This window comes from Suncus etruscus, chromosome 16 (genome assembly GCF_024139225.1).
Source record: "Suncus etruscus isolate mSunEtr1 chromosome 16, mSunEtr1.pri.cur, whole genome shotgun sequence".
Lineage (NCBI taxonomy): Eukaryota > Metazoa > Chordata > Mammalia > Eulipotyphla > Soricidae > Suncus > Suncus etruscus.
Genome location: NC_064863.1, coordinates 82,898,901 through 83,020,792, shown reverse-complemented (window position 1 = coordinate 83,020,792; position 121,892 = coordinate 82,898,901). Strand labels below are relative to the sequence as shown.

The following is a 121,892-nucleotide window of genomic DNA, read 5'->3' as shown; positions in this document are numbered from 1 at the left end:
CTTCAGTCAACACACATACACTTCAGTTCAACAACACTTATCTCCATGGTGTGTTAAGTAAAAGAAGTCATAGAAAGGACACACTTGACTACTATCTTTTTAGTCTACAAATTACCAATAATGATTCAGTCTAATGATCAATCTGATCAGTTCTTTCTAAGTCTGTACCTGGCCACTACATATCTGTTACTCACAGACAGAAAAGTGTTTAACACTGTCTGCTTTCTTATAATGGTACTTCAAGATTTTCAAAAGAGCTCCTAATACACATGACTAAAGATACTGACAGTAACACAATACTGGTGGGCGTCTTTTTTTTGCCCTTTATTCATATTTAATTGATATGCACATAATTCCAATACCACATCCTCCCTCTTTAACTCTCTTCTATCACAATAGATACATCAAAATTGGAAAAACTCAAGAAGGAATCACTGTGGTGTGGACCACAAGAGGTGTGGACCAACCAATAGAACAGTGGGAGGGCATTTGCCTTGAAAGCAGCTGACCCCGGTTTGATCCCCACATCCTCTATACTACCCTGAGCACTGTCAGGAGTGATTCCTGTGTGCACAGGAGGAGTAACCTGCTGGATGTGATCCCAACACAAAATAAAAAGATGTGCCTAGAAAATATATAGATAAGTAAATGATTGATAGATAGATATACAGATATATCTCCCTTTATCTCCCTCTCCATCAAAGTTGAGTAAACAACATTGAACCTTCTCCATGATAGGCTTCATGCTGGGTTACAAAACATATCTCCATAAAATCACTTAACTATAAATAATAGCAACTACCATCTCAGATTACAAGCTTTGAAACTGATATTACTTAAAAATAAAAAAAAAGTCTTGGAAATTAAACAACTCACCACTGAGCGAACATTGGAGCAAATAAAAAAAATTCCAGGAAGCAAAGACATGAGTTACAAGAACATATAAGACACAATAAAAGCAGTATTTAGGGTGGAAATGCAAAACTATTAGCAATGCAAGTGTTCAATAAGAACCAGGAAACGGCACAAATGGATAGAAGCAGAGCTTAAATAGCAAGGAAAAGACCAGCAAAAGAGCCCAAAGCAAGTAAAAAAAGAAAGAAAATTGAAAAGAAAATTAGAAATTAGGAAAAAATAAATCGGAAATAAAAGATAAAAAAAATAAAATAATAAAATAAAGATAAAAAAAATCAAAGATCAAGAAGTTCTGGGGCCACTCTCCACATGGCCAACCTAATTAAATTTCCAGCACCACAAATGATTCCCTTAGCCTGCCAGGAGGAATGCTTGAGAGCAGAGTCATGAATAAGCCAAGAGTACCACTGGGTGTGGCCTGAACACCAGAGAATGAAACTGTCTTCACTGCGCTAGGAACAACACTACCAATGCCCCAAGCAAGAAATATCTAAAGCCACTAATGTCTTCAGTCAGCAATCCTGCCACAACCCCTCATCTACTGAAAATGCAAGCCTGTCCCAAATTTTTCTCCACTTGCTTCTTGGTCTGGAGCGCAGCAAAGTGCTGAGCTGTCTTCTGTGGTGCCAAAATGAGCAGACACAAACAGTGAAATGTCTCAGCAGCCTTAGTCAGGCTCCATGCCCTGTGAACTTGCTTGATCTGAGCAGCAGCTTCCAAAGCAGTGAATGTTTCGAGAGGCATTCAGAGTATCAAAGCTCATTGGAGTTGGCTGCCACACTGCAAGAGGCTGGTTCTTGAGCAGAAATTGTGACTCTGAAAGGCCTCAATATCAATTATGCCAAGAATCTTTTCCTGAAGCAATAGCTCTGTTCTCAGGTCAACCTGGGTCTTGTCCTCTTAGTGGCCATACGGCCTTTGCCTTATGGTGGCCTTCTTCACTTCCTCACCATTTGAAGAGCCTAGCTCTGCCCCCCATAGCTATTTCTCCTGTGTCTGATGTGTTCTATGTTCACCTACCTGAATTTCCCCAGGCAGCCTGGGTAAAATGGGTGGCTCAGAGTTTGACATAGGCAAGAAAAGAGAATGTGAGAAAAATTAAAATAGCCACAGATGAGGAGGAAATATCTGAGACACACAGATAAAGGGATATTATACAAAATATATAAAAAAATACAAATGTTAAAAATAAAATTAATGCCATGATTAAAAAATGGACAAAAAGCCAGAACCCACTCAAAGACATATGGATGGCAAATAAGCATAAAAATGCTCAACATAGCAGTAGAGAATTTTAACTGAAAATGATAACACTGCATACTTATCGAAACAGCAAAATCACAACAAATGTTTCCAAGAATGTGATTAATGGGAACCTCCCTTCTTTGATTCTGGAAATGTGAAATGGTCTAACCACCTTGGTTAAGAGTTTTCCACTTTCTCACAAACCAAAATGTACAATCCAGCAATCAATCACACTTCTGTTATTTACTAAGAGCTAAAATCTTACTCCTGTAATGTTTGTGGCAGTTTTTCTAGAAACTTTCAAAATTTGGAAGGAAGCAACCAAGATACCTCAGTAGTTGAGGGTGTAAGTAAACTGTGGCAATCCAGGCAAGAAAATATTACTCAGAACTAAAATGAAAGAACTAGGCTCCAACAGAAGCAGAGGCCATTACTGATTTTCAAGTAAGATACAAAACTGTTAACAGCAAAGCAAACAATGAGCTGTGTTGTTGTGGTAGATGGTGCCCTTGGTGAGACATGTCACTTGATATTCTACACAACAAATTTCTATGTATGTACCAATTGTGTTTGAACCACCTATGTTTTTGACAACTGTGTGATTACTGTAATGATTGGAAAGCCATATTTTCTTGGACTTTTTGATACTGTAAAGCACTAGGATGATGAGAGATGTACTTCTAGTCTGCTTTTTCAGTGGTCTCTGTTCTCACTTAAAAAAAGTGGGTGCCTAATATAACTAATTCACCACTGTCCAAAGAAACCTTTCTTGCGTGATGGGACCCACAATTGTCCCAAAGATGTCTCTTACTCTTGCCAGGAACAAACAGAACTCTGTAACACTCTAGAGACTTCTGAAAAGCTGGCTGTCAAATATGTAGCATGTTCTGTCCTCACACAGCTTGAAAGAGGGGGCTGGAGAGAAAGTACAGTGGGTAAAGAACTTTCTTTGCACATAGCTGACCCAGGTTAGATCCCTGGCACCACATATAGTCTTTGGAGTCCCTCAAGGAGTGGTCCCGGTGAGGCTGGAGTGATGGCGCAGTGGTGGGGCATTTTCTTTACACGTAGCTGACCCAGGACATACCATGATTTGATCCCCCGGTGTCCCATACGGTCCCCCAAGCCACGAGCAATTTCTGGTGCATAATTAGGAGTAACCCCTGAGCATCACTGGGCGTGGCCCAAAAATTAAAAAAAAAAAAAAAAAAGGAGCGGTCCCTGAATGCAGAGCCAGGAGTAAGATTCAAACAGAGCTGGGGTGGCCTTCTAAAAGCAACACCGCCCCCCCCCCCAAAAAAAAAAAAACCAAATCCAAAACTGGATGAATATATCTGGTGGCATAATACCTGCTGCCCTAGAACCTCCAAAACTGAAGCAGAGAGACCGGCACAAGCCACTCTTGTAGCTGCTCTTCTCAGGTGTACATGTGACAAGGACACTCAAAAGATTTGTCCCCTATTTGATCCTACAACCACCCCCAAAGTTAAGTTCTTTTTGTTTTGTTGTCTTTGGATTACCAGTTCAGCTCAGAAATCACATCTGGCAGGCTCAGGGGACCATATGAGGTGCTGGAGATCAAGCATGGCAAGTGGCCTACCTTGTTTACTCTCCTTTCATGAATAGATATTAATTTCTAATTTCAGGAATAAATGGAAAGTATTGTACCTTTTGAATGATCAAATGAATTTAATACTTTAGAAAAACACTTTAACTTGTCATTGTCTCATGTATAAGCAGTTTCCTAGTAAATGATATGGTATGCTGAGAACATAGCTGAAGACCTGACATGTAAAAGAAATATGAGAAGTGGTGTTAAAAGACAGCTTTGCAATGATTCATATCCTCTTTTTACTTAAGAGGATGGAGACCTGTTTCATGATCAAGCTAGGAATGAATGTGTGTGGGAAATGGGGGATAGACTAAGGTGGGAAAACTCAGCAGCATTGGAAATGCCAGGGGAATCACTTTATTCTGTTCTGTATATGACAAACCCTAGAGCAGCCAACTGAAATGTTCTAACTTAACAAAATAGGAAGAGTCCAGAAATAAGAACAGGAAGAGTCTTGGGGGGAGGACAGTACAGCTTATTTCCATTCTACATTTTTTATTTTGTCCCTTCCCATCCCCCACCCCCCGTGAGATGCTGGGCATCAAACCCGAGTCAGCTGCATGCAAAGCAAGTGTCTTACCTGCTGTACTATCATTCCAACTCCTCCACTTTAAATTTAATTTCCTTCTTTCTGCTTACTTTGGGTTCCATATTTTTATAATGAACCTTTTAAAATGTGCTAATTAAAGTGATAAAGACAACTGGACAATCAAATATTGCACAATTCCAACTTGTAGTAATTTGTATGCAAAAAAAAATGCCTGTACAGGGCCAGAACAGTAGCACAGTGGGTAGGATGTTTGCTTGCACACAGCCATCCAAAGACCAATCTGGGACCAATCCTGTTTTGATCCGTGGCATCCTAGAATGTCCCATGAGCTTTCCAGGAATGATTTCTGAGTGCAGAGCCAAGAATAACTCCTGAGTGCTGCCAGGTATGGCCCCAAAACAAAAACAAAACAATCAAAAAAGAAGTGCCTGTATAAACAAGTTATTTAAGTAAGTCTTCCAAATAAATTCAGATGACCCCTAACCCATTTTAAACTACATTTGTACAATCAAAACCTCAATGTATATATATATATTATGTATTATCTAATTTTAGGACATATATTATAAAAGGAAATAGATAACGTTATACTTATTCAGGGCAGAACACAGTTGAGAACCAAACACCAAAACCATAGAGAAATTATGGAAAGAAAAATGCAGGTATGGGGCCCGGAGAGATAGCACAGCGGTGTTTGCCTTGCAAGCAGCCCATCCAGGACCAAAGGTAGTTGGTTCGAATCCCGGTGTCCCATATGGTCCCCCGTGCCTGCCAGGAGCTATTTCTGAGCAGACAGCCAGGAGTAACTCCTGAGCACAGCCGGGTGTGACCCAAAAACCAAAAAAAAAAAAAAAAAAAAAAAAAAAAAAAAAAAAAAAAAAAGAAAAATGCAGGTATGATCTTTTGCCTTTTTTAAAAAGTATTTTAAAATTTTTAATTTTAATTATTTTTTCTTATTGTTTATATATCTTTAAGCACCATGATTACAAACATGTTTTTAGTTAGGCCTCAGTCATAGCAAGAACACCTCCCCTTCACCAGTGAAAATTCCAACACCATTGCCTCCCTTCTTCCTCTTTCCCCACCCCTTCTGTATTTGAGACAAGCATTCTACTTCTTTCACTCATAAACATTGTCATGTTAGTTTTTAGTGTGATTATTTCTCTATCTGTATTTACCACTCTTTGTGGTGAGTTTCATATTGTGAGATGGTCCTTTGGCCCTCATCTCTATTACCTATGGGCATAATTATGTCTTTTATTCCTCCCCCTCCCCCATTTCTTCCAGGATCTCATGTTTTTCGAAGTAGTCTCTGATTACCCTTTGGATCTCTGTATTATCTGTAGTGATCTCCCCCTTTTCACTACTAATTCGGTTTATTAAATTTCTCTCTCTCCCTTTCTTTGTGAGTTTTCCTAGTGGGTTATAATTATTGTTTATTTTTTCAAATAACAAACTTTTGCTTTCATTGATCTTTCGAAATTTTTTTGGGGGGGGTTTCCACTTCATTGATTTCTGTCCTACACTTTGTTATTTCCTCCTGCCTACTTATTTTGTGTTCATTATGTTGATGGTTTTCTAATTTTATTTTTCATTAAGCTATTTATGTAGGCACTTTCTTCCTTCCTGATTTGTACTTGCAGCTTTGAATTTGAGTCTGTGTTTGTTCTACTATTCAGATGTGTTTCTTGTAGGCAGCAAATCCATCATTCTGATCTATTTTGCTACTCTGTCTCTGGTACATTTGGCCCATTGACGTTGAGAGATAATTGCCATGGGATTTAGAGCCATCTTTGTGTAGCAGTTTGGTGTGTCTTTAGGACAATCTTGTCTTCAAGTAGAGCTTTCAGTTTATCTTTTTAAGGCTGATTGTGAGTCTGTAAAGTTTCTGAGCTGTTGTTTATCTGTGAAGCCATATTACTTCTTTCAAACCTGAAAGTGAGTTTGGCTTGATGCAGTATTCTCAGCAAAGCATTCATTTCATTGAGTTTTGTCACTATATCCCACCACTGCCTTCTGGCCTTGACAGGTCTGCTGTAAATCTTAAGGATGCTCCTTTGTAAATAATTTCCCTTTTTGATCTTGCTTTGCTTTCAGTATTTTATCCCTATCAGTGGGATTTGTCATTGTGACTAGGATGTGTCTTGGGGTGCTTTTCAGTCTCTTTTAGCTAGTACTTTATGGACATGCAGGATTTGATTGCATGAAGTCTTTAACTCTGGGAGTTTCTCTGCAATGATGTCCTCAACTGTTGATTCTTCCTAGGGATTATCTTCCTGAGTCTCTGGAACCCAATGATTCTTTTATTATTTCTGCTGAGTTTATCAAAAACTTCTATCTTCATCTGTTCACATTCTTAGAGAATTTTTCCATTGTCTATCATTTGCTTTAAAGTTCTTTTCCAGGGCCCGGAGAGATAGAACAGCGGTGTTTGCCTTGCAAGCAGCCGATCCAGGACCAAAGGTGGTTGGTTCGAATCCCTGTGTCCCATAGGGTCCCCGGTGCCTGCCAGGAGCTATTTCTGAGCAGACAGCCAGGAGTAACCCCTGAGCAAAGCCGGGTGTGGCCCCCCCCCAAAAAAAAATAAAGTTCTTTTCCAAACTCTTCTGCTATATGGAGTTGTTCTTCATCTCATCTTCTAGCTCACTGATTCTATCAACTCTGTTGGAGAAGCTTTCCATTGAGGCTTCCATTTCATCTACCGTTTTTCAATCCTGTTATTTCAGTTTGAAGTTTTCTGATTTCTATCTTAGTGGTCTGTTCAGCTTGATCTAAGATTTCTTTGAATTCTCTGAACATTCTCCATATTTCTACTCTAAACTCTTTATCTGAGGGGCTAACAAGGTCATTGTTACTATCAGGCCATCAGAGCTGCCATCTTCATTCTCTATGCAAGGTGTTGACCTGTGTTGTTTTTCCATTGCCATGTTTATTGTGTGGTTTTTACATTTTGTGGTGGGGTTCATGGGTAGGAGTGATAGTACAGTGATTGTACAGATAGGGAGTCTGCTTGCCTGGTACAAAGCTGACCGCAATTCCTGCCAAACCCAGATTGTCTCTGGAGCCTGACAGGAGTGATTTCTTAGTACAGAGCCAGAAATAATGCCTAAGCACTGCATGCTGTAACTGAAAAACAAGCAAAAAAATCAATATCCTATGAGCACCAGGAATTGACAAGCAATTACAAGAAACATGAAAAGTAAAGCATGAAGTACTTTACTTTAAAACATATGAAATACTTTAATATTAAGAATTAGATATATGGGGGACTGGAGAGAAAGCATGGAGGTAAGATGTTTGCCTTATTGCAGAATGGTGGTTCGAATCCTGGCATCCCATAGGTCCCCCAAGCCTGCCAGGAGCGATTGCTGAGTGTAGAGCCAGGAGTAACTCCTGAGTGCTGCCATGTGTGACCCCCAAACAAAATAATAATAAAGAGAAAGAATTAGATATATGGGGGGCTGGAATGGTGGTGCAGCAGTAGGGCATTTGCCTTGCAAGCGATTAACCTAGGACAGACCACAGTTCGATCCCCTGGTGTCCTGTGTGTCCCGCCCCAAAAAAGAATTACATATATGGGCCAGAGAGTATAACAGGTACATGCAGCTGACCCGGGTTTGACCCCGGCACCCTCGTAGCCAATTATCACTCCCTGAGCCTCCAGGAGTGATTCCTGAGCCAAAGGCAAGAGTAACCACTGAGCTAAGCACTGCTGGATGTGACACACCCCAACCCCCCCCCCCCACCAAACAAGAATGACATATAAAAAAGTGCCTTCCTACTTTGAATCACTGGCTTTTTAATCAGTAGACTTAATGTCAATCAATTTATCACAAGTATCAATGCTCTCTATCAAGGCACATAGTTATTCAACTAAATGGGGCCTGGAGAAAGTTCATGTCAGGTGTGTCCCAAATCAAAATAGAAAAAATTACAAATTCAAAATATAAGACCCATTTAAGACACAGCCACAAGAAGTTCTTAAGGAAGTATTTGGGCCAGAGAGATAGCATGGAGGTAGGGTGTTTGCCTTGCATGCAGGAGGGTGGTTTGAATCCTGGCATCCCACATGGCCCCCCGAACCTGCCAGGAGTGACCTCTGAGTGTAGAGCCAGGAGTAACCCGAGTGCTGCCAGATGTGTCCCCCTCCCCAAAAAAGGGAAATAATTCATCTCAATCATTACATCCTTTTACAGTATCAAGGTAGAAAGTACCTACTAGAGGCCAGAAAGCAAGTATAGGAGGCAAAGAATTTGCTTTGCATGCCACTAACTTCAATTAACTTTTCAAGCAGTGAATACTGTCCTCAATCACTATCATGAATGACCTCTAACAGAGCCTAGACACTACCATAACAGAGAAAATATATTATGTGACTCAAATTATTATTTTTTAATGAAAACAAATTTGCTAAGGTGGTGGGATGAGAGGGAATTGCCCTTAAGTTTTGTAAATAACAGTGGCTAATAAAAATACATTTTTAAAAAAGAACCCATTTGTGCTTGCTTCGGCAGCACATATACTAAAATTGGAACTATACAGAGATTAGCATGGCCCCTGCGTAAAGATGACACACAAATTCGTGAAGCATTCCATATTTTAAAAAACAAAAGAACCCATTTCTTAATATTTGATCCCTTTCAATGCTTTGCTTCAGACACATAAAGTCCAATGATTTTCCAGGTCAGATGAGGCTCAGTAAGAGTACATGCGTCACACATCACATAAAAGAGGAGGTACTGTGTTCAAATTTTAATATTAACTAAGGGGTAAAAATGGTGGTAGTGGATATAATTCAATGCATAGAGCATGTACGCTGCATATGCATGGCTCTAGGTTTGCTTCCCAGCCCCACCCAACACTTCTGAGAGGTGATAGACCCATTCCCTATGACTGGAAATGGCCCGAGAAAATATTGTAATATATCTCACAAGTATAGAGTAACACCCAATAATCTGGTATTTGTTAATGTTAGGATATATAGTTGCCCTTAGTATAGGAGAACTTTCAATCTTTAGAATTTAGCAAGCTGAAGATGACAAAAAGACATTGTGGTTAGTTTACGAGTTAGATTACATGAACATTTACACTCTTCTAGATATTACTATTGCTTAAGTACATTTAAATGGCATCAAACTTGATACGCTAAGTAACCTAGACAGAAGCTTCACTAGAAGATACATAGAATACATGCCATTTGATGTGAGGAGCAACAGTGAGGGCCTTAATCTAATTTTGTTTTTGGAATTTGGGAATGGTCATGAAAACAAGTATGGCGTATCTGTTCTTCCCGTGACTTCCACTGAAAAGAGGTGGTCAGGGTACTTTGACTTTCCAACAGTGCAAAAGCATTCAGACACTGGGTTTCCTCTAAAGCACTTAAATAAAAAGGTTTTTTAAGAAAACAGGGAGGGCTCTATCTGTTATTTGCTGAGAATGTGCTACTTACAGATTCTGACTCAATGAGTATTCTATACAATGAAAATACATTGTATGTAATAAATTCCAGTTTATTGAAATGAAGAAATAAGTACAGATGATGATCTATTTGTATAAAATATTGCATTTTTTCCCAGATAATGGGAGGGTTAGCAAGTATTAAAATGGGTATAAAAGTACAACTTACGATCACAAATATTTTTATTAAAACCAAGAGTAAAAATATCACAGAGCAAACTCAACTACATTTTAGTAAAACTGAAATAATATGAATTTAATAAGATTAACAGTAAAAGAATTACCTAGATGAATATACAGCAATACAGAAAACAATGAGAACTTTATTGAGATTATTAAAGATAATCCAAGAGAAACAATCTAAGAGAAATGGGTACTGTATAGGTGGAGGTAGTGATATTTGCAGATTCCTTTTATTCCTACTATATTAATATTGACTATATTCAACATACCTTCAAAACTGAAAGTCTATGAATCATGAATTTTCAGAATTTGTAAATCCAGAGAATCATGGTACAAATTTGATCTATTTTCTAAGTTCAGAGGATGAAAGAATCTGGCATCTCAGCTAATCAAGATGCTTTTGAAAGTTTGATTGCCAATAATTAACAAAACCTTGATTTATAAATAAGTTTATTTATAGTGATATTTACACAATGAAAACAGAACACATGAAACTCACAAGTTATACAAAGAAAAAAGTGTATAACAAAAACAGCAAATAGTCTGACAGGCAAAAATGTAAAGAAATACTTAGTAATAAAAAGTTATATATCAAATAGACACTTTACTTCTAAATTTCACTTTGTCACCCACACTGAACTGGAACTGAACAATGGCTCTCTCTTTAAGAAGTTCAGTACTGCAAATGCTGGGAATGGGTCAATTATATTTTGATTAGAGTTAAAGACGAATATAACCCATTTCCATGCAGTACCCAATGCTGCCCTAATCTGAAGTCACATTCAATCTGCTTTAAAGTGAATTAGCCTGCTTTCTGTTCTGCCAGGCTACTAAAATGTCACTGCTATGCTGACATGGAGATGTGGCAGAAACGAATTACTTAAAAGTAGGGAGGACTGGAGCAGTGACTGCGAGAGCTTCAAGAGAAAGAAGCAAAAGCCAGGAGAGCGAAAGCAATGAAAGCATGCACAAGAACAGACAGAGCTTTAAGAAGCACCATCAGTATATCTGGAAAATGAATGGAAGGAAATTATTCATGGATCAAGGGCTGCTTCATTTACTATCCACTGGAAAACAACTTAGTGCCTAGTCAAACAAATGTGTTTTAACTAAAGTACTTGGAAGGACCTGGGGGTGTTAGCATATGGTACGCCACCTTTAAATTCATGTTGAGTTCTTGTTGACAGTGGTGAGCATCTGCTTCAAACAGCAGTAAAATGAAAGGGATGATCTATACATTTGCATTCTTCAAACTAATAAACAGGAACTTCAAATGAGACAAGCAAAATCAAGACATAAGCATTGTCAAATAAGGCACATGTAAAAATCTACACACATTATCCAGTGAAAGACAATATATATATATATTTGGAGGTAGAAATAATTACAAAAATACTGACATTTCTAAAGCATTAGCATATTTGTTACAAACAACCACCAACTAATCCCCATTCAGAAAACTGTTTGCAAAATGATTATTCAACATCTTCAGTACTACGTAATTCTGGGTTTTGTTTCTTTTTTCCCCCAAATTCTTAGTGAGCACTTGGAGAATTCAGTTAGTGGCAAAAAAGTTGTCCGTACTATGAGAAATGCAATATGTAAACTATAAAAGTTATAAATGCTCATTAACCCCGTGGTCGTAATGCAGATGTCCTTGAATGCACCAAGTTGATCATTTCCTTAATTAGGAATCGCTTGCTCTTCAGAGGCCCATTGATGTTTTGAGTAACGTGGCTATATCTGCTGGCATACTCCCTTCATCACCTGTGATTGAGAAAGAGCAGAGATGCTGAATAAAATAGTGTGCGTGAAATAGATTCAACATTGTTAAATTCTTTTGTGTGTGTGTGTGTGTGTGTGTGTGTGTGTGTGTGTGTGTGTGTGTGTGTGTGTGTGTGTGTGTGTTTTGGGTCACACCCGGCAGCGGTCAGGGGCTACTCCTGGCTCTACACTCAGAAACTGCCTCCAGCAGGCTCAGGGGATTATATGGGACGTTGGGGTTCGAACCACCATCCTTCTGCAAGCAAGGCAAACACTCTACCGCTGTGCTAAATCTACGGCCCCATTGGTGAATTCTTAAATATCTTTCTCAACTCAATGTTTCAGTGCCAAGGTTTGCAAAGCTTCCCTGAATTCTATCTACACATAGGTACATACAAATATAAGGGTTATTTCATATGAGATTAGCTGCTAATATCGAGTCCATGCTCATATTGCATATATGAATGTATGCAGACATTCTAGAGCATCTTTTTCACGCAGGACACATGACATGAATGCCTCATATTTGCTGAAGAGAAACATTTATGTAACAAATTAAGTGTTGAAAACAAAACCACCAACAAATCTCTCTCATACCACTACTAACCCTACTAGCCAGTAACCTGTTTTCAGTTCAAAGACATAGTAATCAATTGAGATTTAATCTACAAATCAAAACTTCTAAGGACATTGTTACCATTGAGGATTAAAGTATCTAGGTCCAAGTTACTTTTACCCAGCACTTACCCCAAATTTCAATAAGATGGACTTCTATTTTAAAGACAAATGCCTTATACCAAGTGGAAATAAAATCTGGTCATCCTTGATCAATTCAACCACTGAATTATTTAAAAATAAACTGACTGAATAATTTACTATTGACAATAGCACAAATGACAGTTCATAAAGAACTGCAGAATCACTCTGGCTTCTGAAACTTTTCATTTATTTGATTTGGGTTTTTCAATTACCCAGCAATGCTGAGGGCTTACTTCTAGCTCTGCACTCCGGAATTACTCTTGATATTGTTCTGAGGACCTTGTGGGATGTGAAGGATTGACCCAGATCAGTTTCATGAACAGCCCTACCTGCTATTCTCTCTCTCCAACTCCACCAAACCTTTAATAGGATTAAGGTACTGGGGGTGGAAAAGTGTGGGGGGGGGGGTAGATGGATGAAAAGCTGGAAATTATAAGCAATACTTGGAAGTAATTCTCATGGATGAAATATGGTAGTATGGCAATTTAGAAAATTATGCTGAAATAGTACAAAAGATTATGCTTACAATATGCTTTGAGATGGTTAATCAAGGAAAAAAGAAAAATGAAGCAAGCACTAAATCACATTCATGTTTAAAAAAATTTTTTTGCATGAAGATTTCTGTGATGGATCAGAGAAATAATACAGGGCATAAACCACTTGCCTTGCGCTATTAATCCCTAGCACTTCATACTGTCTCCTGAGTACCACAAGGCGTCACTACTGAATAGAACTAGTAATAGGCCTAAGTACCACCATATGGGTGACACACCCTTCATTAAACCTGACCCTCAAAGTTTTATAAAACTGGGGGGGGGAGGGTCCAAAGCTCAAGGGTGGTAGGGAGGGAACAGGGTGCATGGGAACGATAACTGTCAATTACAAAGAGAATGGGTGGGGAAGAAGGAGATAATAAGGTACTCTTGGACTCTTCAGTGGTCAGAGTGGCAGTAACTGTAGACATCAATACTATAAACTTGAACACTATTATAATCCTATAATCTGAACTACAATTAAAAAAGTAAAATAGGGGTCAGAGTGATAGCACACTGAGTATGATATCGTTTGCCTTGCACAGGGCCAACCCAGGTTCAATCCCCAGCACCCCATATGATCACCCAAGCCTACCAGGAGTAATTTCTGAGTACAGAGCCAAAAGTAACCCCTGAGCACGACCAGGTGTGACCCAAAACCACTACAATATAAAAAGAATGGGGCGGGGAGGGGGTGCACAATTTAAAAAAAAAAAAAAGGAAGAACAGGATAAAAAGACAACACGAGGAGAGCTCTCAACAAATTTTGGTAGAAAGCAGAGGAAGGAAAAGAAGAAACTAACTCCTTATAGGACAAGGTAGAATACAAGTGTTTAAAATTTAAGATCAAACTTAGTGGTTCAATCTCAAATTAAAAAATGTGTTCCGGGGCCGGGCGGTGGCGCTGGAGGTAAGGTGCCTGCCTTGCCTGCGCTAGCCTAGGACGGACCGCAGTTTGATCCCCCTGCGTCCCATATGGTCCCCCAAGAAGCCAGGAGCAACTTCTGAGCGCATAGCCAGGAGTAACCCCTGAGCGTCACAGGGTGTGGCCCAAAAACCAAAAACCAAAAAAAAAAAAAAAAAAATGTGTTCCAGGTGCTCAAGCAATAGTACAGCGGTAGGGCATTTGCCTTGCACTCAGCCAAAACAGGTCTGATCCCAGCATCCTATATGTCCCTCAGGAGTGATTCCTGAGTGCAGAGCCAGAAGTAAATAAAACCAAGCACTGCCAAGTATAACCCCACCAAATGCGTTCTATCATACACTAGAGTAAATTTGCTACCAACATGAAATAAACGTGCAGAGTATAGCAGCAGTCAATACATCTATTTCTGGACTCAAAAACATCACTCGTGCATTAAGCAAATCATAAGATAATGAATAAAATGACAAATTCCAATTTTTTTTTCCAGGATATTTTCTTTTTTTTTTTTTTTTTGGTTTTTGGTTTTTGGGCCACACCCGGTGACGCTCAGGGGTTACTCCTGGCTATGCGCTCAGAAGTCGCTCCTGGCTTGGGGGACCATATGGGACGCCGGGGGATCGAACCGCGGTCCGTCTCCTAGGCTAGCGCAGGTAAGGCTTACCTTACCTCCAGCGCCACCGCCCGGCCCCTGAGGATATTTTCAATGTTAGAAATATCTGATGAAAAAGAGAACTGTATAAAATCAAAATGTTTCTATAAAATTTGGCAAAACTGCATCTTAAAATACTTTGAGACGAGTATGTTTCATCTGTTCCTTAATTAAAGACTCAAGTTATCTTTATAATTGCCTCGGCTGTTGATTTGACACTTATTTTTATTTTTACTGGTTTTTGGATCACATCTGGCAAGCGCTCAGGAACCACTCCTGGCAAGCTTTGGAGATGACATGGGATGTCAGGGATCAAACGCAAGTCAGCCACGTGCAAGGTAAATACCCTCCCTACCCACTGTGTTCTGGCCCCAATTTGACATCTTTACACACAAATCAATGTTGAAATATCTGCATAGAAATAACTTACCTTCATCAACAGTAGTCATATCTTGTTCTAGTTTCAACTTTTGCTGGTTAATTTTTAGCATGGATTCTTCAATTGTCCCTTGGCTTATTAATTTTATAACTAGTACTTCTCTAAAGAAAAGGCCAGAAAGGTCCACAGGTTATGCAACATACTGCTGAACAGATATAAACTTCATCATTATCATATTACACTAAGAATAATTAGAAAATTCTATAGCAAGATATCTATGCATAAATTAAGTTGTCTTTATTCAAATAAGATTGACATTTCCTGAGATGCTAGTCTGAGTATCTTTTCCTATTATTCCAAAAAAAGATATCCGCATTTGCTTCTAGAGGTGGGTCTGTGCCCAGAGAGGTGCTTAAGCTTCAGGTGGCCATGGCAGTGCTTGGGATCAAACCTCCACTAGCTCACTTAATCCCTGAACTACCTCTCTGGCCTGCTACTTGCATTTTTTTTTTTTTTTTTTTTTTTGTGTTTTGGGCCACACCCGGTGACGCTCAGGGGTTACTCCTGGCTATGTGCTCAGAAGTCGCTCCTGGCTTGGGGGACCATATGGGATACCAGGGGATCGAACCGCGGTCCGTCCAAGGCTAGCTCAGGCAAGGCAGGCACCTTACCTCTAGCGCCACTGCCCGGCCCCGCTACTTGCATTTTTAAAGCACTGGCAAAACTTCAGTACAAACAGTTCTGGGCTTTGACAACAATGCTACTTTATAAAACTTGCTTTTCTATACATTTTCTATATTTGCTATCTTGGAAACACATGATTATTTGCAAGTTGCTAATTTTTGTTCAAATATTCCCACAAGTCTGTAATAAATGCCTTATATTCATGATTGAGAAAATTAACATAAAAGGTACTATTTTTTTTTTGGTCACACCCAGCTGTGCTTAGGGGTCACATCTGGTAGTGTTCAGGAGTTACTCCTGGCTCAGCACTTGGGGATTACTTCTGGCAGTACTTGGGGTCAGCCACATGCATAGCAGTCTCCTGCATCTTATATGGTGGCCAAGCACTGCCAGGAATAATTCCTCAATACAAAACCAGGAGTAAACACTGAACATCAATGGCTATGGCCCCTAAACAGAAAAAACAAAAATAAATATCCAGTGTAATCTTTGTACTTTTTTTTTTTATCTTTGTACTTTTAACACATTATTTACTAAATTGGTTCATGGAACCTGTGAAAGGCATGTTTCTTTTATTATACATTTTTCATTCATTTCAATCTCTTCATGTTCCTATGATCAATGTCAAAATATCTATGACTTAGGGGGCTGGAGAGATAGAGTGACTTGACTTGCCAGTGGCTTACATGGGTTTAATCTCCAGTATCCCATATGGTGCCCTGAGAACCACCAGGAGTGGTCCCTGAGTGCCCAGCCAGGACTAAGCAGCGAGCAGAGGGGAACATGGCCCCAAACCCAAAACAAAATAATCCCATACCATATTCAAAGGGCTGAACACTGATAAATCTTACCTTTTTTTTAACCTATAAAAATATTTGAAGTGGTGATAGGGGTTAATTATTAAAAAATGAACAAAGATAATGAAGTTCATCATATTCAGTACTGCTGCTTATACTGTCAACAGTCACATTTTGCCAGAAATATACAAAAACAAGGCAGGACCCCTAACAGACAATACTTGCTATTCTAAAACAAAACAAAACAAAACAAAGTTGGTATTTAATTAAAAATAAATTTAAACTGAAAACTTACTTTGTCTGGCCAACTCTATGGCATCTGTCTTCTGCTTGTTTGTCATTGTAAGGATTACAATCAATATCGTGAAGTATAACGACATTAGCTGAAGTCAGGTTTATTCCTAGGCCACCAGCTTTTGTTGACAGCAGAAACACAAATATATCCATATCGGTGTTAAACTCATCAATTAGATGAATTCTAGAATATAAATATATTTGGTTAAATCTCACTAATGGTATGTAGTTATCTTACTAAAATTAATAACATCACATAGAAAATAAATGTGAAGATATAATGACATGCTCTTGGTATTGGCTATTTTTGTGGCTCTTTTTATCAAAAGTCCTTCCCTACTCATGCTTTTCAGTATATTTCTGATAATTTATTCAGTTATCCAATTTAATGAATTTCCCAGAGTAATTCGTTAATTAACTAATGACTTTCACCCTTACATCTTTTTTTTCTTGGTTTTTGGAACACAACCAGCAGTGCTCTGGGGTTACTTCTGGCTCTGTACTCAGAAATCGCTCCTGGCAAGCTCAAGGGACCAGATGGGATACTGGATATCAAAACTGGGTCTGCCCCAAGTTGTGTGCAAGGAAAATGCCCTATGGTTGTGCCATTGCTCTGGCCCTTGCCCTTACATCTTTAACCTTCTCTAAAGCCTATTGCATTTTGACAGTATAGCTGATGTTAGGAATCAAAAATACCAATAGCAAACTAAATGTTTAATGTGACTTTTATGCTTACTCTAGTAGAGTAGGAAAAAAAATCTCCCTCTGGCTGGTAACAAAAACCCCAAAGATATTGCATCTCAACACACCAAAAATAAAAAATAATTTTTTTCTAAGGTTGGGTATTAAAAAAAACTTTTCAGGGCTGGAGAGATAGCATGGAGGTAAGGCATTTGCCCTGCATGCAGAAGGACAATAGCTCGAAATCTGGCATCCCATATGGTTCCCCAAGCCTGCCAGGAGTGACTTCTGAGCACAGAACCAGGAGGAACCTCTGAGCACTGCCAGGTGTGACCCAAAAACCAAAATAACAACAACAACAAAAAAAAACTTCAGTTATTCTTGGAACTAATAACAAGCCACAATCTTGGCTTGAAGAAATTCAAAAGGGGAACCTGAGTAGAATATAAACATAACAACTGTTTAAAAATGTATTTGTGGAGTCGGGCCAGTGAGGTGGTGCTAGAGGTAAGGTGCCTCCCTTGCAAGCGCTAGCCAAAAAAGCGCTAGCCACCGTCCGATCCCCCAGCGTCCCATATGGTACACCCAAGCCAGGGGCAATTTCTGAGCTCTTAGCCAGGAGTAATCCCTGAGCATCAAACAGGTGTGGCCCAAAGAAACAAAAACAAACAAACAAACAAACAATATATATATATATAAAATATTTGTTAGCCAGAGAGACAGTATGGTGGGCAGGGCACTTGCCTTGCATAGAGCTAACCTGGTTATATCTCCGGCCACCCATGCGGTCTCCAAAGCCCCACCAAGAGAGCTCCTGAGTGCAGAGCTAGAAGCCCTGAGCACTGCCAGTTGAGGCCCTCAAAGTATTTTATATATGTTTATATATGTGTAATATCATATGTAATATTAGTCATATTAAATTATTAATAAATAATATAATATTGCATGTATTATCATATATATGATACACATATTTAGTTTGGGGGCTAAATATATATGTATATATGTGTGTATGGTGTGTGTGTATGACTTCAAAAAGAAAAACTTATCTAAATACTAAATAGTAAATTCACAGCAAAACAACTGTATCAACAACTCTAAACATTTCGAATGCTACGGATTTTTTATTGTGGTAAGATTCAAGCAGATTATTTGAAAGTAAATCAAGAGAAAAACACCAACCTTTCTGATATCTGGGTCTTCCCATCTAATCGGAGATACCTGTGCTGATGGTGTTTTAGAAGAACCTCTAATATATCCAGCATCATGGTAAATTGGCTAAATAATACCACTCGATCACCCTGTGAAAATATAAAGAATTAGATGTATGAAACACCAAAATGGTACCTGTATCTATTGATCAGCTATGTCTATTATAATTATAGCCATATTTTAGATTATAATAGGTAAAAAATGTAGATGAATACATAAAGTTTAAGTTTAATTTTTATTTTTTTTTTGGTTTTTGGGCCACACCCGGTAACGCTCAGGGGTTACTCCTGGCTATGCGCTCAGAAGTTGCTCCTGGCTTGGGGGACCATATGGGACACCGGGGGATCGAACCGCGGTCCGTCCAAGGCTAGCGCAAGCAAGGCAGGCACCTTACCTTTAGCGCCACCGCCCGGCCCCTTAATTTTTATTTTTAAGGTCACTTGAGAATTTTTTTGTGGGGAACATTTAACAATATTGTCAGCAAATGGGATTACTACATGAGTACTATCTAGATCAGTGGTCCTCAAACTATGGCCCGTGGGCCACATATTGTATTTGTATCTGTTTTGTTTCTTCATTGCAAAATAAGATATATGCAGTGTGCATAAGAATTCGTTCATGGGGGCCGGGCGGTGGCACTAAAGGTAAGGTGCCTGCCTTGCCTGCGCTAGCCTTGGACGGACCGCGGTTCGATCCCCCGGTGTCCCATATGGTCCCCCAAGCCAGGAGCAACTTCTGAGCGCATAGCCAGGAGTAACCCCTGAGCGTTACCGGGTGTGGCCCAAAAACCAAAAAAAAAAAAAAAAAAAAAAAAAGAATTCGTTCATAAGTTTTGTTTTTACTATAGTCAGACCCTCTGATAGTCTGAGGGACAGTGAACTGGCCCCCTGTTTAAAAAGTTTGAGGACCCCTGATCTAGATTTTTGGCTTTAGAAGTGTAAGCTATTTCACATAATAAGCTAACATAGTTACTTCAACATACAAATTTTGAAACAATCAGACTGGCCGTCATCTATGATACAATGGAAATAAAAAAAATATCTTTTTTTGTTTTGTTTTGTGCCACACCCATTTGATGCTCAGGGGTTACTCCTGGCTAAGCGCTCAGAAATTACCCCTGGCATGTGGAGACCGTATAGGATGCCAGGGGATTGAACCGCGGTCCTTCCTTAGCTAGCGCTTGCAAGGCAGACACCTTAACTCTAGCGCCACCTCGCTGGCCCCGAAAAAAAAATCTTAAAGCATCTCTCCATATAAGTAAAAGATCTATAGAGGCACATGTGCTCCTTGGGCCCATGAATATGGTTCTCGCTTGCACATGTAGCCGTATGTTTCCTCTTGAAATGTATTTTCCTATTTTCAGCGGGGTTGTGTACTGGGGTTCCCTCCACCTTTGGAGACCCGTATTCTTTCTTGAGCATGTTACTCTCTCCCTTTCTTATCCTCTCCCTCCCCTTCCTCAACATTTCCAAATAAGAACCTATTTTTCCTTTAAAAAAGAGATACATATATTTAGAGAGAGAGAGACGAAGAGAAAAACAACTTTTGTTACTCTTTCTTAGATGGTGAAGAAAATAAAGAAAAACAAATGCTCAAATATATACCTCAAATATGCATAACACTAGGTTCTAAAAAATTAAGTATAAAGGTAAAATAAAGCTTCAAGAAAATCACATCATTCCAGAATCATGTTAAAGAGACAAAAACTGGAAAAATACGAAAGGAGTACCATTCTTCTTCAATACCTTCTGTTTCAATTCGGACAAGATGCATCCTAAAACTTGAAATTTTCCAGAATCTAAAATCAAATCCATGTCTAACTGGAAGTTATTAATGTGTCGATACTGTTTACAAAGAACATTTAATTCAAAGTCTGTCATAACCTCCATATCTTCAAAAATCAGGTCAGGGTTAGCCTCACAATGTGTAGGTTCCTCAAAACAAAACAAAATACACATTTCAAAATAAAGATAATTCATAATATGATCTGGATAATCTGTCAAAATGCTCACATCCAATAGGATTTAAATGATAGTACATTTTACTTCAACAGATTCACAAACTTACATTCATTTCTAGGTATTTTAAAAATAACATACTAAATTATGTTCACATAAAATAATGTCTGGAATTTGTTTCACATAATCCTAGAGAAGGATCTAGTTAAGAGTAGTCATTTCAGATTAAAATAGAGAAAATGTGTGAAGTATGAACAAACTATTTCATTCCATGATTCTATTTATTGGAAATTCTCTCAAGATCCATTAAATTTTGGTGAGGTTTTTGAGCCCTACCCAAAGAAACTCTGGGAATGCTACTCCTGGATTTATGCTTCCAAGTAACCCCTGGTGGTCACAAGACTATATGCAGTGCTGGGGATTGAACTGAGAAAGATACAATCAATTTTAAATAAACAAATGGTTCCTTCAATACAGAGAAAACAGGAGGAAAAAGGGTTGATGATAATGGACAATGATGCAGAAATGAAGTCATAAAACTACAGATATACAAGATACCATATAAAGAAAAGAGATTAAGAAGACCCTAAAAGCATACAGTCCGAGAAGTTTTTTGGTAAATAAAGTACATGACTAGAGTAAGAGTTCACAAACTCTTCCTATAAAGGGCCATAAATTCCAGGCTCTGTGGTCCAGAAAAGCAGTATTGCTTAAAGAAAAATGAAAAATGAAAGACATTCTTGCAATAATTTTCAGACACAAAAGAGAGAAGGGCTGGAAGTTACAGCTCACCTCATGAAGATCACCACAAACAGGGATGAGCTTAGTTAGAGAAATAGCTACATTTTGAACTATCCTAATAATGAGAATGTATGAGGGAAATAAAAAGCCTGTCTCGAGTACAGGTGGTGGTGGGGTGGGGAGGAGGGAGATTTGGGACATTGGCGATGGGAATGTTGCACTGGTGATGGGTGGTGTTCTTTACATGACTGAAACCCAAACACAATCATGTATGTAATCAAGGTGTTTAAATAAAATATATATATTTTAAAAAAAAGAAAATCAGTGTTGCAGTTGTTCAACAGTCTCTGTATTGAAAATACAGTAACAGTAAACAAACAAATGTAGTGTTCAAACAACGTTTGGCTTTAAGTTCATAACTTGCTAATACTTGATATACATTGCCTAATGAGATTATGTATCCCCAAATTATTTGATGTTTAAAGATCATTTTCCTGAAACCAGGCAGAAAGATTAAAGGGATAGGGTGCATGTTTCAAATCCAGAGCACGTCAGAAACTTAGAGCAACCCTTAAATGAACCATCATCAGATATGGCCCAAAGGTATTGTTTTCCCTTACTATATTGTTACGTGATGTAAACACTTATTAGATAGAAATTTTAGTATCACAACTCAATCTCACATTCAACAGTGTTAATATAATATGAACTATTTTACCTTTAGCATAAGCTGGGACATTTCTCTGAGTTTTTCAGGTGTGTAATACTGGCGATGTAATAAAGGGTGATTGGCCATTTTTCTCAACTGCATCATGACATTGCACATTTCTGTGTTTTTTTCTGTGATTAAGAAAATGCATTAAAGATCAAGATGACAGTCCTACTGATTTATATATATCAACTTAAAAAGGTTAAAAATGCTTATTTTTTTAAATAACTAAACCTCACTATTTTACGAAATGCAGATTCAATGCGGTACTGTTTTTCACATAAAATATCAAAATCAGAACTATACCCAGGTTATTGATGGACGTTTTCATTCTGTTGAAAAGACCCAGATAAAGCTGTTCTTGCTTTTCTGACATTGGACACAACTCAATTCGATCTTTCTTGGGAGGCAGTTGTTTGAGAACCTAGGAAAAAAGAAACTACGTTAAAAATATCATGCCTTTTTTTTTTTTTTTTATTAAAGAATATCATGTTTCTTAAAATGATAAGAAAAATTGCTTTTTGGAGGCTGGAGTGATAGCACAGTGGGTAGGGTGCTTGCCTTGCATGTGGTTGATGCGGATTAGATCCCAGGCATCCCATATGGTCCCCTGAGCCTACCAGGAGTGATTTCTGAGCACATAACCAGGAGTAAACCCTGAGCGGAGCCAAGTATAGTCCCCAAACCCAAACCCAAAACAAACATACAAAAAAAAAAAAAAAAAAGGCATGTCTTACCTCTTCTTTTACTCTTCTGAGAATAAATGGTTTTATAATTTGTTTTGCATGTGCTATCCTCTCTTTTTCATATATACTTTGTTCATCTGCAGACTTCTAAGTAAAATAAGTATATACTTTTAGTTTTCATTTAAATAATCCTAGCAGTATTACATGCCACAAAAACCTTACCGCTAGAATCTGAGTTTTCTCTACATTAACTTACTTCATCCTACAACTCATCCATTTCAACCCTAGGCAGTAATTCACTTTATAAGCTTCATACAAACTTGAGGTTAGGACATGGATGCAATTATGTATCCTACAGTAATGCACTGATTCTGTACTAGGTTAGTATAAAGCAGTCATTAACAGATTATCTGTGTTTTAGTAAAAGAGCTGGAAGAGTGAGACAGACAGACAGACAGAAAAAGTTCTATTTGAGGAAAATTTGGCTTTGAAAATGATAATTTTGGAAAACTATACTATTATAAATTGAAAACTGTACTAGTGATATTTCGATCACTATAGAAATGTGAATGACTCTCAAGTGCCTAAATCTAAGACTTTTCAAAAATGCACATTGTAATACTTGAGATGTTAAAGAAACAGCAAATTTCCGATGTAAGAAAACTATGAAAGTTATTGCAAAATACGTGCTGTTTGGGAAAGAACCAGTAATTTACTTAAGCACTGATGTACTGAAAAACTGGGGAGTTCGAAACTATATTTCTGACATAGGATTCATTTGTGTGTATAGAAACGAAAACTTTTCTCTTTATAGATTTTAATTTCAAATATATATTCCTCTGATCTAGAGGAATAAGTACAAGTAAGGTGCTTGCCTTGTATGCAGCTGACCTGGGTTTGATTCCTGCCACCCAATATGGTCCCTTAGCCCAAGCTGGAAGCGATCCTTGGGCATCGAGACAGGAGTCAGCCTTGAGAAGTATTTATTTCTCATTATGAATATTTTATAGATAGTCTAGGTTCACCCTAGTCCTACAGTGTACTCATAAAGAAATAGTACTTATTTACCGAGCAGTTTAAAAAACAATTATGGGGCAGGAGCAACAGCACAGCGAGTAAGGCACTTGCTTTGCATGGGAGCGACCCAGGTTTAATCCCCTGTATGTTATGCATGAAGTGGTAATTTTCCAGAAAATCAGGGTATTACAAAAACTTCTGAGCACTAATCTATTTTCCCTTGTATTCTGGCTACATCCCAACTCATCCAGATATAATAATACCAACTAGCAAATATGAAAACAGTATGAAAACAAATCAGAAATGTGGGCCATATAAAAGCAAAGGAACATATATGGGAGAAGATATAAAACGATTCTTACTGTTTTAGAAGAAAACATTCTTCGTATTTCACTGGTACTGCTACTGAACATGTGTGGCATAACAAAATTCAAGAGTGACATAAGTTCTAATAGATTATTCTGCACTGGTGTACCTGTGAGCAGTAAACGGTTACTTGCCTGTGGATAAAAATAAAACTCAGTTTTTGTTTTTGCTTTAACCCAGAGTCACTACATTTTAGTCTGCTTTCCACAGTATGGGAGGAAAATAAAATGACTAATGACAAAAGATGAAGATTTCTTACAACTGGTATCTGTGGTTCTTTAAGGTACCATGTGAGTAAAACTAGTTTCACACTGGGCCAGAGATGGCATGGGGTTAAGGCGTTTGCCTTGCATGCAGAAGGATGGTGGTTCAAATCCCGGCATCCCAAATGGTTCCCCAAGGCTCCCAGGAAGAATCAACAGTCAAGGACATCAATGGAGAGAAACTACCAGAGAAAAAGACTGCATACAACCAAATCTTGCGAGCCCGAAGAGTACCAGCTAAGAAACCCAAAGAAAAGAGCCCCAAATCTCCCACCTTGAAAATATGTCACATGGACCGAACTTAGACCCCACGTGATTAGACACCAACCGTCCAGCCTTGAAACCTGGACCCCAGATATAGAAACGGCACAGTTCTTCACAACAGCTACAGAAAACAAATCCCATCCGGGACATCCTTAATAATGATCGGACACCAACAAGTGACAGCTCTGATATGATATCCTGACAACGAGGAAATTGGGAACAACTTGACCTAAGAGCAGATTATCCTACCTCACTAGCTAACGATAAGACAAAATCAGAAGACTTGTCACCCTTCGGTCTGTGCAAAAGCCAAGACTGTGATCTACAGATGACTGGCTGATAGAACCAGGACTGGGCAGTACGTATCCTGGGACAATTAAAAAAAAAAAAAAAGCCCTAGTCTAGGGTTTGATCTACGACCTGCACAACAACCATGATCTCTAATTCCAGAGGTCTGACTGAGACAATAGTAACTGAATGGGTCTTCTGATAACATGAGAGAGGCTACCCCAGGCTCCATCCTAAAATCAACGCAAAGACAAAGATCACCAACCACGAAAGACAGATTAAAATGACACTGAGGGAACAGAACTTCTAGAACCACAAAGGTTCTAGAAAGGTTCATCATAAGTTCCACTCCTTGACCTGTGCAGATACCGAGATCTCTAGATACAGAGGTCTGACTTTATCACCCAGGACGGAGCAGAAATCTCCCATACACCAAAAAGGAACCAAGGGGAGAGTAAATGAACCTGAAAGGAGTCTATAGTTAATCCCATGATAATATACTTCAAGGGTAGAGAAGTCCTGAATCTCTTAGGCCAAGGGAATTCCTTTACAAATGACCCCAAAATTTACTGTGCCTGTGCAGAAGGGAAAAAAAAGGCAAAAAGCACAAAACATTTTTTATTTTATTATAATTTTTTATATATTTTTATCTAGTTTTTGTTGGTTTCTTTGTTTTGGTGTGGATATTGAAGCTGTTGTCTCCATTTTTATTTATTTATTTATTTATTTATTTATTTATTTATTTATTTATTTATTTTCTTTTTTCTCTTCTTCCTTTATGCGCTCTGCCATGTTTTTCATCTCAAGACCATGGCTTTTATGTGGTGCTTATCTTTATTGTTGGAGTACTCACTGGATATTTTATTTGACATTTCTTTTTTGTACTGTTGTGGTGTTTTACCTTCTTTTTCCCCTTTGTCTCTCAAACTGAGGATGAGAGCCTCTAGAAGGACTCCGCCCATTTTTGATTTTTACCCAGTTTATCACTTTTCCTTTCTCCAAACAAAACTACATAACTTAAACTATCTAGTCCCGCCTTCCAATTAGAGGGGGAAATACCAAGACCAAACAGGTATAAGATCACTAAGTAGTAAGCTAGGCACACTCAGGACCATTCAGGCTAGCAGTCCCGGGGGTGAGGGAGGAGGTTATGGGAGGCAAGACGGGAACGATGGTTGAGGGAGGACAATTTGGTGACAGGACTTCCCCTGATTTTATGTTAATATGTACCTAAAATATTATTGTCAATGATATGTAAGCCACTATGTTTAAAATAAAAATATATTATTTAAAAACAAAAAGAAAAGAGCCCCAAGACACAACATCCTAGTCAAAGTGACGAATCCCACAGATAGGGATAGAATACTGAAAGCAGCAAGATCAAAAAGGGAAATTATATTCAAAGGAGCATTCCTAAGATTTATAGCAGACTCGTCACCAGAAACCCTCAAGGCCAGAGGCAGTAGTGGGATATAGTGACAAAACTCAATGAAATGAATGCTTCACTAGAATACTGCACCCAGCCAGGCTCACTTTCAGGTTTGAAGGAACTATACATAGCTTTAAGGATAAACAACATGGGGCCGGTGAGGTGGCGCTAGAAGTAAGGTGTCTGCCTTGCAAGCGCTAGCCAAGGACCGTGGTTCGATTCCCCGGCGTCCGATATGGTCCCCCCAAGCCAGGGGCAATTTCTGAGCGCTTAGCCAGAAGTAACCCCTGAGCATCAAATGGGTGTGGCCCAAAAAAAAAAACAAAAAGAAAAAACAAACAAGGATAAACAACAGCTCAGAAACAGACTCAAAACCAGCCTTAAAAAAAAACTGAGGGGCCGGGCGGTGGCGCTCGAGGTAAGGTGCCTGCCTTACCTGCGCTAGCCTAGGAGACGGACCGCGGTTCGATCCCCCGGCGTCCCATATGGTCCCCCAAGCCAGGAGCGACTTCTGAGCGCATAGCCAGGAGTAACCCCTGAGCGTCACCGGGTGTGGCCCAAAAACCAAAAAAAAAAAAGAAAACTGAAAGATGTACTTTAAAACATTTTATATATTTTATGTATAAAATGCTAAAAAAGGTGTACTTTAAAAGGCCTTATATATATAAAATGCTAAACAAAAATAAAATTCAAATATGAATAAAAAAATTAAATTAAAACATACCAACAGACACACCAAACTTCTAAACAAGGATGACACTAAATCCAATGGCAATTATCTCTCTCAACATCAATAGACTAAATACACAAGAGTCACAGAGTAGCAAAATGGATCAAAAAGCTTAATCCAACATTCTGCTACCAAAAGAAACAAATCTGAATAGTCTGAACAAACACAGACTCAAAATCAAAGGCTGAAGGAAAATCATCCAAGCAAAAGACACCCTTAAAAAAGCTATAGAGGCCATAATAATATCAAATGACACAAACTTTAGACTCAGAAAAGTTATAAGGGACAAGATGGACATTTCAGAATAATCAAGGGACATACAACAGGGAGAAATCACACTTCTAAACATATATGCACCCAATGAGGGATCAGCAAAACATTGAATGTAATTGTTGACAAATTTAAAAGAAAACAGCAATAGCAACACAATAAAAGTGGGATTCCTCGACACTGTCCTGTTATCCCTTGACAGGTCAACCAGGCTGAAACCCAACATGAATATATTAGCTCTGAAAAGAGAAATGGAAGAAAGTGGACTAGTAGATATATAGAGAGCACTCATCTTCAGAAAAATGGATACACATTCTTCTCCATTGCACATGGGTCATTCCCAGGATAGACCACATGCTGGCCCATAAAACATATCTCCATAAAATCAAGAGGATAGAAATCGTATAGAACAGTGATGGCTAACCTTTTGAGCACGAGTGCCCAAACTGCCGCACAAACCAAAGTATTTCCTCAAAGTGCCAGCATGTCAATTAAACCTTAAAACAAGATTTTTATATCTAAAAACTATAAATTTTATAAATTTATTAATTGCGGACATTCCTGCATAGCAGATGAAAGGCCTTCATGTGCCACAGCTGGCATGCATGCCATAGGTTCACCGTGGCGGGTATAGACTATCTTCTTTTATCACAAAGCACTAGAATCAGAAATGAACTACAAAGGGACACAGAAGAAAAACTTTAACACCTGGAAATTAAACAGCTCACTAGTGAACAACTAGTGAAATCAAAGAGGAAATCACAACATTCCTTGAAATAAATGCTAATAAAATCACAAATCATCAAATTTATGGGAAACAGCAAAAGTGGCAAAAGGGGAAATTTTAGCTTTGCAACCACATATCAGAAAGGAAGAAGGGGTGTACATAAACAACTTAATGACACGGCTTATGAATTAGAAACTGATCAAAAAATGAATTAAAAAATGAATAAAAAGTAGGGAGGCAGAAGAAAATAAAAAGGCTTAGAGCAGAAATCAATGAAATGGAAATCCAAAAAAAAAATTACCAAAAGATCAACAAAAGCAAAAGTTGATTCTTTGAAAAAAATAAACAACATTGATAAATCATTGAAAAAACTCACAAAGAAAGGGAGAGAGAAACTTGATAAACTGGATCAGAAATGAAAAGGGGGAGAGCACTACAGATAATGCATAGTCAAAGGCTAATCAGAGACTACTTAAAAAAAAACTCTATGCCACAAAACAAGAGGACATGGAAGAAATGGAAAAATTCTTGGACTTATAATCTTCCACAGTTAAACCAGGGTGATCTAGCATATCAAAACAGACCCATCATTACCGAGAAAATTAAAATGGTAATCTAAAGTATTCCCAAAAGCAAAAGCCCAGGCCCAGATGAATTCACTAATGAATTCTTTCAAACTTTTCAAGAGGTACTACCACCAATCCTTTTCAGGCTCTTTCATGAATTGGAAGAAATAGGAACACTCTCAAATAGTTTTTATGCAGCTATCATCACCCTGATACCAAAACCTGACAGAGATGCCGCCAAAAATGAAAAATACAGACCAACATCCCTGATGAAAACAGATGCATAGATCCTCAACAAAACGCTGGCAAATAGGATCCAATGCTTCATCAATGTCATACATCATGGCCAAGTAGGTTTCAGTTCAGGAGTGCAAGGTGGAGTAACATACATAAATCAATCAACACCATATCAACAACAACAAAAAATAAAAACTATATGAGAAAATATTATTCTCAATGCAGGTGAACTCAAAGCCTTTCCTCTAAAATCTGGTAAAAGACGTGGCTGCCCTCTCTCCCCACTCCTATTCAAAGTTGTGCTAAAAGTTCTTGCCATAGAGATAAGGCAAGAAAAAGATATCAAGGGCAACCAGACAGGAAAGAAGTCAAGCTCTCACTGTTTGCAGGTGACATGATACTATATTTAGAAAACCCTAAAGACTACCAAAAAAAAAGCTTCTGGAAAAAATAGATTCATATAGCAAAGTGGCAGGCTACAAAATTAACACATAAAAATTAGTGGCCTTCTTATACACCAATAATGACAGAGAAGAAACAGACATTAAAAAGAATATCCCCCCCAGGGCCCAGAGAGATAGCACAGCAGCGTTTGCCTTGCAAGCAGCCGATCCAGGACCAAAGGTAATTGGTTCGAATCCCGGTGTCCCATATGGTCCCCCGTGCCTGCCAGGAGCTATTCCTGAGCAGGCAGCCAGGAGTGACCCCTGAGCAACACCGGGTGTAACCCAAAAACCGAAAAAAAAAAAAAAAAGAGAGAATATCTCATTCACATTAGTGTCACACAAACTCATATACCTTAGAGTCAACTAAACAGGTGAAGGATCTATACAAAGAAAACTATAAAAACCTTTTTCAAGAAATAAAAGAGGGGGCTGGGCCTGCCTTTCCTGCGCTAGCCTTGGACGGACCGCGGTTGGATCCCCTGGTGTCCCATATGGTCCCCCAAGCCAGGAGCAACTTCTGAGTGCATAGCCAGGAGTAACCCCTGAGCGTTACTGGGTGTGGCCCAAAAAACAAAAAAAAAAACAAAAAAAAAGAAAGAAATAAAAGAGGACACAAAGAAATGGGAGACACATACCCTGCTCATGCATTGGGAGGAATAACATCATAAAAACGTCAATACTCGGGCCCGGAGAGATAGCACAGCGGTGTTTGCCTTGCAAGCAGCCTATCCAGGACCAAAGGTGGTTGGTTCGAATCCCGGTGTCCCATATGGTCCCCCGTGCCTGCCAGGAGCTAGTTCTGAGCAGACAGCCAGGAGTAACCCCTGAGCAACATTGGGTGTGGCCCAAAAACCAAAAAAAAAAAAAAAAAAAGTCAATACTCGCCCAAAATACTGTACAAACAATGCAGTCCCTCTAAGGTCACCCATGACATTATTCATAGAAGTGGATCAAAGACTCCTGAAATTCATTTGGAACAATAAACACCCAGGAATATCTCTAGGTATTACCCTTAGGAAAAAGAATATGGGAGTCATCACTTTTCCCAACTTTAAATTGTATTACAAAGTAAAAGTCATTAAAACAGCGTGATATTGGAATAAAGACAGACCCTCAGATTAATGGAATAGACTTCAGTTCAGAGAATTAATCTTTGATAAAGGGGCAATATATGTAAAATAAAGCAAGAAAAGCCTTTCAGCAAGTGGTGTTGGGACAACTAGTAAACCATATGTAAAAAAGGGAGTCAGACCTCCATCTAACACCACGCACAAAGGTCAAATCCAAATGGATTAAAGACCTTGATATCATACCCAAAACCATAGGTATATAGAACAACACGTAAGTAAATTACTCCCTGATAGAGACTAAAGGCATCTTCAAGGAGGAAACAGCATTCTCCAAACAAGTGAAAATAAAGACAGATGGGACTATATTAAGCTGAGAAGCTTCTACATTTCAAAGGAAACAGTGCCTAGGATACAAAAGCCACCCACAGGATGGGAGAAACTATTCATTCACACAATACCCGTCTGATAAGGAGCTAATATCTAAGATATACAAAGGACTGACAGATCTTTACAAGAAAAAAAATCTAACCCCATTCAAAAATGGGAAGAAGAAATGGACACTGTCAAAGAAGAAATACAAATGACCACAAGGCACATGAAAAATGTTACACATCATTAATCATCAGGGAGATGCAAATCAATATAACAATGAGATAGGTCCTATCTCATGCTACAAGGACCTGCCCACATCACAAAGAACAAGATCAATCAGTGCTGGCAGGTATGTGGAAAGAAAGGAAATCTCAGTCACTGCTGGTGGGAATGCCTTCTAATCTAGCTTTATGGAAAACAATATGGAGATTCCTCAAAAAAAAACTGGAAATTGAGCTCCCATATGATCTAGAAATACCATTCCTAAGGAATACAAAAGCACATTACAAAAATGTCTTCTGTACACCTATATTCATTGCAGTACGATTAACAATAGCCAGGATCTGGAAATAACCCAGATGCCCTTCAACAGATGAATAGTTAAAGAAACCACGGTATACACACACAATGAAATATGCAATCATCAGGAGAGATGAAGTCATGAAATTTTCCTATACATGGGTGCACAATGTAAACTATTATGCTAAGATTGATAGACACAGAATAGTATCACTCATCTATGTGTTTTAAGAAAAATAACAGACATTTTTGCAATAATGCCCAGAGACAACTGAGATGAGAACCAGAAGGACCAGATCACAATATGAAGCTCATTACGAAGAGTGGTGAGTGCAGTTAGATATAACCACATTAATAACTATCAATGATAATGTTAATAAATAAGAGATATAGAATGACTGTCTCAAATAATATGCAGGGGTTGGGGAAGAAAGGGATGGGGAGCATTGGTGGTGGGAATATTGTACTGGTGAAGGGGAGGTGTTCTTTTTATGACCGAAACCCAACTACAATATGTTTGTCATAATGGTGTTTAAATATATATTTAAAAATAAACAAACAATAAAGAAAAGAAAGAACAAAGCGGCATTTCTTGAATATCACAAAATGCCATTATCAGAAGCATTATCTGAAGAAGTGGGCTGATATTTAATATTAGAAATAGCAAAATAATTTAAAATTTTATCATAATTATAAGAATTCACAAAATACTCTTACATTAATTGTCATAAGATGCTGGTAGCGGATGGAACCCATATTTTTCAGCATATGACCCTCATCAAATATTGCATAATTAAGTTTTAGCCGTCGAAACAGACTGCGGTCATCGGAACTGCTGATTGCACAATTATACCTGTTACCAAAAACAAAACCAAAAAATGTCTATGTTTACATGCATACCTTTAGCAGAATAGAGACTTATGTTTTGTGAAATTATTGTTTTGTTTTGGGACTGTGATCAAGGGCTACTCTTTACCTTGCTCTCAGAAATCACTCCTGGCAGGCTTGAATGCCTATATAGAAATGTCAGGAATTGAATCTGGGTTTGCTAAATGTAAGCCAAGTGCCCTCCCAGCTGTGATATCACTGTGGCCCCTATTTTTACCCCAAATATACCACTATACAAGTTTGTGGTTAAACAATAATTTGTATCCAGTAATTACTGATAAAACTGATATATAGGTAATCATGAAAGTTAGTCTATGTGGGCCAGAGAGATCCTTGCATTCAGAGGGTTGGTGGTTCAAATCCCGGCATCCCATAGGCCCCCTGAGCCTGCCAGGAGAGATTTCTGAGTATAGAGCCAGGAGTAACCTCTGAGCGCTGCTGGGTGTGACCCAAAAACCAAAAAAAGAAAAAAAAAGAAAATTAGGGGCCGGAGAGATAGCATGGAGGTAAGGCGTTTGCCTTTCATGCAGGAGGTCATCAGTTCGAATCCCGGCGTCCCATATGGTCCCCTGTGCCTGCCAGGAGCAATTTCTGAGCGTGAAGCCAGGAATAACCCCTGAGCACTGCCGGGTGTGACCCAAAAACCAAAAAAAAAAAAAAAAAAAAAAAAAAAAAAAAGAAAATTAGTATATGTACCTAATGTAAAATGTAAATGTCCTGTTAGACAATTCTATAAACCCAGGAAGAAAACGATAAGATTATCCTGCAACTGTTACATTTCATTTTTGCTCCTTTTATTTTAGCCAAGTACTAGGCAAGTGCCCTACCTAATGTACTGTTTTTCATGGTCAATCAATAGTCAATAGAGAGAAATTAGGACCAAATGCTGACAGTTATTGTAAAGTGTGAAATAAAATTGTATAATAAACATGACACAGCAGAAAAACACTTCTCTAGTAGAGGGCCAGAGTGATGGTACAACAGGTAGAGGTGTTTGCCTTGCATGAGGCCAACATAGGTTTTTTTTCTTTGAATTCGAACCACCATCCTTCTGCATGCTAGGCAAATGCCTTGCCTCCATGTTATCTCTCCAGCCCCGAGGCCAACATAGGTTTGATCCCTGACACCCAATATAATCCACTTGAGCATCCCTAGGAGTAATTCCTGAGTGCAGAGCCAGGAGTAAGCTCTGAGCTTTGTCATCATGGCCAAATTAAACCAAAAATCTCCTCTGAGAGAAGATGCTAAATATGCCAAAATGTTAATGCCAAGTATCAATGAACATTTCCAAAACTAACATGTAAGTGAAAAAACACCCTTGCCCCAGAAAGAAGATGCAGCCACTGCTCCTGCTGACTCATTCTATGTGGCACTTTTTCTTCCACCTCCTTCAATGTGGACTGTTGCCTGCTACCAGATTAAGCTCCAAAGGGATCCACTTCGAGGACACTACCTGACGCCTTACTGCTGTAAACCATTTCTAAGATGCCATAAGACCATGGTGCGGGAGGAAAATGTGCCCAAGATCTCCCCCCCACCTCAAAATACCGCAAACAACAACAAGAGTTCTCATTATAATGAATACATTACTTATAGGCTAGAATTATAAATCATCTAGTAATATATTTTAATTTTTACTTCAGCTTAACTAAGAAGTTATATGTGTTCAGCCATCTGTATTATTTTGGTGTGTGTGTGTGTGTGTGTGGTGTGTGTGTGTGTGTGGTGTGTGTGTGTGTGTGTGTGTGTGTGTGTGTGTGTGTGTGTGTGTGTGTGTGTGTGTGTGTGTGTGTGTGTGTGTGTGTGTGTGTGTGTGTGTGTGTGTGTGTGTGCTATCCTACCTAACAGCGTTCAGGGCATTCAGAGTCCCTGCTAGGGCTCAAGGGACCATATGGGATAATAGAAAATGAATCTTGGTTAGCTACATGCAAGGTAAGCAACCTGCTCTAACCTCAGCCATCTGATATATTAGACAAAACTATTTTGAAGTTACATATCAAACTGGAAAATGCCTGGATCCATAACATGTTACTTTTGTTATATACTTCATAAAATAAACTTTCTGTCATGAGTATTTATATAATTTTAATTTGGAGGCTGTACACATTATTTTAAATATTTTTCTAGAGAAGAGAATAATGTCCGCCAACATTTCCCATGTAGTCTAGTCCAGACTGCTACCTTTATGGCCTTCTCAGAAACGAGGGGCAGACTCCCTTTTTTGCATGAACTACAGTAATCAAACACTCTCAGACAAAAAAGGGCTCAACCCCACAAATTGGCCTTGTCAAACAAACTTCCAAGCCATCCAATTTTAATTTTTCTTTACAGATGTATAAATACTGGATTTGTAGTGTCAGCCCCTTAGGATCATAGGAAATCTGATAGGGAAGTTACATAGTAACCTACCTGCCTCTAAGAGCCTAACCAGTGATACAGAAGGCTTAGGAGCAACAAATCACAGTCCAGTAAATCTTTAGACACTGACTTTAGTAATAGCGGGGAAAGATACAATCATTTTAAATGGACTTGTGTTGACCCAAGATTTGATAATTCCAGTTGCCTTCATGTTATAACATGCAATGTGAAGTAACTTTGTGTCTGTATGGAGATAGGCTATGGCAGTGTTGGTGTTTAAACATTTAATGCCTAAAATGACTGTACTGTGAACAATTTGGTAAATCATGGTATTATAATAAAAATTAGAAAAAATTAAAAATATTTTTCTTTCCAGTACTTACGTGGTCACAATCACATTGTACTCTTCATATTTACTATGTATGTTATATCTAATTTGCTTACGTTCTTCTTGAGAACCTAAAATTTAAAAATAAATACACACATTGACTGTACTCATAGCATTTAATTTTTCTGAAATATAAATTTCTGAAGATGTTAAATGAAAGTAACATCCTTACCATAGTAACAGAGCACCTTTAAAGTGGGGCACCATAAATTAACTTCACGTAACCAGTTATCTAAAAGCAAAAGAAAAAAACTCTCCTGTAATATCATATGCATTGTATACAGCAAATAAATAATAAGGTTTGACTAACTTTACTCAGAAATTACTATTGTATAGGAAGAATAAGATGTTTAATTTTTAGAACCATAAATTTCACAATTTTACTCCAGTTGGTTAAAATTAAAAAATTTAAGACAGCATAAAATTGAAGTGCAGGGGGCCGGAGAGATAGCATGGAGGTAAGGCGTTTGTTTGCCTAGCATGCACATCAGTGGTTCGAACCCCGGCATCCCATCTGGTCCCCAGAGCCTGCCAGGAGTGATTTCTGAGCATAGAGCCAGGAGTGACCCCTGAGCGCTGCCGGGTGTGACCCAAAAGCCAAAAACCGAAAAAAACAAAAACAAAAAACAAAAAAGAAGAGCAGAGGGGCTGGAGCGATAGGGCATTTATTTGACTTGCACGCAGCAGACCCGGATGGACCTGATGTCTGTCATCTCCATACAATCTCCCAGATGGTCCCCGGAGCTAGGAGAGTAATCAGAGTCAACCGAGTTTGGTCCAAAATTTAAAAAAAAAAAAAAAAAAAAAAGGAAGAGGCGAGGACAAATCATTATGTTATTATAGGAAGATACCACCTTCAAATTTAAAAGTATTTTTTTTAATGCCACTAACAGTATGCTTAGGGGCAATTACTGGTTCTTTTCTCAGGAAAGACCCCTGGCAGTGCTCAGGGAACTTTATACAGTGCATGGGACTGAAAAGGGCCAGCCAGGTGAAAAGCCAAAGCCCCTGTCACCCCAGTACTCTCTCTCTGAACTTAAGAGGTTTTAGTTCAGGTTCCATTCATAAGCAAATAGTTGTTAGTTTACAAAGAAAAAGTAGACCAGCATTGTTCAGTAAAGATGGATTGTTTCTAACTTAAAAAGTTTAATCATACATTTAAAAGTACTTTTTCTTAAACTACTTATTAAAATTTACAAAATTTAATTAAAAAATAACTGTAATTTACTACAGAGAAATAGCACAGCAGTTAAAGTGTTTGCCTTGCACGCAGCCAATCCAGAACAAGATGGTGGTTCAAATCCTGCCATCCCATAGGGTCCCCAGAGCCTGCCAGGAGCAATTACTGAGCGCAGAGCCAGGAAAAACCCCTGACCGAAGCCGGGTGTGACCCAAAAACAAAACAAAACAAACAAAACACCCTGTAATTTAATTAAAATTAAACTACTTATTATAATTTAAGTGCTGTGAAACAAATGTTCTTAACAAAACAGTCCTTCAATCTATAATAACTTTAAAGGTAAAAAAAAAACTAGTAGTTATGGGGCCGGAGAGATAGCATGGAGGTAAGGTGCTTGTCTTTCATGCACAAGGATGGTGGTTCGAATCCCGGTATTCCACATGATCCCCTGTGCTGCACGGGGCGATTTCTGAGCATAGAGCCAGGAGTAACCCTTAAGCGCTGCAGGGTGTGACCCAAAAAAACAGAACAAAACAAAAAAACTAAAAACTAGTAGTTAAGAACTGACAATACAATTAAACACAGGGATAAAGAGGAAACATACAAGAATAAATATTCACCTCTGAAAAGCGTGTTCTCTCTCTCTCTCTCTCACACACACACACACACACACAACTTTTCTTACAAAAAACACTAGTCAACTATAATTCAACATTTATTTACAAACCTATAGTTGAGGCTGGAACAACAATCAAATGAGGACCTTTATTCCCCTCTTGATACAGGTATGCCAAGAATGCAATAGCTTGTATAGTTTTTCCTAGGCCCTAGAATTAAACATTTAAAAGAATATATATAAAACTTTAAACTTAAAAATTAGAAATATAAATTGAAGTTTTATTATTTTCTGCAAGTAATGAGAATTTCTATTAGAATAATTATATCTACAAAGGCATATTAAAACTTGTTCACAATCTTCAAATTATATGATTTAATGGGGGTATCTTTCTAATTAATATCTTACAGTAGCATGCAAGAACTCTGCATTGCAAAGAAAAGACTAAATTTTGATAACCTTCTGTAGGCAAATATTTACTACATACTAAATGAACTAAGGACAATATTCTAACGGCAAATTTGTCTGAACACACACCTGTCACATTACCTAGTAAGTCTATTCCTAAGAATATATTCAAGAAATTGTGCATTTGTGCCCCCAAGAAGGACAGGTAAGAATGTTCACAGCTCAAGGTTAGAGAGATAGGCACAGCAGTAGTCCTTTGCAAGCAGAAGACCCATGATCAATGGCGGTTCAAATCCCAGTATCCCATATGGTCCCCCTTGCCTGTCAGGAGGGATTTCTGAGTCAGGAGTAACACCCGAGAGCCCCGGGTGTGGCCCAAATAACAACAAAAAAAAAGTGTTCAGAACTCATTTATTATTATAATAACCAATAATCATTATACATAATAGGCTACTTAGATAACCAAAAATCCCATCAGCAGAAAAATACACAGCTTTATATAACCAAATTTATACTATGGATTTGAATAAAAAGAAACATACTGCCTACATGTAATACTTCCTATTGCACCAAAAAACAGAAACAAATACATGCACTAAAGCTAAAGTCTAAAAGACTGAGGAGTGAGGCATCAAGCCTGGTGACTGAGTAAAGAGGACACAAGGAAACTTCCCTAGGAACTGAATCGTGGGTCTGGACAGTACTCACTGAAAAGTGCCTGCCTGCACCTTCCATGCACTCAGCTGAAACTGCGTGCACTCCAAGTAAATTATATATTTCAACATATATATATATAATATATATATATATCAACATATATGGGTCCTATCTTACATGTCCAAGCTTAACTACATACAATGTCACTCTATTTGGAAAGAGGAAGATAACCAAGTTAAAATAATGTCCCAGGGTGGAACATTTATTTAAAACAAGATGTACAGTACTGTTCATGCACAGAGAGAAAACACCTGCAAACCAGGAAGAAGGGAGTAGGTGGAGAACAAGTGCATCAACAACTCCAATGTGTTTAAATGTGAAAAAACATTTTCAACTGTCTGAATATCTTTGATATTTTGTTCTCACTCCTCATAGATGAAAACATTTATTTGTCATCAACATGCATCTTTACATAATATAAAAGAATCTCACACATAAAATGATTTATGATATAGAAATTAGCTTTATTTGAGCTCAGGAATCGTTCCTGGCAGGCCCAGGAGACCATAATGGAAGCCAGGAGTAACCCTGGAGTGCCGCTGGGTATGACCCCCCCCCCCAATAAAACCCCCCAAAAGAAAAACAAAATAGTATTTGTCTTAAGATGGTAGCATTTTGAAGATTTTTTAAACTTAATTAAAAAAAATAAACTGCTGATTGGGGGCCACATCCAGTGATCTCAGGGTTTACTCCCAGATATGCACTTAGGAATCAATCCTGGGAATTGAACCGATGTCAGCAAAGTGCAAGGTATTTTAACTTATTGATGCCTATGACAAACCAATTTTCATAGTTTATGAAGAAGTAAAAAAGTTAGAATTTAAGAAAAGAAATGTATTATTATTGAGAAAAATGATGAGATACTGAATTGAAAGCAGGAAACAAAGTTTAATGGAAAATTTCACTTTTTTATGAGAGAATAATACTGTCTTCTTTTATGACAAGTTCTAAAAACTTGTCTGTCATATTGCTTCAGCTTACTATTAGTATTAATAGTGTTACTATTACTCCTTACTGCTGCTGGTGCTGCAGGTGCTACTGCTACTGTTACTGTTACTACTTACCATTTCATCTGCCAAAATGCCGTTAAGTCCATGCTTATGTACCAGTGCCAACCAGTTTAAACCAACCTTCTGGTAGGGTTTGAGTGACAGACTGGTAAAGAAAGAATTACCAAAAATTACAGATTTATACATCTATTAAGTTTCTCCATTAGTTTCATGACAGGTTAACAATGCACAATACACACAAAAACTGTAATACTCTATATCTAGTCTTACCTTTAACTTCTTGTTAAAAGCAATTAATACTCAAAACAGCAAAAAACATCAGATTTTTACAACCTTTCAAATTTTATTGACTTTTTTTCTTGCAGTAAGAATTACAAAAATTTTTCCATATTCAACCATAATGTAATGCCAGCGATTTTCCTGCATTTTTTTTGGCAGCGGCGGGAGGGGGAGAGAGAGTGACACCTGATGAAGCTCAGGGACACCTCACTCTGCAATCAGGAATCACTCAGACACTATTTGAGGGTCTGTCTGTGGTGCCAGGTATGATACATAGGTGAGTCAGTGTAAGGCAAGCACCTTTCCCACTTGTCTTATCTCTATGGCTCCCAAATTAATCCCTCCCCCCATACTTTTCCTCTTTAATTTTTCAGCATCAGCAATTTTATTTAAAACGGAAGAAACCAATGGGCCTTAGACTCAGAAACTCTGTGTAGGAGCAGAGATCAGAGGGGCTAGTGGTGCTCAGGGCTGCATTTCAGTGAATCAAGACCTCAGTTTCGCTTCCCAACATCAAAGACAGTATAGTGAGCTAAAGTTCCCATGGCTCTGGATTAGGAATCTCATATATGACCATGCAATTTTTCATCCAATTTTGGTCCTAATTTTTAAAAAAAAAAAAAATCACAAAGATCACCTATAGCATTACTAATCTTGTGTTTATACTAGAAAACTTTTATATCAGGGCTGAAGAGAGAGTACACAGAGTAAGGCACCTAACTTGCACACAACTGACCCAGGTTGTTGTTTTGTTTTGTTTGTTTTTTTGGTTTTTGGGCCACACCCAGTGACGCTCTGGGGGTTACTCCTGGCTATGCACTCAGAAGTCGCTCCTGGCTTGGGGGACCCTATGGGACGCCGGGGGATAGAACCGTGGTCCATCCTAGGCTAGCGCAGGCAAGGCAGGCACCTTAGCTCTAGCGCCACCGCCTGGCCCCAACTGACCCAAGTTTGATCCCTGGCATTCCATATGGTCCTCAGAGCCCACCAGGAACGATTCTTGTGTGCAAAGCCAAAAATAACCCACAAGCAATGCCAGATGTGCCCCACAAACAAAGAAAAATATATTCTATCCATCTGATGTATGTGATATTAGGACAAAAAGCAAGAATAATTCCCTAATTGTCAGGCTGACTCAATAAGTCTATTCTGAATAACGTGCTTAAATGTTGTTTGTAATGAGGCGATGTTAATGTTCATCACCTCCAATGGTACTGGTGCTCAGAGACTAGTCCTGGCTCTGCACTCAGAAATTACTCCTGGCAGTTCACAGGGGAACAGATCTGATACAAGAGGTTGAACCTAGGCCAGCTGTGTGCAAGGCAACTGCCCTACTTGTTCTCCTATCTCCTTTTTACCCAAATATTTTTGAGTTCCTTCCTCACACTTGTTTTGGGAAATGAGATGTTAGACCTCTTCATTCTAGAAACTTCAGAAAGGGATAAGGACATTTTGAGAAACATTTATCCATAACTCAGAATAGTTTTTTTGATTTTTGTTTTAGAACCACACTCAAGCAGTGCTCAGGATTTACTGATAGTGATGTTCGGAAGACTATATAGAGTGATGCAGAGGACTTTTTTATTTTCATTTAAGACTAATTTACAAATAACTTGTGGTAACTGTTTAGGACTTTAATTAAAATACTTGTTTCAAAAATTTAAGACAGTCATTGCTCTTTTGCTAAATTTCAAGTAACTGTCTATTAGTTTCACAACAGTGCTGCTTTTCTCTAAAACATAAAAAGATTGATGGAGATGCAGTTCTAATTAAGTTTTTTTTTTTTTTGGGGGGGTGCTGGTTTTTGGGCCACACCTAGTGACACTCAAGGGCTACTCCTGTCTATACACTCAGAAATTGCTCCTGACTCTGGGGATCATATGGGATACCGGGGATTGAACACACATCCAACCTGAGTCAGCCACGTGCAAGGTAAAAGCCCTACCTTTGTGCTATTACTCCAGACCCCTGATTAAGTTCTTTTAAATGCAACTTGTTAAGAAATTTTTTGTCTTCTGACATGTGTATCATTTGTTAAGCCACACTTTGTTTATTAACAGAGCAGTAATATATTTTCCTCTTAGTTTTAAATGGTTGCTATATTGTTATGTATTTATGAATTCAATTATTTTTATTTTATATAGTCATTGTGAAATAACAAAACTATTCATGATTGAGTTTCAGACACACAATGTTTCAATGCCAATCCTATTACTTTGATATTGAGACTTATAAAATTTTTCTTATGTCTAACTACCAACTGTCATTTTACAGATAACAACGCAGTGATGTGCTCAGTGTTAACCAAAACCACAACCTGAACTTCTGGATTTTTTTTCCTTTGTTTTTGGGTCACACCTGGTGATGCTCATGGGCTACTCCTGGCTATGCGCTCAAAATCACTCCTGGCTTGGGGGACCATATGGGACGCTGGGGGATCAAAATGCAGTTCGTTCTAGGCTAGCGCAAGGTTATGGCCTGTGCCCCTAAACTTCTAAATTTCTTTCTTCAACAGAACACTGCAAAAAAAAGCTATAAACTAAAGTTTTTCTCTGAGTGGCGAGATAGCTCAGAGTCCTGGAGAACATACCTGGGGAAGAATGCTGTTTGGGATCATGGAACTGTGTGGTTCCCTAAACATCACCAGCATGGAACATGGTATGAACATGTTCCCAGCTCTACCTGAGTCACCCCCCCAAAAAAACCAACCACTACCACCAACAATAAAATCACCCCAGTCTTCCTATCTTCCAATAAAGGGGGGGGGGGGGAATTAGTATTTCAAGGTTTCAAGAAAAAATGAGCTATAGTTTTCTTTTTGTGTTTCTGAACCAAGGAGGGGTCCCTTCTAACAGTGCTTAGAAACCAACGAGGTTCCAGGGATCAAACCAGGGGCTCCAAGATGCGAAGCATATACTTCAGCCCTAGTTTTGTCAGAGGGTATAGTATCCTCTCATACAGCATTACTATATCTTCTTTTTAGAGTGAAATAAACTTAAGCTTAAATCTGCTTTTAAAAACTTCATTTTGAAAGGTGAGAAAAGGTGAATTCAAAACAGGAACAAAACAATGAATGTTAAAAAGGAAAATACAAAGCTAAGGACTTGTTTAAAGATCTCCAAAAAAAGCACATTAGGGATGTGAACAGACCAAAAGTTCTAGTCTCTTCCCTGTGACAAAGCTCCAGGAAAATGCTGAAATATTTAGGGCAGTTTATCAGCAAGTCATTCTCTATCTACACTCTGTCACAGGAGTGATGTATTCATACCACTGCCAAATGCTCCTACAGACTCTGCTGAAGGAGAGGGTAGAGAATAGAAAGAGCAGAAGATGCTGGATAGATCTAGCCCAGAAAAGCCCCCAAACCAAGACATTTTTATAGTGATGGGTGTCCAAACTTTACATTTTTAACAGTTTATTTTTGAATGGGGGGGCATACCTAGCAGGGGTTTACTCCTGACTTTATGCTCAGAAATTATTCCTGGCATTCACAGGGGACATTATGGGGTGCTGGAAATAGTACCCGGGTAAAAGGTAAAGATAAAAATGCTCTACCTTCTGGGTATCACTCTGGCCCTACTAGTTTAATTCTGATTATCTTTTAGATGGCCAAGCCTGAGACGATTACATCTTCTCTTTGCGCTCATTGCATTTTAAGTTTTAGTTTTGAGATTTCTAAATAATAGTTATGAATGGTTATAAGATTTGATATTTTCCCACGCAAAGAGTCTATTTGTTTTTATTTGTTTATTTATTTTTTTGCTTTTTGGGCCACACCTGGTGATGCTCTGTCGTTACTCCTGGCTATATGCTCAGAAATAATTCCTGGCTTGGGGGACCATATGGGACGCCGGGGTATCAAACCTCGGTCCCTCCTAGGCTAGCATGTGTGAGGCAGATGCCCTACAGCTTGTGCCACCGCTTTGGACCCCAAAGAGTCTATTTTAAACAGGAAAGTGTGCTATCTAATAGTTTTATCTCTAAATAGCTTTCTCTTCTATTAATATTAAATATTAAAACTCATTTGCAATAGTAAAACAAATTTATGTTAACAGGATTATGTTTTAAAATTAGTACGATTTATTCTGTGAGCATATAAACGCAACATGATGTTAAATTATTAAATAAACATTAAGCTATTTTTTCCTTCTGTGGTAGTCAATTCTTCCCCCAAAAGAAAGTAGGCTGAGTGTCTATTTGAGACAGCCAGCATGACAGGCTTTAACACCAAGTAAAACTGCAAACTTTAGCAAAAAAACAAAACCAACACAACCAATTTCATCCCATTAAAATACATATAAATAGACCTGAAGAGATTACATTGGTTTCTGAGTTTTACTTTGAACTAGATCTAACACTCGGGTTGGGGACACAATTATGTTTTTGTTGTATAGTAAATATCTCATTTTAAAAATACCCTCAGTTTAATGGAAGTTAGTTTAGTATATGATCATACTATTTACCAGTAATAGAACTTTGTGAATGGGGTTTAAAAGATCGTTTTATGTGATGCAATAAAGCATTTGATTTAAAAAAATCCAAATTACGATAAAGTAGACTCAACTGGGTAAGTCCTGTAGAGTGAAGAACTTCCCATTTCCAATGGTGTAGAACAAGAAGAAACAGCTCCAATTATATTTTTAGGACTTGAGTTTGCTGACATTGTCATAGTTCTTTCTATGCAACAGAAAAGAGCTTCTTTGTGGGAACTGCATCATGAGTCCCTATATCACAAAGCACCCTAGAAGGGCACAGAAAAAAATTGTAGCTTACTATTCAAGATCAGGAATCACAACTTGACTTTTCAGTACTTCTAAGTTGATCAGCAAATCTTATGTGATCAACTTAGGAAAATATCAATAGCAGAAAAAAACCAGAAGCTATGGTAATTAATTAGTAAGATGCTCATGTTAATCTCATTAAACACCTCTCAAAAATATTCTGAACAATGCAATTTAGTTTCAGGATGAAGAACAATGCAGTGTATAGATAAGTCATAATTCATTCTAAGTGCTCTCTTATTTTAGGAGTTATTTCATGTTTTTGCCACTATATGTATTGCAGTTAACAATTTGATGCAGTCTGTTTCAGTTTTGGACTTGCACTCGACAATTCTTAGCTTCTATTCTTAACTTAAACTATATGGTCTTGGGATTGGACCTGGGTCTTCTACAAGCAAAGCATGTAATCCAGACCTTTGAGCTATCCCATACCCTAGATTCTTTACAGAGACTTTAAAGTCCTATTTTGAGTTCTCAAACCACTAGAGGTATAAAGAAAGCACAAAATAATCCCCCACTTTCCGGGATCCCAATCTCATGCAAAAGGGGAAGTCACAATTATAAAATGCCACTTTGCTTTCTTATCTTTGATACATTTTAAATTAAAATTGTTTTGTCTAGGACCAGAGTGAGAGTATAGAAGATAAGATGATTGATTGCCTGACACCTGGCTAACCAGAGTTTAATCCTTGACACCCAATATAGTCCCCCCGAACCTCTCCACGAGTAATCCTGACTACAGAGCCAGAAGTATGCCTTAAGCACAGCTGCACGTGGCCCTAAAGCAATCCCAAAATAAATAAAATTGTCCAGTGTTTTTTTATAAAGTTGCAATTTTGGGGAATATTCTTCAAACAAATTTATGTGTGGATATATCTTTCCTCGTAGAAATAAGCTTTATATGTGTGAATTTGTCTTAATTTAGGAGGCCACCTCCAGTAGTGCAAAGGGATTACTGCTGGCAATGCTCCAGAAACTACATGCCAAATTTCAAACTGGGGTCAGATATACGCAAGGCAAGCACCTTAACTCTCTGTATCTCTCCAGTACATCTTTATTTTTTTTTCTGTTTATACCAAAAGACTAAATTTTTTGGCTTTGAAAAGTGCATTAAATCACAGACATAGGATATTGGATTATAAAGAAAGTTGGCTAAGACAGAAATTTCTACTGTGGGGACAAAGCAATAGTAAAGTGGGTAGAAAAACTGACTTCTAAAGACCCTACCAAGGTTCAATCCCAGGCATCCTATGTGATCCCCAAAGCACAGGCAGGAATGATTCTTTTTGTTGTTTTTGTGTCACAACCAGCGGCGCTCAGGGGTTACTTCTGGCTCTACGCTCAGAAATCGCTCCTGGCAGGCTTGGGATGCCAGGATCCAAAACACTGTCCTTCTGCATGTAAGGCAAACATGCTACCTCCACACTATTTCCCCGGTCCAGGAATGATTCTTGAGGGCAGAGCCAAGAGGAACCCCTGCACATCACTGGTTATAGCCCCAAAACAAAATAAAGGAAAGGAAATTTCTGCTTTGAAATGATTAAGCAGTTGGCATTTTTGAAACAAGAAATGTTCTGTAGGGGGTGCTCAGATTTAAGTTTTTATCTATATCTGTGAAACGCTTTGAATCATCAGAAGTCTAGGGTTTTTCTTACAGCACTAGTTTTTATGTAACTTAGACATAACAGAAAAAAGCACAGAATTTTCATGCATGATAAAATTAATAATACCTTTGATTAAGAATGGAAGGTTGTTCTATGTTCCATCCACCTCCATTTCCAGTAAGCATGGTAACTTGTTTTGTCAATTTATTTGAAATGTCTTCACATTTATTCATAAGTCTTATAACCACATCCCTTTCTTGGATCAGTGTTTTACAGTGCCATATCAAGTCTTCTGATAAGCCATTCGTCTTAGACATCTTTGTGAACTATGACATAAAAAGAAAATAATAAACATAAAAAAATTTAGCATTTCACATCTAATAAACAAAAGGCAATTTCATTATCTCCTAACTAAGGAAATAAGTTATGTTTTTGCTTATGAGCACTACTTATCAAATGTTAGAAGACCCCAATTCTCCATGCTACATGTGTATTGCCATGTTTTGCTTTATATCCTATTCTTCTTACCTTAACTCATAGAAAAAGATAAGCTTTTTCTCCCTCACATGCACAATCCTAAATAGCTTGATCGTGGCATCTATTAACTTTCTTTTTTTTTTTTTTTTTTTTTTTTTTTTTTTTTTTTTTTTTTTTTTGGTTTTTGGGCCACACCCGTTTGACGCTCAGGGGTTACTCCTGGCTATGTGCTCAGAAATCGCCCCTGGCTTGGGGGGGACCATATGGGACGCCGGGGGATCGAACCGCGGTCCTTCCTTGGCTAGCGCTTGCAAGGCAGACACCTTACCTCCAGCGCCACCTACCCGGCCCCATCTATTAACTTTCTTTTAGAAAGTATCAAGTAATTATTAATGCCATCTCAAGTTACCTTCAAAAATCTTGTATTAACCTTTACTACCAAAGTGTATACTGCCATATAGAGTAACTCTACACCTGACCTCATATCCTTTCCTATCACTTCTCATAACTGTGACCATTTTCTAATACTCCTGAAAGGTCTCGATTTTTGTCAAAGGAGAAATCCTTACATTTTTTTTTAAGACTTTAATAAATGTCACTTGACATTTTTCTGAGGACATTAGTTGGGAAAATAACACATAAATCAGGCTGTGACTAATTCCACAATTTCAAAAAGAAAAAATGAATGTTTCCAGTGCCAGTCCTTGGAGTCCTCTGGCCAGTGGCTCCCAAGCACACACCTAGCAGTAGTACCTTAGCAGCATGGGTAGAAACCCCTAACCAAATGAAAAGGAAAGGAGGATCTGTGTGGAAGCCCAAAGAAGCTCTTTAAAAACATACTTTTAGTTGTCGTTTGAGTGATGTAAAAGTTATAAAAGAATTAGAGGCCAGAGCTGTAGTATAGTGGCAGGGTTCCGAACAATTCTTTTTTTTTTTTTTTTTTTTTTTTTTTTTTTTTTTTTGTTTTTTTTGGGCCACACCCATTTGACGCTCAGGGGTTACTCCTGGCTATGCGCTCAGAAGTCGCTCCTGGCTTGGGGGACCATATGGGACGCCGGGGGATCGAACCGCGGTCCGTCCTAGGCTAGCGCAGGCAAGGCAGGCACCTTACCTTTAGCGCCACCGCCGGGCCCCATCGAACAATTCTTAAGTAATCCCCATGATCATACGATATCTAAGGCCACAGTGTACCTTAGGCAACGGGAATCCAGCTTTACAGAGCATGTTAGTTAAGTTCACGGAAATTCCAGCTTATAAGAGTTTATGTTGAATAAGCTGAAATAAATGTTCTGACCTATCCCAAGCTATAGAATTAAAGAACTAAAATATAATGTAAAGCATTAGGAGTACTTCACAAAATAATACAGTGAAAGTTATCTGCATACTTGACACTTTGGGAATGACTATCACTACTAAAACGTGACCGGTTTTGTGCCTTCTAAAAAAATATCCATGCACTAATGGTGAGAGATAAGAATTGGGCGAGAGAAACTGTGAGTGCTGCCTGTGTGTGTTTGTCTCCTGTCCTGTCTCCTAAACCTCTTTACATGACTGAAATCCAAACACAATCATGTATGTAATCAGGTGTTTAAATCAAATAATAAAAAAAAAGAATTGGGCCAGAGAGAGTACGAGTTGCATGTTTGCCTTTCATGTGGCCAACCCCGGTTTGATGACCGGCATCCTGTGTGGTTCCCCAAACCCTCCAGGAGTGATTCCTGAGTGCAAACCCAGGAGTAATATCTGAGCACTGCTGGGCATGGTCCAAAAAGAATATGAGAGAGAGAGGAGACAGACGAGAGGAGAAGAGAGAGAGAGAGAGAGAGAGAGAGAGAGAGAGAGAGAGAGAGAGAGAGAGAGAGAGAGAGAGAGAGAGAGAGGAGAGAGAGAGGGAGAGAGAGAGGGAGAGAGAGATTATTGCTTTTTGTTTATCACAAATTTCAAAAAAATAAAGAGGTCATTACTTTTTGTTTACCACAAATTCCAAAAAATGGAAACCCTAAAATTACAAGTGACAAAACCAATCTTATGCAGTGTGAGATGAGAGGGAAAAACGAACAATGGTGAGGGGGAGAGCCAGAGAATAAAGCTCAGCAGGCTCAGCACTTTCTTTTGCATACGTGAAGCTTGTACTTAATGCCTAGTATTGCATGGTCCCTGTCAGTCCAGCCCTCAACTTGTCCAAGTTGAAAGTAACCCCTGAGCACTACCAGTGATATGGTCCATCTCCTTCAGATCTCTCCCAGCACCCTGCCCAGAAAAAAACAGAGTCAGACCTGTATGTAAAAGAAGTTAAAATGGGGCACAGCGGCTTTGGCCTTGCAAGCAGCCGACCCAGTAACTAAGGTGGTTGGTTCGAATCCCGGTGTCCCATAGGGTCCCCTGTGCCTGCCAGGAGCTATTTCTCAGCAGACAGCCAGGAGTAACCCCTGAGCACTGCCAGGTATGGCCCAAAACAAACAAACAAAAAGAAGTTAAGAAATTCAGTTTAGGGGCCTCAGGTATCATGGAGTCCAAAGCCCAAAGCAGGCTCAGGACTCTCGCCCAATGATACATGGTACTGTTTGGGCTAGCACTGCTACAGGTCACCCGGGCAGGACTGGGGATGGTCATGGAGTCATAAGGTACTGGATCAACTTCACAGTCCTGTGTGCTAGCCAAGGCGTGAGCTCCATCTCTTAGAGCTATCTCCCTGGTCTATATCATTAGACATCTTCTCCCTACTAGCTCATTAAATTCTTACAATTACAAGAGCATTTCATCAATTTGGTATGAATAAACTAAGCTTCAATTGTGACAAAGTAGGGTAAGATATTCCAAGGCCCTAGTTCCTTTTGTTTTACTGTAACTAAATTTAAAAATAAATTCAAAATCTTAAAAGTAACCTAAGCTCTTTCTAGTAAGCACCAATTCATTATGGATTTTTTGTTTGTTTTGTTTTTTGTTTTTTTTTAGGGGGCCACATCCAGTGACACTCAAGAGGTGGTTACTCCTGGCTATGCACTCAGAAACCGCTCCTGGCTTGGGGAACTATATGGGACGCTTGGGGGTCAAACCGAGGTCCATCCTAGGTAAGCACGTGCAAGGCTAACACTTTACCACCACTTGTGCCACTGCTCCAGCTTTTTAACAAAGACACTCTTGACTCCCCATAGTCAAATGGTCCAAAGTCACTGGAAAAGACTAAGTGGAGGTGAGTGGGGGTGAATTATTTTATTAATAATTTTAATATTATAAAAGGAATATTACAAAAGTACCCAATTACAGAAACTTTTCTTTTTTTTTTATACTTTTATTTATTTATTTTTGGTTTTGGGGTCACACCCCGCAGCACTCAGGGGCTACTCTTGGCTCCATGCTCAGAAATTGCCCCTGGCAGGCTCGGGGGACCATATAAAATGCCAGATTCAAACCACCGTCCTTCTTCAGGCAAGGTAAAGGCCTTACCTCCATGCTATCTCTCCTGTCAGCCGACACTTTTCATAGTCTAGAGCAGTGGTTGGCAACCTGCAGCTCGCGAGCCACATGTGGCTCTTTACACTTTTAATTTGGCTCTTCTGTGTGCCAGGCTGCCGCTCCAGGATTCAGGACTCTGCTCCTAGCCTCTGTCACTGCACGCCCTGTGTGGCTCTCAAAATAAATTTCAATCGTGGTTTTTGGCGAAATTTCGCTCAGTTAAAAAAAAAAAAAGACCACTGGTCTAGAGTAAATATAAAAGTCCTGTCATAACAATAAAGCTAAAAGAAAAAACTTCTTTAACCCAAACAATAAAGCTAAAGAACAGTTTATCTCAAAAACTGATTCAATATGACAGAATTTAGAGAACTGAGAGGTAAAGTAGCATTATTCCACCAGGGTCCCCGCCAAAAAACAACCAACCAGTTATTAATGTCTCCTGGCAAGAGATGACTATTTAAGAGTCATGCTGGGAACATTTCATCTTTTAAGTTAAATTTAATAGAAAGGACTAGTCTGCTGATAACAGGTCTAACTACACTAGGAAGAAATAATCAGAAAGGCCCAGCGTTCTGTAAAGACGGAGGGGAAAAAAAACCCTCCAAGACTACTGCTGGGGAGTGAGGGAATGGTGCTAAATAAGAAACCAGGTATATTAAATATGAGCTAAAAGACCCATTCAGCAACTGTTTCAGCATATGAATCTTAGCTGACTCAATCCAAAATACAAAACTGTAAGCATATCTATCAATATTTGTCACTGGTGAGAAACAGCAGTGCTTGGTAATGAGTAAGCTGGGTGCCCTCTATGAGAATTTGTGGGGGATAGTAAGCAGTGCTCAAGTTTATGCCTCTCACAAATGGAATCTTATATGTACTTTCTGACCCTAGCAGGCCCTTTAGTGCTACCAAATGTGACCCCTGGGCATACAGCAGCATATAGCATGTGAGCAATGCAGGTCCCCAAAACATGAGAATTTTATTTTAATGTTTGGAATTCAATATTTTAATTATAATCTAATTGCTAACTTTTCTGTTTAAAATTCCTTGGTAAAGGGGCCGGGTAGGTGGCGCTGGAGGTAAGGTGTCTGCCTTGCAAGCGCTAGCCAAGGAAGGACCTCGGTTCGATCCCCCGGTGTCCCATATGGTCCACCCAAGCCAGGGGCGATTTCTGAGCACATAGCCAGGAGTAACCCCTGAGCGTCAAACGGGTGTGGCCCAAAAACCAAAAAAAAAAAAAAAAAAAAAAAAAAATTCCTTGGTAAAATATCAGCAATATTTCTTTATGTTTGGGGCTGCAGAGAAAGATAATATAGTGGGTAGGGAACTTGCTTTTGCACAAGGTCAACTTAGGTTTTATCCCCCGCATCCCATATGGCCCCTTAAACACTGCCAGGAGTGATTCCTGACTACAAAGCCAGATATACTTCCTGAGCAGTGCTGAGAATGAGGCCCACCGCACCCCCCTTCAAAAAAAAAAAAAAAAAAAAAAAAACTTTCTTCTTTATTTTTGAAGAAATTATTTCAATTTTAGAGAAAATTTTTCAAATAAGTGATAAAGCTATTTTCCCCCAGGGGAACAGAAGCTGCTGCTTATATTCAAATAGGAAAAGGGAGAGGAGTTTCAGTAAAAGAATTCTGCATAATGAAAAATTCAAGCTGTCACTCAAAGATCTGTTTGCTCTTTTTATTTTAAAGTTATAAACTGAAGTACCAGTTTCTTGCCACAGTGTGTCACTCTTGGAATATAAGTAGCTTCTACTTTTCAAAGAATGGGAAAATTATTTCAAAGATCTAATTTCCTTCCAAAATCTTTATAAAGATGACTTTTAACCTGACTCCATTAATGTAAAAAATTAGTAACGACCTTAAAAAACTCAGAACGCACTACATTTTTTTTGGTGGGGAGCTCATGCCCAAACCCTGGTGGTGCTCAGGGGTTACTTGTTCAGGTGCTGAGATCGAACCTGGGTCAGCACGTGCAAGGCAAACACCCTCTCTGCTGTGCTATCACTATGGCCCAACATTAATGGTTTTTATAAGTGCCTATCAAAATTATGGAGCATTTAAAGGTCGATGTAATCTTATGAGCAAATTTATACTTGAAAATCACCCTACGAGAAGGAAACGTATAAGGCTTTAAAGCAAAGAATTTAGACAATTGTTTTTTAGTTACCCTCAGAACATAAAGCAAAAAGAGAAAGCATCTGTTCTAAGTCAGCATTCTTCAAACTTGTTAGTGGGGGGGAGGAGAGAGGAGAGAATCAGGCCTGTTTTACATCCTAATCCAAAAAGCCCACAATTCCTTCCAAAGCAGTAGGCCGGGTGGTGGCTTCCGATCTTTTTTCCTACTGCAGACCACTGGTATTCTGGTGACTGAAGAATGATGATTTAATTTACTAGTAGAGTACAACAGTGAACAAAGTATTTAAAGAGAGACGAAAGCCCTGAATTACGTACACTTACTCTAATTCAGATGTTAGGCAGCTTTTATGCTGTTCAATCCATGCATAAATTACTCGTGTTACATTGGTCAGTATACACTGCTATTTATGGTTGAAGGGTGAAGACTGGGGCTGGAGCAAGTATGGCCGACTCTGGTTCGGTCCCCAGCATCACAGACAGTTAGTTCCCTGAATCTGCCAGCAGTAACCCCTGAGCGTGATCCACGTGTCTGGCCCCAAAACAAAACAAAACAAAAACTGTCTGGAATAATTGAAAATAAATTGTAGTTATAAACTGAAATTAATTGTACATTGTAAGTTGCTTTTTTGTTTTGTTTTGTTGTTTAGGTCACACCCGGCAGCGCTTAGGGGTTCCTGGCTCTTTGCTCAGAAGTTGCTCCTGGCAGGCGGGGGAGGGTGGGGGCAGGGACGGGGACCATATTGGATACAGGGATCATTTGCATGCAAAGCAAACACCCTACCACTGTGCTATCTCTCCGGCCCATAACTTGCCGATTTTAACTTCACATTTCCACCAAAAGTCATCATTTCTTTGATCAGAACAAACACCTCTATATTCACCGAAAAAGTTTCCCTTTGAAATACTATAAAAAAATAATAACGTTTAGAGACGAATGTCTAGTAAGAAAACAATTAAAAAAAAAAAAACCTTTTCTTCAGTGATTAGTTTCTAAAGGGGGCAAAATGCTACAGGAATTTTAAGGAAAGAATACACAACCTACAAATTCATGTCAAAACTAATTTAAACTGTGCCAATTAATTAACAGGAGATATATGCTTTCTACTTGTTAAGTTGCTGATATTTGAAAAAGCATCTGGCACATAGAACTCTGATATAATTTACTTTTACCCGAATTTATTTGGGCAAGTAGTTACAGTAACTAAATACAGTATAAGAGATAATTGCATTCTTTATAAAATAAATTAAAATTCCAACAAGCCTGAGCAACCCAACTATAACAGCAGTGGATACCATTAAAGATTAAAAGAAAGAAAAAAAGAAAAAAGAAGAACAAGAAAGCCCTTCAGCAAATACTTTAAGACATAATCACTCGGGCAAAGCCGAACAAGTTCTGAAAGAGAGAGCCTGCTTTGACAGATGCAATCTGGGGGAAAAAGGCTTCAGGGAAAACAAATGGCTTTACTTTCTAAAGCTACAAAATATTGATAATTTTACTTTTATAATTTCCAAATACTTTAATTTCTTAGAAAATTTGTATAGACCTTATTCAAGGACCCTGCCATGCCGCTACTTCAGACACGTATCAAGGGGAGCTAACATTCACAAAGAGACTGTGTCACGATTACAGAACTAATGCCTACGCTGGGGCACAAAACTCTGAAAATTTGTAAGGAGCATGAGTTACTTCATCTTCAAAAACAATAAAAAAAAATTATCCCCATTATGCCTTCAAAGCAAGGCCCATATACAACGTATGCCGTAAACCATTTGCTCACAAAAGTTGAAGCAAAATGTAAAAGACCCATCTCTTCCATTTCTCTGAACAAATAAGATTCGCTGACTATTAACATTTAGATAATTCAAAATACAGGTATTTTGGATAAAACCGTTTACAGGAAACTAAATACCAGAAAACAATCACGCAACGTGTACTTACCAGCACTTATGCTTCCTTTCACCTAATGCTTGATTTCTAAGCTTCCACACACAGCTCTAGCTTTCCAATTAAAAAGGCTGCAGCCTGTTGTTACACTCCATAAAATGGCCACATTGCTTAACCAAGAAAAACATGTTAAGAGATTGAGCTGTCATTTTTAAAAATAAAAATAAGTAATTGCTTCTTTTGTGGTGAAGCTTGAACCACCTAGGCTGGCATTTTCAATCATGGAGCTCCTCTGGTTGTTGCTAGTGCTCTTAAAGTTGTCGTAGTAAAATTTCTGTCACATTCTTGCATTCTGTAAAGTGTCTGAGCAGTAACAGATCAGAACAGGCTAGCATACGACTCCTTCCTAAATGTAAGCTCTAATTTCTTCTTCTGCAATGAAATGAACCAAGTTTCTATGCAAGAGAGTGAGTGACAGTATGCCCAGCCAATCAGCTTGGGTATTTTCAGGAAAATCACCCCTTAATTCATTCAAAATTAGGTCATATGACACTATTTGAAATACTATTGGCTTACAATGAAAGCAATGTTTGACTTTACAGAGTAAGACCAGCTATTTAGGCTTCCCTGGGCTGAAGGTACCTTGAGTATACAAACAGTACTGTGAATTATACATACACAAGCACACACGAGCACACACACACAGGGGAAAAAGAAAGAATGCAGCCTTACCAGGGCTTCCCAACTATTAAAGGGCCGGAGTTCTGTTATCTTCTGAGCTTTTTTCTGAGAACACTGAGGAATCAGAGTAAGCTCACCCATCGATGCATCTTGAAGGAAGTGTAGGATTTTGCCTTTATAGCCATCTTCCATCACCTCCTCACTACTACTGTAGTCCCCATCTAGTGAACTGCCGACATCGGAACCTGACTCATATTCAGAGTCTTCATTAACTTTCTTATGATTAATTATATTTTTCCTACGTTTCTTATTAAAGCCATTCTGTGGCTTCATAGAACACTTCTGTTTCAGTTTCTTAGGTGCATTTTTAGGGAAATTTTCACTTTTTGAAGATACTCCTTTTCCATTTGGAAACTCTTTCCGTGAATACTGTGGATCTGTGAACAAAGACAAAATAATTAAATAAAAAGATAAAATCAAAGATGACTGCAAGTTGTATGTGTATTTTGCTCTTGCATACAGAATGTAAAATGTTGGTACATTTTAGAGAAATATTAAAATAGAAACTGAAATTACACAGTAAGATGAAATAATAGTTTGAAAGAAAACCAGAGTACTTTTCAAGATATGCTGAGCAAAAATCTCCATTTTATTTCTGACACAGGTCCTTAAAACATATATAATGGCAGCTACATATCCATATGTTCCTGAGCAAGCCATTCTGATAAATGCAATCCTCGTACTAAATTAAATCGCGATTTTTACATTCAAATCCGCCATGTTTTTCTATCACTATGCATGGTCTTTAAGCTCATCATTATATATATCCATGCTAAATGCAGTACCTTTTATCAGTGATCATCATATTCCACAGACTGCTAAGATGTCTTAAATCTACCTCATATGTCAATTAAGAAAATCAAATCTGAGGACATGCACATAGATAACCAAGCATTCGTGCTGTGTAATATACAAAACTATGAGCAAAATAAAGTCCTCCGAATTTTTCACATTCATAAAAAGCTATCATTCTATGAGTCATTTAATCAGAATTGGTGATGATGTCTCTTTTTCTGAATCATGAAGACATTCATAGTTAAGCATTTCTTACAAGAATTCATTAAAAACAAAATAAAGATCTTCAAGCCATTGTGCTAAGCTTTTAAACTGATTTTAAAATAATGGAAGGAGCTAAAGGTAGCACTGATGTTTTTCTTAAAGATATTATCAACATGTGCTACTGTTCCCTGCAACTACTCTATATTCTCGTAAGTGATCAGTGTTCTACTGTGGGTTAAGAGACTTTTATTGTTTTCTGGTTTTTTTTTGTTGTTGTTGTTGTTGTTGTTGTTGTTGTTGAGCCACACCTAGTGGTACTCAGAAAATACTCTGGACAGGCTCAGGGGACCATATGAAATGTTGGTGATTCAATCCAGGTTGGCTGCAGGCATACATGCAGAGCTGTGCTGTATCGCTTTGGCTTCTCATGGTATTTCTTTACAGCCTCTGATACATATCTTTTAAGTTTTTAACAGTACTTCTAATATTCCTACAAAGGAAGGCTAAGACATTTACATTATAGTAATTCTTTTTTTTAAAACTTTATTGATTAAATGATTGATTTTTGAGCCACATCTAGCAATGCTCAGGAGTTACTCCTACATCAGAAATCGCCCCTGGCAGGCAGGGGGACCATATGGGATGCTGGGAATCAAACTAGGTCCCTCCTGGGTTGGCCACATACAAGACAAACGCCCTATCACTGTGCTACCTCTGACCCCAGCATTATAGTAATTCTAAGACAACTCGATGAGAACTTACTATATATAAAATATATATATATATATTCTTTAATAATCACTACATGAGTTTAAAGTTAATCTTGACAACTGAAAAAAAGTGGGCCAAAATATCTTTTTTTTTTTCATACTGCCAAAAATAGGCCAAAATTTTATGATCATTTAAAAAATTCATCATTACTGAATCCTCTTCTGCCATCCTATTTTGACTATTAGCTGGTGGCTTTTCCATTTTTTTTTTTAACGGGACACATGTATTTTCTACATAACATAGCATAGATAATTACCTTGATCTTCTGCGAACACTTTTAAAGATTCTAAAGCTTCTGTGTACATCCATTCATGTTCCTTGAGTACGTCTCTTAGTTCCTAGGAATAAGTTGTTCATCTTTTTGTTAAAATCTATGATCAGCAACTCGAAGAAAACTTCTATGTTCTTTTCAAAATAAGCAGTTGGATAACAGAATTTATATTTCAGTACTTTCCAGTTTTTTTGGTTTTGTTTCTGGGGAGCTGGGAACTGAATATAGAGCATTAATATTTGAAGCACATGCTCTCCTTAGATACTTAGTTTCCTAGTTCTCCCACAGTTCTGTTTTTAATGATGTTTTACAGATGATTCTATGTGAATACCTGATACTATGGATATGATGTTCCAAAGCCTAGAGATGCTTTGTTTTTCTTACATGTGCAGTCAGTTAGCTAAAAAATATTATTTCAGATAGTAAGCACAAAAAGAGATTAATAATGTAACAGTAATAGTTTTTACATATATGTGATCTTTTTCAAAATTTTAGTCTATATATTAGGACCACAGTTCAATAATTCTTCAAAAGTAAGGATATTTGACTTGTTCTGTCTTTCTACCCTTCCAATGAAGTATTCTGGATACAACAGTAGTCCCCTTAAAATCTGCTAAATTAAAACAAAATTTCAAGATGCATTAGGATTTTATAAAATGCCCCTTTCAAAACATGCAGTTTATACATATATATAAATAAAACCCTGTTAGAGCAATAGGATTTTGCATTCATCAAATTTGAAAGGTGCACCCTCTGTGTATATTCTTCTGGACTACATCAATGCAAGTATCAAACATTCATTGTTACACAAGTAATATGCTTCTATCTACAGTTGTGATTAAACATGTTCTTTAAGCACTAATACATTTAAAATGGCTTTCACATGGGGGCAATCATTAAATATCAACAAGCTAAAAGGCATATAATGCTTTAAAATACTTTAAAAATATAAAGGCTGAAAATATAAAAAAAGCTTAATTGAGTTGTCATAAATGTTTTCAGATATCTATTTTTTTTTTTTTTTTGGTTTTTGGGCCACACCCGGTAACGCTCAGGGGTTACTCCTGGCTATGCGCTCAGAAGTCGCTCCTGGCTTGGGGGACCATATGGGACGCCGGGGGATCGAACCGCGGTCCGTCTCCTAGGCTAGCGCAGGTAAGGCAGGCACCTTACCTCCAGCGCCACCGCCCGGCCCCCAGATATCTATTTTTGAATACTTTTCATAACAATGATGACTATTTTATTTGCTGTGAGAAGTTGAACACTGATTCTAAAGTTAGCAAATTAAATGATGTATAAAGGTCACAATGTAAAACGCAAGATGTGCAAGTAAAGAGGTGAAAAATATAAAACTCAGTCCGAGCTTTTATGTAGTTGACCAATAAGCACTACTATTGAATTTCTGTACCTGACTACTCACCTTTTTATCTAAATGGGGAAATTCCTTTTGCAATTTCAATACAATACTTTCCTGCTTTTCCCAGTTACTACTAGACTCTGCAGACTCACTGGATTCGTCTCCCTGAAGAAGGGATTGGGGGAGAAAGAGAACCAATTTAAGATATCAACGATAATAATAGTTTTAAACTACATTTGAATTTGCTTTATTTTAAAATTACAATTTCAATCAGAGGAACCCTAAATTATTTTTACTGGTAGACATAACTTTTTGTTTGTTTGTTTGTTTTTTCGGTCACACCCGGCAGCATTCAGGGGTTACTCCTGGCTCTATGCTCAGAAAACGCTCCTAGCAGGCTGGGAGGACCTTAAGGGGTGCCGGGATTTGAACCACCATTCTTCTGCATGTAACGCAAACGCCTTACCTCCATGCTATCTCTCCGACTCTGATAGACATGACTTTAAGAAAAAAAAACTTCTTTGATATTTAAAAAAATCTGATTTCAAGGACAAAAGCAATAGTAGAGTGGGCCCCCAAATCAAACAGGAGAGATTCATGAGTAAGAAGTTAAAAAAAAAAGGTGAACACTACTAAATGATTCGTTTTTAAATGGTTAATTTTGTCATATAAATGTCGTCTAATTTTACAAAGTCAAAATATTTGGAGAACTATCATTATCTTTTGGAGAATATGCATAATAACATAAGTTAAGCCTTCAGTATATGTTGCACTTATTATTTGCTATTTACTCTTCAGCCCCATGCTTCTGCTAGCTCTACTAACCCTTGTGACTAAAATTTCTACATGAGCAATGTAGTTACACTGGAGCTTCAGAGAAGTCGATAGATCTTGTCTTCTTGGGCTACTTGGGATATTGAATCAATAAGCTGGTACAGACTTACTTGGTTGGCACTGACAGAAATCCTACACAGCTTTCTGAAACATGAGAATATGCCAAATCAAAGTTTCTCAAAGAGTCAGTAAAGGACAAAGAGGAAGTGAAGGAAATGAAAGGAGGATGGAAGAGGAAACGCAGTAGCATTAACATTCCATCCTAATATACCTCCTTTTGGGTTATACAAAAAGTAGTTGTGTCTTGGTAGAATATTTAGGACATCCTAGAAAACTAGATACCCACTGCTATTATCAGGGTGGAGTTCTTACCAGAGCAAATTAAAATAAACTCAAGTGACCAATCTGGCAGATGATTTTGCTCTGTTATTCCAAGGAGAAGCATAGACTATTTGCTTTCATTTGGGAGCGTCCTTGATCAAATTCCATGCACCTGCAATGTCTATGGACCTATACTGCCTCTACTTCCTTCAAAGTATAGCGCAAAAACTCTTAAGATTACCATGCTTTTTATTGTGGTTGTGTCACACCTTGTGATGCTCAGGAATTACTCCTGGCTCTGCAATCAAAAACTAATCCTGGCAGACTATATGGAATAATGAGGGAGTAGAGGTGGGGGATGCCGAGGATCAAATCCAGTCTACACATGCATGGCATATGCCCCCCTTCTATACTACCTCTCAATCCCCCAAAACTCTTCTTGTTTTGGGGACACACCCAGTGGCACTTAGAGGTTACTCCTAGCTCTGCACTCAGAAACTGCTGCTGGCATACTCAATCAATCCCCAACTCTTAAAATAATTTTAAACAAGATGCAGATACATGCATTGGCTGGACTTGGTATAGTGAGTAGACAAAGACTATTTAAAATACATGCATGAACAATTAGAAACAACACACTTTCAATTTCCAAATCCATCACTTTTGTGAATTTTATGGGGGTCAAGACTGGAGCAAATTCAAGTTTCGTGCTTAGAAGACAAACAAAAGCTGGTGAGGTGGCGCTAGAGGTAAAGTGTCTGCCTTGCAAGCGCTAGCCAAGGAAGGACCATGGTTCAATCCCCCAGCGTCCCACATGGTCCCCCAAGCCAGGGGCAATTTCTGAGCGCTTAGCCAGGAGTAACCCCTGAGCATCAAATGGGTGTGGGCGAAAAAAAAAGACAAACAAAGAATAAGTGGGCTGGGGTTTTGTTTGCTCATACATATGTATTACATGCATTAGATTCTGGAACTGATCCCCGGTAATCAGAGCAGTCAAAAAAGTGGCTGCATTTAAATAACTCTCTGAGGCTTAAGTTTCCTGGGATACCGGCAGCAAGACACTTGGTGTGAGTATGTGCTGCCTTGCATTTATAAAATAGTTCCAAAAACTGTGTAGTATGAATGGAGCCAGCATTCAATAGAAGGCTCGACAAACGCACAGGATCTCAGGATCAGCAAACATATGCAGAGATTCTTGCAGAATACAACATGAAATATCTGGGAAAGACCTAAGAGAAAATCATGATAGAGACTTCTATGGTTTCAAAGAAGGACATATTATCTAATATCAGTAGTTCACTCTGCCCTGTTTCCATAAAAACATCACACAGCACACAAAATCATAAAAAAACTAAAGTATCTGATAAAACATGTCAGAAGTACAGTATTAAAAAAAAAAGTCCTATAAAGTACCATGCTTCCGGTGTATAAGATGACTTTTTAACCCATGAAAAATTTCTTACAAGTCAGGGGTCGTCTTAGACGTCAGTATACAGCGTGCTGAAACTTACTCCAGTTTCAGGGATGAGTGGTCCGACCCCCTCTTACCACTGCACCCCATCCAGCTACCAGGCATCATCATTCAGTCCTCTACTTGTCCTGATTCATCTTTCAGGGCACACAGAGGAGCTGAGTTACCGAGTGCCACATGTCATTCCGCCTCCAGGTGTGCTCAGTCCTTTGTTCAGATTTTATGGAACACAGAGGAGGCGCTCTGTCTCCCTCTAGCTGATCTACTAATCACTACGCTCTAGCCAGCTGCTCTTGGTGGAGCCCCCTCTCCCTGCTCTCAATAGAGATCACAATTAAAAAAAGTCACTCCCAACAAATGACAAGTGTAAAATGATTGTTGACATTCCAAAGTCTAGCTTTATTAAACATAGACTGTTAACCTTTGAGGTTTCTACTCTTTTTCTCCTATGTTTTTTAATTTCCATTTGGTGTGCATTAAGAGAGCTAGTCTTATACAGGTACTCCTCACTTACCAAGTTCCGTTTCAAACACTTGGTCGTTAAGTGAGGAACTGCATGTACTGTACACAGTAGTACAGTATATTGCAATGGTCCTCAAACTACGGTCCGCGGGCCACATATTATATTTATTCCCATTTTGTTTCTTCTCTTTTTTTTTTTTTTTTTTGGTTTTTGGGCCACACCTGGCGGTGCTCAGTGGTGACTCCTGGCTGTCTGCTCAGAAATAGCTCCTGGCTGGCACGGGGGACCATATGGGACACCGGGATTCGAACCAACCACCTTTGGTCCTGGATCGGCTGCTTGCAAGGCAAACGCCACTGTGCTATCTCTCCGGCCCCCTGTTTCTTCACTTCTAAATAAGATATATGCAGTGTGCATAGAAATTTGTTCATAATTTTTGTTTTTACTATAATCTGGCCCTCCAACAGTCTGAAGGACAGTGAACTGGCCCCCTGTTTAAAAAGTTTGAGGACCCTTGGTATATTGCATAGTACTTGACAATAACAGTATTCTGAATAAGTAAAATAATGAGAAAGATCAAACTGAAAACTTCCACTTGTTTTAATTTGCATAGGTTGTGGAATTTACAAACAGTACTGCCATGTATTACAGAACATAAAGTTAGTAAAGTAGGTACATTAAAGCACCAAAAACCACAGTGCTGTACTATAGAGTGTACAAGATGGAAAAAGGATATTTAAAATAAACAAAAAAAAATTCAGGCTCTCATTTTAGTCAACGAATCCTTCAAAATCTACATCAGAGCTATTATCAGGAGCAGCTGAAGGCCCAGGTAAGGGACGCAATGGAGTAAAGTTGAAGCATTGGTAGTGCTTGGTGTAACTTTCCAAAAGTGTGCACTTAGAGTGGTCTGCTTTGTCATTTTCTTTTTTTCTTCATATATTTCACGATAGCACTGTAAAACTTTACTTATTTGTCTTTCCACCTTTGCGAATCGTTTAACGTTCGGATCCATACTCTCTCTAGTTCCAACATAGTTGCATTCACTTTTGAGAACACACCAGCTAATCCCTTCATAGTAACCTTCTTTGGTACTTCTTCCATGTTTTCATTTTCTTCCTCCGCCAGGTTCTGCTGTGCTACCAACTCTATTAAATCTTCAGTGGTTAGCTCTCCCTCCCTGTATTGCACTAATTCCTCAATATCTTCCACCTCAACTTCTAAAGTTAGTACTTTAGCAAGTTCCATAGCTGTTTCACTTACGGCATCAACATGTTCATCTTTCTCAAAAACTGCAACATTGTTCACAAAACGTTTTAGGCATTTTTTCCATATGCCTTGCATACACTTTTCTGTCACTCCCTTCCAAGCGGATTCGATGTTGTTTATGCAGTCTAAAATATTGTAAGATCTCCAGAAATCATGGAGAGTTACTTCATCATTTTCGGTTGCTGTTACAGCTTTGGAAAAAGTTGTGTGTGAACAGTATGCTTTAAATGTGACTATGGGGCCCGGAGAGATAGCACAGCGGCGTTTGCCTTGCAAGCAGCCGATCCAGGACCAAAAGTGTGGCTGGTTTCGAATCCCGGTATCCCATATGGGTCCCCAGTGCCTGCCAGGAGCTATTTCTGAGCAGACAGCCAGGAGTAAACCCCTGAGCACCGCCGGGTGTGACACCAAAAACCAAATAAATAAATAAATAAATAAATAAATAAATAAATAAATAAATAAATAAATAAATGAATGAATGAATGAATGAATGAATGAATGAATAAATAAATAAATGTCACTATGGCCCCCTGGTCCATTGGCTAAAGGATTGAAGTTGTGTTTTTAGGTAGATATACTATTTTTACATCTGGGTTTAGGTCATCAAGATACTGAGAATGGCCTGGAGCATTATCAAGCAGGAGGATAATTTTAAAAGGAATGCTCTTTTCTTGACAATAGTGCTTCTCTGAGGGTATGAAGCAGTGGGTGCACCAACCCTCAAATAAAGCTTGAGTCATCCATGCCTTGTTCTTTGCTTGGTAGTAAACAGGCAGTGTGTTCTTTCTAACTCTGCTCAATGCACGTGGGTTTTCAGAGCGGTAGATAAGCAAAGGCTTCAACTTAAACCCAGGAACATTTCCTCCCAACAATGGGACCCTGTCCTTAAATGCTTTAAAGCCAGGCATTGTCTTAGCTTCTTTGTGTATAGTATAGGATCTTTCAGGCATTTTCTTCCAAAAGCCCAGTTTCATCCACACTTAAGATCTGTTCTGGACGGTAGCCACCTTGCTCTATGATTTTATCAAACTGGTCAACAAATTTTTCTGCTGCTTCTACATCTGCACTTGCTGCCTCACCACCGACACTGCGATTATGCAGCTTGACTCTTCGAGAAAACTGTTGAAACCATCCATTACTTGCTGTAAACGTTTCGGTAGATACTTCACCGCTGCGTGCTTGCAAAGTCTCAAAGATACTGAGTGCCTTGGCTTGAATTATTGAATGGTATTCTTTTTTGAATCTGGTCATCAAACCAGATAGCCAGTAACTTCTCCATATCATGAACTAGGCCTTTCCGCTGTCTAGTTATTATGGCTTTAAAGCCTGTTGATGCTTTCACTGCCTCTTTTACTCATTCTTCATCCTTAAGGATTGTTGAAATGGTTGAATGTGCCAGCTGCAAGTCATGTGCTATCTCACGGACTTTTTTGCCACCTTCATAATCCTTTATGATCTTCATTTTCTTCTCAAGATCAATAGCCTTCCTTTGTTCCTTGGCATTTTCTGGTGAAGCCTTGCTTTTTCTTTTTGGAGACATCTGGGGTAAAGTACAATACAGAATAAGGTATCCAGATCACACACAACTTGTATGCTTGAAGAAAAAGCTCTACACTTAACTACTGTACATACTGTAATGTACTATATCTGTACTGTACATTGTTACATTACTGTGTGGCCCTAGAGAGATATGGACTGTGTACAGTATAATTGTACTGTATGTACAGTACAGTATAGCTGTTTATAAAAAAAATTTACTGCTGAAATGTGAATACTGACCAGAAAAACGCAGTACCGGACCTCAGAATAGCGTACATCTGCCATGAACGACGTTGAGATGCGGGCTGCTACCGCGTCCTAGCACGTACCGTCAGTGAGGTAGGTCGTAAGTGCGAGCAGTTGCTAAACAGGTAGGTCGTTAAGCGAGGAGTATCTCTATGGTGAATATAGCACAAACCCCTAGGCCAGAACCAAAGTCTAACTCCAAGGCTTGCAGAGGGCCTGCAGTCAATGGTACTGGTGCTAACATATATAATGATTCCATTATTTCTTTAGTTTGAGCCTGGGAATACCTGCTGCCCTGTAAAGCAAGGAATTTCCAAGCTGCCACAGCAGAGTCTGTAAGTATCACAAAGCAAAGCAGTGTAACACTGGGCCAGCACCCAGGAACCATGGCACTCTAGAATGTGGACAAACTGTAAAGGAGAGGTCACCCAGCGAAGTCAGGCACTGTGGCCAACAGGTGACCCTGTCATCTAAATTTTGAACCCCTCCCCAAAAAGACCAACTTTAGTCAGGCATAGCGTCCAACCTTGGTCACTGCAAAGACAACAAAGTGTGCAGTATGAAGAAAAAAACACTATAGTACTGAACTTTAGGAACTGGAGTGGAGTATAGCATATAGGGCATTTACTTTGGAGACAGCCAAACCAAGTTTGATCTCAGGCATCCCTCTGGTTCCACAAGAATCACCAGGAATTACTCCTAGATGCAGAGCCTGAGTACTGCTGGGAGTGGCCCAACATAAACAATTCATGGCTTTAGAGAATTAAAAAGATTCGACTTTAAAAAAAAATTACCCTGGGAAGATAGCTTGAGTGGGAGAGCTCACACCTAGTATGTATGTGTCCTAATCTGACTGTGGACAACACATGGTCTAGAACAAACCTGGTTCTGAAAGCCATGCTAGTCTAGGAGAGTGGCCTATAAGAAAGGAGCCCATAAGGACTTTCATTAAACAGTTAGAAATACACAAGTAGTGGGGCCCAAGTGATAGCACAGCGGGTAGGTTATTTGCCTTGAATGCAGCAGACCTGAGTTTGATCCCTTGTATCCTGTATGGTCCCCTGGAGCCTGCCAGGAGTGATTTTTGAGCCCAGATAAACTCAAGCACTGCGGATGTGCCCAAAAATGAAACAAAACAAAGCAAAACACACAAGTATTATAATAAACATCAGCTGTACTGAAGGATAGGGCTCACTGTCCTATGTTATTTCTGTAGTACTGGATAAAGGCAAATAAATGAATAAGTGAAATACATGTATTTTAGTTTCTTTACTATCTTCTACAAAGCTATATTTTGTGGTTCTAAACTAATCTGCTGTCACACAATACTATCACTACTGTTAAAATACCGTATATACTCGAGTATAAGCCGAGCTTTTTTAATGCTGAAAAACCTGAAATTGGCTTATACTCAGGTCATACAGATGATGTGATTCAGTGTGTGCAAAGCGAATCCAATGCACAGTCTCTAGTCATCTTCTGCCATCTGCTGAGGGGGTGTGATTCAGCTCAGTCCACAAGTCCTGGCTGAGCGGAAGAGGTAGGTGGCTGAACTGAAACTGGATGCCACTGAACTTTTTAACCCACAATATTTTGCACTTTATCAGACAACAGCTGGGATGATATCTGCGAACTCAATGATGATGACAATGTCTATGCTGATACTCTCACATCAGATACAGCTGATGCTCTGTTTGGACATACAGATGAGGAGGAATCCAGTTTGGAAGGATTTCAACCTTTGTGATTTAGCTTGATTACCTGTTAGGCTACGCTTTTCTACACTTTATTTACAGTTTTAAAGTTATTGCTGCTAGTTTACAGTATTTCTTTAGCAATAAATATTGAAAAACATTTAACCTACTGATTCCTCAATTACTGTAATTGTCTTAGGTATATATTATATATATTTTTTGGGGGGGTGGTGGTTTTTGGGTCACACCCGGCAGTGCTCAGGGGAAACTCCTGGCTCCATGCTCAGAAATTGCTCCTGGGGCCGGTGAGGTGGCGCTAGAGGTAAGGTGTCTGCCTTGCAAGCGCTACCCAAGGAAAGGACCACGGTTCGATCCCCCGGCGTCCCATATGGTCCCCCTCAAGCCAGGGGCAATTTCTGAGCGTGTAGCAGGAGTAACCCCTGAGCATCAAACGGGTGTGGCCCGAAAAACAAACAAAAAAAAAAACAAAGAAATTGCTCCTGCAGGCACAGGGGACCATATGGGAAACCGTGATTCAAACGGATGACCTTCAGCATGAAAGGCGAAACACCTTACCATCCATGCTATCTCTCCGGCCCCCATATATTTTTATTTTTGAAGTTTACGAATGGCTACTGCATTTTCCACCTCGGCCTAAGCTTTTCCAGTTTTTAGGGTAAAATTAGGGGGGTCAGCTTATACTCAGGTCGGCTTAGATTCAAGTTTATGGCACATAACTCTACTACCACACCCTAAAATCCTTTACCCATGGGAGAAATACAAGTACTTGCCTTGCTTGTTGACAAACGTTAGTTCACTTTCATAGCACTGCAGCAATATGGACTTCTGACCCAACAGAGCAAGGTAGGTACTGAGTACCGTAGCTATGGCCCAAATCCCTCCATTTACTCCCCCTACAAATCATCATCTTTAGGCTCAGCTGAAAAGCCTGAGGGTTCAGGCACACAAACAAGAACAGCTTATGGGAGGCAAGAATGATAGCACAGAGGGTAGGGCATTTGCTTTGCAATGGAGATCCTGCCTGAGGGATTAATTTCTGAGCACAGAGCCAAAAGTAACCCCTAACAGCTGCTGGGTATGCCCCCCAAACAAAAACAAAAAAACAAAGGAGTGGATTAAAGATTCAAAGAATCAGAAAGAATTTACAGAATCTGCAAACTAGAATAACTATATATAGAACTATTTCAAATTCACATTTTAATCACTGAAATTTGACACTAGTTTTTAATCATAATAGTCTTAGATTTTCACCATCTTTATCAACTCGTCAGCCATTTCATAATGACCATCGACAGTAAATTACTGCCAAAGTACCCTGTGGTTAGATAATCAGTTTCTAGGAATAAAACTTGAAAAATCTCTTCATCATTTATTTTCTACAATTTACATCAAACTTAATTTCCCTAAACCAATTAGCTTCTTCTGAACTCAATAAATGGGAACTTTCAAATCAAGCCAAAGAGAATTTTCATATAATGCATTAAATATCCTTTTGTTCTCACTCGGGCTTCTAAAATGGTAGAAATGACCATTTCACTCCTAACTCTACCACAGTTCATATCTGTTTTCTCACTGTTCATAATGTGAGTGACCCTGGCGCCCCCCTGGGCCTTAAGACTAGAGTGGTAGAGGCCCCCAAGCCCCAGAAGACCATTTTTGCTGCAGGTCAAAGTCAGAGTCCCTGGCTCACAATTTTTCCACTCTACCACTTCCCTATAGGCAGGGTAAGTCAGCTCAGAAATGAAACCAGAATGTACCCTCTAAAGGTCAGGACCCTCGTTCTGTTGAGATGCAAGAAAATAGGCAGTATCTGAATATTCCACCACATTTGCTCCCCTTGACAATACAAAGATAAGTCAGGATGAGTTGGGAAAACTGTTCTAAAAAATGGTATTTTGTGTGCAAATAAAAATGGGCCAATCATGTATGTTAAGAAGGATGAACTGTTTGTATCAACCAACAAAATGTTTGAATTGTTCAAGCTTGTAAACCCTATATAAACTACTTGGACGTGATTTGGACCTTGGCTAGCCCTTCTGCACCTTGCATTTTCGGAGGTGGTCTTTGACTCTCTCAGCGCCAACTTGGGTGGTCAACTTGGACCCTAACAATAGCAATTAGCATCTATTTTTTTTGTTTGTTTTTGGGCCACACCCGGTAATGCTCAGGGGTTATTCCGGGCTATGCGCTCAGAAATTGCTCTGAGCTTGGGGGACCATATGGGACGCTGGGGATAGAACCCAGGTCTGTCCTGGGTCAGCAGTGTGCAAGGCAAAAGCCCTATCACTGCACTATCGCACTGGCCCCCAGAAGTAGTAAAATCGAAAAAGTAAAATCGAAAAAGAATTTGGGTTGGGGCCGGGCGATGGCGCTGGAGGTAAGGTGCCTGCCTTACTTGTGCTAGCCTTGGAAGGACCGCGGTTCGCTCCCCCGGCATCCCATATGGTCCCCCAAGCCAGGAGTGACTTCTGAGCGCATAGCCAGGAGTAACCCCTGAGTATCACCGGGTGTGGCCCAAAAAAAAAAAAAAAAAAAAAAAAGAATTTGGGTTAAGTACAATTTTAGACCAGGATGAGCTTGATGCATTTTAAGAATTACAGAAGCTAAGGGTTTTTTCTCATTTTGTGGCTTGCTTTGGTGTGGCTTTTTTCTTTTTTTAAGTGGCAATACCAATGCAAATTTAGATAGCCCACCCATTCATATTCATACTGGTGAAAGCCAATATGGAATTTGTTTAAAAAAAATTTCAGTTTCCTGGGCCTAAGGGATAATATGGTGGACAGGGCAATTGTCTTACAACTAGACAGCCCAGGTTCAATCCCTGGCATCCCATATGGTTCTCTATGCACGCACCATCAGGAGTAATTCCTGAGTGCGGAGTCAAGAGTAGCACATGAGTACTACAGAGTATGACCTAAACAAAATTCTGCCCAGTTTCCTGAGTGACAGGACTGCTAAACTAACATCAGTTCCAAGTTTCTACCGGCACTGGTACCAAAAACAGTAAAGCTACCTTTTGTTTGTGGTGCCAGTACAAATTCTAGATCTTTACACACAGGAGAAAGACTCTCGGCCACTGAGTCACATGCTATCTTTTAAAGCCTTAAATCTGAAAGTATGTTACTTATTTCTCAAATTTTTCTCCTTTGGCACATGCATTCATAACAGGCATGTCTCATTAAAATAAACAATTTAATGCAGAGCTACCTTCTTCAGTTGTATCATTGTTGAAAAATTCTTTTGCAGTTTTCCCATCTGCATTCATTGATCTGTATGAGTTGATGACTTAGGAATTTGTAGCATTGTTTGAAATCTCTAAAGCAACCACGACTGGCATTTAAAGGAGCTAAGTCTGAAGGATACAATAGTTTGGTTTAAGGTCTTTATACAAGTTATCCCACTATCTCTGAAAATAGCTGTCTTGAACTTTTCACTCTTAGGTCTTTATTCCAAATGCTCAATAATATTTTCCTTTTCTATTTCTTTTTTTTTATATATTTTTTATAATTATCTTTATTTAAACACTGTAATTACAAATATGATTATAGTTGTATGATTACAGTCATGTAAAGAACACCCCCCTTCACCAGTGCAACATTCCCACTACCAATTTCCCAGGTCTCCCTCCTCCCCAACCCCCCACATCTGTACTCAAGACAGGCTTTCTACTTCCCTCATTCATTCACATTGTTATGATAGTTTTCAGTGTAGTCATCTAAAAATGTCTTTCATTTTTCTATTTCTTTGATAGCTCTAATGACTTCATAGTATTTAAAGAAAGTGTGATCGTGTATTTGTCACACTGTTTCCGATGATCCACAATATGAATTCCTCTTGCTCAGGTATCATGTCTTTCTAAATGTTTGTACCCAACCTGGTGGGAAGGGAGTCTGAGAAAACCACAACCGGCAATGCTCATGGGTTACTACTAGCTCTGCACTCCTGGCAGCACTTGGGAGACCATAGGAGATGTCAGAAATCGAACCCAGGTCCACCTCATGCAAGGCAAATGCCTTACCCAAAGTACTGTCATTTAGGTCCCCAATTTTTTTTTTTTGTATTCACTACTTGGAATTTAAGTCACAATACTTAGATATGTTCAGGATGGAGTCTTCCCTTTCCATAGTAGAAAATCTCAAAGAAGACTAGCAAAATACAACCCTGAGGAATAATAAACATACTGAAACAAAGATAGTCAGATGTTTAAGGTGTGTGCATTTCTTATATGTTCTAGTTCACATGGGTTCGTTCAGCTTTGCATGTTCGTCTAATATTTTTCATTTACAAAATGGGACATAAACAATGTAAAATTTAGACTATGTTCAAACTGTTTTCCTATATTTATATAAAAATTTATGTATATATATATATATACATTATATATAAGGGCCAGAGCAGTGACACTAGCAGTAAGGTGTCTGCCTTGCTCACACTAGCCTAGGATGGACCATGGTTCAATCCCCCAGCGTCCCATATGATCCCCCTCGCAAGCCAGGAGCAAAAAAAAAAAAGAAAGAAAAAAGAAAAGTTTGAATATATATATATATATATGTGGCCCTAGAATAAATATATATATATTTTTTGTTATGGGGCCACACCCGGTGGCGCCTCAGGGACTACTCCTGGGCTCTGACCAGAGATTGCTCCTGGCAGGCTCAGAGGGACCATATGGGTTGCTGGAAACCAAGCACAGGTTCATCCCCGAGTCGTTGCTTGCAAGGCAAATACCCTGCTGCTGTGCTATCACTCTGGCCCCTAAATTTATATCTTAAAAAGAGCTGATCTCAGGGTCAATGATATTGGTTTAGCTCTTGTTTTGCACAAGGCTGACTAGTTAAAATTCCCGGAATTACATATGATCTCCTGACCCCTGCCAGAAGTGATCCCTGAGTGCAGAAAAAGGAAGCTTGCGCCGGGGATTGAAGAGAGAGAGAAAGAAAAAGTAAGAGATAAAAAGGGAAAGAAAGAGAGAGGGTGGAGGAAAGTGAGAGAAAGACAATGGGGCATATGGGGTGAAAATTGGGTTCCAGAACAACAGACAACGGGCAGTGAGCTTGTCTTCCACACAGCTGGCCAGTATTCAATCCCATATGGTCTTAAGTGCCACCATAGTGATCTCTAAGTACAGAGCTAGGAAAAAGCCCCAGAACCACCAGGTTTAATCCAAAACCAAACAATAGAAAAAAAATACCTTTTTTTTCCTGGGGGGTGGGGCTAGGAAAATGCTAATTAGACTGGGCAAGAGGTACTGATAAAAACAGAAGGGTTGTTCATGGACTACCAAGTGATTACTAGATTTGAGCTGTGATGTACACACCATCACATGATGTCATCTATTTGAAACCACTAAAGCAGGTGAAGGAGGCACAGAGACAAAAGAAAATGCCTAGCTTTCCCATGGTACCTATTTTTCACTTTCCTTTATCTTTCAATCATTACACATTACATAATGGAGAAGTTTTTACAATAAGAAAAAAAAGGAGGGAGGGGCCAGAGCCATCAGGGCATTTGTGTCTGACCCAGGACGGACCCCTGAGTGTCATCGGGTATGGCCCAAAACCTAAAAAAAAAGGGGGGGGGGCTAAGAAGCTTGAACCTGGTTCATTAAAAAATTATGCAACTGTTAGAGCCAGTAAAAATCAGCTATGACAGTATTCCCATTTAAGACAGTAACAGATATTTCACTCTGGATAGCATGTCTTCTTGTTGATGTTATAAAAAGATAGCCAGGGGTACAGATCAATGGTATATTACATGATTGTTTAGGAGAAGAATGAAAACAGATGAGTAACCAAAATTCCAAGAAAGAGGTCCATTATTAAACTTCTCAATTTTTCTAATAACAAAATTCAAAGATAAGCTTCCAAAAAAAATGCAAAAAAACAAAAAAAAAAAAGAGGATAAGTTTCCATGTGAATGACCCAAAGGGCATCTACAGCAGAGTAAATATTTAATAATCAGATGGACAAGATGATTAATTTTGTGAGCACTTATCAACCATGGTGACATCGATGTTTGCTCAATAATTCCACTTATAGATGGCCCAAACTATTATGAGGTTGTGTCTACAGATTAACATCAATACTGAGCTGGATACTGACATTCATTCTATGAAGAGCAGAGGTCAACATTGAGTTCCTACAATAATGATTCTTTGGGAGAATAACTGTCAACAACTTAGTAATGTGATTAAACTGGACACCATTCACTATAAAACAGAGTAACAAAAACCTATTCTGAGTAAGGATGGCCTTTTCTCGCCACTTACTTCTTTTTTTTTTCCGCCACCAACTTCTAGCAATGGCAATTATGGGCTGAATTATGTGCCCCTCCAAAATTTATGTTGAGTAGCACTCAGTATCTTGGAATGTAATAAAATGCATGGCCTTTATTGATGGAGGTTCTTAGGGTGGGCACTAGTCTAATGAAAGAAATCCTTTTACCAAGGAGAAATTCAGAATCAGAAATGCACATAGAAGTAGGCAAAGTGAAGATGAAGGCAGACATCTACAAGCCAAGAAATAGCAAAGACTGCAAACAATTCACAAGTATCTAGAAGAGGGAAGTGACAGCCCTTAGAAAGAACCAACCTTTCTGACAACTTGATCTTGGACTTCTAGCCTCCGGGACTGTGAGACAACATAATTCTTTTGTGTGTGCCACTGAGTTCGTGGCACTTGGTTATTGCAGTCCTAGGAAACAAATACATCACATACAAATACACAGAAAGCCTGATTCAAAGTCACAGCAAACTGTGGCACTAATACAGTCTGAGCAGCAAGCTAATGTTCTTGACAGAAAGAACACTGAAGGCCTCAGGCACATAAGAAAAAATTCATCGATCTCACCATGTGAGATTCTCACATTCAGAAGCAGTTGCTTTAAGTAACATGGTATCATTACTGAGGACTTCGTAGGTAACAACCCAAGACCTAATCGAGATGCTTTATAAGATCTAGAAAAATTCAATTTAGCAATCAAAATATTTTCCCATAGCTATTTGACAAAGATCTTAAAACCAAAACCTGTACCTACTGATACTAGAACCATTCTTCACAGGCTAATCCCACAGTAATATTTACCATCAAAGCATTTCCAAAGAAAGAATGCTTCCATAAAGTAACACTGATGTCTCACTGAGGAAGAGAACTCTGCTCCCACTAAGTCAGAGGAAATAACGAGAATGCCGACTTGGGAAGGGCAATGCTTCTGATCTCCAAAAAACTAGTTATGAAGTCACATAGGCAGGACTAGCTTTTGCAGTTGATATGATGAAAGGTTAATGAGAGGGGCCGGGTAGGTGGCGCTGGAGGTAAGGTGTCTGCCTTGCAAGCGCTAGCCAAGGAAGGACCGCGGTTCGATCCCCCGGCGTCCCATATGGTCCCCCCAAGCCAGGGGCGATTTCTGAGCACATAGCCAGGAGTAACCCCTGAGCGTCAAAACGGGTGTGGCCCAAAAACCAAAAAAAAAAAAAAAAAAAAAAAAAAAAAGAAAGGTTAATGAGAAACTAGAGCAAATAAAATCAACCTCTACTATTTTCAGACTTGCAGTCCCCTAGAAGAGTAGTTGCCACTACAGGAAAGGAAAATGTGCCAACGGTGGTAACATTCTTCTGTGTGACCCACATATACCTATGTATATGTGTTAGAAAACATTGTCATTTAAAAGTACGTGTACACCAAAGATTACTTAATTTTATAGAAGGAGATATAGTACAGGATGCTTGTATTGCATGCGACCAACTGTGGGTCTAATCCCCAGACCTACAATAATAGTCCCTTAACACTGCCAGGAGTGACCCTGAACCGACCCCATCCCCAAAAAGATTACACTAATTTTTTAATGCAGATAGATAATATTAAATAAAAGCCAAAAGAAGGGGAGGGGGAGAGCCAAAGAGACAGTACAGAGATTAAAGCACTTGCCTGGTACATGAACCACCTAGTTTGATCCCCGGCACATGATCTACCAAGCTATGAGCTGGAGTAGCCCCAGTATTGCTGGGTGTGGTCCCCCAAAACCCGTCCCCGTCAAAAGCAAAGAGAATTATCAACAAAATGCAAACATAAATCCTGATTTGGTTGTGAATGAAAAACAGACATTCAACTACGTGAGTTTTCAAGTGTGATATCCAGATTCAATTATTTGGGGCCTAAGGAACTAATTTTGATATTGCAATAGAACTAACTTACATAGTCCAATTTTTTCTTTTTTATAGATTGTTCATCATTATATTCATCTTCTTCATATGTCTCTGAAGAAGAAGATAGTTTTCTTTTCCTGGGTCCACCGCCTTCTAAAACGGAAGAACACATGTTAAAATGAATGTTATTATTACAAAAGTGTATTATAATAAAACATCTGTAAATTATTCTTTTGACATTAGGCCCAATATTACTCCTAAACATCATATACACTCAATGCCAAATGAAAGAAAGAGACTTTTCTTAGTTTTTCAAAAGTAATAATCACTATAATACTGTATTGATCAATAATGACAATATTTAATACTAGGGCCGGGTGGTGGCACTAAAGGTAAGGTGCCTGCCTTGCCTGCGCTAGCCTTGGACGAACCGCGGTTCGATCCCCCGGCGTCCCATAGGGTTCCCCAAGCCAGGAGGGACTTCTGAGCACATAGCCAGGAGTAACCCCTGAGCGTCAGCGGGTGTGGCCCAAAAACCAAAAAAAAAAAAAATTTAATACTAAAAATGTATCACCAGATTAACCAATAATTTGATAGAGCACTGTTAGATGGAAGGGGTTATCTCAGTGACTTAATGTTTACCAGTGAATCCAGTTGAACATCAGTTAAGTTTATCTGAATAGTAGCACCAATACCAACAAGAGTCCACTAGGCACTAAGACTAACAGGGGTTTTGAAGTTGTTTTTATGCAATAATAAATCTCCCTTATTTAATAAATGAGGAAAGTATATGTGTTTAGTACATCATAATCTTAACCAACAAATTAAATAGAAAGAAGAACTTAGCATTATAACACAATTTAAAGAACAATCCTAAAAAGCATAAGAAGCTATGCGGTTATTTTTATATTGTATGTGCTTATTCCTTAAACACTTTTATTTTCAAAAAGTAAATTCTGAATGTATCGTGCTGAGCCAATTTCAAAACATACTAAGCCAGAGTCAACCTGAATTTGATCCCAGGATTTCCCATTGGTCCCACAAGCACTACCAGGAGTGAATCCTGAGTGCAGAACTAGGAGTAATCCCTGAGCATCACTGACCCAGAAACTAAAAAGTATTGGAAACTAAAAAGTGTTTGAGTGTGACCCAAAAACTAGAAAGCAAACGACCTCTCGAAACACAAAGACCTAAAATTTAAATCTTAGTTCTACTAGTACCCTGACTATAAGCAATTAGATATAAAAAACTGGTCAAATAAAATATATTTTTTAATTATGGGGGCACACATGGATGTTGCCAGACCATGCACATGGTGCCCACATCTCTCTTGAAATGTTTTTTCAGACTTTAATGCTGGGATGTGTCCTAGGCGCTGCCTTTGGAGAAATCCATTCTCTCTCTCTCTCTCTCTCTCTCTCTCTCTCTCTCTCTCTCTCTCTCTCTCTCTCTCTCTCTCTCTCTCTCTCTCTCCCCCTCCCTCTCTCTCCCTCCCTCCCTCCCTCCCTCCCCCTCCCTCCCTCCCTCCCTCTCTCTCTCCTCTCTCTCTCCTCTCCCCTTCCCTCCCCTCCCCTTCCTCAGAATGTTCAAAAAAGAAAAAAACGTGGCTTTTTCTCTTTAAAAAAATCATAAATAAGGGGCCAGAGAGATAATAAAGTGAGTAGGGTGCTTGCCTTGCATGTGGCTGACTCAACCTCCAGCATCCCCTATGGTACCGCAAGCACCAGCAACAATGATTCCTGGATACAAAGCCAAGAATAAGCCCTAAATACAACTGGCTGTGGCCCAGAATCCTTAAAAACAATTCAAATAGGGCTGGAGAGAGAGAGTAGAGCACATGAGAACTCCTCCTTTGATCCCCAGCACCCCAGATGGTCCCCAAAGCACTGCCAAGATGAACTCCAAAATGCAGAGCAAGAATAACCCCTTATCCTGACCAAATGTGCCCCCAATACAAATGCAGCCCTGTAAAACTGTAAGCCTGAGAAAGGCGGTAACTCAAAGGTTTTAGTACATGTGGTGGGCCAATAGCCAACCCCCAACATCACATCCATCAGGGACCAACACCCAGCAGAGCCAGGTACAGCCCCAGAGCATCAGGATCTAGGCAAAACTACTCAATGTACACCAGTGCTCCTCAAAGAGTGGGGCAGGCCCCCCAGGGGAGGGGTGCGAGGCTCCGTAAAGGGGGGCACGTTTGACCTCCGCAAACATTGTCATAACAAGCTACGCCCGTGTTTATGTCTCTGTATGTCTCTGGAGTTGAGAGTTGCTGTGCCCTGCTTCAAACCCAGCTTTGAAAAGCTCTGCATTGCAAACCGTGCTCATTGTAGCCATTCATCCAGACATCACCTCTGATTTAAAAAAAAAAATCAGCTCAAATTATTTTATGTATTTTTGTTTTGCAGGTTAAAGTTTTTTTTTAATAAAGATACTATTTACAGTCCCACGAAGGGGCACGAAAAATGTTTTCTTCTTCCTAGGGCAGGGGTCTCAAACTCAATTTACCTGGGGGCCTCAGGAGGCAAAGTTGGAGTGATTGTTGAGTGCAAAGTCAGTAGGAAGCCTTGAACAATGGGGGGTGTGACACAAACAACTAAAACAAAACAAAACAAAAGATTCCTCTAGGGCAGGGCCACAAAACATTGTACAGAGGGCCGCAAATGGTTCGAGACCCCTGTCCTAGGGGGTATAAACAGAAAATAATTGAGAAGCACTGATATACAACCAACAATGGTATGCCTAAAACATCTGTAACTGGAACAAGCAAAACAACTGAAGCCCATTAAAATTTTTAATATTCTAAGTACATATAAATGAATTATTCTAGTTTACTTATTCTAGTTTATATATATGTGTGTTCTTCACAACAACTAGCATCCACTTTTAGAAGGAAACCTAAATTAGAAAAACAGCAGAGGTTAAGGGCACATGTCAAACCAGGTCTGATTCCCAGTCCCATGTAACCTTAACATCCCCAAGTGAAGAGTTCCTGAGGCAGTCTTGAGGTACTAGCACAGAATCATTATCCCAGCAGGCTCAATATCACTTAGGTTCCCTGAACGGCTCTTGGGAGGCTCCAAAATGTATGAGACTCCCTATTCTGAAATCACACAATATGAGGTGCACTGGCTGTTGGGAAGGGACAAAACTTTCTAACCACATTATAATGTATTTGTCATGGTTAAACAAACACAGTGTACCCTGAAAAAAATCTTTAATATGAGTGATTTGTGCCATATCACCTAGACATCTTCAGTTCCTTCTTAAAAGAATTTTGTTTTGTCAATAATGACTAATTTAATCTCAAATATCTGCTTGAGCATCTCTATTTCATCAATAATATTGCATCACATCTTTACATGTAAGTAAATGGCTACAAGGCAAAACTATGCAAACAGGAGAAAATGCAAAATTTAAATGTTAAAACTTAAAAGAGCACATGAAAGCATAGTTAGTTGCCTGCAGCTAAATCTACTTTTTACAGATGTTAAATTAAAATTTCTGCAGATCTATAAAAGTTAGCATCCTATACTGGCACTATTGATATACATTTATGTATTTCAGAAATGCTTAGATTTTGTTGGAGGTACAGAACCAGAGCAATAACACAGAAAGGAGGGCATTTGTGTTGCATGCGACTGACCCGGGTTTGATCCCAGCATCTCATATAGTCCCCTGAGCCTCCAAGGATTATTTTTTTGGGGGGGAAGGTTTGGGTCACACCCGGTGACACTCAGGGTTCACTCCTGGCTCTATGCTCAGAAGTCATGCATGGGATGCCAGGAATAGAACCGGGTTCCGTCCTTGGTTGGTCATGTGCAAGGCAAACACCCTACCATTGTGCTATAGGTCTGGCCCCTGCAAGGAGTAATTTTTGAGTATAGAACTAGGAGTAACCTTGAGCACTGCTGGGTATGGACTAAAAACAAATAAAACAACAAAAAGGGGCAAATTTTTTAAAATGGGAATTAATTTTGAAATATATATATACACACAGACAAGATATACACAGACAGTTCAAGAAAGATATTCAAGGGGCCGGAGATATAGCACAGCAGTGTTTGCCCTGCAAGCAGCCGATGAAGGACCTAAGGTGGTTGGTTCGAATCCCCGTGTCCCATATGGTCCCCCGTGCCTGCCAGGAGCTATTTCTGAGCAGACAGCCAGGAGCAACCCCTGAGCACAGCCGGCGTGGCCCAAAAACCAAAAACCAAAAAAAAAAAAAAAAAAAAAGATAAAAGAAAAAAAAAGGAAGATATTCAAGTAAAATAATATTTTTCTCATGCAAATACTATGATGTTTGAAAAACAGGTCTTTAATCATTCGTTTACTTTTGAAATAACACTATCATTGTTGTATCTGTTTTAAGACTGCTTACTCACAATTAATCAAAATAAGCTGTCACACCATGCACAACACAAAAACGCCAGAATCATTTTACCACTGCTGATTGAACCTTCTATTTATTTGTGTTCCCCACTGTCCTCTCTACTTTAGCAACCTCAGCTCTGATGTGTGAATTCAGTACTGTGTTTTGGATTAGTGTTGGCTCACTGGTCTTTCTTCTTTGTATTTCACATAAGTGAGATAAACCAATGGTTTTCTAATAAAGAGGTATTGTTAGACTTGCTCTAACCTTTAAAGAAGGTTAGAGCAATCTATAATAGAATATAGAACAGGGGCCGGAGCAGTGGCGTAAAACAGTAAGGTGGCTAACTTGCCTGCGCTAGCCTAGAACGACCACGGTTCAATCCCCCTGCGTCTCATAGGTCCCCCAAGCCAGGAGTGATCTGAGCCGCATAGCCAGGAGTAACCTGAGCGTCATCAGGTATGACTCCCCCCGCCCCCAAAAAAACAAAGGAATATAGAACAAAAATTTTGGTGCATTCTTTTTTATTGTTTTGTTTTGTTTTGTTCTATTTTTATGCCATACTCAGTAGCTTGTCAGGGCTGGCTTACTCCTAGAAGTGCTCGGAACCAGATGATATGTATTGGGGGAACTTAAACAGGGTCATCTACATGCAAGGTAAGTGCTGTACCCTTTAGTAGTATCCGTCCATCCCTAAGGTTTTTGTGGGGCACATTCCTGCAGTTACTTGGAGGTGGATGCGGTATTGTTTATGAGACTATATAATACGAGGGATTAAATCCAGACTTCCTGAATACAAAGATGCACTCACAGCACACCTCAGCCATCTATTATACCTTCCCCTTAAGTTCTTTGCCCGCCCCCCATTCTTTCAAAGAATATGTTTCTTAGAAATAATGGAAAATTTCCTTAGGTACACATACTAACTTTTATCAAAAATGTTTAAATGGGGGGCTGGAGAGATAGCATGGAGGTAAGGCGTTTGCCTTTCATGCAGAAGGTCAACGGTTTCGAGACATCCCGGCGTCCCATATGTCCCCCGTGCCTACCATGAGCAATTTCTGAGCAGGAGCCAGGAATAACCCCTGAGCACTGCCGGGTGGACCCCAAAAAAACCACACACTACAAAAAAAAATGTTTAAATGGGGGCCAAAGCAATAGCACAGTGGTAAGGCATTTGCCTTGCATGTGGTCAACACAGGACGGACCCTTGGTTGAAATCCTGGCATCCCATATGGGTCCCCTAAACCAGGAGTAACTTCTGAGCGCAGAGCCAGGAGTAACCCCTAAGCATCACTGGGTGTGACCCAAAAACAAAAAAAAAAAACAACAATAAAAAAGTTTAAATGTACAAGATAGCAAAGTCATTGTTTAAAAAAACTATTACTTAAGGGGTCAGAGTGAAATGTACAGCAGGTAAGACACTTGTCTGGCATGCAGCTTCGGTCCTCTGGCATCCCACATGATTCTCCACACCTACCAGGAGTTATTCCTGAGAAGCAGAAGTTATTAGGGTTAACACTAAGAACTACTGGGTGGGGCCCAAAACAAATGGGGTGGGGCTCAAAATAAATAAAACTAAAATTTCAAAAGTACTTTAGAAAATATGAAAACATTACCAAGCAATCAAAATATGCTTTGCCTATTGATAAATATAAAAGAACAGTTATAAAAACATTCATAAACAGTGCATTAACAAAGGTCAACTGCAAACCAGACCTGAAACCATAAGGTAGACAGAACAACATGTAGGTAAAACATTCTATGACACTGAAACAAAAGGCATCTTCAAGGAAGAAACAGCATTCTCAAACAAGTCGAAGCAGAGATACACAAAAAGGACTATTTTAAGCTGAGAAGCTTCTGCATCTCAAATAAAATAATGCCTAGGATACAAAAGCCACCCACAGGGGCAGGAGAGATAACGTAGATGTAGGGCGTTTGCCTCGCATGCAGAAAGATGGTGGTTCAAATCACGGCATCCCATATGGTTCCCAGTGCCTGACAGTGATTTCTCAGCATAAAGCCAGGCTGAACCCCTGAGCGCTACCGGGTGTGAGCCACCCCCCCAAAAAAATTATAAACACACCCACAGAATAGAAGAAGCTATTCACCCAACACCCATCAGATATGGGACTAATATCAAATATATACAAGGTACTGACAGAACTCAACAAGAAAAAAAAAACAGAGATGGGAGATTTGGGACACTGGTGATGGAAATGTTGCATTGGTGAAGGTGGGTGTTCTTTATATGACTGAAACCCAACTACAGTCATATTTGAATCAAGGTTTCTAAGTAAAAATAATAAAAAAAGAAAAAACATCTAATCCCATCAAATATGGGGAGAAGGGAAAAAAAAGAAAAAATGGGGAGAAAAAATTGAACAGACACTTCCTCAAAGAAGAAATACAAAATGGGTCAAAAGACACATGAAAAAAAGCTCCACATTACTAATCAAAGGAGATGCAATCAAAACAACAATGAGGTACCATCTCACACCACAGAGACTGCACACATCACAAAGAACAAGAACAATCAGTGCTGGAGGGTGATGTGGAGAGAAAGGAATTCTCATTCCCGCTGGTGGAAATGCCCATCTAGGTCCAGGCTTCAGTGAAAAAACAACATGTGTATCCCTCAAAAAAACTGAAATTGAACTCCTTATGACCTAGCTAATCCACGCCTAGGGAATATAACCTAGAACACAAAATTACAATACAAAAATGCCTTCCTCATACCTATATTCACTGCAGCGCTATTTACAATAGCCAGACTCTGGAAACAACCAAGATGCCCTTCAACAGATGAATGGCTAAAGAAACTGTGGTACATATACACCATGGAATATTATGAAGGCATCAGGAGAGATGAAGTCATGAAATTTTCCTAGACAATGTACATGTATGGATGTGCATGGAATCTATTTTTTTTTTCCAGGGAAGAGCACGAACGCAGTCCCCCCTCTACCACAAATTATGCAGTCGAGTTTCCCACATTTGGGGAAATCGCAGGGGTCAGCACATGCGGAGTGCAATAGATAAGCCTCGCCCTGGGGAAACCACCTTCGTGATCATGGTATCTCTCTTGCCAGGTAAGTATGGAATCTATTATTGAGTAAAATAAGTGAGAGGGAGAGAAAGACACAGAATAGCCTCACTCATCTCTGGGTTTTAAGAAAAATAAAAGACACTGAAATAATTCCCAGAGAACCGGCTCAAGTTATGAAGCTCACCACAAAGAAGGGTGAGTGCAGGTAGAGAAATAACTATGCTGAGAACTATCATAACAATGTCAGTGAGTGAGGGATATAGAAATCCTGTCTTGAGGAGGCTGGAATGGTGGCAGGGAGTGGTAAGGCGTCTGCCTTGCTGGCGCTAGCCTAGGACAAACCATGGTTTGATCCCCCACTGTCCCAAGCCAGGAGGAACCCTTGAGTATCACCGAGTGTGGCCAAAAAACACCCAAAAAAGAAAAGAAATCCTGTCTGAATACAGGCCGAGGGTGGGCAAGGGAAGAGATGGGGTATGATGATGGGAAGGTTGCACTGATGAAGGGAGTGTTCTTTTTATGACTGAAACCCAACTACAATCATGTATGAAATCATGGTGTTTAAAGATATTATTAAAAAAAAAAACAACAAAACAATGTGTTAAAAGTTTAATACATAAGATAATTTATAAATATTTTAATTTGGACAGTTGCCATGTTTTAGATTATCAACCCTATTTTAGGGTGTTATTTATTAAAGTCAGATAGTTCAGACTGTAGGAACTAGAGAGACTTAAAAAGTATAGGATAAGAGCAAATAAGGATAAAAAAAATAAGGATAATTAGCTCCCAACAGTCAATATGGTCCCCCACCAACAACAGAAATGATCCCTGAACATAGGCCAGGAATGCCCTCACAGCAATGCTGGATATAGCTCCAAAACCAACAAAAAGAGCAAGCCAATATTACTCTTACAATCAATAACGAAAGGGCTGGAGAGAGAGCACAGCAGTAGGGCATTTTTGCCTTGCACACAGCCAATTCAGGACCGACGGTGGTTTGAATCCCGGCATCCCATATGGTTCCCCATGCCTGCCAGGGGTGATTTCTGAGCACACAGAGCCAGAAGTAATCCCTGAGTGCCACTGGGTGTGACCCCAGAAAATAAAACAAAAACAAAAACAATCAATAACTAAAGATGCCTATTATAAAGTGGTATATATAAGCATACAAAGAGTTATCTGGAAAGATAGTACAGCACTTGGCTTGTATGCAGCTGTCCCAAGTTTGATCCCTAGTAGTTCAAATATTCCCTACAGTCCCACTAGGAGTGATCCCTGAGCACAAAGCAAGGATTGAAGCCTAAGCACCACCAAGTGTGACCCAAGAACAACCTATAAAAAATTACAAATGATGCAAAGCAAATTTAGAAGTAGTTAACAGACATTACTTTCATGTCTTACATACTTCCTTGTTGGTAGAAAAGTTATTAACAATGAAATTAAAGGAGGCAAAACAGCTTAAATGGCTGAATATATGAATGACACATCAGAGGTTAGAGGTCAATCCCTGCCACCAAACAACCTCCAAGGAGAGATCTCTGAGCACAATGCCCAAATAGACTCTAGGCACAGCCAGATATGGCCCCCACAAGAAAACAGAACATGGCACTTAATATTGGAAGCCCCTTCAAATGCCTTTTCTATATTCCTGAAAATACATTTTAATGGGAAAATGGTCTAAATAAAGGGCCAGAGAGAGAGCATGAGGTAGTGTGTTTGCCTTGCATGCAGAAGGATGGTGGGTTCGAGATCCCAGCATCCCATATGGTCCCCGGACACTGCCAGGAGCAATTTTCTGAGCATTGAGCCAGGGAGTAAACCACGGCGCTGCTGGGTGTGAACCCAAAAACCCAACCAAAATAAAATAAATACCAAAAATAAAAAACAAAAAATACCACACATATAATAAAAAAAATACTGTCCATGAGTCTTAATCTGTAATAAGAAAGCAAAATTACTAATGAAAAACTACTGTCTTCCTTCTTCGAGTAGGAGCAAACAAAAACAGACAATGGTTCCTACTAGCTTGCATGATTTCAGATAAATCAGTAGGAACCTCCAGCTTCAGTTTCTCATCTTAAAAAAGACATCAACTACAAATATCTCATTATGATTGCTTACAAATTCATGAAGAAAAGTAAAATTACATAACAATACTATTTACTATAACAAAACTAAGAAATCAACCAGATGAGATAAATGAGGCCTACCTGCATCACCAAACATCAGCAAGGCAGCAGCAATAGCTCCATCAATGGTGCTTGTTGATTCAATCAACTCAACAGAATTGAAGAGATTGAGATTGTTTTTTAAAAGTAACATTAAAAATAGCAATTGTTAACAAAGCTAGCAAAATAATCAGAATACATCTTAAACATATTCAAGATAGGGAAATATGCTGGATGTTTTATTTGCCAAGTATGTTTGTCATAATTTTCAGGAAAACTAGTTTTTTGTAAATAGCTCAACTACTTGTTATTATAAAGAAAAGAAAATCCTAGTCCAAAATATTCGTGGTTTTCAATTATAAAGAAACTTTCTGTTTATATATCCAGTTAGTATGTATGTATATGAGAGAGGTCAAAGCCTTATACTGTTCTCTTTTCGGGGGTGGGAGGCACATTCAGTGGTGCTCAGGGATTACACCTGGCCATACACTCATTAAATCACTCCTGGCAAGCTTGGAAACCAGATGTGATGCCAGGGATCGAACTTAGGTCAGCCGCTTGCAAGGCAAACACCCTACCCATTGTGCTATCACTCAGGCCCTATTATTCCTTTTGATATTCTGAAAAGAAACAATACAATTCTTCATTCTTTTTGTTTTAAATCTATACTTAATGGAGAAGATAAAGGAGCATTGATTTTCTTTTTTTTTTATTTTTATTTTTTTGGTTTTGGGGCCACATCCGGCGGTGCTCAGGGGGTTACTCCTGGCTGTCTGCTCAGAAATAGCTCCTGGCAGGTACGAGGGACCATATGGGACACTGGGATTCGAACCAACCAGCTTAGACCTGGGTCGGCTGCTTGCAAGGCAAATGCCACTGGCTATCTCTCTGGTCCTGTCTTTATATATATATATATATATATAATTTTTTTGGGCCACACCCGGCAGTGCTCAGGAGTTACTCCTGGCTATCTGCTCAGAAATAGCTCCTGGCAGGCACGGGGGACCATATGGGACACCGGGATTCGAACCAACCACCTTTGGTCCTGGATCAGCTGTTTGCAAGGCAAACACCGCTGTGCTATCTCTCCGGGCCCTGTCTTTATAATTTTTAAATGTTTTCTTTAATCTCCTAAATTATATAACTCAAAATCTAGATTTTTCAAATGAATGCTCTACTACTATGAACATACTATATCATCCAAGGGTGTATTTTTTTTTTTTATATTTTGGCCACACCAAAAAAAAAAAAAAAGTGAGATCAACCCCTTATGTTGCTGTCCCTTCGAGCCTTTTTCTACTTTCCTAGGGTTACTACTGAAGGCTACCCTTTCCTTCTCATGTCAAAAGGTAAAGTTAAGTAACACTGCTAACAGGAAAAAAAAAAATAGACCCACATCACCAGCAGCTTTTTATTTAGCAAAAAGTAAGATGTAAAAATGACTTATTAACATCCTAAAAAAAATTATGAAAAAAGTTATGTTTTAAAATAAAAATAGCATTCCATGCTGGAACTTTCTGCAATCCAACTTGCAATATGTAATTTCTTTCTTTCCCAGAATTTTCATTTTTCTATTTCCTAAAACAAAAAAAAAAAACTAAAACAAGCAATAAACACGGGTCTGAGAGACAGTACAGTGGGCAGGTTCAATCCACTGAAACCCACGAGGTGTGGCCCCAAAACCAAACCAAATCAGACTAAAAAGCTCAAAGAAAATAGAAATAATTTAATCTAGATTTACAGATTCACAGTAGAAGCCAAGAGCTACCTTTATTTCAAAGGTCTGTTTTACCTCAGACACTTTTGTTTTTTATCTTCTTTTATCAGTTACGATAAAAAAAAAAATCCCAGGGGGCCGGGAGAGATAGCATGAGTAAGGCGTTTGCCTTTCACATGCATGAGGTCATTGGTTCGGTGCCCCATATGGTCCCCGGTGCCTGCCAGGGACCAATTTCTGAGCCTGGAGCCAGGAATAACCCCTGAGCACTGCCGGGTGTGACCCAAAAAAACCAAAAAAAAAAAAAAAAAAAAAAAAAAAAAAATCCCAATACAAAAGGATGAAACCACCCATTCCTAAAGCTGAATCAAAGTCACAAACGATCATTATTCTATATGACCAGATTTATATGAAATATTCAGACCAGGAAAAGCTAGAAACCAGAGATATTAGTACAGGACTTTTTTTTTTAAGTAAAGTAGTCTAAAACTAAATAAAAGCCAAAACTATTAAATAAATTAAAACTCACTAATTTATAGAACTTGAAAATAATGATCTTATGGCACTTAAATATCTAAAGTTGATGAATTTTTAAATTTTATTTAAAAAGTAGAATATCTGATAAAAATGGGCTAAAAACTGAACGTTGTTCTGGCCATGTACTAGAGGATGAAAAAGCAGCTAACTTACCTCCTTTAGAAAAATGATGCACTAGGCCGAGTGATAGCACAGCAGATAGGGTATTTGCCTGCAAGCAGCTGACTCAGGTTTGAATCCTAACATCCCATATGGTCTTTGAACACCGCCAGGAATAACTCCTAAGCACTGCCATGTGTGGACCCCCCCCCCCCCAAATAAAAGATCTCTGGGCCAGAGAGATACTACAGGTTAAGGTGTTTGCCTTAAAAGTGCTGGCTGAGCTTAATCCTCAGCATCACCAGGAGTGAATCTTGGGCACAATGTCTGGAATAAGCCCTAGCACAGCCGGGTTATGGCCTCAAGTAGAAACAAAACCACATAAGGGGGCCAGAGTGAGTAGTACAGTGGTAGGCATTTGCCTTACACACGGCTGACCTAGCACGGACACTGATTCGATCCCCAGCATCTCATGTCATCCCCCCAGGAGCAATTTCTGAGTGTAGAGCCAGAAGTAAAACCCCTGAACGTCGCCGCTGGGTGGTGACCCAGAAACAAACAAAAAAAACCCAAAACACATTAAAAATGAAAATAATCACAAACTATACTATTTGCCAGTGTCCCTCTACTTCAAAATTATGTCTCACCCATGTACAGACACGGGACGCACTGTCTCTCCCACACTGGGCTTGTGAGAATAAGGGAGGACTGAGGCAAAGACAAATAAGGTTAAAAACTATGGATCAGCCAAAGAAATTAATCTAAGATCATTTGTGTAGTAAGTTTCAGGAATAATGATAAACCACTCATGTTGAGAGATTTAGTCTTTACCAAAAAACTTAGCTAGTTCATCTCTATTTGGTTCTTCTAATTTGAAATACTTATCACAGGCCAAGTCTAGAGCTCAATCATTATTTCTCAGCAAGAATGCTATTACTAGAAAAATTATTTTGTTAGACAGGTTCTCCTCAGTAATCATATAGTATTGAGTTAGTATCTCTGGCCAACAGAAACAACAGTCCCTTGTATTCTGGAAGATAAAAACAGTCTAACCACTTCTGAGTTTCCAGTGGGAAATGTGGTGATTTCTCATTTTATAATCAAATTCAGGCACAAATAAAGTGAATGCCTATCCGAGCATCTCAGGAAAGCTCAAACCTGCCATTGTCAAGTGTCTCTATTATCCAGAAGTTCACTACATAAAAAGTTATTAACTTCAGGGGCCAGAGGAATAGCTGCTGCAGCGAGTAGGGGTGTTTGCCTTGCAACACGGCTGACCCAGAACGGACTTGGGGTTCGATCCCCCGGCATCCCAGAGGGTCCCCCCAAGCCAGGAGCAATTTCTGAGGGAATAGTCAGGAGGAACTCTTGAGCGTCACAGGATGTGGTCCAAACCCCACCCCACCCCCAAAAAAGTTATTAACTTCAAATACGACTTTAGAAAATAACTATATATAGCACTGAAAACAAGAGATTTTGGTCATTATTTATCACAATAAATAATTACTATAAAGGGCATATAACCTTAAGTAAATCAGTATCACTCCTTTGTGGAAAAAGCTCCTTTAAGGTCTGTAGTTTAGCATCTTTGATATCTTCCAATTCTGCAAGGTCTTCCAAATCTGAGCTATTTCTTCTACCTGCCACAGCAGGAGGGGGCTCTTCATCTTCAGATGGTTCTGAACTAAAAACATTTTAAGAAAATAAAACAGTATTTTAATATATTAATATACAAATGTCCTATCACTATAACTACATGTCTATATGAAATACAGAGTATGTCATTCTTTTCCAGACTAAATGCAATTTATTTTACCTACCAAAGATGAAAATGGTTTTCTTTTTTTTTTTTTTGGTTTTTTGGGTCACACCTGGCAGTGCTCAGGGGTTTATTTCCTGCTCCAGGCTCAGAAATTGCTCCTGGCAGGGCACAGGGGGACCATATGGGGCGCCGGGATTCAAACCGATTGACCTCTCTGCATGAAAGGCAAACGCCTTACCTCCATGCTATCTCTCCGGCCCCCGAAAATGGTTTTCTTCCTGTATGATTTATATAAAACAACATTCCGAAAGTCAGCATACTTTGAATACATTTTAAATCATCTGAGCTGGGATAAAAAAAGCACTACAAAAGCCTAAATTTAACTTTATGATCAGAAGCCTTTACTGCATAGTCACCTCTCTTTCCTATTTATTCATCACCTACACACTGTTCCTGAAACATGAACTGCATATACACACACACACACACACACACACACACACACACACACACACACACACACACAAACTTCCATGGCCTTCCTAGATTACCTGAAACTAAGTTTTAAAATCAGAACTGTCTCATTTGATATCAGTTTCTACCAAGGCCAAAACATTTCTTCAGCTGACAGGACATTATTGATTCTTGATTTTTTTGTGTTTGGGTCACACCTGGTAGCGCTCAGGGGTTCCTCCTGGCTCTACACTGAGAAATCGCTCCTGGCAACAAATAAAAAATCATGTCCTTTGTATTTGGAGATAAAAACACATGCCTGTCCTTTTCCTGCTGTACTCTGAATCACCATCCTACTGCACTACGTTCACTAGATAAACTCCCTGTCTAACCACATCTATGCTCAAGGAATAGCATATAGCAGTTAGACTGGGATGCTCTCACAATTCCTAAACAATCAAATGCTATTCAAATAAACTCAGTTTCTTTTTGTATAGTAAATATTTATATACACATATTTATATATAGCATATTTATAATGGCCAAATAACATATGCTTTGGAATGAACCTTGCTTTTTAAGACGTCAAATAGAAACAAATCTGATACCATCATGAATAAATAATTATAAAAAGTCTATCCTCGGAGAGATAGCACAGCGGTGTTTGCCTTGCAAGCAGCTGATCCAGGACTTAAGGTGGTTGGTTCGAATCCCGGTGTCCCATATGGTCCCCAGTGCCTGCTAGGAGCTATTTCTGAGCAGACAGCCAGGAGTAACCCCTGAGCACCGCTGGGTGTGGCCCAAAAACTAAAAAAAAAAAAAAAAAAAAAAAAGTCTATTCTCGGGGCCAGAGAGATAGCATGGAGGTAGGGCATTTATTTGCCTTGCATGCAGAGGGATGGTGGTTTAAATCCCACATCCCATATGGTCCCTCGAGCCTGACAGGAGCAATTTCTGAGCATAGAGCCAGATATAACCCCTGAGGCACAGCCGGGTGTGACCCAAAAATCAAAAAAAAGTCTATTCTCTAAGATCTGGTTTCTTTGTATTTGGGGGCAAAATACCAAGCCAGTCCTCAGAGAATGATAGGTGATACAAGGGGATGAACCCAGGTTAACCACAGGCAAGACAAGCACCTTCCCCACTGTAGTATCTCTCTAGCCCCAGATCTGGTCTTTAAGTTAAAATCGGTACCCAGTGGGCCGGGCGGTGGTGCTAAAGGTAAGGTGCCTGCCTTGCCTGTGCTAGCCTTGGATGGACCGCGGTTCGATCCCCTGGTGTCCCATATGGTCCCCCAAGCCAGGAGCAACTTCTGAGCACATAGCCAGGAGTAACCCCTGAGCGTTACCAGGTGTGGCCCAAAAAAAACAAAAAAAAAAATAAAAATCGGTACCCAGTACAATGGGTAGGGTGCTTGCCTTGCATGTGGCCAACCCAGGTTTGATCCCTGGCATCCCATATGGTCCCCTGAGCCCACCAGGAGTGATTCCTGAGCACAGAATCAGGAGTAACCTGAGCATTACCAGTGTAGCCCAAAAGAAAAAAAAAAGTTAAAATCTATGGGGCTGGAGCATTAGTACAGTGGGTAGGGCATTTGCCTTGCACACGGCTGACCAGGGTTCAATTCACAGCACCCCATATGGTTGCCTGTACCAGCCAAGACTAATTTCTATGCACATAGACAGGAGTAACCCCTCTGCCAGGTGTGTTTCCAAAATCAACTCCCACCCAAGAAAAGAAGTTAAAATCTGAGGCTGGAGCAATATACAGCAGTAGGGTATTTTCCTTGCTTGCAGCCGACCTGAGTTTGATCCCTAGCATCTCATTTGGTGTCGTGAGCCCTTGCAGGTGTAATTTTAAGTGCAGAACCAGGGATGAGCTCTGAACACTGCCAGTTGTGACACAAAAAAATTGAAGAAAAATTTAAAAATAGTATATGATTTCTGATTTGGATCATGAATGAGAAAGGATAACCTCTTCAGAGGAGATAAAAATGAATAGCTGAATTCACTTTAGGAAACACTTCGATTAGTAAACACAAATGAAACACACAGGAAAAATAAGAATAACTTTGGAGCTCAGATGGTAGTACTTTTATTTCAGCTAATCTGCAAGAAAGGGCTATACCCCACAGAGCAGGAAGCTGCCCAGCTCCTCTCCTGAAGGTGTTGGCTGGGAAGCATTATGCAGTGCTGAATCTGGGTTCAGGGTGCGATACATGCAAAACATGTATCAATCAGGGGCGGGAGAGATAGCATGGAGGTAAGGTGTTGGCCTTTCATGCAGGTCATCGGTTCAAATCCCGGCATCCCATAGGGTCCCCTGTGCCTGCCAGGAGCAATTTCTGAACATGGAGCCAGGAGTAACCCCTGAGCACTGCCGGGTGTGACCCAAAAACCACAAAAAAAGAAAAAAAAATGTATCAATCAAATCTATGTGTGTACTAGTTTTATATCCCTTATTTCACAGCATACCTACAGCTTTAAAAATAAAATGAGGGGGCCAGGCGGTGGCGCAAGAGGTAAGGTGCCTGCCTTGCCTGCGCTAGCCTTGGACGGACCGCGGGTCGATCCCCCGGTGTCCCATATGGTCCCCCAAGCCAGGAGCGACTTCTGAGCGCATAGCCAGGAGTAACCCCTGAGCGTTACCGGGTGTGGCCCAAAAACCAAAAAAAATAAAATAAAATAAAATAAAATAAAATAAAATAAAATAAAATAAAATGAGGAATCCATGGGTCGGAGATTTGCCTTACACCCTGCAGACCCAACTTTGGTCCCCAGCATCCCACACGGTGCCCTGAACAGTAACAAGAGTGATCCCTATGTGTTAGAGCAATACCACAAGTGGGATACAGTATATACTCGAGTATAAGCCGAGTTTTTCAGCACAAATTTTGTGCCAAATAACCCTAACTTGGCTTATACTCAGGTCATACAGGTTATCTGATTCAGTGACACACGCCAAATCAAATGCACGTAGTCTCCAGTTGTCTTCGGCCATCTGCTGGAGGGCAGTTCTTCGGTTCAGTCCGTAAGTCAAGCTGAGCATAACTCCTGGCTGAGCTGAAGAGGTACGTGGCTGAACCCAAAATATTCAATGGCAAGTTTAATTAAGTGAAAAACCCATTTAAGGAGGTAAAGTCATGTAAAAAATGTTTATAAATTCTGAATCCTTATAATCTGGGGTTTTGGAGTATAAGGACTCAGGGTTTTTTTTGTTTGGTTTTTGGTTTTTGGGTCACACCCGGCAGCGCTCAGTGGTTACTCCTAGCTCTGTGCTCCAAAATCACTCCTGGCAGGCTCGGGGACCATATGGGATGCCGGATTCAAACCGCTGACCTTCTGCATGAAAGGCAAATGCCTTACCTCCATGCTATCTCTCCAGCCCCCAAGGACTCTGGATTTTTAACCATTTATTTAGCAAGCTTTACTGTCTTAAATGGTTTATTCACTTTCTTCAAGTTGCCATTAAATACTAAGGGTTAATATGGTAGGTTACTTGTATTCAGTATATCAAACAACTCTGTATTGTAAATGTAATCATTATTTATTTACTTAATTGTTTATTTACTGATTCCTCAACTATTGTAATTGTTTTAATTGTTTTGGGTATATATTTTTATTTTTGAAATTTACCAGTGGGTGCTGCTGTTTCTACCTCAGCTTAGACTCGAGTACTAAGTTTTCCCAGTTTTTAGGGTAAATTAGTGGCTCGAGCGTATACAGTATTTGGCTTGCACACTTGGCTAAATTCAATCCCCAACATCCCTTGTGGTTCCCTGAACCTGTCAGGAGTAATTTCTGAGAGAAGAACTAGGAATAACCTGAGCACCAAAACTAAACAAACAAGGGTGATCCCTGAGTGCAGAGCTAATAGTAAGCCCTGAGCATAGCTGAGTGTGACCCAAAAGCCAAACATAAAAATAAAACAAGTGGGGCTAGAACAATAGCACAGAGGGTGGAACTTTGCCAGATCCCTGGCACCCTGAACCTGCCAGGAGTAATTTCTGAGCACAGAGTCAGAAGTAAAGGCAGCACTTTTGGCTATGGTCTTAAAACAAAATCAAGTAAAAATAACAATATACCCAAAAACCAAAAAAAAAAAAAAAAAAAAAAAAAAGAAAAGGGGAGAGATAGCACAGCGGCATTTGCCTTGCAAGCAGCTGATCCAGAACCTAAGGTGGTTGGTTCTAACACTGGCGTTCCATATGGACCCCCATGCCTGCAGGAGCTATTTCTTAACAGATAGACAGGAATAACCCCTGAGCAATGCCGGGGGTGGCCCAAAAAACAAAATATAAATTAAAAAATAAAATAAAAAATATATGATGATCTAAGGGCTAAAGAGATAGCACAACGGGTAGGGCAATTCCCTTGCATGCAGCTGACCAGGCATCCCATACGCCCCCACCCCAAATTGCCAAGGAGAAACTTCTGAGTGCAGAGCCAAAAGTAACTAACCCCAGAGCACCACCAGGCGTGACCCCAAAACCTAAATAAACAATTAGGAACTAGAAGAAAAGTAAACACTTTGTATTTTCACTAATCTCAAAGCTGAACTGTTCAAAGCAAAATCCCTTCTCACTGATAGAAACAAGTCCTGGGGTCAGAGAGATAGCATGGAGGTAAGGCGTTTGCCTTGCATGCAGAAGGATGGTGGTTCAAATCCCAGCATCCCATACGGTACCTGAGTCTGCCAGGAACAATTTCTGAGTGTAGAGCCAGGAGTAACCCCTGAGCACTGCCGGGTGTGACCCAAAAACCAAAATCCAAAAGAAAAGAAAAAAAAATAAAAGAAACAACAAGTCCTTTTTTACCTAATTTTCTTTTATTTTTAAGTTTTTTTGTTTTGGGTTTTTTTTGGTTTTTCGGGCCACACCTGTTAGATGGTCAGGGGTTACTCCTGGCTATGAGCTCAGAAATTGCCCCTGGCTTGGGGGGACCATATGGGACGCCGGGGGATCGAAACGTGGTCCTTTCCTTGGCTAGCGCTTGCAAGGCAGACACCTTACCTCTAGCGCCACCTCGCCGGCCCCTATTTTTAAGTTTTTCATTGTTTGGATCATATCTAGATGTGCTCAGAGTACCATATGGGGTGCCAAGGGAATCAAACACAGGTTGGCTAAATGTAAGGTGAGAACTCACTCACTGTACTATCTCTTGTGCCCACCTTTACCTATCTCCTTAAATCTTTTGTAAGGTAAAAGAATTTTTTTTTTTTTTTTTTGGTTTTTGGGCCACACCCGGCGGTGCTCAGGGGTTACTCCTGGCTGTCTGCTCAGAAATAGCTCCTGGCAGGCACGGGGGACCATGTGGGACACCGGGATTCGAACCAACCACCTTTGGTCCTGGATCGGCTGCTTGCAAGGCAAACACCGCTGTGCTATCTCTCCAGGCCCCCCAAAAAAACATTTTAACTGTTGAGCTTCAGGAGGACCCCACCCCTTCCTTAATCCCAAGAACTTGCCCTTGACATTTTGACTGTTGCAAACCTTTTGACTTGTGGTTATCTAAATCTTGCAAAAATGTAACTGAGCAAATGTCAAATGAACCACCTACTGTGAAAGCTATATAAAGGCTTGTTAAATCTGGTTGGGGCTCTCTCGTCCTCTGGGGGAGCCCCTGCTTGCTTGTAAATAAATAAAACCCTTGTGGGGCCGGGCGGTGGCACTAGAGGTAAGGTGCCTGCCTTGCCTGCGCTAGCCTTGGACGGACCGCGGTTCGATCCCCCGGTGTCCCATATGGTCCCCCAAGCCAGGAGCGACTTCTGAGCGCATAGCCAGGAGTAACCCCTGAGCGTTACCGGGTGTGGCCCAAAAACCAAAAAAAATAAAATAAAATAAAATAAAATAAAATAAAATAAAATGAGGAATCCATGGGTCGGAGATTTGCCTTACACCCTGCAGACCCAACTTTGGTCCCCAGCATCCCACACGGTGCCCTGAACAGTAACAAGAGTGATCCCTATGTGTTAGAGCAATACCACAAGTGGGATACAGTATATACTCGAGTATAAGCCGAGTTTTTCAGCACAAATTTTGTGCCAAATAACCCTAACTTGGCTTATACTCAGGTCATACAGGTTATCTGATTCAGTGACACACGCCAAATCAAATGCACGTAGTCTCCAGTTGTCTTCGGCCATCTGCTGGAGGGCAGTTCTTCGGTTCAGTCCGTAAGTCAAGCTGAGCATAACTCCTGGCTGAGCTGAAGAGGTACGTGGCTGAACCCAAAATATTCAATGGCAAGTTTAATTAAGTGAAAAACCCATTTAAGGAGGTAAAGTCATGTAAAAAATGTTTATAAATTCTGAATCCTTATAATCTGGGGTTTTGGAGTATAAGGACTCAGGGTTTTTTTTGTTTGGTTTTTGGTTTTTGGGTCACACCCGGCAGCGCTCAGTGGTTACTCCTAGCTCTGTGCTCCAAAATCACTCCTGGCAGGCTCGGGGACCATATGGGATGCCGGATTCAAACCGCTGACCTTCTGCATGAAAGGCAAATGCCTTACCTCCATGCTATCTCTCCAGCCCCCAAGGACTCTGGATTTTTAACCATTTATTTAGCAAGCTTTACTGTCTTAAATGGTTTATTCACTTTCTTCAAGTTGCCATTAAATACTAAGGGTTAATATGGTAGGTTACTTGTATTCAGTATATCAAACAACTCTGTATTGTAAATGTAATCATTATTTATTTACTTAATTGTTTATTTACTGATTCCTCAACTATTGTAATTGTTTTAATTGTTTTGGGTATATATTTTTATTTTTGAAATTTACCAGTGGGTGCTGCTGTTTCTACCTCAGCTTAGACTCGAGTACTAAGTTTTCCCAGTTTTTAGGGTAAATTAGTGGCTCGAGCGTATACAGTATTTGGCTTGCACACTTGGCTAAATTCAATCCCCAACATCCCTTGTGGTTCCCTGAACCTGTCAGGAGTAATTTCTGAGAGAAGAACTAGGAATAACCTGAGCACCAAAACTAAACAAACAAGGGTGATCCCTGAGTGCAGAGCTAATAGTAAGCCCTGAGCATAGCTGAGTGTGACCCAAAAGCCAAACATAAAAATAAAACAAGTGGGCTAGAACAATAGCACAGAGGGTGGAACTTTGCCAGATCCCTGGCACCCTGAACCTGCCAGGAGTAATTTCTGAGCACAGAGTCAGAAGTAAAGGCAGCACTTTTGGCTATGGTCTTAAAACAAAATCAAGTAAAAATAACAATATACCCAAAAACCAAAAAAAAAAAAAAAAAAAAAAAAGAAAAGGGGAGAGATAGCACAGCGGCATTTGCCTTGCAAGCAGCTGATCCAGAACCTAAGGTGGTTGGTTCTAACACTGGCGTTCCATATGGACCCCCATGCCTGCAGGAGCTATTTCTTAACAGATAGACAGGAATAACCCCTGAGCAATGCCGGGGGTGGCCCAAAAAACAAAATATAAATTAAAAAATAAAATAAAAAATATATGATGATCTAAGGGCTAAAGAGATAGCACAACGGGTAGGGCAATTCCCTTGCATGCAGCTGACCAGGCATCCCATACGCCCCCACCCCAAATTGCCAAGGAGAAACTTCTGAGTGCAGAGCCAAAAGTAACTAACCCCAGAGCACCACCAGGCGTGACCCCAAAACCTAAATAAACAATTAGGAACTAGAAGAAAAGTAAACACTTTGTATTTTCACTAATCTCAAAGCTGAACTGTTCAAAGCAAAATCCCTTCTCACTGATAGAAACAAGTCCTGGGGTCAGAGAGATAGCATGGAGGTAAGGCGTTTGCCTTGCATGCAGAAGGATGGTGGTTCAAATCCCAGCATCCCATACGGTACCTGAGTCTGCCAGGAACAATTTCTGAGTGTAGAGCCAGGAGTAACCCCTGAGCACTGCCGGGTGTGACCCAAAAACCAAAATCCAAAAGAAAAGAAAAAAAAATAAAAGAAACAACAAGTCCTTTTTTACCTAATTTTCTTTTATTTTTAAGTTTTTTTGTTTTGGGTTTTTTTGGTTTTTCGGGCCACACCTGTTAGATGGTCAGGGGTTACTCCTGGCTATGAGCTCAGAAATTGCCCCTGGCTTGGGGGGACCATATGGGACGCCGGGGGATCGAAACGTGGTCCTTTCCTTGGCTAGCGCTTGCAAGGCAGACACCTTACCTCTAGCGCCACCTCGCTGGCCCCTATTTTTAAGTTTTTCATTGTTTGGATCATATCTAGATGTGCTCAGAGTACCATATGGGGTGCCAAGGGAATCAAACACAGGTTGGCTAAATGTAAGGTGAGAACTCACTCACTGTACTATCTCTTGTGCCCACCTTTACCTATCTCCTTAAATCTTTTGTAAGGTAAAAGAATTTTTTTTTTTTTTTTTTTGGTTTTTGGGCCACACCCGGCGGTGCTCAGGGGTTACTCCTGGCTGTCTGCTCAGAAATAGCTCCTGGCAGGCACGGGGGACCATGTGGGACACCGGGATTCGAACCAACCACCTTTGGTCCTGGATCGGCTGCTTGCAAGGCAAACACCGCTGTGCTATCTCTCCAGGCCCCCCAAAAAAACATTTTAACTGTTGAGCTTCAGGAGGACCCCACCCCTTCCTTAATCCCAAGAACTTGCCCTTGACATTTTGACTGTTGCAAACCTTTTGACTTGTGGTTATCTAAATCTTGCAAAAATGTAACTGAGCAAATGTCAAATGAACCACCTACTGTGAAAGCTATATAAAGGCTTGTTAAATCTGGTTGGGGCTCTCTCGTCCTCTGGGGGAGCCCCTGCTTGCTTGTAAATAAATAAAACCCTTGTGGGGCCGGGCGGTGGCACTAGAGGTAAGGTGCCTGCCTTGCCTGCGCTAGCCTTGGACGGACCGCGGTTCGATCCCCCGGTGTCCCATATGGTCCCCCAAGCCAGGAGCAACTTCTGAGCACATAGCCAGGAGTAACCCCTGAGCGTTACCGGGTGTGGCCCAAAAACTAAAAAAAAAAAAAAAAAAAAAAAAAACCTTGTTTTTGCATGGTCTCTGCCTCTTGGAGTCATCAGAAGGGTGTGTGTGGAGTTCCCAACTTTATCATTTGGAGGTCCCACCGAGATCGGTAACCATGCTCCCTTGGACGCCAACAGGCCAGACTTGGGGTGAGCAGAGGCGCCAAAATTTGGAATTTGGAATGGCCGGCAGGTACAGTGATCATTGAGGTCAGCGGCCTTGGGGAGCGTGAGCCCCCAAGGAAAGGGCCCTTGGCAGCAGCTGGCAGACGTCTCAACCCTGAGGGACACCTCAGGCGGATTTGCAGGCCTCAAGGACGCATTTGTAGAGATTGCCCATTTGTAGTTAAGGTGAGAGGCCCTGGGGAGCGTGAGCCTCTAGGGACAAGGCCCTCGCGTTTGGTTATTTTGCTAGTGTCCTCTAGTACCCAGGAGGAAACACTGTCTGATTTTTGTATCAGTGTCTGTAACATTGTTTGACTTGTCCATGCTGCTTGCTTTTGCTTTTGGCCGTGTGTGTATGTGTCACTCCATAGTGTTGATGGAATGTGGCTTGAATTCAAAAGAAATTGCAAGGCAGGTGGCGGGGTACAGATAGCAAAACTCGACTCTCCTTACTGGCCGGAGGATGATTTTGTCCTGGGGAGTTCGAATTTTGTAGTCTATCACCCCAGCCAAAAGGCAGAATCAAAAAAGTACCTAGCGAGCCAGTGTTCATGAGAAATTTATTAAGACCTATTGATAAGAGGCCTCAGGAAATTGTGAAGCTTGTGATGTGAAGCATGCAGATCTTTGTGTGTGTGTGTGTGTTCTGTGTTTTTTTTTGTTTAAATTGTCTGTTCATATTGTGCTGTGCAAAAATTTGCTTTTTACTCGTTTTGCTCATCAGTTTGTATTTTGTGTTAATTTGTAATCTCGTTCAAATTGTGTGTTAGAATTGTATTATGCCTTTGCTATACTTATGGCTGAGTACTGACGCATTTTTTGAGTGTTTAATATTGCTAAAATTGCTAAGTTTAGATAGCTAAATTTTATAACTGTACTGCAGCCAGGTATCTAATGCAATCTTAAGATCTAAAAGGTGAAAATGCTTTACATGTCCTTAGTAAATATAATAGGGGACAACCTAGTCCTGTCAGATGTAAGTAATTTTAGCAATTTGTTTTCTAATTGGGAAAAATAAAGGGAATAAAAGTTTTAGGTATCTGAATAATCTGCAAACCTTTTAAAAATGGAGTCAAAATGGGACCAGAGAGATAGCACAGCGGTGTTTGCCTTGCAAGCAGCCAATCCAGGACCTAAGGTGGTTGGTTTGAATCCCTGGGTCCCATAGGGTCCCCCATGCCTGCCAGGAGCTATTTCTGAGCAGATAGCTAGGAGTAACCCCTGAGCACCACCGGGTGTGGCCCAAACCCCTCCCCCCCAAAAAAACAAAAAAAACAAAAAAAAATATTGGAGTAAAACTCAGTCGTAGTCAGTATCTCTAAAGTTTATAACTTAAGTTGCTATGGTGGTTGAATTCTAAAAAGCAATAGTTACCCTTAATTGTACAATGCCTTTTTCTCATTTACTAAGGTTGCATCATTAATCTTATAAAATGTAAGTACCTTGATCATTGGTATTTAAAAATTTATTATGAGTGCTGTCATAAAATTTGGTATTTGAATTTTTAAAGATAAAAAGATATCAAAAGGGTTGTTTTGCAGTAAACTCTTTTGGACTTATAATTAGTAATAAAGCAGAAAGAGTTTATGAGATAAATTTTTTAAAAACTGCTAAATGATATGCCTAAAATAGTTACAAAAAAGGGGAACAGGGGCCGGCGAGGTGGCGCTAGAGGTAAGGTGTCTGCCTTGCAAGCGCTCGCCAAGGAAGAACCGCAGTTCGATCCCCCGTGGTCCCATATGGTCCCCCCAATCCAGGGGCAATTTCTGAGCGCTTCGCCAGCAGTAACCCCTGAGCATCAAACAGGTGTGGCCCAAATAACCAAAAAAAAGGGGGGGGGACAAATTAATTAAAATTGAGTGGACAGATCATACTTCGGAAATTATAATTTCTCTTAATTGAAAATTTAAAAAAAAAGGGGGGAAACCCTTTTAAGAGAATTTGCATTTTTTTTTACTGGTTTAAGAATTCTGTTAATTTGGTATATAGGAATTTTAACATAAAACGCTTATAGACATAGAAAAGGACCATAGCTTTTAAAAAGAATATGTGGTAATGCAAGAAGACTAACATGTGGATTTAATGCTGGGAAAAAGGGGGAATTTCTGGGAAAGAATAGGCAGTTGGTTGCAAATAAAACTGAAGGAAATTTGTAGAGTAAATTTGAATAATGTGAAGAAGGTAAAAATATGGACTAAGAAAAGATAAAGGTTTTTTTTTTTTGGTTTTTTTGGGCCACACCCTGTGACGCTCAGGGGTTACTCCTGGCTATGCACTCAGAAGTTGCTCCTGGCTTCTTGGGGGACCATATGGGACGCCGGGGGATCGAACCGCGGTCCGTCCTAGGCTAGCGCAGGCAAGGCAGGCACCTTACCTCCAGCGCCACCGCCCGGCCCCCAAGATAAAGGTTTTAAAGAAAATAATTAAGAATCTAAGATCATTAAGGTTCAGTTTAAAAACTTTTGTTGTTTTTTTTTTTAAATTGGTAACTGTTAATTATAATTTTTAAAAGTCTGCCAAGAATAGTGAGCATTCTTCTTGCTATAATGTTGGGGCCCGAATTCTGAGCAAGGAAAAACGCCATTTTGTAGAAACCACATGGTGAAAGCCCCATGTTAAGTCTTCACAAACCTATTTCCATAGAGCCTACCACAAGCTACCTGGCCACACCAAGTTGCCTGATCCACACCAAGTTGCCTGATCTTCCTTATGGACTCTTACCCAGACTGTGGATGAAGGGTTTGTTGGTCAAACTGTCACCCCAGGGACCCCTCTCCTTAGGAGAAATTTAAGGTTTCTGATTATGCTCCACAGGATCTCCTCACCAGTTTTATTCAGGCTCATGTAAGTGCAGTTAAGATCATTATGCTGCTAAGGTCCAAGTATGTGCCGTTAGATAGGGACTGGGATGGAGGAACCACAAGAGGAGTCAAAGATTTAACTCAGGTCCAAGAGAAGAGGAGGGAATGTGAAACTTGGAGCAGAAGGGACTCCATTTTTTTTTTTCAAAATAAAGTTGATCGCAGTTTGAGCCCCCAGAGCCCCAGAGTCCCATTGATCCCCCAAGCCAGGAGCAATTTTTGAGCACATAATCAGGAGTAACCCCTGAGCGTCACAGGGTGTGGCCCAAAAAAAACCAAAACAGAAACAAAAACAAAACAAAACAAAAAAAGATCACTGGGTCTGAGAGATAGTACAGCAGTAGGGTATTTGCCTTGCTTGTGGCTCAACTGGGATGGACTGGGTTGGATTCCCAGCATCAGACATGGTCCCTGAGCCTGGGGTAGAGGTGGGGGGGGGGAATTCTGAGTGCAGAGACAGGAGAGGCCCTGAGAGCTCGCTGCTGGGTGTGGCCCAAAAAACCAACCAATTAATCAATCAACAAATAAAGTTTAAAAAAAAAATTTCTCAGCTTAATATATTCTCATCTGTTAATCTCTGCTTTCACTTGTTTGGAGAATGCAGTTTCTTCCTTGAAGATGCCTTTAGTCTCAATGTCATGGAGTGTTTTACCTACATGTTGTTCTATATACCTTATGGTATCAGGTCTGATATCGAGGTCTTTAATCCATTTGGATTTTACCTTTGTGCATGGTATTAGCTGGGGGACTAAGTTCGCTTTTTTGCAAGTGGCTAGCCAGTTGTGCCAACACCACTTCTTGAAGAGGCATTCCCGGCTCCATTAGGATTTCTTGCTCCTCTATCAAAGATTAGGTGATTGCATGTCTGGGGAACATTCTCTGAGTATTCAAGCCTATTCCACTGATCTGAGGGTCTGTCTTTATTCCAATACCATACTGTTTTGATAATTATTACTTTGTAATACAGTTTAAAGTTGGGGAAAGTAATGCCTCCCATATTATTCTTCCCAATGATTGCTTTAGATATTTGAGGGTGTTTATTGTTCCAAATGAATTTTAAAAGTGCTTGATCCACTTCTTTGAAGAATGTTATGGGTATCTTTAGATTAGAGGGATCACATTAAATCTATACAAGGCTTTGGGGAGTATTACCATTTTAATGATGTTAAACCTGCCATGAGCAGGGTATGTGTTTCCATTTCCATGTGTCCTCTCATTTCTTAGAACAGAGTTTTATAGTTTTCTTTGTATAGGTCCTTCACACCTTTAGTCAAATTGACTCCAAAATATTTGAGTTTGTGTGGCATTAATGTGAATGGGGTTGTTTTTTTAATGTCCATTTCTTCCCTATTATTATAGGTGCTTCTGCACCTCAAAGGAAATAGTGCCCAGGATACAAGAGCCACCCACTGAGTGGGAGAATCTGTTCACCCAATACCCATCAGATAAGGGGCTAATCTCCAAAATATACAAGGTACTGACAGAAATTTACAAGAAAAAACACCTAATCCCATCAAAAAATGGGGAGAAGAAATGGACAGATACTTTGATAAAGAAGAAATACAAATGACCAAAAGGCACATGAAAAAAATGCTCCACATCACTAATCATTAGGGAAATGCAAATCAAAACAACTATGAGGTACCACCTCACACCACAGAGATTGGCACACATCACAAAGAATGAGAACAAGCAATGTTGGCGGAGATGTGGAGAGAAAGGAACTCTTATCCACTACTGGTGGGAATGCCATCTAGTTCAACCTTTCTGGAAATCGATATGGAGATTCTTCCAAAAACTGGAAATTGAGCTCCCATATGATCCAGCTATACCACTCCTAGGGATATACCCTAGGAACACAAAGATACAATACAAAAATCCCTTCCTCGCACCTATATTCATTGCAGTGCTATTTACAATAGCCAGACTCTGGAAACAACCAAGATGCCCTTGAACAAATGAATGGCTAAAGAAACTGTGATACATATACACAATGGAATATTATACAGCCATCAAGAGATGAAGTCATGAAATTTTCCTATACATGGATGTACATAGAATCTATTATGTTGAGTGAAATAAATCAGAAAGAAAGACGCAGAATGGTCTCGCTCATCTATGGGTTTTAAGAAAAATGAAAGACATTCTTGCAATAATTTTCAGACAAAAGAGAGAAGAGCTGGAAGTTACAGTCCACTTCATGAACCTCATCACAAAGAGTGATGAGTTTAGTTAGAGAAATAACTACATTGTGAACTATCCTAACAATGAGAACCTTAGAGGAAAATAGAAAGCCTGTCTAGAGTACAAGGTGGGGGCAGGGTGGGGAGGAGGGATATTTGGGACATTGGTGGTGGGATTGTTGCACTGGTGATGGGGGGGGGGGTGTTCTCTTATATTACTGAACCCCAAACACAATCATGTTCGTAACCAAGGTATTTAAATAAAATATTAAAAATAAAAAAGAGGAAGACCCCTGTAGCCGAAGCATTAGCACAACATATATGGCATTTGTCTTGCATGCCTCTGACCATATGGTCCCGAGCCTGCCAGGAGTGATTTCTGAGAAGAGCCAGGAGTAACCCCTGAGTGGTTACTGGTTGTGGGTTGTGGCCCTAAAACAAAAACAAAAGACCCCTTATAGTCACCAGAAAGCACCCAATTATCTACACCACCAGGAGTGATCCCAAAACAAACAAAATATAAGAAACTATTAAATTGGATTAAGAAAGTGCTAACTAACTGGGGCTAGAGAGAGAGCATGGAGGTAGGGTGTTTGCCTTACTTCCAGGACGACTGTGGTTCAAATCCCGGCATCCCATATGGTCCCCCGTGCCTGCCAGTGTCGATTTCTCAGTGCAGAGCCAGGGATAACCCCTGAGCACTGCTGGGTGTGACCCAAAAACCAAAAACCAAAAAAAAAAAAAAAAAAAAAAAAAGAATGTGGTAACTAATATGAGACTGATCAAAATATAATTTAATACTAGTTGATAAAATTGTACTTCAATTATTTTACCTAAAACAAGAAATGGACTGTACACTACAAAGTAAAACAACTACATATCTAAACATATACATCTGGCTAATATAATCATATTTATTACAAAGTTTCCTTTTTAAGCTATATCTTATTTTGTGTCCCAGCGAGCTCTGCTCAAAGATCACTCCTAGCTGTACTTTATGTGGTGCCAGGGATTGAAGCAGGTCAATCTCATCCAAGGCACACATCCTACTCACAGTACTAAATCGCCAGCTCCAACAGGATTTCTCAATGAATCAACTGTTACCTTAGTTCATAATTTAAGGTACATTTCGTATTTACATACCAATATTTTGTTGGAATTAACTAGTAAAATTAAAATATGGGCTATATTAGTTATTATTAGTATCAGTTAGTAGTATTAGTACCAATATTATTTGGTATTTCTGAATTTGGAATAGTCCATTTGTTAGGGGAATGCAGAGATAGTTCAGGGTGCATTGTACTTGCCTTACATGAAGATGACCCAGGTTCAATCCCTGGTAAACCAAATGGTTCCCTAAGTACCACTAGGGGTGATCCTTGAGCACGAGACAGGAATAAACCCAGATTACAAATAGGCATGTTTCACGCATCAAAAATAAAACTCAAGTGGCCGGAGAGATAGCATGGAGGTAGGGCGTTTGCTTGCATGCAGAAGGACGGTGGTTCAATTCCCGGCATCCCATATGCCTGCCAGGAAGCGATTTCTGAGTATAGAGTCAGGAGTGTTCCCTGAGCTCTGCCGGGTATGACCCAAAAACCCAACTCCCCCCTCCCCCCGAAAAACCTTAAAATCTGTTCTTGCTAAACATTTTACTGAAAATCACTACCATCCAGAATACACACATAGTACCTCTCTGTAGGTAAAATAACCAAGACCGTATTTAGGAAAAAGCAGAACAAAACCCAAAAGAAATAGGGGAGGCAACAAAAAATTTCAAATTTACTTTTCTCAAAATGTATCTCAAGATACAAAAAACCAAAAACATACTCAAGATATAGAAATAAAATTAAAAAAACTAAATAACTTACACTATAATTACTGTGTCTTTGTTGAGATTTTTCTTTTCAACTGTATTGGAACAATTTGGAGACACAATATCTTCACTATCAGAAGATAAATCAATATACTGTATTCCTTTTTGACTCTTGAAATATGATATACTTGCTTTTCTTTCATTTTCTGGAGTTTCTGGAACACTAGAATCTTCTGCAAAAAAAAAAGGAAATTTTGATCTATAACTCAGAATGATCATTCTAAAATGCATAATCAGGAATTCAAAATCTCTTACCTTCACTCATCAAAAATTCCTAAACACAGGGGGTCATGGGGGTGGCACGCACAGGGACAGGATGAAGAAGGGAGTACTGATATGCAGCTGCTCCTAACTGCTAAAATCAAATTAAGGTTACCATATACAAGGCCAGTGACTGAATCCCTGTATCATTACTTTGATCCTGTGCCATTATTATCTTTTGTATCTGATGGTGCTCAAGGTTTACTCCTAGTTCAGCACTGAGGGTTCACCCTGGCAGGCTTTGTGGGCCATATAGGACACCAGGGATCAAACCTGGGTACATTGGTCTTGCTGTACTATCACTCCCACCACTGCCTACTACTTTTTAACACAAAAATCCATAAGATTATAAGCAGATTTTCAGGAAAAACCTGTAGGTCATAAATCAGTGGCATAATATGTTATTCAGTATACTAAAGTAGATTCACAACTTCACCTCTCAAAAAACCTTTTCTTTATTTTTGGTTTTTGGGCCATACCTGGTGATGCTCAGGGGTTATTCCTGGCTATGCACTAGGAAACTGCTCCTGGCTTTGGGGACAATATGGGATGCTGGGAATAGAACCCAGGTCTGTCCAGGGCTAGCCAAGTGCAAGGCAAACGCCCTACTGCTGAGCTACTGCTCTGACCCCTCAAAATACCTTTATAACAAATACTCTACAAAGCAAAACAGTCACTCATTCAGAATGGAAAGTAGTTTTCTGGTAAAGCAAGAACTCTGAGTTCAAGCAACTGGACAATAATACTATAGACTCACTTTATTAAGCTGCAAACAAACGGCACCAACTCTACAGAAACACATATAAACCTAAAGGTACAGGGCTTGAGCACAGCGCAGTGGGTAGGGCATTTACCTGGCACGTGGCCTACTTGGTCTTAATCCCTGGCATCCAATAAGGTCCCCTGAGCCTGCCAGGAGTGATTTCTGAGGGCAGAGCCAGGAGTTAGATGTGACCCCAAAACAAACAAACAAAAAACCTAAAGGTAAGGCCATTTGACTTATAAAAAAGGGCTCACTATGACAAACAAGTAGAAAATGCAATCTGTTTGTTTTGTTTGGTTTGGGGGCCACACCCAGTGTGCTCAGGGATTAAGAGACAAGGGGTTTTACATAAAGACAAAAGGCCATTCAGCATCACTGAATGTGGCTCAAAAAGCAGAGGGGAATGAAGGAAACACTGGTCTTAAATGACATGTCAGACAAATGAATTTTGTAACAGACATTCCATTGAGAAGACATTCTTCTGCTCAAGGGCACATAGAATATTCTCTATCACAGGTTTTAGAATTCAGTCTTTCAAAAACATGGGAGGGGCTGATGTGAGGTGATAGTAAGGTGGGTAGGACATTTGACTTGCAAGTGTGACTTATCTCTGTTTGGCTGACCTGTGTTAGATCCTTGGCAGCCCATATGGTCCCCTGAGCCTACCAGGAGTAACTTCTAAATGCAATGCCAGGAGTAATTCATGAGTGCCTCCAGGTGTGGCCCCAAAACAAAACAAAATAAAAATTGTGGGGAGGACAGTGTAAGGGCACAAGGGATAAATAAGGCCTTGTACATGGTCAACCTACTTCCATCCCCAGCACCATCTATGGCAGGGGTGGCGAACAAGTTCGACACAAAGAGCCAAATTTTAAACTGTGAGAGTCAGAGAGCCACACTACGCAGTGACCTGCCAAAACAGACAAACACTCACACAAAAGCATCTCATTTTAACAATAATATCTTAAATACATATTGCATTTTGTCATTTTGAGTGAGGGTCAAAATCCTGTCCGCCACTCCTGATCTATGGTTTCCCAGCACTGCCAGAACAGATAGTCAAGGGGCTGGAGTGATAGCACAGTAGGTAGGGCCTTTGCCTTGCAAGCAGCCGACCTGAATTTGACCCACAGCATCCAATTTGGTCCCCCGAGCCTGCCAGGGTGATTTCTAAGCACAGAGCCAGGAGTCACCCGAGTGCTGCCACATGTGGCCCCAAACCAAAAGATCAGCTCCTGAGCACTGATCAGCTCTTCCCCACAAATTTTATTTTTCACTTTTCTGTTCCTCCTCCTATTCCCCTGCCCTTTGTTCTAGCAGAGGCTGCTGCTGCCATGAGCGTGTACACAAGCTGTGTACCCCCATAGGGTATTCATTTACCTTAATTGAGGTTTATACTTATGCTCTGCAGCTGGAGTGAACACTCATGTTCTGAGTGGAGGGCGTGATACCCACTGGAACTCACACCCTGGGAGCTTCTGATCCATCCAGACTGCAGTGCTGGAACCCCCATATATTACTAGATCATACACCAATGCTACCACTGAGGATCAAAGAGCAGAACCACCAGAATCATAATGGTCCACGTAGGACACTAGGAATTTGAACTCACAACCATGTGCTTACAAGGCAGGTATGCTAAGCCACCATGCCATTCCTCTGGATTTCATAAAGTATTAAAAGAGTTAGGGATGTATTAGTATCTGTGAATCCCTGGGTGTAAATTCCAAGCACCACTAATACAAAAGTCTTAGAAACCATATCAAGCATCTTTCCCAACAAGTATAAGAAAAAAAAAAAAAAGACTAACAAATGTGTGATTAAACAACATGCTACTAAAATGGAACAGAGGGAAAGAAAAATAAAAAAAATCCTTGAGAGGGGCCAGAACAATAGCACAGCAGTAGTGACAGACTCGGATTAGATCCCTGGCATCCCATATGGTCCCCCAAGCCTGCCAGGAGCGATTTCGGAGTGCAGGAGTAGCCCCTAAGCACCACTGGGTGTGACCCAAAAGCCAAGGATAAAAGTCCTTGAGACAAATAAAATCAGAATTGCAAACCATCAAGTTTTTTTAGGACAAACACAGCAGTGGCTCCGGATTACTCCTAACTATGCTCAGGAATCCCTCCTGGTGAGGTTTAGGAAACCATCTAGTGACACTGGTAGAACAAGGATTGGCTGTGTGAAAGGCTGGCACATTTACCCCTGTACTATCTTCCCATCCCCATACTAAAACTTTCCAAGTGCAGCAAGTAACTTCAGTTTATAAATGATAGATAGGAAATCAGGCAGGACACTTATACACAGCTGGCCCAGGTTTGATTCCCAGATCCTGGATGGTCCCCCAAGCACTACCAATAGTAATTCCTAAGTGAAGAGCCCAAAGCTGGTGTAGCCCTGCACCATTTCCATCCCCCCTCAAAAAAAAAGAAAAGAAAAATCTGAAGTATGAAACTCAAGACTCTAAAAAACAAAAAGCCCAGAGTTAGAAGGAAGAAAATAGCAAAGAACAGAAATAGAAACTAAAAAGTTAATAGAAAAGATCTACGAAGCCAGAGTTGATTCTTTGATAAAAAACGAACATTTAGCTAGGCTCACCCAGAAAGCAAACTTAAAATTAGAAAGTTAAAACTGAGCACAAAAATACAAAGATCCTAAGAGATGACAATGAATAATTATATGCCAACAAAATGGACAACCTAGAATTCAAATCTGAATTATGAATAGGAATTATAAACTACCTCTCTGATTAATCTGAAGTTCTAATAAAAATAAACTGAATGCAAGATTGAAGTAATTAATCATTTTTGTTTGTTTGCTTTGTTTTTGGGTCACATCCGATGACGCTCAGAGATTTCTCCGGGCTCTGAGCTCAGAAACTGCTGCTGGCAGGCACAGGGGACCATATGGATTCCCAGATTTGAACCACAGTCCTGTCATGAATCAGCTGCGTGCAAGGCAAACACCCTACCACTGTGCTCTCTCCAGCCCCTAAAGTAATTAATCTTAAAGTAATCAAAGTAATTTTAATTTATCTCCTAAGATTAGACATGGAAAGACTTAAGGTTTTTCCCCTTCCTTGCCAGATTTTAGGTTGCTATTAATGTTGGACAAGGAAAGGGGACGTACAAAAAAGGGGAGATATACCCACTTAGGGGTTACTCCTGGTTCTTCTATCAGGAATTACAATTGGCAGGAATGTATGGAGGTCTATCTGGAATGCCAGTATGCTGAATGAAATTAGTCATGAAATTATGTATTATACAGAATGATCTCCTTCATTTGTGGGACTTAAAAATCAAACCCAAGGGCCCGGAGAGATAGCACAGCGGTGTTTGCCTTGCAAGCAGCCGATCCAGGACCAAAGGTGGTTGGTTCGAATCCCGGTGTCCCATATGGTCCCCTGTGCCTGCCAGGAGCTATTTCTGAGCAGACAGCCAGGAGTAACCCCTGTGCATCACTGGGTGTGGCTCCAAAACACAAAACAAACAAACTAACAAAAAATGAAACCCAGGTTGACCCATTTGCAAAGCAAGCACTCTACCTGCTTTACCAATGGTCCAGCCCCAGAAAGGTATTTTTTAAAAACAGATCTTACCAATAAATGTAACTAATGTCTCAAATGCATGCATATAAAATGATAAAACAGCAAGAGACCAATATGGACCTTTAATTATCATCACTCACTAACTTCTCAATATAGAAGAAAAAGAGAAGGGGCACAAGCAGTGGCATAGCAGTAGGGTATCTGCCTTGCACACAGCTGACCTAGGACGAACCTCGGTTCGATACCCTGGCATCCCATATGGTCCTTCAAGCCAGGAGCAATTTCTGAGTGCAGAGCCAGGAGTAACCCCTCATCATCACCGGGTGTGGCCCACCCAAAAAAAGAAAGAAAAGAAAAAGAGAAATGAGAAAAATGTTCTAAACAGTTGTCATTGGTCTCTACTAGAAGAATTTTTTAGTGTCAGAGTGAGAGATAGCACAATAGATAAGGGCATTTGCCTTGCACGTGGCTGACCTGGGTTCGATCCCCAGCATCCAATAAGATCCTGTGAGCCTGCCAGAAGTGATCTGAGCAGAGCCAGAAGTAACTTCCGAGCACCACAGAGTATGGCCCAAGAAATAAACAAAAGAGAAATAAAAAAGGAAAAGGAAAAAGGAAAAAAAAAGAAAGGACTGTTTTAGATTATGGCTGACAAGATACTGAAACGAGTTAGAAAGACACAAAAACAATATCATTTAAAAAATGTTGACGGTGGGCCCGGAGAGATAGCACAGCGGCGTTTGCCTTGCAAGCAGCAGATCCAGGACCAAAGGTGGTTGGTTCGAATCCCGGTGTCCCATATGGTCCCCCGTGCCTGCCAAGAGCTATTTCTGAGCAGACAGCCAGGAGTAACCCCTGAGCAACGCCGGGTGTGGCCCAAAAACCTAAAAAAAAAAAAGTTGACAGGGCAGGAGAGATAGCATGGAGGTAAGGTGTTTGCCTTTCATGCAGGAGGTCATCAGTTCGAATCCCGGCATCCCATATGGTCCCCCGTGCCTGCCAGGAGCAATTTCTGAGCGTGAAGCCAGCAATAACCCCTGAGCACTGCCGGGTGTGACCCAAAAACCACACAAAAAAAAAAATGTTGACACATTACTGTGATACTTTTTGTAACTAGTTATTATTCTTTTCTTTTTTCGGTAATGGGGTGGTGGTGGGGGGGTGTAAAACTAGTTATTTTTATAAGGGCCTCTCAGGAAGAGTTCAGGAGCCCAGGCATCATTCTCCCAGCTAAGTGCAGGGACCATGTGGTGCTGAGGATCAATCTATGGTCCTGGATATGCAAAGCCTGTGCTCCATAATTCTGAGCATCTCCTCCCCAGTCCCTGATTTATTTTAATAGCATTCTATCCATTCTAGCCATTAAAAATAACTATGGGACTATAACAAGCCCCAAACAGATCTATACCTGGGATAAAAACTTTTGAGGGCTTTTCAGTACAATGGCAGGGAGATTCTCCTCCCGTCAGGACAGGCCCAGCAGCCTCCAACAAGACCTCCACCCTCTCAACAGGTCCAGCTCCACAGCTTCTAAGACTTAAGCACCCAAAGGATGCTGTTTCCCCTCCCCCAAGTTCCTGTCTATCTTACCTGATGGTCAGACCAGCCCACATCTGGGAGGGGTCTGGTTGTTAATTTAAGGGGTTGCCTGGGGAGCAGGAAAAAGTCGCAGCAGGAAAAGAGATTAGAGACAGCATGGATGCAGGGGTTGTTTAGCTGTTCTTTTCATAGTGGCTAGGGCTTTACAATAAAGCTTCATGTCTCCTGACTTCTACTGACTGGCTGTGGGTCATTTCCTCGCGGTTACCCAGATAGCGACAAACCAGTCCTAGGGGCTGCAGGCGAAGGACAAGCCGAAAAGGGCCTCATCCACTCCTTCCATCACCATCAAGGACTCTAATATTTAAACAACACAATGCCTTTTCCAAATTCACACTAACAACCCATTAGGAGCACGGCACATTTGATGAGGAAGATGCCTAAAATAAACAAAAACAACACAGCAGCTAGAGCAATAGCATAGAAGGTAGGGCACTGGGGCAAGTGCCAATACACAATCATGGATTTGATCATGGCATGCCATTTGGTCCCACAAACCCAGTCAGAATTAATCCCTGAGTATAGAGCCAGGAATAACCCCTGAACACTGCACAATGTGGCCCATAAACCCAAAAAAACAACAAAGAAAAGACATTATTCATTAGGACATAAATACACAATAATTTGAAAAAGAAATGATACAACCATTTTCAGGCCAGAGAAGAGTAGAGGAGTTAAGGTGCTTATCTTGCATGCAACCAACCCAACTTCATTCCCTAGTACCAGTGTCCCTGAAGCCCCTCCAGGATTGATCCCTGAGCAGAGCCAGGAGTACAATTGGGTGTAGAAAATAATCAATTAAAAAAAAAAAAAAACCTATACCCCACACACACAACACGTCTAAGCACTGTACCAACTACAAACAGAATGTACATCATCCCACAATCAAACAATACAACACCGAAAGAGCACATGCGCTAACACCTCAACTGCCAGAGTGAACCCCCAGCAAGCACACCACCTATGCAAGGGTGTGACCACCTGATCCAACACAAGAGCAGTAAAGTGAAGGAAAAAATGGAAAGCTGAAGGGGATGGGGGGAGGCACACAACGTTATCAGTAAAACAGACCCACATCCAAGCTAGATAACTCAAAGGACTGAGCTAATGATTTGCACATAAGAGCTGCATGTTCTGCATGGGGAAGGCTAAGAATATCCCAAGCTGTCATGTATGACACAAATATTTAAAAAAATCAAACAAAAGGACCGGAGTGATAGCACAGCGGTAGGGCATTTGCCTTGCATGCTGCCGACCTGGATGTACCTGGGTTTGATCCCTGGCAGCCCGTATGACGCCCACAAGCCTGCCAGGAGCAATTTCTAAGTGCAGAGCCAGGAATAACCCCTGAGCGACACCAGGTGTGGCCCCCAAACAAACAAAAAAATTAGAGCATGGAGTTGGAGAGATAGTACAGCAGAGGTAGGGAATTTAGTTTGCATGCCACTGACCTGGATCCCTGTGCTACATGTTTCCCACTAGGATTCCTGAATGCAGGATTCCTAAATGAGGAGTAAGTCCAAAACACCACAGGGTGTGGTCCCAAAACAAGAAAATTAAGATCAACACAGTACTTCTCCCCTAACCATAGATGTTTGTTCTAGCCAAATGCCAGCTACTGGAGGTTAGGTAGAGTACGAGAGCACAAACTGGCATATGCAAAACCGAATTCAATACCCAGGATAAACTGTTACCCAAGCTCAGCTGAGTACACCCTGCTGGTCTCTCTGTGCATTGTGGGGCACAGCACTGGGTGTCTCTAAGCACCGCCATCGTGAAAAAAAGGGAAAAGGCTAGAACACAAGATTAAATGACAGTACAACAGGTAAGACTTGCCTTGCAGAGGCATAATCCAGGTTCTACATCCAGCACTACAATATAGTTCCTGAACCCAGCTAGGAGTGATCCCTAAAGAGCCAGGAATAGACACTGAGGACGCTTGGTATGGCCCCAAAAGAAACTAACAAAAAATAGTATTCAATAATATCCTTATTTGTTACCCTACTGTACCCTTTTAACAGTGTATGTCCTTCCTCCATTTCTACATATTATTGATGACTAAAACTCCAAGTATCCCATTAAATTCCAGTGCATTTTTAGGCTCTTTAAAATTCTCAATTTTTATTTTATTTTTTGTTTGTTTGTTTGTTTGTTTTTGGGCCACACCCGGCGGTGCTCGGGGTTACTCCTGGCTGTCTGCTCAGAAATAGCTACTGGCAGGCACGGGGGACCATATGGGACACCGGGATTTGAACCAACCACCTTTGGTCCTGGATCAGCTGCTTGCAAGGCAAATGCCGCTGTGCTATCTCTCCAGGCCCAAAATTCTCAATTTTTAAATTGTAATTCTCAAGTTTCAGGACTTCTCCAATATCCCACTTCAAATGAAACACTTCTGAGGCCTCAAACTCCAATGTTCACACACTAACATCCCTTCCCTAACTACATATACACACTAAGAGAATATGCCTAGCATGAGACTAATAATATATCATATTATACATATATATCATGTATATGTAAGAACACATGCCCATTGTAAATGTACACACATAAAAGCATAGGCCAGCTTTGATCTAATGCTACACACAAAATCTTCCAGTGACTCTCCAATATATTTTTTTTCTTTTAAATTCATTTAGTTTTTGTTTTTAAGTACTTATACAAAAAGCATCAGTCTAAACCTAAGTGCTGATCTACTTTTCAAAATGAAGAGGGGCCAGAGCAATAGCACAGATAGGGCGTTTGCCTTGCAGGTGGCTGACCCAGGATGGAACTCAACTCTACCTCTATTCTATACAGGATCCCAGCGTCCCCTATGGCTCCAAAGCCAGGAGCAATTTCAAAGTGCCTAGACAGAAGTAACCCCTGAGCATCACCAGGTATGGCCCAAAAGACAAAACAAAACAAAAATGAAGAAACATGAACTTTTAAAACTTTCAGTGAATTTAACTAAAACATTAAGAACAATGCGGGGCCGGGTAGGTGGCGCTGGAGGTAAGGTGTCTGCCTTGCAAGCGCTAGCCAAGGAAGGACCGCGGTTCGATCCCCCGGCGTCCCATATGGTCCCCCCAAGCCAGGGGCGATTTCTGAGCACATAGCCAGGAGTAACCCCTGAGCGTCAAACGGGTGTGGCCCAAAAAAAAAAAAAAAAAAAAAAAAAAAGAACAATACTTACTTTTCATACTTAAGTATCTTATAATTTATTATCTTTGTTCTATAAGAATATCAAGTACATTCACTAGTTTCATAAAATATTAATTTAAAAATAATTGCAGCTAAACGCATCAAGAATTACTACCACAATTCCTTATCCCTGGTGTAATGTCTTTTTTTTTCTTTCATGGATCTCTCAATCTTGGGCTTATTTTTGTTTTAGAAAAAAAATTAGTTCTCTGAGCAATTTCTACTGAACACCACTCACTTTTCTTTTTTTTTTTTTTTTTTGGTTTTTGGTTTTTGGGCCATACCCTGCGGTGCTTAGGGGTTACTCCTGGCTCTGCGCTCAGACATCACTCCAGGCAGGCTTGGCGGACCATATCGGATGCTGGGGACTGAACCCGGGTCCACTCCAGATCAGATGTGTACAAGGAAAAATGCTGATGTGCTATAGCTCTGGTCCAACTCTGTTACTTTTATATAGGTTTTTGTTAACTCAGTACCTGTCTAGCCTGTGCAGAGCCATAAAAACCATTAGCAGGTTTTTGTTTTGTTTTGTTTTGTTTGCTTTTTGGACTCAGGGGTTACTCAGGGGTACTCCTAGCTAGCGCTCAGAAATCGCTCCTAGACTGGGCGACCATATGGGACACAGGGATCAAACCAAGGTCCATCCTGGATTGGCCACATGCAAGGCAAATGCTCTACCACTGTGCTATCGCTCCGGCCCCAACCCTTAGCATTTTTATGCAAAATACAAGTACTTCCTAAGAGGTCCACATGTCCATCTGCTGTATACATTCTGTGAGGGATTTGAAACCAAGACTGAAAGAGCAGTTTCAAATTTTCAACCTGATAAATACTCTTTGGATTTCTGACTTTAGGAATTATCTGTGGTTCTTTTTTTTTTTTTTTTTGGTTTTTGGGCCACACCCAGCGGTGCTCAGGGGTTACTCCTGGCTATCTGCTCAGAAATAGCTCCTGGCAGGCACGGGGGACCACATGGGACACCGGGATTCGAACCAACCACCTTTGGTCCTGGATCGGCTGCTTGCAAGGCAAACGCCGCTGTGCCATCTCTCCGGGCCCTTATCTGTGGTTCTTTGTTACAACTTTCTTCATCAGAGGAAATGCGTGGAAGTAGTCAAAGGTAGCTCTACTGACAGCATGACTGATTTGTTGGAATAATTTGTGTTCCTCCCATCTGCCTTTAAAAGCAATTGTAAAAGGATGATTTCTCTCACCATATCTACAGCATACTTCAAAGGATCTACCCATATGGTCATCTCTTTTGTAAGTCCCAGGTGAGTAAAATCCACATTACTTTCAGCACAAGCCTTTTCTAGAATGGAATCTTTATTCTGGTTATTGTTTATCCTGATACACCTGAAGGCTTGACCTTTAGAAGAGCAATCAGAGAGCCAGTGACTTTTATATGTTTCAACAAATTTGAATAATTAAATCACTACTACTTAATTTAGTCTACCAAATCATCTCCCCACCATATAAACCACCCTATCTGAGAGTATAAACTTAATAAAATTCAATTTCAATGGTATATGGTAAGGACTCCACCATCACCAATGAAGCAGAGATGCCAAGGGTGAAGACAAATTACTCATCTCATTTGGGAAGACTAATTTAATAACTCCTTGTGTGAGGCTGGTCAGATAGGACAGGAGGTAAGGCAACTGGCTTAGGTGTGCCTAGAATTGCTACATCTGGGCTGGAATCCCCAGCAGTGTGTGTGGCTACTGCTAAGGATTACTTCTGACTAAAAAAACCAGGAACAGCCCCATAGCACTTGGTGTGGGCCAAAAGAAAAAAACGAACCAAAACCATGCTTATGAAACTTTTACATTAAAAAATTACCAATAATACAGACAGTAGGGTGCTTTGCTCGCACACTGTCAACCTAGGGTTGATCTCCAGCATCCCATATAGTCTCCAAGCACTGCCAGGAGTGATTCCTGAGTGCAGAGTCAGAGCACTGCAGGAATATTGTCCAAAAACAAAAGAAAACTGCCCCTCCAAAAAAAAAAAAAAACATAGGTTGGGGAGGCACCAAGGAGAAGTTAAGGTGTTTGCCACGTATGTATACAGCCAACCCCCATTTGATCATCAGTACCCCATATGGTGCTGGTACCACACCAGCAGCGGCACATCAAGAGTAAGCCCTGAGCACTGCCAGGTGTGGACCCCAAATCAACAGAATAAGGACATCCACGAAGAAGGTGCTTCTGTTTTTTTGTTTTTATTGGTTTTGGGGCCACACCCGGCGTTGCTCAGAGGTTACTCCTGGCTGTCTGCTCAGAAATAGCTCCTGGCAGGCACAGGAGACCATATGGGATACCGGGATTCGAACCAACCACCTTGGGCCCTGGATCGGCTGCTTGCAAGGCAAACGCCGCTGAGCTATCTCTCCGGGCCCGAAGAAGGTGCTTCTATGGGATCTGGGAGCTCACTTGCACTTGTCTGGGTCTCAAAAGCTGATGACTGTATACTAGGATCTGAGGTTTGTCTAGCTGTCAGGTACACGGAGACTCAAGGAGTAGAGTATTTGGCCAATGCATGATGGAGGGAATCCCATCCCATCCACGAAGTGGACGTTCAGCCTCATTCAGTGCCCCCCACAGGACCGAAGTCCTGGGTAAGAAGCTCCTCTTCCAGCATCCTCGAGTCCTACCCTAATTCCTGGAGGGCTGGAATTCCAGGAAGCCCTGCAAGGATGAATCAGGGATGGGACATGTGTGTGGGTGGCAGCTGCAAGGTGCCCGTGCAAAGGCGATGCCAACTCCTGCCCTGCAAGGGAGGCTGCGTGCGGGCCACCCTGCCTTTGGTTTTGCTCACCCGGGGCGCTTGGTGCGACAATGTAGGTGCTTTGCAACACTGGCAACTCACCTGTTTTCTCCGTGACATCCGAATCCGGGGAGCCCGGCCCGCTGGCATCCCCTGCGGCGTTCTCTTCTTCCTCAGCGATCAGAGAGATGGGAGACGAAGGGCCAGGCAGGCTGGGCTGCGGGGCAGCGGCGGGGGCTTCGTCCACCTTCGTCCTCTTCTCGAAGCGGAACCGATCCAGGTTGAAAAGGCTCATGCTGGCAGCAGCAGCAACAGCAGCAGCAGCCTGCAGGGTCAAGGCTGTCCTGCTGGGAGATGGAAGGAAGCACAAGGAGGCCCACCGCGCACGCGCACGCACCCGCGCACGCGCAGACACGGGCCCGCGCACGCGCAGACACGCGCGGCCGTGAGAACAATACGCCCGGCCGAGCTTCCTTCCAGGCCGCGAGTCGCGCGCTCGCCGCCCCCACCCGCACGCGGGGCCCGAACCCGACCCGGCCCGGCCCGGCAAGGCGCAGACTAGCCCGGGCCCGCGCCGCGCGCCTCGCTGCGCCACACAGGAAGCCGCCGGGCACGGCACGCCAGCACAAAGGAGCGCGCGAGGTACTCACGCTCGCGCAACCCGACACGGCGACAACAAGAGCCGGAAGCGAGGAGACGGCCAGCGGACCAATCAGAACGAGCGCGGGCGCGCGACGGCAGCCGGGCAGGGACGCTCCACGCCACCGCGCGCGCGCGCGCACTGATGACGCAACGGCGGCGCCGCCTGGACACGCTGTGCGCTCACGCGGGCCCCGGGGCTTCCGCGTGCGGCGCCACGCGCAGGCGCAGTCACCGTCACCTGCAAGATGCGATGGCAGGCCAGCTGTGCACTGGCACAGGCCAGCTAGAGCCCGGCCTCACGCAGCTGGCGGCCCTGCTAGGCCTGGTAGCCAGCGCCCCCACAGCGCCTGCCTCTTTGTCCTCACCTCCTTGCCGCCCCAGACCTGGCGGCCCCCAAGTGGCACTCCCAGGCATTGCCCCTTAAGCACAGTCTCCTTTCTATGTAGGTTCCCTTGTGCGCGCACAGCAACATGGCGCGGCCTTGACCATGGGCACTTGGCTGAGAACAGCACCTTGCGCCTCCAGCTGTGCCCTTCTCTTCCTTCAGATCAGTAGATAAAATTTCCAATGCAACCTCTTTCCATGGAACACACCAGCCAGCTGTCTCCATGCTCATTCAACGTTGTGATCAAAGCACTATGGTGTGCAAAGGACCCACCTGCTTGAAAACAGGACTGCGTCCAGAAGACTGGTGGAGAAGCCAGAGCAATAGTACACTGGGGAGAGTGTTTGTTAGTGCCCATGTTTCATCCATATGCACCCTTGAGCGATTGCTGAGCGAAGAGTCAGGAACTGAGTTCCACGGGTGTGGCCAAAAATAATACACACATACACACACTGCAGAAAAATGAAAAGAAACGTTGGACACACACACAATGGAATACTGCTGACAAGATGAAACTGTGCAATTTGCTGCTACAAGGATGGTTCTGCAGAGTACTGCTTTGCAGTCCAGGTCACCAGCGAAGAAGAGATGAAAGTCTGACCTGAGCACCTACCCCAGAAGGCCTCATCTTTCCCCAGCTCCACAGGGCAGGTGCAGGCCATCAAAATGCATGTGTCATTTGATCAACAAGGCTTGGTAATGGTCCCTGCCACCTGATTTCTAGGCCATGAGGAATTGCTCTTTGCAAGAAAGAAAAATCAGGTCTGGGCCCAGAGATATAGCACAGCGGTGTTTGCCTTGCAAGCAGCCGATCCAGGACCAAAGGTGGTTGGTTCGAATCCCGGTGTCCCATATGGTCCCCTGTGCCTGCCAGGACCTATTGCTGAGCAGACAGCCAGGAGTAACCCCTGAGCAACGCTGGGTGTGGCCCAAAAACCAGAAAAATAAATAAATGAATGAATAAATAAATAAATAAATAAATAAATAAATAAATAAATAAATAAAAAGAAAAATCAGGTCTAACTTTGCGTGAGTTCTTTACAGTCCATTGCTTGCCCTTTTGGCTCACAGAAAATAATTTCAGGCAGAGATAGTAAAAGCAAAGCCTTTTTATTTACACATTATGTGCATGGAAAGAGAGACTAATATGTTCAAGAAAGAATCCGGGATACTCCAACCAAAAGCCAAGAGTACGCATCTCAGGTGGAAAGGCAGGCCATGGCCCAATCCAAATCAGGAAGTGCTCCATTTGCTTTGCAGAGTTCATTTTAAAGATCTTCTTCCCGGGGCAGGAGAGATAGTATGGAGGAAAGGCATTTGCCTTGCATGCGGAAGGACGTTGGTTCGAAACGCAACATCCCATATGAACCCCTGAGCCTGACACGAGCGATTTCTGAGCTTAGAGCCAGGAGTAACCCCTGAGCGCTGCCAGGTGTGACCCAAAAACAAAACAACAACAACAAAAAAGATCATCTTCTTCCCAACTGCCCCTTTATGAGGTTTTTCCATTTAGAGAACAGTCTGTTGTCAAGGGTAAAAGCTTAGAATTTTTGGTTTTGGGGTCACACCTGGGGCCAGAGAGATAGCATGAAGGTAAGGGGTTTGCCTTGCATGCTGAAGGACGGAAGTTTGAATCCCGGCATCCCATATGGTCCTCCGTGCCTGCCAGAAGCAATTTTTGAGCTTAGAGCCAGGAGTAACCCCTGAGTGCTGCTGAGTGTGACCCAAAAACAAACAAACAAACAAACAAAAATAAAAAATAAATATCTGTTCTTATGTGACAATGCTTCCAACTAAACAGTACCCTGAGCCCCACCAGGAGTGATGCCTGAGCACAGTCAGGAGTAAACCCAAAACACAGCTGAGAATAGTTCAAAACTAATAAGAAAAATGCCTTTAATTAATGATTATTTGTTTTTTTATATTTATTTTTATTAAATTTATTTTATATTTAATTTTATTTTAGGTTCTGTAGTTCACTCTACAGATAAAGTTTTAGGCATAAAACATTCTATCACCAGGCCCAGAGAGATAGCACCGCGGCGTTTGCCTTGCAAGCAGCCATTCCAGGACCAAAGGTGGTTGGTTCGAATCCCGGTGTCCCATAGGGTCCCCCGGGCCTGCCAGGAGCTATTTCTGAGCAGACAGCCAGGAGTAACCCCTGAGCACCGCCGGGTGTGGCCCAAAAACCAAAAAAAACAAAAACATTCTATCACCACACCTTCAGAGTTTACTCTTATGTTCACCTCATTCATATACTTTTACTGTGGTAAGCTTGCTTCCCACCACATATACATTCACTGTGGTTTACTCTTCCCACTACATACACTTTCACTGTGGTAAGCTTGCTTTTTATTGAAGACCTACTGAAGTTTTTCACTTTTGTTGTTTTGGAGAATTTATGAATCCTCTGTTTTAATTCCCACCCTCTATTTTAATTTTATGTAGCAAAGATGAGAAAGATCATTTTTATATCTATCCTTTTCCCTCTAACTAACTTCACTAATTTCACTTTCTAGATTTCTCAAGATCCATCAGACCATTGATAGTCTTATCAACCAAAAAAGCACACACAAAAAAAAGATACTGATAGACTTGTCATTCAAAAAAGCACACAAATGCATAAAAAAGATGGAATTATGTCAATTAATATGATCTAATGTTCGTCCACAGATACCATTGGGATAGGCAACTGCATGTCATCGTCTCTTGCTACAGTGCTCATTCATTATGTTATTGAAATTTATTTTTTTAATTTATTTTTTGATTCAAGCTAGCTTCCTTTATATCATAATGCCCATAATTTCAGTTTGCTTCCAGGAAAGGAATCTGGCTACTCAAGACCCATTAGATGCTACTTCATGCTGTATACTCCTTTTTACGATACTCATTACCATATTGCTTAGTATTTTAGACTTGAAAATTATGATTGTTTTAAGAATGGTCTATATACAATCTAACCAGGAAGCCTTTTTTTAGTAAAGTTTACCCTCACCAACGATGATTTGCCTAGGAATTGGAAAACTTTTTTTATTTTTTTTTTTTTGTTTTTGGGTCACACTCAGCGGTGCTCAGGGATTACTCCTGGATCTGCGCTCAAAAGTCGCTCCTGGCAGGCTTGGGGGATCATATAGGATGCCAAGAATCGAACTGGGATCTGTCTTGGGTTGGCTGAGTGCAAGGCAAACTCCTACCACTGTGCTATGGCTCCTGCACTGAAAAAACTTTTCATCTGATTTGCTGACTTTTTTTTTTTAGGTTTTTGGGTTACACATGGCAACTGGCTCTACACTCAGAAATCACTCCTGGCAGTCTCCGGGGACAATATAAGATGTCGGGATTCAAACCACCATCCTTCTGCATGCAAGGCAAACACCCTACCTCCATGCTATCTCTCCAGCCCCAGCTTTTTATTTTTTAAGCATTGTGACTCATTCCACCTGGGTCCGTTTTTTTCAACTGCAACCTATAGATTAATATTGATTGACTGTCTATGTATGTGCACGAGTGTATGTGTTGGCCACCTTTATGTTTGTTTTTTTGTTTTGTTTTGTTTTGTTTTTGGGTCACAACTTGCAGTGCTCAAGGGTTACTCCTGGCTCTACGTTTCAGAAATCGCCCCTGGCAGGCTCTGGGGACTATATGGGATGCCAGGATTTGAACCACCATCCTTCTTCATGCAAAGCAAATGCCTTAACCTCCATGCTATCTCTCCGACCCCACCTTTATGTATTTCTTTTTTTTTTTTTTTTTTTTTTTTTTGATTTTTGGGCCACACCCGTTTGACGCTCAGGGGTTACTCCTGGCTATGTGCTCAGAAATCGCCCCTGGCTTGGGGGGACCATATGGGACGCCGGGGGATCGAACCGCGGTCTTTCCTTGGCTAGCGCTTTCAAGGCAGACACCTTACCTCCAGCGCCACCTACCCGGCCCCACCTTTATGTATTTCTAATGTCCATCTGTAATGTATATAATGTCTGTCTATGTTGTATATAATCCTACCCATTATATATAGCCCTTCCTTTTTTCCCCCTCCCCTGCTTACTACTTTACAAATCCTTTTCTATCCTTTCACTCTCTCACCCCTGATGTTATTTTTCCCTATTTAAAACCCTTTTTACCTTCAGTTTTTAACTCTTCAGGAACCGAATCATTATCCTCACCCTACTGAGCTGAGAACCAGCTCCCAAAGCCTGCCTTGCCCTGGTTTAGAAAGAAGCTGCCATCGCTACTGTTGCTGATTTGCTCTTGGCAGCCCCTTTTCTCCAACCTCCCTTCTCTGTGGACTACCAGATTTGGCTTTTGAGAGACCCTCAGCTCAAGAACATTTCCTAGTCTGCAACTGCTGGGAGCAGTTTTTTAGAGTTCACAAGAGCAGGTCATAGTCTAAATATGTATTCTGGATTTATCACAGCCCCCCAGACTATTTCAAAGACTTATAGGGGATATGTTTATTTCCATTGTATGTTTCTTTAGATGTATTTCCTTAATTCTTATTGTGTATTTCCTTATGTAGAAGTAGTATTCCCCCTCCCTTTTAATTTGTTTAGTAGGGAATTCTAGTATATAAGTTTCTCCTTCAAATCCCGGTGCCCCATATGGTCCCCCGTGCCTGCCAGGAGCAATTTCTGAGCCTGGAGCCAGGAATAATCCCTGAGCACTGCCGGGTGTGACCCAAAAACCAAAAAAAAAAAAAAAAAAGTTTCTCTTGGGTTCTGAGTTCATGTTAGAACTAGGTTATAGGAATTGTTTAACTTGTTATTTTTACCTTCATATGCACCAGTAGTATTATATGGCATTGTTCCTTGTTTGGCATAGGCACATTAAAGTGGAAGAAATCTTATGTATAGAGAGTTCTTATCTAATACAGATAGAAATTCATAAATTTTG

General features: G+C 40.3%; 1 protein-coding gene, 2 non-coding genes and 1 pseudogene across 4 annotated transcripts; 1 reads left to right on the top strand and 3 right to left on the bottom strand.

The window, feature by feature from the left end:
• The first annotated feature begins 8,820 nt into the window (after nt 1-8,820).
• On the top strand, nt 8,821-8,924 carry LOC126033071 (U6 spliceosomal RNA). Its single transcript, XR_007504228.1, has one exon. It is a non-coding gene; the product is annotated as a U6 spliceosomal RNA (small nuclear RNA).
• Nucleotides 8,925-10,798: 1,874 nt separating this feature from the next.
• SMARCAD1 (SWI/SNF-related, matrix-associated actin-dependent regulator of chromatin, subfamily a, containing DEAD/H box 1) lies at nt 10,799-116,273 on the bottom strand. Of its 2 annotated transcripts, none has more exons than XM_049789977.1 (23): nt 116,078-116,273; nt 103,843-104,020; nt 87,102-87,261; nt 83,267-83,333; nt 73,679-73,782; nt 57,692-57,793; nt 56,257-56,338; nt 54,222-54,607; nt 45,653-45,852; nt 38,917-39,007; nt 36,839-36,938; nt 35,104-35,163; nt 34,927-35,002; nt 32,015-32,150; nt 24,113-24,250; nt 22,785-22,880; nt 22,354-22,471; nt 22,057-22,178; nt 20,385-20,573; nt 18,610-18,728; nt 16,748-16,930; nt 15,023-15,132; nt 10,799-11,729 (listed from the first exon to the last, which is right to left on the bottom strand). In XM_049789977.1, exons 1-23 carry the CDS (start codon nt 116,268-116,270, stop codon nt 11,668-11,670), a joined length of 3,072 nt encoding a protein of 1,023 aa, XP_049645934.1. In that variant the 5' UTR covers nt 116,271-116,273; the 3' UTR covers nt 10,799-11,667. The 2 variants fall into 2 exon arrangements, with proteins under 2 accessions (XP_049645934.1, XP_049645935.1); XM_049789978.1 differs by having other exon boundaries at nt 73,679-73,779.
• On the bottom strand, nt 80,940-81,104 carry LOC126033138 (U1 spliceosomal RNA). The gene has a single exon (XR_007504292.1). It is a non-coding gene; the product is annotated as a U1 spliceosomal RNA (small nuclear RNA).
• LOC126032548 (protein BTG4-like) lies at nt 110,250-114,621 on the bottom strand (annotated as a pseudogene).
• Nucleotides 116,274-121,892: the final 5,619 nt, after the last annotated feature.

Coding starts and splice junctions, on each gene's coding strand:
- SMARCAD1 (XM_049789977.1), bottom strand. CDS start 116,270: ATGAGCCTTTTCAACCTGGATCGGTTCCGCTTCGAGAAGAGGACGAAG. Junction 56,339..57,691: donor TTCCCCATTTAGATAAAAAG/GTGAGTAGTCAG, acceptor ACTTATTCCTAG/GAACTAAGAGACGTACTCAA. Junction 22,472..22,784: donor TCAGAAGAGTAAAAGAAGAG/GTAAGACATGCC, acceptor CTTTTTTCCTAG/GTTCTCAAACAACTGCCTCC.